Raw genomic sequence first — 121,896 nt, 5'->3', positions numbered from 1 at the left:
CCCAGTCATTAATGTGGAGAAACCAGACCGGGTTGAACTCAATGCCTGGCAAATTAAAGACCTACAGGTGAACAAGAAAACTTAAAGTTTTAGAAGAAAATATGGGAGGTATCTTTATGACCTAAGGGCATGAAAAAATTTTCTAAACAACATAAGGCACAGACTATATAAAAGATAAACAAATCTGATCTGACAACATTAAAATGTAACAGATGGTCAAATGTAATGGTCAAATGATAATTTAGGAAGAAAACAAATCACAGACTAGGAGAACATATTTTCAAAATAGAGCTGATTAAATTCATGATGCAAAGAACTGACTCCTTGGAGAAGACCCTGATGCTAGGAAAGATTGAAGGCAGGAGAAGGGGACAACAGAGGATGAGATGGTTGGATGGCATCACTGACTCGATGGACATGAGTTTGAGTAGACTCCGGGAGTTGGTGATGGACAGGGAAGCCTGGTGTGCTGCAGTCCATGGGGTCACAAAGAGTCAGACTTAACTGAGTGACTGAACTGAACTGAACTATTCAGGATGCATTAACATCTATACATCAATAAGGAAAAGAGGAACTTCTAGTAGAAAAATAGGCTGAAATTACGAACTGGTATTTGGCAGAAAAACCAATGGCCACTGGCTGCACTCAGTCTTATTTGCGGTAGTGTGCATGTGGGATCCTTACCCAACCAGGCATCGAACCCTGGCCTCCTGCACTGGGAGTGCCGAGTTTTAGCACTGCACCACCAGGGAAGTCCCCAGTGGTCCCTGTTAAATTTAAGATTTCTATTTCCAGTAATAATAGATTAGATAATTCAGATGAATCATCTCACCAAAGATAATTTTAAAAGCTTCAAAACATAAAACGTATCTTCTTGAAGGTACTGAAGAGTTAACAAGAAAGGCCAGTATCTGGGAGAGAATGGAAGCCCAGCTAACCTTCAGGACATAAAGAATCTTCAAATATGAGTGATTACTGTTGTAAGCCTGTGACTTCTGGGATGCTTTGTTACATAGCAGTAGGTGACTAACTTTAAAAATAAATAAAAAGAAATGACAAGGAGTGGTTATTTCTAGGAGGAAGGGGGAAGTGAGCTAGGAAGAGCACAAAGGAACTTCAACTATATCAGTAGGCATTATTAAGCTGGGTGTGAAAACACAGGTGTTTGTTGTTATCTTCTTTTTGACAAATACAAAGTTAAGGACATAGTATTGTGAATCTCTTTTTTAGAAGTATTTTCTTTTGTACTTAATTTTCCACACATTTTCTTAAAATACTTTTCAGTTTATACTAAAGAATTATGGTGATTTGTAATTAATATTAAATTACTTTCAAATTAAATACTTCCCTTTTGTTCTTTTTTTCCTTTTGTTTTCTTGACTGGATTAGAATTTTTTCTGACACTTTGCTATCCTATTCTTATATATGACTTTTTCCCCGAAGGAGTTAGCCTTTGCATGTTCAGTGGCCTGCATTTATGACATGTGGGAAGTGGTAGACAGTAATAGGGAGAGAGGACTATGCTGGGTAAGAATATTTTATTTGCCTTTAGAAAGGCTGATAAAATGTCAATGACAATATATTATGTGATGTTCTCCTATGAAATGTACTGGAATATCTGTTTTAAGTAAGAATGGGTCATGATATACCAATGGATCTTAGATACTAGTGAATTCCTATGGGACAAATTATGAATGAAATGACAAGTCAGCTTTTTAAGTGTCTGTCCTGTTGCGGTGACATAAAAACTCAAAAGAAGTGTAGATAAAGGGTGAAGAGGATTTGGCCCTGAAAGAAGAGGATTAATAAGCAGGGGGTTCTATATATAGTGAGTGAGAACAGTGAAGTGTGAAACAGCACAGCCACTAAGAACCTGTTCTAACAAAGCTGTGAGGGGGATTGAGTTACTTAGGCATTACAGCCCTTGGGAGAAGTGAAGTGTCCTACAAACCCGCCTGGTGGGGAGTTCTAGATTTGCCTTAAGGACCTGAGCTGAGAACCCCTGCAATATTAAAGCAGTTCTAGAGTGAATTAGCTGCAGTTCTACTCTCAAGCTGCTTCCTATCAGATTTCTTACGGCATGGGGGCGGGAGCAGGGAATTGTCCTCTGAAAGGGTCCGGAGCCACTTCCCCTGATGACTGTGTGAAAACCGCCTTTCCCTTTCCACTGGTGCTCTCCAAAGAGGGGTGCAAGAACCTCAGCAACTGCAAAGGACATCCCAAGTGGTGCAGGAGTATTAGAATGCCTTTACATATTTTATTTCATCCTTTTAATTTCTATTTTTGCATACATTTCTGAAGTTACATTCTGTTAGGGGTTTCAGCTAAAAAGTTTTGTGATTTTCAGTTCAAAGAGCTTGGAGATCAGATAAACATACATCACCTTTCCAAACCTAAAATAAGAACACAATCTGACACTATAAAGGCAATTATGTGACTAAAGTAATAAAATATTAAATAGAGTTTTCTACAGAAAATCTGGTATATTCATTCATTGGTCAAATACATGGTTAGTATTCCTGGAACTTCTACCTATGGCCCATTTCTTTTGATATGTCCCATTTGTCTGAAACATTGTGTTTTTCTGAAGTGTGTTAAGTGTGGCAAGAGAAACTAATTTCTTTAAGTTCACAATAATGCTTGGGTTGGGGTTCCCCAGTGGCTCAGTGGTAAAGAATCTGCCTGCAATGCAGGAGATGTGGGTTCAATCCCCAGGTTTAAACTTACCCTCCAGGGAAGATGCCCGAAGAAGGTCATGGCAACTCACTCCAGTACTCTTGCCAGGAAAATCCCCATGGACAGAGGAGCCTGGCCAGCTACAGTCCATGGGGCTGCAAAGAGTTGGACACAACTGAAGTGACTTAGCATGCAAGCAGAGCTTGGGTTAGTTACATTAACAATTTAATATGTGCCACTAGAACAGATACCTAAAAGCAGACACTCAGTTGCTTTTGATTTTAAAAGCCCAGCTTCCTTTTAGATTCTCTGTGAAGCCTCTGTATGTCATGTTCTATTGCTCATTCAATGTCAATTTAACGAACATCATCCACATGCCAAGCATTGTACCAGGGATACAGATCAGACACTGACTGACATATGAACAAATAGTTAAAATAGGGTAAGTCCTATTAGTATTACTCTGTAATGTATTGTACATTATAGAGGAAACTTCATCTCACAAACACAAATATAAATTTACTAAACACTTGAATTTCTGGTGCTGGCCAAGATGGAATAAGCCCACAGCAGCCCAGTTCTTTAACAATTACAAAATACAAAACTTTGGACAAAATGCAGACAGCAACTCCCAGAAGACTGTTGAAAATTAAACCATTTTGACTGAATGGTTGAAGAAGGAAGTCCAGACTTGAAAAATGAACAATACTGATGACGAGTTTCCTGATTTTTCTCTCCTCTTTTATCCGAGGCAGACTGGGTCATAGAACAATGCAACGGGCATGGACAGCAAAAACTCCCAACATGAACGTGAAGTCGCTCAGTTGTGTCCGACTCTTTGTGACCCCATGGACTGTAGCCTACCAGGCTCCTCCGTCCATGGAATTTCCCAGGCAATAGTACTGGAGTGGATTGCCATTTCCTTCTCCAAGGGATCTTTCCAGCCCAGGGATCGAACCCAGGTCTCCTGCATCATAGACAGACGCTTTACTGTCTGAGTAAACCAGGGAAGTCCAAAAACTCCCAACAGACAGTTCATTTTGGCTAGAGAAGCAGGAAAGGGGGGGCCAGCAGGCCACAGTGTGAAAGTCTCCATTTTTCTCTTGCTCCTCTTCTATCTCTTGGCTCTGCCCAAAGGCTTTACTCCAGTGCAGTCAGAGCAGCACCGCTGCATCGGTGGTTTTAGTTGAGCTGTTACCTAAAAGAGCAAGAGAAAAATGATTCCAGAGGAATCTGGAAATGGACTTCTTGGGGTCCCATTTTTCTGTCTCTTTTCTCTTGGTGCTTCAAGAGTAATTTACAGCCTGGGATATTAAGAGGGCACTATAACTAAGAAAAACTGGTATTTGTGGAAAGAAGCAGGAAAAGAGGTGCTGTTCACAATATTCCCTTATTAGACTTTTTTTTTTAAAAATTAGCCTTTTAATGTCTGTAAGAATTTTGAAAGTATATCCCAAGTTATCTTACATTCTGTTCTGTTCTGTGTTTTGGATTTTTTCATTGACTGAACTTTGAGTTCACTAATCTTGTTCTGTGCTATGTCAGATCTCTTAGTAAACCTATCTTATGCTAAGTCACTTCAGTCGTGTCCAATTCTTTGCAACCCCATGGATGCACCACCAAGCTCTTCTGTCCATGGGATTCTCCAGGCAAGAATACTGGAGTGGGTTGCCATGCCCTCCTCCAGGGGATTTCATGACCCAGGGATTGAACTCAAGTCTTTTTAGGTCTCCTGTATTTGGCAGGTGGGTTCTTTACCAAAGTACCACCTTATTAGCTATTAATTTCAGTTACTTTGGAGATGTCCCTGGTGGTCCAATGGTTGAGTCTTCACCTTCCAGAGCAGGGGGGTGTGGGTTCAGCCCCAAGTTGGGGACCTAAAATCTCATACGGCTTGTGACCAAAAAACCAGAACATAATCTTGGCCAAAAAATCAGAAGATAAAAACACAAGCAATATTGTAACAAAATCAATAAAGACTTTAAGAATAACCCATAGCAAATAAATAAATAAATAAACATTACTTTTAGTCTAGAATGTATATTTTGATTCTTTTCTTAATAGACAAATGTTTCTATTGAAACCCCATTTTTCATTCATTTTGTCCGTTTCCCTCTATTTTCTTTAACATACTAATCTGTTAAAGTTCTTCCCTCCCATCTCCAGTGTTTTGATCATCCATGACTACGTTCCTGACTATGAGTTTTTGTTTTTGGTTTCAGCCACTATTTCACGACTTACTACTACTAAATTAATTTTCCAGCAGTGAGGATTTCCACTTTTGTTAGGCAGATGAAAGACTGTAATCAGAGATCCAGCTGGGGTGGGGCCGAGTTTCTTTTTAAATAAAATTCAGGCCACATTTGAATGCAATCTCTCCCTCTTAGGTCCTGAAAGATGGTAGGGGGTGCAGTTCTTCTCTTTGGAAGATCTGAGTATCATGAACCCTCAAAATCTGACAAATATACTTCCCTCTAAGCAGATCTTAGTTTCATATGTATCTGAATGTGCAGAACACTTCACTTTGTGTGTGTGTGTGTGTGTGTGTGTGTGTGTGTGTGTGTGGTTTTTTAAAAAAATTTGTGTGTGTGTGTGTGTTTTTAAACTTAATTATAATTTTATTTGCGCTAGGTCTTCCTTGCTGCTATTGGGCTTCCTTGCTTCAGAGACTGGGGGCTATTCTCTAGTTGTGGTGTGTGGGCTTCTCATTGTGGCTTCTCTTTTTGAAGAGCACAGGCTCTAGGGCATGGGCTTCAGTAATTGTAGTTTGGGGGTTCAGTAGTTGTGGCTCTCAGGCTCTAGAGCACAGGCTCAGTAGTTGCGAAGCGTGTACTTAGACGCTCCGTGGCATGTAGAATCTTCTTGAACCAGGGATCAAACTCATGTCCCCTGCATTGGCAGGATTCTTAAGCATTGCACCACCAGGGAAGTGTGCTTTCCTGGTGGCTCAGAGGTTAAAGCCTCTGCCTGCAATGCAGGAAATCCGGGTTCGATCCCTGGGTTGGGAAGATCTCCTGGAGAAGGAAATGGCAACCCACTCCAGTGTTCTTGCCTGGGAAATCCCATGGACGCAGGAGCCTGGTGGCCTACAGTCCACGGGGTCACAAAGAGTCGGACACGACTGAGCGACTTCACTTTCACCAGGGAAGTTCCAAGACTTCACCGTTTTTCACACTTAGCTCATTAATCCATTTGGAATTTATTTTTATTTAGGATTTGACATAAGGGTGCAACTGTATTATTTTCCATATGTGATAGGTTTTTGGTCCTGCTCCTCCCATTATCCACACCCTTTTCTCTGTAAGTCTTCAGGTTCTGCAACTAAAAAGGCTGAATATAAGTCCTCTCCCATCCTTGACTTTTGGCTTTGGCCGTAGTACCCGTGGATTTAGATATATAATGGAAGCAAGGCTTAGATATTGTATCGCTACCGTTTCCATGAAAAGAACATATCCTTGACCAGCTTGCTAGTACAATAAAAGACATATGGCACAAACGCTTCAGAGTAATCTGTAGATCTATAACTGGAATTAGAACTGTTGCAGGAATGGGGATCCTTTCCAGGGCCTGAAACTGGGCTAACACTCAGAAATGAATTGTCCGAGGAGACACACGTGCTGACAAAGCAAGAGATTTTATTGGGAAAGGGCACCCAGGTGGACAGCAGTAGGGTAAGGGAACCCAGGAGAACAGCTCTGCCACATGCCTTGCAGTCTCAGGTTTTATGGTGGTGGGATTAATTTCTGGGTTGTCCTTAGCCAACCATTCTGATTCAGAGTCTTTCCTGGTGGTGCACACCTTGTTTAGCCAAGATGGATGCCAGAGAGGAGGATTCTGGGAGGTGGTTGGACATGTGACGTCTTCTTTTGACCTTTCTCGAACTTTTCCTATTGGTGGTGGCTTATTAGTTCCCTGTTCCTTAGCAGGATCTCCTGTCCTAAAACAACTCATGCAAATAGTTACTATGGTGCGCCTGGCCAGGGTGGGCAGTTTCAATCAGTGTGCTTCCCCTAACAGAATCAACCAGCTGAGCCCAGCCTAGATCAAGGGATCCTCAGGTCCAGTCCAGCTGAGACAGCAAGTTGCCCCAGGCAAACTGCATAAGTATGAGCACCTTATAAAGATTAAATGAAAAATGTATTTAACACACTTAGCACAGTTACTGGCACAAATAGACTCCATGATAAATAATCAAATTTTGAAACAAGGTATTAAAACCTTTTACAAACTTATGTATAAAGAGTAAGCACAGTAATTCTCAAACATGATTGTCCAGCAATATCAGTTGAGCTTGCAAAAATAGGTTCCTCCTGGAAATGGCAATCCACTCCAGCATTCTTGCCTGGAAAATCCCATGGACGGAGGAGCCTGATAGGCTACAGTCCATGGGGTCGCAGAGTCGGACACGACTGAGCGACTTCACTTTTACTTTCACGTGAAAATTCACAGAACCCCCCCAACACACACATGTATTGCTTAGGCAGACTGATACCATGGCAACCGTATTTTCCCAAGTACCTTAGAAAACTTTAAAACGTAAACACTTAAACTTAGCACAAAACTTGGAAAGGCCGTGATAAATGATATACATAATTCCTTTAAATAGTTTTGTAACAAAAGAATTCCTTGTCCCCCTTCATAATTCCCAGTGGAAATACTACTGATGAGATACTTTCTTAGGAACTCGGAGACTTAAGTTACATCACTGCTTGTTAACCGTACACATATTACTTTAAGTCAGGCATGAAATTAATATTACATGCCTGAGATTGTTGCTATCCTAGAGTTTAGATTATGCAGTATAATTTTATAAAATTTATAACTGTGCTTTAAACACAATTCATTGTTTTCCTCAAACTACGCCCTTATTTTATAACTCTTTAGACTTGTCTGATGAGATTATACAAGTCTTCAGATTCGTCGTTTCTCCTCACATCTCCTCACCTCCTCACTCTGGGAGGGCCTCTCGTTGCTAAGATGCAGGGACCCATTCATCTCCTTTTCCCTATCCATTTTCGGCCGACTTCTTGCCTTCCTCCATCTCTTTCCAACAAGCAACAGTTAAAACGGAGGAAGACCGCAGGGATCCCGCCTGCCCGCGACCGGCCACGCCTTTCACAGACCGACAAGCTCTTCCGCGCGCCGCAGCGGGATTTAACCCAGGCGCGCGGCCGGAAGTGTGGGCCCCGCGCCGGCCGCTTTCCTCCCGCGAGACTGCGAGCAGGGCCGGGGCGAGGGCCGGGGCCTGCGGTGCATTGTGGGAAAGCGTCCGGTGTGGCCTTTGTTTCCGCACCTGGAGCGGCGCTGAGTCTCCTCGGGCGCTTCCGCTGCGCCGTGGTCCTGGGTGCCCTGAAGCACTCCCACTCCCTCCCTCGGTTGTAGCCCGGTGCGGGCGCCGAGCCGACGCCGCCAGCATGTCTGGGGTGCGCGCTGTGCGGATCAGCATCGAGTCGGCCTGCGAGAAGCAGGTCCAGGAGGTGGGCCTGGATGGCACCGAGACGTACCTGCAGCCTCTGTCCATGTCTCAGAACCTGGCGCGCCTGGCCCAGCGGATCGACTTCAGCCAGGGCTCCGGCTCCGAGGAGGAGGAGGCAGCGGGCGCCGAGGGCGATGCGCAGGATTGGGCGGGCGCGGGGTCCAGCGCTGACCAGGACGACGAGGAAGGTGAGGCCGCGGGCGCACCCGGTGAGGCGCCGTGGACATGGCCGCGTGGGGCGGCGGCGTCCGGACACTTTTGGGCGCTGCTCGCCTCTCAGTCCTCGTTTCTGCGCAGGTTTCCTTGAGAGACAGCGTGTGAGACCTTGTCGCTAGGGGAGTGTTTGGGTTTTCAGTTCAGTTCAGTTGCTCAATAGTGTGACTCTTTGCGACCCCATGAATCGCAGCACGCCAGGCCTCCCTGTCCATCACAACTCCCGGAGTCCACCTATACCCATGTCCATCGAGTCCGTGATGTCATCCAGCCATCTCATCCTCTCTTGTCCCCTTCTCCTCCTGCCCTCAAATCTTTCCTTCAGATGAGTCAGCTCTTTGCATCAGGTGGCCAAAGTATTGGAGTTTCAGCTTCAACATCAGTCCTTCCAATGAACACCCAGGACTGATCTCCTTTCTTTAGGGTGGACTGGCTGGATCTCCTTGCAGTCCAAGGGACTCTCAAGAGTCTTCTCCAACACCACAGTTCAAAAGCATCAGTTCTTTGGCACTCAGCTTTCTTAATAGATCCAACTCTCACAATCCATACATGACCACTGGAAAAACCATAGCCTTGACTAGACGGACGTTTGTTGGCAAAGTAATGTCTGTGCTTTTTAATATGCTGTCTAAGTTGGTCATAACTTTCCTTCCAAGGAGTAAGTGTCTTTTAATTTCATGGCTGCAATCACCATCTGCTGTGATTTCGGAGCCCAGAAAAATTAAGTCAGCCATTGTTTCCACTGTTTCCCCATCTATTTGCCATGAAGTGATGGGACTGGATGCCATAGTCTTAGTTTTCTGAATGTTGAGCTGTAAGCCAGCTTTTTCACTCCTCTTTCACTTTTATCAAGAGGCGCTTTAGTTCTTCTTCACTTTCTGCCATAAGGGTGGTGTCATATGCATATCTGAGGTTATTGATATTTCTCCCGGCAATCTTGATTCCAGCTTCTGCTTCCTCCAGCCCAGCGTTTCTCATGATGTACTCTGCATATAAGTTAAATAAGCAGGGTGACAATATACAGCCTTGACATATTCCTTTTCCTATTTGGAACCAGTCTGCTGTTCTATGCCCAGTTCTAACTTGCTTCCTGAGCTGCATACAGGTAGCATCCCTAATGTGGTAACCTGGTTAGGAGCCCTCGAGTTCGCGCCTCGGTTCTGCCGTGACTTTGAACTAATCACTTCGTTTCCATGTGCAAGATACATGATGTTACTAACTCCTACTGAGAGGAGATTATATTGACAGGAGGATGTGATAAGTCCTAGGAGGTAGGTAGAGGCCAAATCAGGTAGATCCAGTCAGCCAGGGTAAGCGTTTGGCTTTTATTAGGACAGCTGAAAGCTTTTGAAAGATTTCAAGTAGACAGATGATTTTGTTTACAGAAGATCACGCTGGATGCTGTGTATATATATATCTATATATATAGTAAATGGATTATAGGGAAAATAAAACTAGTTAGTTATAGAAAAAGTATGAGTGGTTTTGGATTCTTATTGTCAAAAATAAAAGAAATCTAGCAGTTCTTGACTTAGTCATGCGAACAGACACTGTGTAACTCGGAATTTAAAGATAGCATTTCAAGCCAGCTGTGTTAGGGCCATTGGGGACCCGTTTGGTAAATGCTGCGTCAGAACTCGCACAGAAGTATTTCCACAAGGATTGAAATGAAGATGAAGAGAATAAGGTGAATTATTGGAAGAAGTTATAATCATGTCACTTTGGCACTAGGAAAGACCTTTTTCTCGCCCCTGCCCCCGCTAATGTTTATTTACTTTTTTAGCTGGGCTGGATCTTAGTTGTATGTGGGATTTAGTTCCCTGACTAGGGATCAAACCCAAGCCCCCTGCATTGGAAATACAGAGTCTTAGCTATTGGCCCACCAGGGAAATCCCAGGAGAGACCTTCTTAAGCAAGATAGGAAACAGACCTTATGAAAGAAAAGATAGGTGTATTAATTGCATAAAATTTAAAAATAGTAATGGAAAAAGATGCAACAGACAAAGTAAAAAGATAAATGACAGGCTGGGGAAAGTATATACTACACATATGACACACAAATGGTTAATATCCCTGATATTCAGAGTCCCTTCAAACTGAAAAGAAGACAGTTCATTGAAAAAATAGGCCCAGACTGGCATTGTTGGAACCAGTCTATGTGCCCATCACACAGAAATAGTTAAACTTATGGCACATTGTTCAATTATTATTTTTGGCCACATCGCCCAGCTTGCAGGGATCTTAGTTTCCCTGCTGCTGCTGCTAAGCCGCTTCAGTTGTGTCCGACTGCGCGACCCCATAGCAGCCCACCAGGTTCCACCGTCACTGGGACTCTCCAGGCAAGAACACTGGAGTGGGTTGCCATTTCCTTCTCCAAGGCGTGAAAGTGAAGTTGCTCAGTCTTGTCCGACTCTTGGCGACCCCATGGGCTACAGCCTACCGGGCTCCTCCGTCCATGGGATTTTCCAGACAAGAGTACTGGAGTGGGGTGCCATTGCCTTCTAGTTCCCCTACCAGGGATCAAAGCTGGGCCCCCTGCAGAGGAACAGTAGAGTCCTAACCGCTGGACTGCCAGAGAATTCTTGAATTTACTGTATGTCTCTGCTTCAGACCTGCCTGAGCGATTGAGAACACAGTGCATGCTCCAGAATATCTTATAGTGTTAAAAGAATGAAGTAGATCTATATTCTGATGTGAAGGTGTCTTTAGGACATATTGAGGGGCAGGGGAAGCAAGTAATGGGAAATTGGGGGTATATGTATATAAATACATTAAAAAAAATTTGGATGAGGATACCCCAACAGTTATTAGTGATTGCCTCTCAGGGGGAGAGAGAATTAGGGGTGGGGAATAGAGGAAAACTTTCACTTTTTACTCTGTATTTCTGTTGTTTGAACTCTATGGTGAGGATCTATATGTGAAATTTAATTCCTAAAAGTGATTAAGAGATTGGAAGAGAATAGTGTTTACTATCAGAATGCTGCCATTATAGGTCATTTGTAGTTTTGTATTTTTCTATGTATTGAAAATTCTCAACAATTAATTCTTAAGGTTTTAAAAGCTGGAAGAAAAAAAGGTTATTAAGAAGGCTTGCTTAGATTTTAAAAGATTTGAATGCCTACTATCATGCTGTAATGTTAGATTTAACTTAGGAAATTAGAAACCATATTTGTTTTGCCATTGTAGGAATGCCAACTTAAATGTTAACAAAGATTCTAGAAAGGGTGGAGTGAATGGGATAAAAGGGAACAATTTGAAATAGAATTCGTTATTTCTTCTTTTAGTACTTTTTTTCTTGGTTTTTTTTTTTTTTTAGTACTTTTGGATCTCTGAGTTTTTTATAACTAATATCTGGGTATTTATTTTTTTCTTTCACTTTTTAGGATTGGTGAAATTTCAACCCTCCCTTTGGCCTTGGGATTCAGTGAGGAACAATTTGAGAAGTGCCCTGACAGAGATGTGTGTTCTCTATGATGTTCTCAGTATTGTTAGGGATAAAAAATTTATGACTCTTGATCCTGTCTCTCAGGATGCACTTCCTCCAAAACAGGTATTTGTGGGCTTTGATTGAATAATGATGCCATTTTATTAAGTCTCAATACCATCTTTTAGGCTGTGTGTCTGTTGTTTCCTTTTCCTTAGATGCAAAATGAAGTCCACATGAAGTTTTAAAGACTGTCGTAAGCTCTCCAAAAACACAAAATTAGGTTCTGTAATGTGATCAGAAATTGTGACATTTTTATGAACCTTTATTATTTTGATTGTTATGCAGCCAGAAAACTTCTACTAAACTTGGCTTTTTGGAATTGATAGTGCGTGGATTGATAGTGACTATGGATATTTATGTATGTACATATAATACATAGGTTTTGATTTCTCATCAGTTTTCCAATTATAGACTTTTCTTTGAAGTATTAATGAGTGCTTTGAAAGGGTGTTCTTGTGGGTGATACGGAGAGTGCCATACATAAAGAGAGGAATGGCAGTGCAGAGAGGGGAACCTAACCTAGGCTGGGCCAGGTTTATGCAGAGTTAAGTTCTGATGGTGTAGTGTTTTAGTTTAGCATAAGTCTATTACAAGTGACCAAATAAATGGGTTAAGGTTATTATTCTTTTCAACATTATGTGCTTTTCTCCCTTCTCCTTGCTTTTCTTTTTTAATTTTCCCTTGAGTAGGTATTTTATTATTGAGGAAATGTATCATTTAAAAAAATCATTTAAAAATAATACAGCCCTACACTTCTGGATTGTTTCTGATAGAATCCTCAGACGTTGCAGTTAATATCTAAAAAGAAGTCACTTGCTGGAGCAGCACAGATCCTACTGAAGGGGGCAGAGAGACTGACAAAATCAGTCGCTGAAAACCAAGAAAATAAGCTACAAAGAGACTTCAACTCTGAGCTTTTGAGATTGAGGCAACACTGGAAGCTTAGAAAAGTTGGAGATAAAATTCTTGGAGATCTGAGCTACAGAAGTGCAGGTATAGATAACTGTTAAAAAAAACTCTGCTTTTTAACAATAGTTTGTTAAAAACTATAAATGTTGATTTTTATAATAATATTCTCAATTACATGTTACATTTTGAAGTTTTAATTTCTGTACACATAAGCCTGAAAAAACTCAAATTATTCTCATCATAGCCTTATATGTGTGTATAGGTTCAGTGTCTGACTCTTTGCAACCCCAAGGACTATATAGCCCACCAGGCTCCTCTGTCCATGAAATTTTCCAGGCACGAATATTGGAATGGGTTGCCATTTCTTACTCCAGGGGATCTTCCTGACCCAGGGATCGAATCTGCATTTCCTGCGTCTCCTGCATTGGCAGGCAGGTTCTTTACCACTGGTGCCACCTGGGAAGTCAGCTGTATATAATCTGAAAAAATTTTAGGTTCATTTAACAGAAAGTTCAGAGATAGAGTTTATGTGTGAACACACCCTGAACCATAATTGACGTTTTAGTCAGAAATAGGAGGCGGGACTGGACTCCTCAGTTGGGGACTTTGATCAATCCCTTAAACACTGAGCATAAAAGAAAAAAAGAAACATTTCTATTCTTTCTTATTCTGTTTTTCTTGCTTAAGTCTGGTAAGCTGTTTTTAACTCCTGGGTAAAGAGATATAATGGTGAAAACACTTCACCTTTTTTTCCATTCAGCCAGGGCTGCAACCCTAACTTAAGGAATATATTTTGTTGGAGTATATAACAAAGTTGGATGTTTCGACTTCACATCTTCTGGTATAAATTCTTTGTTGCTGAGCTATCATATGTAATAGCAGGTTTCTCAAAGCAGTTGTGGCAATGTCTTTAAGCTGCCGAACTATATTCAGAGGAGCTATACAGTAGAAGTTTATAAGATTCACAGCTCAATGGGGTAAAAGCTCTTGAGTGTCAAGTGATAAAAAAAAGGAAGGAGCCCTGGCTGTTATCACTGAGATAACAGTAGTGGAGTGATATTTGAAAAGGATTCATTTTCCAGAGCAAGCCATGAGTATCTTCAAATTAAAGGAATATAATTTGAAGTGGTTAACTCAAGGACCTGCATGCCTTAGTATGATGTGAATTGGAAAATTTTGAGTTCTAATGGTAAAGTTCCATCAAAAGATGAATTAAGATGACAAAGACATTTTTACATTTTAATAGATAGTTTATAGAAGCAGTACTTTTCGGGCTCTGGACATTGTAAGCTCTTCTCAACAAATAATTATGCATAAGAACTTTAGCTAAAACGGTTACTTCTGTTATAAGAGGATTTGATTAAATTCTGTTTTTAATTGCAAGAAAATCTTGAGCAGCAGTTACATTCATCTACGCCCGCCTCAGGTAATTCAGCAGCCCAGGGCAGCTATCTTAAACTTACGCACTACATACAAAGACATCACATAAAGTCTAGGAGTTGGTTGACAAAAAGTGGTGTATATGCTATCTTTTTGTCTCTTGTTGAATTCAGAATCCTTCAATCTTAACCTTATTACAGAGGCTGAGCTCCAGAAGTGTTTAGCCTCCAAGGTTTAAATATGTATAAGTAGATTATATTACTTATATTACTGTGAATATAGATATACATATATCTAGTCTAGAATTATATTCATTTTATCAAAACTCCATTGGAATAAAACAGTTTGGATAGCCTGTGGAGTCCTTATAATGACACCATTAGACTAAGACATGTTTTTTTTTTTAAGGTAAATAGCTGTTTTCTCCTGCTTCCTTTCTTCTTTTTGTTTACCATGCCTTTTCCTCCCCACTCCCCTGAAACACATATTTTTGGTGGGAACTTAATGTATATGTCACGATATGTAGGTGAGATATTATTATATACTCAGTAATTTCTGTTGAATAAACATGTTAACTGTTTTGATTTTCCTCTTTTTAATATCCCATTAGGGTCTCTGTTTCCCCATCATGGTACATTTGAAGTAATAAAGAATACAGATATTGATCTAGACAAGAAGATACCTGAAGATTACTGTCCCCTTGATGTCCAGATTCCTAGTGATTTAGAAGGGTCTGCATATATCAGGGTATTTGTCTAAGTATTTTTCAAGTAATTTCTTATTAATAGCCCTGAAGCTACTTAGCTAACATATTTTTGTGTTATTATTTTCACATAGGTTTCAATTCAAAAACAGGCTCCAGACATAGGTGACCTCGGCACAGTTAACCTCTTCAAGCGACCTTTGCCTAAATCCAAACCAGGTATAGTTCTGTTCTCTAACTTCTGGTCTTGTCTGCCCTGACTAAAAGTAAATATAGTTAGGAAAAATAGGTACTTTAAATAAGAGCAATTGGAAATATGACTTTATAATTTGTTAATTATTTTTTATAATAATTTTTATTACAATTTGTTAATCAATTACGACCAATGCTATCTAAGCATATTCAAAAGCAGAGACATTACTTGGCCGACTAAGGTCCGTCTAGTCAAGGCTATGGTTTTTCCAGTAGTCATGTATGGATGTGAGAGTTGGACTGTGAAGAAGGCTGAGCGCTGAAGAATTGATGCTTTTGAACTGTGGTGTTGGAGAAGACTCTTGAGAGTCCCATGGACTGCAACGAGATCCAACCAGTCCATTCTGAAGGAGATCAACCCTGAGATTTCTTTGGAAGGAAGGGTGCTAAAGCTGAAACTCCAGTACTTTGGCCACCTCATGCGAAGAGTTGACTCATTGGAAAAGACTTTGATGCTGGGAGGGATTGGGGGCAGGAGGAGAAGGGGACGACAGAGGATGAGATGGCTGGATGGCATCACTGACTCAATGGACATGAATCTGAGTGAACTCCGGGAGTTGGTGATGGACAGGGAGGCCTGGCGTGCTGCGATTCATGGGGTCGCAAAGAGTCGGACACGACTGAGCGACTGGACTGAACTGAGTCAGTTATTAGTGAATAGCTGTGCAGTCCTTTTGTTTTTTGGCCACACCATGCACCTTGTGGAATTTTAGGTCTTTGACCAGGAATTGAACACAGGCCCTCAGCAGTGAGGGTGCAGAATCCTCATGACAGGATCACGAAGGAATTCCTGTGTAGTCATTTTTGAAAGGTTGAACTTATTTACCAGTTTTCTCTGTGTAGAAGAAGTAAAAAATTCTATATTTTGGAAGGGGTATGCTGTAATACATAGTTTTCTGAATTTTTGTTGTATGTTGATCGTCATTTAAGCTAGTTAATGCCTAAGGTAGGTAATTAAGGGACTTCCCTGGTGGTTCAGTGTTTGGGAACACAGATTTGATCCCTGGTCAGGGAACTGGGATCCCACATGCCGTAGGGTAGCTAGGCCCAAGAGCTGCAATGAAGACCTAGTGCAACACAAATCTTAAAAAAGTAATAACAATTAGGTAATTACTATATACGCATGTTCCCTGTCTTTCAGGTTCCCCACATTGGCAGACAAAATTAGAAGCAGCACAAAATGTTCTCTTATGTAAAGAAATTTTTGCACAGCTCTCCCGGGAAGCCGTTCAAATTAAATCACAGATCCCTCACATTGTGGTGAAAAATCAGATTATCTCTCAGCCCTTCCCAAGTAAGTGCAGCCTACCCTTTTGAGTGATAATTAAAACTTTGTGATTTGGGGGCCAGGACAAAGAGGGCAGCAGTTTGGGTGTGTTGAAGTAATGGTAACAGCAGAGAAGTAGTGTACAGCCTCTAACGACAGCCGTAACAGCCAGCGGAGTGTGCAGCCCAGTCTGCACTGCTGACTGTTCTGTGTCCTCAGTGGTGTCACTCCGGGCTTTAAACAATACCTGTTAAAGTTTGCCCTAGCAAACCTGTTATTAGGTAACGGTTGCTTTGAGGTGTCTATGCCAACACTATTTGTAGAAGATTTCCTAAGGTCCTCTTATTATCTAGATGAGATGTCAATTAGAAAATGCTTAATTTAAAAAATTTTTTAATTTTTTATTGAGGTATAGTTGATGTATAAGTTTCAGGTATACAACAGTGATTTACAATCTTTAAAAGTTGTGTTCCATTTATAGTTATAAAATAAAGATCCTTGTAACTTATTTTATACATAGTTTTTACTTCTAAAAGTTTTTAAAATAACATTTATTTCTTAAAAGTTAAGATGTACATAATAGGAAACCAGAAAAAATACAAGAAGCAAAAAACTCATTCATAATCACAAGTAGTTTTACCATTTGATGTGTCCTTCAAGGTCTTCTGTGTATTCTTAATCCTCTGCCCCTATGTACCCTTCCCTGCTTCCCTCTCCCCACTAGTAACCAGTAGTATGTTCTCTGTGTCTGTTTCTTTTTTGTTATATTCACTAATTTGTTTTATTTTTTAGAATCCATTTGTAAGTGATACCGTGCAACATTTGTCTTTCTCTAATTTCATTTAGCATAATACTGTCTTAAGTCTATTCATATTGTTGCATATGACAAAATGTCATTGTTCATGACTGAGTAAGTACTTTATTGTATTTATACATACTGCATCTTTTTTGTCCACTCATGTGTTGCTTCCATACCTTGGTAATTGTGTCTAATACTTCTGTGAACATTGGGGTCATGTATCTTTTTCAGTTACTGTTTCTGTTTAGAAAATGCTTAATTAAATATCCATAATGTCCTAAATTTGTGGAAATTGGATTTAAAATATTTTTCAGAAGCAGTTAGATTTAACAAGAGATCAATTTTTAATTAGCTCCACTTGTTTTTTTACATAAATTCTCAGTATCTTAGATTTTGTTAAGAGAATGGGTTTCTGGAGTGAAAAATTTCATCCTGATTCTCATGGGAACAGGGAAGGTCTTCTAGTCAGTAATACCAGTTATTAACTCTGTTTTATTTTTTAATGTAAAATCTAGAAGTAACAAATTACAGTTTCTGCTCACCTGTCTTTAGCCATAGCTGAAGGTCAGCAGCCGCATTGTAAGTCAATAGAAATTGAATACATGGGAGTTTATCATATTCATGGGTAGTCATTTTGGTGTAAAAATGTTAATCACAAAATCCTCCTCTTTGAGTTCAGAATGTATTTTTTGAAAATGGGCTGTGGTAATACTTAATGAAAACAGTTTGTGCTTTTCCATATTATAAGTTATTTATGTCTGTCCTGCTTATTTTTATAAATAGGCTTGCAGTTATCTATTTCTTTGTGCCATTCTTCAAATGATAAGAAATCCCCCAAATCTGCTACCGAGAAGCAAAGTCCAGAGGACCATCTCTATGTTCTAGAGCATAATTTGCATCTACTGATTAGAGAGGTAATGGAGTAAATGTTTTCTTTGCATTGTGGTAAGTGTACGTACAGCAGTGGAAGTACACAGCCTTCTCACTGCTGAGTCCTCGTTATTCATAAAGCAATGACATTCACTAGTAGTGCTGTGAAAGATCTTGTTATGGCCTCAGGGAACACAGAGAATATGAATATAGTCTCTGTGGCCAAGCATAGCTTCTATTCTGCAAGTTTTATAGAGAGGTGTAAGAAACGCATGCTAAAGGTTGATTCTGATTGGGTAATCGGAAAATGTCTTGCCAGTGCCTGTGAACAGGATTACTTGAATTATTTCAGGATGCATTCTACTTACAGGTCATTTAGAACTGTCCTGAGACTCTTTTAATAGGAATATATATTCCAGCTGCCCATGTCTCACCCCCAGATCTGGTCTGTGATGGTGCAAGGATCAGTGTTTTTTTATATTCCTAAGGGGTTCTATTGTACCCAGGCTTTAGAACCTCTAATCCAGGATATAGTAGAATAACTGATTGCATGTGTTCTGTCAATGGGACTTACTGAAGAATATTTATTTTTGTTTTTTATAAAAGTTTTAACATAAAAACGACAGCTGGAGAGAGACCCTTTTCTTTACCAACACATTTAGCCTAGTAGATGTTAGGAGAAGGCAATGGCACCCCACTCCAGTACTCTTGCCTGGAAAATCCAATGGATGGAGGAGCCTGGTAGGCTGCAGTCCATGGGGTCACTAAGAGTCAGAAACGACTGAGCAACTTCACTTTCACTTTTTACTTTCATGCATTGGAGAAGGAAATGGCAACCCACTCCAGCGTTCTTGCCTGGAGAATCCCAGGGACAGGGGAGCCTGGTGGGCTGCCGTTTATGGGGTCGCACAGAGTCGGACACGACTGATGCGACTTAGCAGCAGCAGCAGCAGATGTTAGGAGAAGGCAATGGCACCCCACTCCAGTACTCTTGCCTGGAAAATCCCATGGGCGGAGGAGCCTTGGGGGGTGCAGTCCATGGAGTCGCTAAGAGTCGGACACGACTGAGCGACTTCACTTTCACGCATTGGAGAAGGAAATGGCAACCCACTCCAGTGTTCTTGCCTGGAGAATCCCAGGGACGGGGGAGCCTGGTGGGCTGCCGTCTGGGGGATCGCACAGAGTCGGACATGACTGAAGTGACTTGGCAGCAGTAGATGTTAACATGTTATCTGTGTGCCTAGACTACCTTTATGTGTGCCTGCAATCCATTACTTTCATGTTTCCAAACTGTGAGCCATGATTAGATCGAACATTGTGTAGTTAATATGTGGGTACTGGTTGTTGAAAATGGCTGTTCTTGTTACAGTTTCATAAACAGACATTGAGTTCCATTATGATGCCACATCCAGCAAGTGCACCTTTCGGCCACAAGAGAATGAGACTTTCTGGTCCTCAAGCTTTTGATAAAAATGAAATTAATTCAATACAGTCAAGTGAAGGGCTTCTGGAAAAAATAATTAAACAAGCAAAGCATATATTTCTGAGGAGTAGGTAAGGACAAAGTTACTATCTTTCTTTGAAACTGCAGTCCTTTTTTCTTTCTATTACCTTATGTACATTATTTTTGGCATACTTTAATCTTTTTCCCAGGGAGAGGGAGGTGACTGCAGTATAAGAGTTTATGGTTGTAGATGGCCCTGTCAAGTTTGGGGAAGCCTTAGATCTATTGCCCATGTAACTTTTTTGTTTCCAACACTTGGCATTAAAGTTTTGAAAGATAGCTGAGTAGGAAAGTGCCTTGGAACACCAAACTTTCTATGATAACCCATCCATGAGCTACTTTTCCTGAACTGGTTGAAACCTTTTTTGAGGCTTTCCATGTATTTTTCGGTTGTCCCGCATTTTAGGATTTTGGAAGGCACTCTCCTATATGTTGACTTATTTAATACTTAGCTGTGGGTCAGGTCGTGTTAGCAGATTTTTTACTGATGGTAAAACTGGGATTCAGAGAAGTTGTTCCACTTGCTCAAGGTTATACAACTAAAAGATTAGCAAAGTCAGTCTTCAGGCCTAACTTCAAAGCTCATTTTTGTTCTTTTTAAAAAAATTTATTTATTTTAGTTGGAGGCTAATTACTTTACAACATTGTAGTGGTTTTGCCATACATTGACATGAATCCGCCATGGGTGTACATGTGTCCCCCATCCTGAACCCCCCTCCCACCTCCCTCCCCATCCTAACCCTCAGGGTTGTCCCAGTGCACTGGCCTTGAGTGCCCTGTTTCATGCATCTCAATTGGACTGGTGATCTATCTCACATACGGTAATATACATGTTTCAGTGCTATTGTCTCAAATCATCCCACCCTCGCCTTCTGCCACAGAGTCCAAAAGACTATTCTATACATCTACGTCTCTTTTGCTGTCTTGCATATAGCGTCATTATCAACTTTCTAAATTACATATATATGTGTTAATGTACTGTTTTGGTCTTTTTCTTTCTGACTTACTTCACTCCGTATAGTAAGCTCCAGTTTCATACACATCATTAGAACTGATTCAAATACATTCTTTTTAAGAGCTGACTAATATTCCATTCTGTATGCGTACCACAACTTTCTTAACCATTCGTCTGCTGATGGACATCTAGGTTGCTTCCATGTCCTGGCTGCAATTGTAAACAGTGCTGTGATGAACATTGAGGTACACGTGTCTCTTTCAGTTCTGGTTTCCTTGGTGTGTATGCCCAGCAGTGGGATTGCTGGGTCATATGGCAGTTCTATTTCCGGTTTGTTAAGGAATCTCCACACTGTTCTCCATAGTGGCTGTACTAGTTGCATTCCCACCAACAGTGTAAGAGGGTTCCCTTTTCTCCACACCTTCTCCAGCATTTATTGCTTGTAGACTTTTGGATAGCAGCCATTCTGACTGGCGTGAAATGGTACCTCATTGTGGTTTTGATTTGCATTTCTTTGATAATGAGTGATGTTGAATATCTTTTCATGTGTTTGTTAGCCATCTGTAGGTTGTCTTTTGAGAAATGTCTGTTTAGTTCTTTGGCCCAATTTTTGATGGGGTTATTCATTTTTCTAGTGTTGAGCTACATGAGCTGCTGGCATATTTTTGAGATTAATTCTCTGTCAGTTGCTTCGTTTGCTATTATTTTCTCCCTTTCAGAAGGCTGTCTTTTCACCTTGCTTAGTTACCTTCGTTGTGCAAAAGCTTTTAAGTCTAATTAGGTCCCATTTATTTATTTTTGCTTTTATTCCCATTACTCTGGGAGGTGGGTCATAGAGGATCCTGCTATGATTTTATGTCAGAGAGTGTTTTGCCTATGTTCTCCTCTAGGAGTTTTATAGTTTCTGATCTTACATTTAGATCTTTAATCCATTTTGAGTTTATTTTTGTGTATGGTGTTAGAAAGTGTTCTAGTTTCATTCTTTTACAAGCGGCTGACCAGTTTTCCCAGCACCACTTGTTAAAGAGATTGTCTTTTCTCCATTGTATATTCTTGCCTTCTTTGTCAAAGATAAGGTGTCCATAGGTGTGTGGATTTATCTATGGGCTTTCTATTTTGTTCCATTGATCTATATTTCTGTCTTTGTGCCAGTACCATGCTATCTTGATGACTGTGGCTTTGTAGTAGAGTCTGAAGTCAGGCAGGTTGATTCCTCCAGTTCCATTCTTCTTTCTCAAGATTGCTTTGCTTATTCGAGGTTTTTTGTATTTCCATACAAATGTTGAAATTATTTGTTCTAGTTCTGTGAAAAATACTGTTGGTAGCTTGATAGGGATTGCATTGAATCTGTAGAGTGCTTTGGGTAGTATACTCATTTTCGTTGATTCTTCTGATCCATGAACTTGGTATATTTCTCCATCAGTTTGTGTCATCTTTGATTTTCTTTCATCAGTGTTTTATAGTTTTCTGTATATAGGTCTTTTGTTTCTTTAGGTAGATTTAGTCCTAAGTATTTTATTCTTTTTGTTGCAATGGTGAATGGAATTGTTCCCTTAATTTCTCTTTCTGTTTTCTCATTGTTAGTGTATAGTAATGCAGGGGATTTCTGTGTATTAATTTTATATCCTGCTACTTGACTATATTCATTGATTAACTCTAGTAATTTTCTGGTAGAGTATTTAGGGTTTTCTATGTAGAGAATCATGTCACCTGCAAACAGTGAGAGTTTTACTTCTTATTTTCCAGTCTGGATTCCTTTTATTTCTTTTTTTCTCTGATTGCCGTGGCTAAAACTTCCAAAACCATGTTGAATAGTAGTGGTGAGTGGGCACCCTTGTCTTGTTCCTGACTTTAGGGGAAATGCTTTCAGTTTTTCACCATTGAGGATAATGTTTGCTGTGGGTTTGTCATATATGGCTTTTATTATGTTGAAGTATGTCCTTTTATGCCTGCTTTTGGAGGGTTTTTATCATAAATGGATGTTGAATTTTGTCAAAGGCTTTCTCTGCACCTATTGAGATAATCATATAGTTTTCATCTTTCAATTTGTTAATCTGGTGTATCATGTTGATTGATTTGCAGATATTGAAGAATCTTTGCTTCCCTGGGATAAAGCCCACTTGATCATGATGTATGATCTGTGTAATATGTTGTTGGATTCTGTTTGCTAGATTTTTTTAAAGGATTTTTGCATCTATGTTCATCAGTGATATTGGCCTGTAGTTTTCTGTTTTTGTGGCAACTTTGCCTGGCTTTGGTATTAGGGTGATGGTGGCCTCATAGAATGAGTTTGGCAGTTTACCTTCCTCTGCAATTTTCTGGAAGAGTTTGAGTAGGATAGGTGTTAGCTCTTCTCTAAATATTTGGTAGAATTCAGCTGTGAAGCCAGCTGGTCCTGGGCTTTTGTTTGTTGGAATATTTTTGATTACAGTTTCTATTTCCATGCTTGTGATAGATCTGTTAAGATTTTCTATTTCTTCCTGGTTCAGTTTTGGAAGGTTATACTTTTCTAAGAATTAGTCCATTTCTTCCGGGTTGTCCATTTTATTGTCATATAGTTGCTGATAGTAGTCTCTTATGATCCTTTGCATTTCTGTGTTGTCTGTTGTGATTTCTCCATTTTCATTTCAAATTTGGTTGATTTTGATTCTTGTTGTTTTTTTGCTTGATGAGTCTGGCTAACAGTTTGTCTATCTTCTCAAAAAACTAGCTTTTAGTTTTGATTTTTGCTATAGTCTCCTTTATTTCTTTTTGTTTTATTTCTGCCCTAATTTTTATGATTTCTTTCCTTCTACTAACCCTGGGGTTCTTCATTTCTTCTTTTTCAAGTTGCTTTAGGTATAAAGTTAGGTTATTTATTTGAGTTTTCTCTTGTTTCTTGAGGTAAGCTTGTGTTGCTATGAACCTCCGCAGAGCACTGCTTTTACTGAATCCCATAAGTTTTGGTTTGTCGTGTTTTCATTTGTTTGTATCCATATTTTGATTTCTTCTGTGATTGTTGTTTATTCAGCAGCGTGTTGTTCAGCCTCCATATGTTGGGATTTTCAATAGTTTATCTCCTGTAATTGACATCTAATCTTACTGCATTGTCTAATCTTACCGCATTATGGTCAGAAAATATGCTTGGAATGATTTCAGTTTTTTTGAATTTACCAAGGCTAGATTTATGGCCAGGATGTGATCTAACCTGGAGAATGTTCCGTTTGCCCTTGAGAAAAAGGTGAAATTCATTGTTTTGAGGTGAAAACAATGAGGTGTCCTGTAGATATCAATTATGTCTAACTATATCCATTGTATCATTTAAAGGTTGTATTTCCTTGCTAATTTTCTGTTTGGTTGATCTATCCATAGATGTGAGTGGGGTATTAAAGTCTCCCACTATTATTGTTAATTTCTCCTTTCATACTTGTTAGCATTTGCCTTACCTATTCTGGTGCTCCCATGTTGGGTGCATATATATTTATAATTGTTTTATCTTCTTCTGGGATTGATCCTTTGATCACTATGTACTATCCTTCTTTGTCTCTTTTCATGGCCTTTATTTCAAAGTCTATTTTATCTGATATGAGTATTGCTACTCCTGCTTTCTTTTGGTCTCCATTTGCGTGAAATATCTTTTTCCAGTCCTTCATTTTCAGTTTGTATGTGTCCCTTGGTTTGAGGTGGGTCTCTTGTAGCCAGCATATATGAGGGTCTTGTTTTTATATCCATTCAGCCAGTCTTTGTCTTTTGGTTGGGACTTTCAACCCATTTACATTTAAGGTAATTATTGAAAAGTATGATCCTGTTATCATTTACTTTGTTGTTTTGGGTTTGAGTTTTCTACACTTTTTCTGTGTGTATGAAAGGTTTCCTGTCTAGAGAAGATCCTTTAGCATTTGTTGAAGAGCTGGTTTGGTGGTGCTGAATTCTCTCAGCTTTTGCTTGTCTGTAAAGCTTTTGATTTCTCCTTCATATTTGAATGAGATCCTTGCTGGGTATAGTAATCTGAGTTGTAGGTTTTCTGTTTCATCACGTTGAGTATGTCCTGCTATTCCCTTCTGGCCTGAAGAGTTTCTGTTGAAAGAAGAGTTGTTATCCTTATGGGGATCTCCTTGTGTATTGTTGCTTTTATCTTACTGCTTTTAATATTTGTTCTTTGTGTTTGATCTTCGTTAGTATGGTTAATGTTTGTCTTGCGGTGTTTCACCTTTGGTTTATCCTGTTTGGGACTCTCTGGGTTTCTTGGACTTGGGTGGCTATTTCCTGCCCCATTTTAGGTAATTTTTCAACTATTATCTCCTCAAGTATTTTATCATGGCCTTTCTTTTTGTCTTCTTCTTTTGGGACTCCTATGATTCGAATGTTGGAGTATTTAACATTGTCCCAGAGGTCTCTGAGGTTGTGTTCATTTCTTTTCTCTTTTCCTCTCTGCTTCATTTATTTCCACCATTCTATCTTCCATCTTACTTATACTATCTTATGCCTCAGTTGTTCTACTGTTTGTTACCTCCAGATTGCTTTTGATCTCAGTTATTGTGTTATTCATTATTGGTTGACTGTTTTTTATTTCTTCTAGGTCCTTGTTAAACATTTCCTGCATCTTCTCAATCCTTGTCTCTAGTCTGTCTGTAACTCCATTTTGTTTTCAAGATTTTGGATCATTTTCACTATCATTATTCTGACTTCTTTTTCAGGTAGACTCCCTATCTCCTCCTCTTTTGTTTGGTTTGGTGTGCATTTATCATGTTTCTTTACCTGCTGAATATTTCTCTGCCTTTTCATTTTGTTTAGATTGCTGTGTTTGGGGTACCCTTTCTGTAGGCTGGAAGTTTGTGGTTTCTCTTTATTGTGGAAGTTCCTCCCTGTGGGTGGGGCTGGACGAGTGGCTTGCCGAGGTTTCCTGGTTAGGGAAGCTTGTGTCTGTGTTCTGTTGGGTGGAGCTGGATCTCTTCTCTCTGTAGTGCAATGAAGTGTCCAGTAGTGTGTTTTGGGGCATCAGTGGGTTTGGCATGGTTTTGGGCTGCCTGTCTTTTAATGCTCAGGATTGTGTTCGTGCTTTGCTGGAGAATTAGTGTGGTGTGTCTTGCTCTGGTATTTGTTGGTTCTTGGGTGGAGCTTGGTTTCTGTGTCAGTATGGATGCTTTTGGATGAGCTCTTGTCTATTAGTGTTCCCTGGGATCAGGAGTTCTCAGGATTTGGATTTAAGCCTCCTGCCTCTGGCTTTCAGTCTTATTCTTACAGTAGCCTCAAGACTTATCCACCCATACAGTGCAGATGATAAAACATCTCAGTTAATGGTGAAAAAATTCACACTGAGGGACACCCAGAGAGGTTCACAGAGTTACATGGAGAAGAGAAGAGGGAAGAGGGAGATAGAGGTGACCAGGAAGAGAAGAGGGGGAATCAAAAGGGGCGAGAGCAGTCTAGCCAGTAATCAATTCCCTATGTGCTCTCCACAGTGTGGAACACTCAAGAGAGGTTCATGGAGTTACATGGAGAAGAGATGAGGGAGGGAGGAGATAGAGGTGACCAGGAGGAGAAAAGGGAGAGTCAAAAGGGGAGAGAGTAATCAAGCCAGTAATCACATCCATAACTGAAAATGGATACTGGAGATTAGATTCTTAAAGGTAAAAATTGATAACAAATACCAGAAAGCCAAGATTAAAAATCTAGAGTAGAGAATAGAGTCTCAAAAATACAATATTAAAAATACAAAAGAAAATCAATCACAAAAATTATAAAAAATATTTGTATGAAATTTGCTTTAAAAATAGGGTCTTTTTTTTTGCAAGGTAATAGTAGGTTATAAAAATGAAAATTAAAGGAGCAATAAAGAACTTGAAAAAAATTGTAAAGGGATAATAGTAAAAATATATCTAGGAATTTCTCTGGAGCTGTTGCAGGCAGTGTAGGGTCCGTTCAGTTTCAGATAGTTCCTTGTTTCATACCATACTTCTCAAAGTCTATAGGCCCCCTCCAATTCTTAGTTAACTATAGGGTTTTAATCTGTTGCACCTGTCACTTCCAGAGCAGTTCCCTCTTCTTTATTTCATTTGGCTTCCTCTGTTTGCAAGTCTCTTCAGTGTCTAATTTCTGCCCTGAAACAAGGAGGTGAAGGTGGTCCATTACTTAGGCTGACTTGTTCAGTTGTGCTGTGGGGAGGGAGGAACACTGCAAGCAAATACCACTGGTGTATGTGGGGAGTACTCACAGTGTGTGGACCACACTGAGTTTGCCCGAACTCATGGCATTTGCTGTACAGGTCTACACTGCTCAGGCTCCAGGGTGCTCTGCAGGGCACTGTCCAAAATGGGCCCTGCGTTTTGTGCACTTTCCAGGTCTAAGCTGCTCAGGTTCTCAGGTACTTCACAAGGGCACAGACTTGGTTGGGCCTGCGTTTTGTGCCCTTCCCAGGTCCGAGCAGCTCTGGCAACCAGGTGCTTGGTGAGCACACTCCCCCAGGTGGACCATGTGTCTTAATCACCTCCCTGGTCCTGGACACTTGGTTTCCTGGGTGTGCTGTGTATATCCTCTGGTGAGTTAATCTCAGGCTGCAACCCTCCTGGCAGGTGTCAGCCATCCAGGACACCAGGAGGACATGGTTAGCAACTAGGAGCCCACTCACAATTTGGTCAAGGATGCCAGGCCCTGGGGCTGAGATTGCCCCTTGGCTTCTGGCTCTGACTGTCGCCTACCTGCCTCTTTAACTCTGGTGGAGGGAGGAGCCGGTCTGCAGCCGGCCAGCTCTCCTTTGGTGATCGCTCAGTTCTTTGTTCTGTGAGCGGGCTAGGCTGCACCTTAGGTTAGAGCCCGCGCCTCCCTGTCCAGCCCCTGCTCCTGATGGCGGAGGCGAGTGTCTGGGAGGCTTCTCCGCTGGGAGTTGCGGTTAGGTGTGTATTCTGTGGGTTTTTTTTTTTTTCCTTGCAGTTATGTTGCCCTCTGACATTCCAAAACTCCCCACAGACCCGCTGGTGAGAAGGTTTCCTGCTGTGGAAACTTCTCCTTCACGACTCCCTCCACAAGTCAGGTCTCTGTCCTTAACTCTTTTGTCTCTTTGTCTTTTATATTTTGTCCTGCCTCCTTTTGAAGTGAATGGGCTGCCTTTCTGGGTGCCTGGTGTCTTCTGCCAGCATTCAGAAATTGTTTTGTGGAAGTTGCTTAGCATTCAGATGATCTTTTGATGAATTTATGAGGGGAGAAAGTGGTTTCCCCATCCTATTCCTCGACCATCTTGGGACCACCCTCTCATTTTCTTTCTTCTGTACATCATTTACTAAAGGACTTGGCGTGATAGGACCTAAACAAAATCTTTTCCAAATGCCACAGGGTACTCTTCTGTTTCATTATTGGCACTTAGTAAAGAGGTCTGTTTACTTCTTTCAGTGATTTTGCCTTGATTGTACTCAACAGGTGAGGGCACACTGTTTTTGTGGATGACATTTTACTTTGAATTTTATTTTTCCTGTTAATACAGTCATAGCTTTATTTGTCATGGTTTTATATTAGTCTTTGGTCTCAGGATGGAAACTTTCAGTGAAATGAATTAGGAAGACATGTTGAGACAACAGCATGATACATTGAAAGGAGTACGGAATTCAGGATGAAAGATACACTTCAGCCAGAGTTCAGCCACTTGCTGAGTAATTTGGGGCAAGTTAAGGCAATGGCACCCCACTCCAGTACTCTTGCTTGGGAAATCCCATGGATGGAGGAGTCTGGTAGGCTACAGTCCATGGGGTCATGAAGAGTCAGAGATGACTGAGCAACTTCACTTTTACTTTTCACTTTCATGCATTGGAGAAGGAAATGGCAACCCACTCCAGTGTTCTTGCCTGGAGAATCCCAGGGACGGGAGCCTGGTGGGCTGCTGTCTATGGGGTTGCACAGAGTTGGACACGACTGACGTGACTTAATTAGCAGCAGCACTTAATATCTAATCCTCTCTCAATTGGGGTTAAAGGACTCTGGTCAAATTGAATAGTGGATACACAGGTTCCTTATAAACAGTAGGGTTAGGGTTAGATGACTGTTACTTTCCATCTGTACATTTCAAGTATAAAAGCTATTAATTAATTTGACTATGTTGTTAATGTTGCAAATTTCTGATTAACCATAAAGTTAAATATTCCCTGAAATAAATGAGGGGCATGGGAAAAGTTATCTTTAAAACCATTTTGTTTCAGAATTGGTCTTCCCTGGTGGCTCAGGCAGTAAAGAATCTGTCTGCCTGCAATGCAGGAGACCTGGGTTAGATTCCTGGTCGGGAAAATCCCCTGGAGAAGGGAATGGCTACCTACTCCAGTATTCTTGCCTGGAGAATTCCACGGACAGAGGAGCCTGGCAGGCTACAGTCCATGCAACCATGGGGTCTCAGAGAGTCAGACATGAGTGAGCAGCTAATGAGTTTTAGAATAGTAGTTGTAATCTTGGAAGCAGCAAAACTTTAAAAAATGTTCCCTTTTCTCCCCTTAGGTATAGAAATTATGTTTTAAATGTATCGACCCATCTGTGTAATTCCATACAGTTAACATTCATATATTTTTATATACATCTGACCACTGAACAACACAGGATTTAGGGGTACTGACCCTCTGTGTTGAAAATCCAGGTGTAAGTTATGCTTGGCCACAAAACAGGCAGTTCCTCCATTTCCCAGATTTTCCATTCCTGGATTCAAGCAACCATGAATTATGCAGTGTTACAGTAATTATTTTGTGAAAAAGATTCTCTTGTAAGTGTACAGGTGCAGTTCAGACCCATTGTTCATGGGTCAACAGTGTATGTGTCAGGGCATTTTTTTTTTAAGTAAATATGGTATCATAAAATTTTATACCCTCCCTTCAAAGATATTTTAATAGCCATGTGATAGCCCATTGTGTGAATATTCCATGATTTCTTTTACTAATTCTCAATTACTATGTGTCTTTTTCTAATTTGTTGATATATGTTAATACTGAGATGAAAACTCTCACAAATTTTTCTGCTGTAAAAATTTTTAGAGCACTGCCAGGGAAACAAATCACAGAAGAAAGGAAAGTTAAAAATGGACTGAAAGAAAGTAGTACTAGAGCAGAAGCAGGATACAAGAACATATAAAAACTGATATAAAAATCCCTTGTCCTCAGTAGCTATTCTCATCTCTTCCGTTTCCTCATGCCTTTTCCTTCTCTAGCCGATACAGTGCTAATATCAGATTTTAGACACTGAGGGTCTCAGTAGTTTGGTTAATTTACGTAATTTATGCTTTGTTTATAGGCGGTGGCTGTTCATTAGTGTGTATAAAATGTAAAGGAAAGATTATTGACTCTGGAGTTAGACTTCCAGGTTTTGTGCCCCAAACAGCTTCAAACTTTGGGCAAGTCATTAAACATTGCTAAACTGCTTTTGTTCTTTCTGAAGAATGGAGGTAATAATAGTAGTGTCTACTTTTGTTGTTTGTAAGGTTAAAATCATGAAAGCACTTATTACAGTATTTGGTACATAATAATCACCTGATAAATCTTATTTCTCACTATACTTATCTTTCTTGGGATATAGGTTTTAATTGTGCAGTAAATCTCTCTAGCTTTTCTTGAAAATACTAATTCCATGACAGTAATAGTTCTCAAGTGTAGGTATGTCCCAAGTTATTTGTTACCAGGGATCAAATACTGATATTTATGAATAATTTATATTCTTTTTAGAGATTAGATTAGTACCCTAGAAGTATGCCTTTCACTTGTGTTCTGGTAAGATTTTCTGAGTGGCAGAAAACAAATGGAATTAAAAGGAAATCAGTGTGGCCTGAGAATGTGTTGTGATGTGAAGTTGACAACCAGTACATCAGAGCTACATCTGACTTTTCTTTTAAATCTTTGCTTTTCAAATAGTGGTATTTTCAGAAAGTCGCCATCTGTTTTCAGATAGCCATAAAACTGATAAGCAGTTTATCACCTTATTATTTTATATGGTGACTATAAAAACTTGAACTTCTTTTCTTTAAAAGGACTGCTGCAACCATTGACAGCTTAGCAAGTCGCATTGAAGATCCTCAGATACAGGCTCATTGGTCAAATATTAATGATGTTTATGAATCTAGTGTGAAAGTCTTAATCACATCACAAGGCTATGAACAGATATGCAAGTAAGTATTGAAAAGAAGTTGTTTAATACATTAAGTTGCTTTTTATGTATTGATGTTTGAAGAATGATTACATCAAGATTTGGGGTTTTATTTGATAGGGAAGCATAACATTCCAGTAAATTATTTGAGCTGTAGAGTGTTTTTAAAAGTAAGAGATAAGGACTTCCATGATCGTCCAGTGGTTAAGACTCCATGCTTCCTCTGCATGGGTCATGGGTTCTGTCCTTGGTTAGAGAACTAAGATCCCACATGCCACATGGTGAGGCCAAAATATACAGGGAAATAAAAAATGACAGGTAAGAATGTCGAAAATAGTTTCTATTTAATAGTCTCTAGTCACAGAGACTATTTACATAGTCTCTATGTAAGTGCTGCATATTTGAGCTATGGTCAGGAGTGAACCCCAGCACTGAGCGGAAAGCTTCCATGCTTCCTCAGACTCCGATCCACTTCAGTTCTTGCCTGGAGGCCATGGCCAGTCTCGGGTATTTGAAGTGAAGGGGGTCGTTTATGTTAGAGCCCATACTTTCCGTAATGTTTAGCCTAAAACAACCCTTGTGTCTATTCCAGTTCAAGATTGTGCCCTTAATGACTTCTGTCCCCAGCATTCCTGGAGGAGCTGTCTACTTGATTTACGTTCATAAATCACAAGTTAATACACAGATAGTAGATTGGTTGTTTTCAGTAGTGGGATGTTGGTGAAGGTGGTCAAAAGGTACAAACTTACAGCACTAAGGAGAGGAAAAGCAAAAATTGATCAACTTGGAATTGTTTGCATCTACAACTAAGATGAAACAACTGTGGGATTATGGGCATTGACTCCAGCATACACCTTTTAAACTTCTGTGAAGAGAAGTCAGTGTCAGGACAGGAGAGAAAGTGGAAGGAAGTACAGAATGTCCTTACCTACCGTCTGTAGCTGGTAGGGTCATCTTACACTTTTTAAAATGGAAAGTAGTTCTCTTTCTTAGAACCAACCCCCAACTTCCTGTCATTGAACATTTTAATTGGATGCCAGAACAGTGATTTGTACTTGTGCAACCGTGTCTATAGGATAAAGTCCTCCAAGCGTAATTGCTATGTCAAAAGATGAGGACATTAAAGATTTTCATTATTGTTACCGATTTGGTTTTCTTTCTTCTTCCTTTTTACAATTCTTTCTTTCTTTGGCTGTGTTGGGTCTTAGTTGTGCACTTGGGGCCTCTGTGCAGCATGTAGGACCCTTCTGTGGTGGTGCTGCTGGTGTGCAAGGTTCTCTCCAGTTGTGGTGCGTGGGGTCAGTTGCCCCACAGCATGTGGGATTTTAGTTCCCTGACCAAGAATTGAACCCCAGTTCCCTACATTGGAGGAAGGATTCTTAACCACTGGACCACCAGGGAAGTCCCCTGATTTGGTTTTCAGAGTAATTGCCACGTGTATGCGCCCACCAATAGTGATACAACTTTCTTTTTCCTTATACCTTTGTTTAAAAAAGAAGATTCAGAAATGTGGTTAGATTATAAGTCTTTTTCTTCTTTAAGCCTTGTGAATTTTGCTTTTTTTCCCTTCAAAAGAAATGTATAAACTTTAATTCATCAAAATTACAGTTTTATATAGTTACCAAAATGTTTTTTATTCTTAAATATTTGCTGTGAAAGCAAAGTTAGGAAAAAAGAGGTACTGTCAGATGTGGAAAGCTATAATGCTGTTTTTTTCGGCATTTGTTCACCTGGATTATTTGAGGAGTTTTGTGTTTCTTGTACGTATCATACGCTAAAAATTTCTGAACTGACTTGGAAGAGATTTGTGACCTGTATATGTATATTCATTGGCTATTTTATGAACTTGTTTGACCTAAGCTGAGTTAGTAGAGCATACATATTTTGACTTGTTAGCTGATTATTTCAGAAGAGAGTGAAAAGTTAACCGTTTTTCCTTTCTGTATGAGAATTTGACCTTTGGCTAACTCTCACTCTAATTACCTAGTAACTTGATAAGGAAAGATGCCATGTGTGTTACTAGGCAACACTGCTTATGGCAAAAATGATCCCCAGTTGGTAAAATGGTTCTGGACTGGGAGGAATTACAAGCCCTTGCTGGGGGCGGCTTTGGATGTCCCAGGGTGGGGTGAGTGTTATCAGTGGGCCGAGTCTCCTGCAGGGGCCCTGGAACCCGGGTCTGTGAAGCTGTTGCAAGAGCGCATGGCTCCTGTGAGGACCCGGGTATTTGGGTCAGGGCAGGCCTCACACGCTCTCAGTGCACATAGCTCTCAGTGCACATCTCTTCTTATTTAACACAGGTGTGTGGCTGCCGTGTTGACAGCCTCAGGGTCCTCCGGAGAAGAGGAACAGGGGCTCTTGGCAGGGTGACAAGCTGTGCTTCCTGCCCCACATCCTTCTGAGTAGACTGGTGGTCCGTGACCTATGGTGTCAGTAGTTTAGTGGGAGTCTGATAGTTTTCACTGAACCTGAGGAAACTCTTCCCCCCATTGGTCTTGGTATAGATTATCAAAACTGTTGTATTGTTTTTCTTTGCTCTAAAGGTTCTTGACATTTGTATAAGGTAATTTTGGACATTTCTGATTTAGTGTATGTTGTCTATAAAGGTCCATTCAGCTGCAGTTGAATATTGGAGTTGAGCAGATCCGGGTCGTGCACAGAGACGGGAGGGTGATCACACTGTCTCATGAGGGCCAGGAGCTTCAGGACTTCCTTCTGTCCCAGGTAACACAGCTCCTGAGCCCTTTCCACTCTACCCGTTGAAAGAACAATGTCGATAAGAAGTAACATTATTTTTTAAAAGCCGTTTCTTCCTGCCAACTAATTTCTAGTGCAGAGCTTCCTGGGTAGCTCAGTTGTAAAGAACTCGTCTGCCAGTGCAGGAGACACAAAAAGATGCAGGTTTGATCCTGGATCAGGAAGATCTGCTGGAGCAGGGCATGGCAACTCTTCTTGCCTGGAGGGTCCCCATGGACAGAAGAGCTTAGAGCGCAACAGTCCAGGGGGTCACAGAGAGTCTGAAACAACTGAGCGACTAAACGATTTCTAGTGCACATTTTACCACCTTTTGGCTAATTGAAAATGTTGATAAACTGTCCTAGGTTTGTTTCAGCTGTTCGTTTGTATTTAAGATGCATGACCAGTTTTGAGACTACCAAACTTAAAATTTCTCCTGTTAGCTGAGATTTACAACACCTCCAGGACCACGTGAAAGTGAAGTATTAATCCAAGAAAACCAGAGAAAGGATGATCAAATACAAAACTATAGTATCCATTCTCCATTATGATGAATGGAACACTTTATGCATAAGCCCTAGGACAGCGTTCCTCATAGTAAGGGACAGTATGGAAAGCGTTGAGTTCTAGTACCAGCTATACCGCAGACTTGCTTTGTGACACTAGGCAAGTTTTTTGACCTTTTTTCCTTTCATCTATAAAGTAAGAAACATATTTTTCCTACCTTCTTCATGGAGTTGTGATGATCCATTGAAATACTGACTTATGGGATAACGGTTGGTTTTTGAAATGCTAATATATCTTTCACATGAAACACATATTTATATTTTGCAGAAATTTTTACAAAAATACTGACCCTCTTCATCCTAGAAGCAGTAATCTGTTATATTGATTGGCCTCTGTGGTGCCTTTATTTAAAGGGCATTTGTGATGTATGGCAGCTCTTGGTTGATTGTACCTAAAATAGCTTTGGTTAGCTTAAGAACATGTGCAGAAGTCTAATAAAAGCCTTTTAAAGAACTTCCAGAATTGCTAAGAAGTCTAGAGAATAAGGCTTGCGAATGGCTCAGGATCAAAGGAAGCTGGATGTGAGAGCCACGGGCAGGCGGGGCCCCTGCTGCTGCATCCCAGCACCACCACCCTCCTTGTCGGTGGCAGGCGCACTCTTTATTGTCCTGTGCATCCGTCAGGTCTCTCAGGGTGGTTTCAGGGTTGTCTCTTTACTAAGGATCAATATAAAAGCTGTTAGTGTGACAGCCTCCCAGAACAAACTAGGTTGGAGAGTGGACTTGACAGGGCCAGTGGAAGATACTCAGCTACTCTGCTGTTCGAATGTTCCTCCAGACTCAGTGATCCAGGTGGGAGGCTCCAGCTGGCCAAGTTCAGCTTGTGGGCTGTGTTCCCACTGCCAGTGTACAGGAAAGCAAGTATCAGGCTATTTTAGCTTCTGCAGTGGAAGGTGGGATCTTGTTCCCTTGCCCCCGACAGAGGAGAATTCCTGAAACATAAGATAGCGTTCCTTTGCTAGGCAGTGAAAACTCCAATGAAAGTTCACTTTACAGTCATGATGTCAAGTTACTGCCAAGTAAATACCTGTTCTGATTGTCAATGAAATTTCCTTTTTCATTTACAGATGTCACAGCATCAGGTGCACGCAGTTCAGCAGCTAGCCAAGGTTATGGGCTGGCAGGTTCTGAGCTTCAGTAATCACGTGGGACTGGGGCCTGTAGAGAGCATTGGCAATGCCTCTGCCATAACCGTGGCTTCCCCAAATGGTGACTATGCTATCTCAGGTACTTTCTACTTCTCTGAATGTAAAGAGACCTTTGGGAGTTTGGCCTTTTCATTTAGCTTTAGTAGTTACCATACATAAGAGTAACTTAACCTCTATAGTAGGTGAGTTCCTTTATTAATTATGTTGAGTATTTATCTCATCATAGCTATTACTCAGAGCAACAGGTTATTTTTAAGTAGTTATAAAATATGTTTTGCTTGGCAACACATTTTCCTAGGAGATTATCTGAAAAATGCCATCAGCATTATTACTCCTGCCTTAATTAGGACTCACTTTCACTGCTGTGGACACAGGTTCAGTCCCTGGTCATCTAAGATCCCACATGCTGCATGATGGGGCCAAAAATTTTTTTTTAAGTTTATAAATACACTGCTGCAAATGTGCAAGAAGAATAGTATCTGATCCTAAAGATGGTCAAGAAATAGAACAGAGAGGTGTTTTGTGAAGCACCTGCCATGAATGGGGCACTTGGATAGGCATGTATACATTTTGTCTTGTTGAAAATTATATATCGTTTCAGTGTGATCTTCTTTAATACTTGCTCTAAATATTTGAAAGAGTAGGTAGTTAGACATTCTTCCCCACAGGATCACAGCTTGTAAATCTGTAGGCTTGATCATTGCAAGACCATTATAGATAAGAATTTCTAAATACCCTTTCTTCTTGCCTGAGTTATAAAACCTCATTAAAACCTACAGTTCATATTCAGAATAATCTTTCATCCATCCTTTCCAGTTCTGATTTTGAACATTTGACTTTCATCACATTGTGGGTGTATATTAACTAAGTTGTTAAATGATTAGGTTATCAAGTATTTTAGGAAAAAAAATGATGTTCTGAAAATATATAGAACATGTGATTTTCCTAAACCAGCACTCATCTTTGCCACATTTTTATATTACAAACATTAATTCATAAATATTTTTACCAGCCTAGTATCTATAAGGGGCTTTCCAGGTGGCACAGTGGTAAAGACTCCGCCTGCCAGTGCAGGAGATGCAGGAGACGTGAGTTTGATCCCTGGGTTGGGAAGATCCCCTGGAGCAGGAAATGGCAACCCACTCCAGTATTCTTGTCTGGAAAACTATACATGGATAGAGGAGCCTGGCTGGCTACAGTCCATGGGGTTGCAAAGAGTCAGACACTACTGAGCACATGCACAAATACACACAGTATCTATAAATTAGTAAATTTTATTTTAGCATATTGAACCTGAAAAGTATTTTTAAATAAGCACTTTCAAGTTGGTAGACAAGGCTTTTTATGCTCATGGAAAGTGAAGTTGTGTGATCTTTGTTGTTTCTAGCTTGAAAAATGAATATATTGATATTTTGGTTTCGCTCCACAGTTCGTAATGGCCCTGAGAGTGGCAGCAAGATTATGGTTCAGTTTCCCCGTAACCAATGTAAAGACCTTCCAAAAAGTGATGTTTTGCAAGATAGCAAGTGGAATCATCTTCGTGGGCCATTCAAAGAAGTTCAGTGGAATAAAATGGAAGGCCGAAACTTTGTTTATAAAATGGAGCTGCTTATGTCTGCACTTAGTCCTTGTCTACTGTGATTTTTTTTTTCTGGACCAGTTTCCAGATTTTTTTTTCCCCAGAGAAGCTTCCAGAAACGTTAAGGAATGTTTGCAGATCAACAATAAGCACAAAGAAGAGGAATCTTCTAAAGAAATATTGTTTTTAAAAAATAATAAGTAGCAAATGTTTGCTTGGCATTTTGAAACCTTTCACTTTATAAGTGATAAGTGCTTTAAAATGTAAAAGTTTATGTACAGTTATAGGGTATACAAACATGAGAGATGTACTTTTTTTATGTAGTTGACTTGAAATATTACTAACATGGATTGACATTAGCTTTTTAAAATAATCCCTTTGATGTTGACATCAAATAAAGATTATGGTTAAAAATTCCAGACACTCTGAACTCTTAACCTAAATGAATTATGTCATATCATTCCACTGTTTGTTATTGCTTAAGAATATTTAAACACTCTTAAGACCCAGCTTTCATACAGGAATTCCCTCACAATGAGAGGAGCAGATCCTTTCTCTTAAGTGCAACAAAGTGCTTTCCAACCAGTGGAGCCTGTCCTGCCCTCCCCACTGCTGCTATTGCTGCTGCTAAGTCACTTCAGTCGTGTTCAACTCTGTGTGACCCCATAGAAGGCAGCCCACCAGGCTCCCCCATCCCTGGGATTCTCCAGGCAAGAACACTGGAGTGGGTTGCCACTTCCTTCTCCAATGCATGAAAGTGAAAAGTGAAAGTGAAGTCGCTCAGTCGTGTCCGGCAGTCCATGGGGTCGCTAAGAGCCCTCCCCACTAGACCTATTAAAACCAGCTCTTGTGTTAGTGGATAAAGTACTTTTCCCTCTGATTGTCTTCGTTACGCATGCCTGGGTCTCAGTCCGCTGAGAAATTCCTTAGAGCTCCACCTGAAGGCTTAGAAGGCAGATAGTATTGTATCTTTAGGGTTTCTTCCATTTCTCCTTCGTCTTTTTTCCCACTTGAATGACCTCATTTGCCTTGCTCTGCTCCTGCCTTACCCTGACCTTGGCAGTCCCCAGCCTCAGCCAGCAACCCTGGATTGCTTCTCATTAAAGATTTGTTCCGTCTTATTTCACTAGGTCTCTGCATTTTCCCAGGAAAAGTACTAATGGATTAATGGAATACCTTTTGCAAAGAACAGATAACATGATTTAGAAATAGTGCCCCAGTCCTAAAATGTGTCTGAAGAACTTCCCTTAATAAGAAATTTGGGCTTATGGGCCTTTTGGTGCCACTAAAAATAATCTGTAAGTAATCTGTAGTTTCCTTATGAGGAAGGCTTTCAATTTTTAAAAGATGGGTATCTTAATAATTTATGACTGAAGTAATTAGAAATCCTTTGTATTTCTCTTTTAAAAGATAAGTGGAGCTTGTAAGCCATGAAATACCATAATACTTTTGTGTTTTTGTGTGCTTTTTGCCTCTGATTAAGCTGCATTTTTCTATCCATGGAAATTAAAAGGTTAATATAAATCTGCAAGTATTTTAAAATTTTCCAGTGCTTTCTAAGTTATGGTGTCCCAAAAGTTGCTTTGCAAAGTATAGGAAGCTAATCTGTACACATCTCACATATGGAGTCTTATGAAGGCTCAAACTACAGTACAATGAATCTCAAACTTTCAGCAAAGGACTAGTTTTTATTATTTTTTTCATTTCCATCCTTTGCTGATTGATACTTTTGGTAAAATACAGTTAAGTGATTTATTGGGGGGACTTCCCTGGTGGTCCAGTGGTTAAGAATCATTCAGGGGATGTGGGTTCAATCCCTGGTCAGGGAACTAAGGGGCAGCTAAGCTAAGCTAAGCTCATGTGTCTCCACTGCGGAGGAGCCTGTGTGCCACAGCTGAGCCCATGTACTCTAGAGCCCATTGGTCACTACAAGAGAAACCCACATGCCACAACTGGGAGAGAAGCCCGTGAGCCCCAACTAGAACCTAGTGCAGCCAAATTATATATATATATATATATATATATATATATATATATATATATATATATAATAAAAATCGAATTACTAGACAAATCTAAAAAGATATAAAATGAAAGCCCCCTCTTTATTATAGTGGACATAAATTGAATGTCAAATACAAAAATGTTTGAATGTTTTATTTTGTTTCTATGATGATCTTGTCACAAGGACCAGTCTTGGAGTAGAACGGATGAGAATATGTGCATAATTACCACCCACTCACGTATACTTCGTCGGAATGGACAGGGGTGATCAAAGGCCTTCCTCACCCTGTTGTTCTAAGGCACGTTCAGAGATCAGTCACTTCCTGTCTGAGAGGAGTGGAAGCTAAGGTAAGCATGGGAAAGTGGCTGGCAGATCAGTTGTGGTGGCAGTGGTTCAACCTGAGTTACCCATAGTTGGAAGGATGTGCTGTGGCCTTTGGGAGAGAGGTTGGAGAAAACCAATTAGCCCCTCACCAAGTGTTTAATAGTTGGCGAAAGAGCTGTGTTGGAATGTTGGCTCTACTTCTGCTTAGCTGTGTGCTTGGCAGTGTTATCCTCTCTGAAGCTGTTTCCATAAAATAGGAAGAAGGAATGCCTCTGCTAACCACAAGGCTGGTTCAAAGGCTTAGTTATGGTTGGTGAGAGATACTAAATTCTAAGATGTGCATATGTAAAACATGAAGCAACTGTAAAAACCCAGCTAATTATGAGGCAGGAGGCAGATGGACCCCCCTCCCCTGCCAGGGTAAAGCAATTGGAGATTCATTCCCTATTGACTGAAACTCCCAAGATGAGAGCAGCTTGATGATTAAGGGAGGATGCTGGCCTTGCCCAGACCATATACTTCTCGTTCACAAAGTCAGAAGACTTCCCTGCACCACACGTGCACAGAAAGGCTCCTTGCAAGCCAAGGGGGTTACCATGTCAAGGGATGCTCTGCCCGAATGCCTTTGTGGTAGGATCCATCTTGGCTAAGAGGTGTGTACACACAAAAGGATCCTGAGATATACCAGATAGGGACTGTGAATGAGGCAAATCAAAATGATTGGCCAAGGGAAAATTGTAAGAAATACCTCATATAAGTGATCTACACTGCCACGAGGGTGCAGCTCAGGCACTCTCCATCTGAGTCTGCCTGTGTGTCCATGCACAGGTACTGTACTCTTTTTCCTCCTAATAACTACTTCATTTGCTTCACTACTTTCTTTGTGGAAATTCCTTTCTGCAAAGCCTCAGGGCCAGAGCCCTTGTCACTGACCACTGATCTAGTGGCTAGGTTAGGTGCTTGCACTGCTGCGACCCAGCCTTGACCTCTGGCTGGGAACCCAAGCCCTGCTTCAAGCCATTGCAGGTCGAGGCCACCCGAAAGCAATTAGAAGTTGGAAAAAAAAATTTTATTCATCAGTAGGAGAAGGTGTTTTAGATGTTTTAGCATGTCCTGTATGAAAAATTTCTAGATGGTGAAGATAGAACATTTATGGGTGGAAGATTTAGTTTTTCCATGTCCATTGTTAAAGCCGATCTCTCTGGTTGACCTCTCCTCACACCCTCTGCCTTGGTCTTTCATTGAGTTTCACTTTCCTACTCCTGCTCTTTGTTGATGCCTTAAATACTTGGAGCTAAAGTCAGCTTTCTTTATATCTCACTTCAGGATGGGAATGAAAAACAGTTCACCACAGAGAAAGCTCTCATGTTTTCAAAGCAGCAAGCACAGTAACACAGTTCAGTTCACTTCAGTTGAGTCCAACTCTTTGCAACCCCATGAATCGCAGCACGCCAGGCCTCCCTGTCCATCACCAACTCCCAGAGTCCACCCAAACACATGTCCATCGAGTCCGTGATGCCATCCAGCCATCTCATCCTCTGTCTTTCCCTTCTCCTTCTGCCCTCAGTCTTTCCCAGCATCAGGGTCTTTTCAAATGAGTCAGCTCTTTTCATCAGGTGGCCAAAGTATTGGAGTTTCAGCTTCAGCATCAGTCCTTCCAGTGAACACCCAGGGCTGATCTCCTTTAGGATGGACTGGTTGGATCTCTCTGCAGTCCAAGGGACTCTCAAGAGTCTTCTCCAACACCACAGTTCAAAAGCATCAGTTCTTCAGCACTCAGCTTTCTTTATAGTCCAACTCTCACATCCATACATGACCACTGGAAAAAACAGTAACGCAAGTGGTACTCAAAAGTCAGTGACCGCTACTGGGTTTTTGCCCTGAAGTTTGCTGTTAACTATCTACAAGGTCACTTCCAGAAATTTGTTTATAGTCATACTTCACAAAGATCATTGTTTAAGGATTATTCAGGAAGTCTGTAAATCTGAAAAACAGACCAATGTAAACACTGGAAAGAATGACTAAAATTATGGTACAGGGTTCCCAAATGCAGGTACTCATTTGTACTTCTCTAAAAGTTGAGCCTGAATGACTGAAGAGTTTTCCTACTCCTCATGTTCTGACTTGCCTTGCTTATGCACCAGAGAAACTTCCATGTTATGCTATTTTCCTTTCCTTATTTAGTGATTGTGAACTATTGTTTCAGGCTATACTTGGCTTGAAATCTGGTAGATGAAGGGGAGAAGTTTGAGGTAGAAAAGTAACATACAATCTGGAAAACTTCCTGATGACTTAGCTATACACCAAGATGAGGCCAGGGGCAGAATCTCTTCTTCCACTCAGTTCGATTCATGGCCTCTCTTTTAACCTCTACACATAGTCCCATCCCGATCCCCTGGGTCCATAGACCCAAAGAGAGAGCTGTGGTCTGTGGTAACCAGCCACAGAAATCATACATTTATCCTCTAACTTCACCATCAGATTTCTTTGTCAGAACACCATGAAATCAAAGTAAAGAGTCCTGATAATTTCATGCTGACCAGGAATTCTAATTGGCATTTGTATATCATTGTTGAATAAAAACAGAAAACTAAATTATTATTAAATAAGTTCACTTTAGTGAGAAAAAGTCCTTCAAACTGTGAGGTACCTTAGCATATTTATAGATAGAATTTCCTGAACAACCACTGGTCTGTTGTATCAAATGGACCTAATGGCTGCACTTGATAAGGTCAAATCTGAAGCTAAATCCTTTGATTTTACATTAGTAGTGGTCTTTCTCTCTCTTCCAACACTCAGTCTTTGCTAAATTTTACAGAAACCCCACCAATATTAGAAAACATTAAAAAAAGACAGACAACCCGATCAAAATATAGGCAGAAGACCTAAATAAATTTAAAATAAAATGTACCAATGGCCAACAGGCACATGAAAAGATGCTCACCATCACTAATTGTTAGAGAAATGCGAATCAAAACTAGAATGAGGTATCACCGCACACCAGTCAGAGTGGCTATCATCAAAAAGTTTACAAGTAACGCTGGAGAGTGTGGAGAAAAGAAAAGCCTCCTGTGCTGTTGATGGGAATGTAAATTGGGGCAGCCAATGGAAATTATGAAGGACAGTATGGAGGCTTCTTAAAAAACTAAAAATAGTTACCATATGATTCAGCAGTTGTACTCCTGGACATATATCTGGAGAAAATCATAATCTGAAGACACTTGCACCTCAGTGTTCATTGCAGCACTATTTGCAATAGCAAAGACATGCAAGCAACTTAAGTGTCCATCAACAGGTGACTAGATGAAGACGCTGCAGTATAGCCACACACACACACAACACACTGGAATATTCGTCATAAAAAAAGAATGAAATAATGCCATTTGCAGCAACATGGAAGGACCTAAAGATAATACTAAGTGAAAAAAGACAAAAGACAAATATCATAAACGTGGACTCTGCGATACAAATGCACTTATTAAAAAGAAAGCAAGAAGAAAAAACAACAACAAACATATACATACCAGTACATATAAAATAGGTGAGTAACAAGGACTTACTGGATAGCACAGGAAACGATAATATCTTGCAATACCCTATTGATTGTAGAAAACAATCTGAAAAAGGATGTGTGTGTGTGTGTAAACTAACACAGCATTGTAAATCACCTATACTTCAAAAAAAGTTTTAATCTTACAAAAAATTGAATTTCCTAAGAGGAAGTGATTCATAGATGATAGTTGAACACCTTAGTTAACAAGAGGAGGCCATCTTGGCAGAAGGAACAAGTCTGATAAAATTGATTGCCCAAGATATTTATTTTTGTATATACCACTTGAAATAAAAATTCTTAAGTGAATGAACAATTATAATGTGTCCATGCTATGAATTACATTGTGGAGGCAGTAAGAATATTTAGGAATAGGTAGAGACATGAACTAATGCCCAAGAAACATGAAAGGAGAATAAGCAAGTTGTAAGGTAATGTGTGTAATAGAATCCCACTTGGCCTCAAAAGAGAACAGTGTCAATATGCGTATTGTAGTATGTGTATATATAGACAGATTCATATATAGCAGGTCCAGAAGGATACACTCAAGTTTATTGGGTAGGACTGAATTTTTCTTTATATGTGGACTTCAATATCATTTTAATTTTAAAGGATTTATCTCCTTTGTGAACACCTACCTAATGTGTAAAAGTTAGTGGAGACAGCACAAGTGAAATCTAATTTTAAAAATTACACAAATGCACTTATTTATTAAACAGAAACAGACTCACAGATCTCACACTGATGGTTACCAAAGGGGAAATGTAGAGGGAAGGGATAAATTAGGAGATGGAGATTAACATACACACTACTATATATAAATTATGAATAAGAACCTACTGTACAGCGCAGCTGCTGCTGCTGAGTCACTTCAGTCGTGTCCAGCTCTGTGTGACCCATAGATGGCAGCTCACCAGGCTTCCCCGTCCCTGGGATTCTCCAGGCCAGAACAGTGGGTCGCCATTTCCTTCTCCAAAGCATGAAAGTGAAAAGTGAAAATGAAGTTGCTCAGTCTTGTCCGGCTGTTCGTGACCCCATGGACTTCAGCCTACCAGGCTCCTCCGTCCATGGGATTTTCCAGGTAAAGAGTACTGGAGTGGGGTGCCATTGCCTTCTCGGGTACAGCACAGGGAACTGATCAATATTCTGTACTGTATATGGGAAAAGAATCTGAGAAAGAACGGATGTATATATATATCAGCTTCCCTGGTGGCCCAGATGGTAAAGAATCTGCCTGCAGTGCAGGAGACCTGGGTTGGGAAGATCCCCTGGAGGAGGGCATGGCAACCCACTCCAGTCTTGTTGCCTGGAGAATTCCATGGACAGAAGAGCCTGGTGGTCTACAGTCCATGGGGTCAGAAAGAGTTGGACGCGACTGAAGTGACTAAGCACGCACGTGTGCGCATGCACACATACACACTCACTGGTGAGACTCTGCCTGCCAGTGCGGGAGACTAGAGTTCAATCCCTGGGTCAGAGAGATGCCCTGGAGAAGGAAATGGCAATCTGCTCCAGTGTTCTTGCCTGGGAAGTCCCATGGACAGAGGAGCCTGGCGAGCTACAGGCCATGGGGTCACACACAGTCAGACAACTGTGTGTGTGTGTAACTGATACATAACAGATTCACTTTGTTGTACACCTGAAACCAACTGAACATTGTAAATCAACTACTGAGTCAATTCCTAGACAGATTGACAAATCTGGGGTCCCTGAGGAGAGAGGGGTCTGGGGTTCTCGAGGAGGAGACAGGGATCTGGGATTCTCAAGGAGGAGGAAAGGACGAACTTTTTTTCCTCTACATTCCTTAGTCTTAGTCACATAAAACGTTTTTATCTATCAGCCCAGAATTGATGATTACACAACAAGCAACTCAGTTTAAACTCTGTACTAAGGGTTATATAACAACAATGTATCCTGCTTGAGGACAGTTTCTCCTTCCTGAAAACCTGGCTAATCCTGTTCTCAAAATATAAATTATGGGAGTGGGAGTGGGTCTAGTAACATCTTTACAACCTTGAGACACTGTTTTGATTTATTGTAATAACTAATTAAAAAGTATATAACTCCCTGCTTAGACTAGCAAGGGGGCACTCTCCATCCCCCTTCTGGTGTCTATGTCAGAAGCTTTCTCTGTGCCTTTTTATACTTTAATAAAACTCTGCTATACAAAAGCTCTTGAGTGGTCAAGCCTGGTTCCTGGTCCCGAAGCTAAATCTTCAAAGATCACAAATCTGATATCGTTCACTGTAAGTTATCACTACACTACACTACAATAAAAAGTTTATTTTAACTGAAAAGCAGTATAAATAGTGGACCCAGTAACTGTGTTCCGAAGGGTTGGAAAAGCTTACAGTGGGGGCGGGTGATGGATGTGCAGACAGGCGCAGGTGCTGGAGATTCACGTTGTTCCTTATCAGAAGCTGAGCTGTGGATAGACACACTGCCCGTAATCACAAGGACATACTCTGCTTTCAGCAAACTAGAAGCATCTGAATCTTCCCTGGAACCTGGGCAGAAGAAACAAACTGGACATAGAAAGGCTAATGATGGAGACAGGGTTTTCCTTCACCCAATGGCCCTGCAGTTTCACTCCATCACATTTGACTCCTCATGGTTCCATCTCCTAGCATTCGAGTCTGCCACCTCTTCTCTGCCCTTAGTACAGACATCTAGCCTTTCTAAACCCAATCCTCTCTCAGGCCTTGTCTCTGCATCCCTGAACTGAGCCAGACATGCTGATAACCTTCCTATCTCTCACTGCCTGGGCTCCTCAGCTGTGTGTGGTTCGATTTCAAATCAGGGAGCATGCAGTCCCGCGGGGTGTTTGGCATCTCCCTTGACTCCAGAGGACCGAGGTTCTCTTGCAGCAATCCTTGCCCACCTGGAACACCATGAAGTGAGAGAGAAGCGTACACACGTCTGGGTTTTTGAGATCACAGTCTCAGACGGGACATTCTGTCCACAGGGCACATATGTTCTGTCCTGCGTCCTGTGCACTGTTGACTGGGTGATACACCCGCCACATCCTCGATTTGGCCCCTTCCAAAAGCAGGAAGGGCTCTACTGAATTGTAAGTAACATTCTGGAAGCAAGAGCTTCAAATTAGTCTGGTTATAACGCAGGGGAGAATAATGGTGTTTTTCTGACTTGCTGAAGAATATTTATGGTTAGAATTAGTGTGATTAATTGCACTGTCATTTAAAACTTTGCCAGGCCCCTGGCTCTGGCTGAGGGTTTTGCTTGTCTGCAGCCGACGGAAACCTCTTCTAGGCCTCTGAGTTCTCTGCAGGGATAGGCTCACAAATAAAGGATCGGGGCTTTATTTTTAGGTTTTATTTCAGCCTTTAAAAGTTTATTTTTTTTTCACAGCTTGAAACATAACTTACAGTTTAACATGTTCAGTGGCTAAACCTCTATGATTTAATATTTTCTATTTTGGAAAGTAGAACTCCCAGGCTCAAGAATCAAGAACTTTCCACAGGAATATTCAAACTGGGGGAGCTTTCAAAGTGCAAAATAGAGACATGGAAAGCTGAAGGAACAACCTTTGATGAAGATTTGGGGTGGGGGAGCAAATTTAATTTATATCTGGATTGGTACATCTCGCTGGGTATTCTTTTCAGCTTCTCCTTTAATATGAAGATTTCCACCCTTGACTTCTGAGAAGCTGAGAGGCAGAGTTCTGGAAAGCAGGTAAGGTGTCAAGAGGACAGAGGTTCTGGGAGCTAACTAGATTTAATCCGATTTCCTGCTGATGGGCTTGCTGTGTGAAAAAGGGACCGTCAGGTTGATCCTTTCTGGCCTGTCTCATCCTGCTTCCTCATGATGCCGGAGACCAGCACAAGAAACCCATCCTCTGTGGGGAGGTCTGGTTCCACTGGCTGCTGCACGGGGAAAGGGCACTGGTGTGTCTGTGTACGCCTCCGTGACCGAGAGGCGGCCTGAGGTGACCCATGTCTGTCATGCACTTGGGCTACAAATCAGTCATGCAGATTAGCTGCTCTTTGGCATTCTGAATCAAGTAATGCCTCTGGATCAATGATAGCTCCCGTAACCCCAAAAGATTCCTTGCTGTAACCCTGGAGACAGTATGTAGGCAAAAGCCTCATACTGATGTCTCCAGACAACTTTCTGTAAGTGATATGGACACTTGGGACTTGGAGGGAGGGAGGAGAGAATGTTCTAGGTCTCCTTCATGTGTGAATGGGTGAATCTGCAGTTGAGGGCTGGGGACACAGCTAATAAGGTCAAATTCCACCAATAAACGGAATGGTACCTTTGACTTGTAGCTAAGAATGTTGGAGAGAAAGAGGAGAACAGAAGATAAATTCAGGCCTGCTTTAGAGCTTGCTGAAAGGAGGCTGGCACGGAGAGATGCAGGTACCCATGGTGGCCAGTGACTTCGGAGGCTAAGGGCCGGGGCCAGCTGTGGCCCATCCCCAGTGGCACGTGAAGCCCCAGCACTCCAGGGTGCTTGACTTTCTCCAGGACCCGGCACAGCGCTCATTGCGTCCTAGGCTCTGGAAGATTCTTCACAGCTTCCTTTAATTGCTCGGAGTGCTCTGTGCTACTGTGGGCTTTGCTTGATACTTTGAGGGTGAGGTAGGCGAGGGCCAGGTGTTCCCCAACCCGCTGGGAGCCAGTGAGGCCCTGGCGTGCTAGGAAGCGTGAGTGACTGAGGGAGTAGGTTTGAAGCCCGCAGTGACTTTCCTGCCCATCCTGCAGCCGCAGCCTTCACACAGGTGGTGTCCCCAGCTTGTCATGGGGCCACCTGCGTGGAGATGAGCTGCTCTCCTCACAGTGGCCTCCCCTGGGGCCTCAGGAGGGAAAGTCTAATTCACGCTGGAGTGAGAGAGGAAAAGAAAGGCAATTCTCTCCCTGTCCCTTGTTCCCAATGGTGGTCCCCCCCAGAATAAATTTAGCTCTTCTCCCTAAAGCTCCAAGCCGCAGGGAGGAGGGGGTGCTCTCCCTGCTCTGAGAGGTGCTCACAGCAGTCCCCACAGGAGAAGCTGGAGGCGGCCACAGGCAGAGAAGACCAGAGCACAGAGAGCATGTTACAGCGCTGCATGCTTGGTCTGGAAACACTCCCGCCTCTGCTACAGGGCTTCTTGATGGCTCAGGAGGTAAAGAACCCAACTGCAAGGCACGGGGCCACAGGAGATACGGGTTCGATCCCTGGGTTGGGAAGACCCCTTGGAGGAGGAAATGGCAACCTTCTGCAGTGTTCTTGCCTGGAGAATCCCATGGGCAGAGGAGCCCGGTGGGCTACAGTCCATGGGGTCACAGAGTCAGAAATGACTGAGCACAAGCACACGGGCATGGGGACCCCTCCAGTGCCCCCCGCCCCGCCAAGCAGAGTGCAGTGAGGAAGCAGACAGGGCACTGGGCCGCCGCGGCCCCACGGCTGAGCACAGCACCAGCTCACAGCCCTGCCCTCCTCCTCGTTGACCTCCACGCCACTGGGACTGACGTGGTCCAATCCAGAGTCCAGCTCCAGGCAGTCAGCTTCGTCAACATGCAGCTACCCCAGCAGCAACGTGCGGCTATGGCAGAACAAAAGGCTCGGGCAGGACTGGCCATGTGTGTTCCTTTCGTTGGAAAATCACATCTTCCTCTTGAGGTAGGAATGTCACTGGGTCTGGCCTTGGCTAACACTCTACTTCCTGCAGCTCAATCTCCTCTGTTGTGCTTTCTGCAAAGCAAAAGACACACTGACTGTGAGTTGCCACTCAGCTGGGGGTGCTTTCTTGGTAAGAAGAAGGTAACATGGGCATCAATTACAAGGCCCAGAGAATTACCTTTGAGTTTGTGTCTTCTCTTCCTTTGGAATTTATAGGCACACTTATTACAAACCCACATTAGGCTGATCAGCAGTGCAGCCACAGCAACAAGAAAAGCAAGGAAGACAGCGACAAAGTGGAGGTCTTCATAGAGGATCTCTACAGGTGGGGGGCAGATAACATCTCTTAATATCAGGTTGGCCTCCCACACACTCCGATTTTCTAGAGGCACCAGGGCCCCCGGGAGCATCTCACCTGAGACGTGCAACACGATGGTGCCAAACTGGCTGCTCCCCAGGTGCTCGGTCACCGTGATGATGTAGGAGCCGGAGTCCCGCACGCCCACGCTGAAGAGCTGGATGGAGCCGTTGTCGAAGGTGCACACCCTGTCCTTGTGGCTCTGGGAGATGTTGGCTTGAGTCCCCGGCTTCCACTCCACGATCTTCTGCACTCCCCAGCTGGACGTGTACTTCCATTCGATGGTGGGGATCCCATGGCAGGAGTAGTCAACCGAGAGCAGGATGTCCTCTTCCACCGTGGCGTTGATGGCGGGCTGGGGAATGTACAGTGATACGCCCTGGCCTGTGGGATGGAGTGCTAGATGTGGGGCCACTTACACGGGCTCGCAGGGAAGTCAACTTCTATCCTGCATTCGTTTACTTAGCAAGTATTTATTGAGTGCCTATTACATGTCAGGGGCTTCCCAGGTAGCGCTAGTGGTAAAGAACCCACCTGCCAATGCAGGAGACATGGGTTCGATCCCTGGATTGGGAAGATCGCCTGGAGGAGAGCATACCAACCCACTCCAATATTCCTGCCCGGAGAGTCCCATGGACAGAGGAGCCTGGTGGGCTACATACAGTCCATAGGGTCAAAAAGAGCTGGACACAACTGAAGCAAATTAGCACTCATTACGTGTCAGGCTCTCTTCTGGGTTCTGATGCTGACACTACAGAGGTGAATGTTTATAGTCCCCTTCCCCCCAATTTCTATGTTGAAGCCCTTCCCCGCCCCATCCAGGTGGCTATATTTGGAAGTGGTGTCTCTAAGGAGGAATAAGGGTTAAATGAGGTCATAAGTGTGGGGCTCTGCTCCAGTAGGATTAGTGGTTTGGCTTTTTTGGGTTTTTCTTGCCACGCCACATGATATGTGGAATCTCAGTTCCTCAACTAGGGGTCAAACACACTCCCTATACTGAAAATTGTGGAATCTTAACCACTGGGCCACCAGGAAAGTCCTTAGGGATTAGTGTCTTTATAAGAACAGTCTCTCTCTCATATGGAGGAAAGACCATTTGAGGTCACAGTGAGAAGGCAGATGTCTGCAGGCCAGGAAGAGAACTCTCCTTGGAAACCAAACCATGCCAGAACCTTGATCTGGGACTTCACAGCCTCCAAACTGTGTGAAAATAAATGTGTTGCTTAAACTCCCCAGTCTGCCATATTTTGTTATGGCATCCCAAGCTAGAACACTGAACAAAGCACAAGGTTATCACTATTTCCTAGAGCTTCCATTGTATGAGGGAGACATACAAGAGTTAAATAAACACACAAGATCACTTTATAAGTGCTTTAAAGATAATGAAACAGGTAGGTGGTGATGGAGGTGGTACACAGCATTAGACAGGATGGTCAGAGAGAACCTCTCTGTGGAAATGAACTGGAGCCAAGGGACAGAGAGGAAAAGGAGGCAACCATGTGAAGACATGCATTTCAGGCCGAGAAGGCAACTGAAAGACTGAAGTGAGAGTGAACTGGCGCGTCTGAGGGACAGAAGGCAGGCCAGAATGTAGAGTGCAGGGAGCCGGGGGGAGTCCAGAAGGTGAGGCTGGGGGCTGGGCGGGGTGATGTGAGAGTCAGGGTGATGGGAAGCCGTAAGAAGCCTGAGAAAGGTGGCATTCTCCACCGAGCTTGAGAAAGCCCACCACGGAGAACGTCTGGGGGTGAGGGAGCCAGTGTGGAGGCAGGAAGAACAGTCAGGAGGCTGCCGCAGCGGCTACAAATGGAGACAGCCTTGAAAAGAGTGAGGGGGTCTGACTTAGGATGTGTGTGGGAGCAGAGGACAGAACCTGCTGATTACAGCTGTGGGGGGAGCAAGGCAAAGAGGCATCAAGCAGAGACTTCTACGTGAGTGTGCAGATGAAAAGCTGAGCCACTGGCTAGGATGGTACATGTCATGATACATTTATTAAGTAGGTGCCAGGCACAGGCCCTGTGCTAACTGCTTCACACACCACTGTGTCTTTAAAGCATCACACATCCCCCTGCAATTCTATCCAGGCTGTAACAAACTCCAGCACCAACAGGATTCACTAGCTGGTTTAAGTTCACCCTGCAAGGCTGAGATTCTCACAAAGGTCGCCAACTCCAAAGCTCAAATATTTAACCTCTGTGCTCAAGTCAAAGGTCGGTGGTTGCCAATGGAGGGCAGAAAATGTGACAAACTTGTGCCAGCCCCTCTCCCTGCCAACCACACACACACAGAACGGCCAGGGCTGGTTGGAGACGGGGTAGGGCAGGATTTGGGCTTGGAGCCCATGCCTGGGTTTCCACCTCCACTTCCTGTTTAAGCCCTTTACTTGTTGGGTGCCCGGTCGCCTCAGGGCTCCTGCTGTGTGGCTGCAGGTGACCACATCTGTCACTTTTCTCATTGTCCTCTCCTATCCCCACAATATGGGCTTCCCCAGTGGCTCAGGGGTAAAGAATCTGCCTGCAATGCAGGAGACACAGGAGATTCAGGTTCTGTCCCTGGATCAGGATGATCGCCTGGAATAGGAAACGGCAACCTATTCCAGTATTCTTGCCTAGAGAATCCCATGGTCGGAGGAGCCTGGTGGGCTCATGGGGTTCATGGAGTCGCAAAGAGTTGGACACGATTGAAGCAACTTAGTACATGCACATGTATCCGCAGAATATCCTATTACCATTCCTCTCCTAAATTTTTGCTAAGTGGCTGGGGATAATCCAATAGGTTCTACGCTGAAAAACTGGGAGGTAATAATGGCTTTTAAGAATTACAGCTGCCAAGTAACAAAAAAATATTTTCGCCCCAACTTCATTTTTAAAAATGTTAAGCTCACAGAAAGGTTGAAAGACAAGTATAATTAATATCCATGTACCCTCTACTAAATTCACCAATTACTAACATTTTGCCACATTTGCTTTCTCTCTCTCTGGAAGGAAACAGAGGTTAAGTTCCAGGTCAGCCCTTGGAGGGTAGGAAGTAAAAGTGCTTTCTTCATCTCAGTATTCCCTGTACCCAGCATAACGCCTGACACCCAGCAATTGACCAATAAATGTTTGTTGAATGAGTAAGTGAACAACTAATAATTATGTGAACAAGGAGGTGAGCCTTGTTGAAATGGTCTCATAGAAATGTTGCTGCTTGGGTGGTTCAGCTTTCCTGGTGGTCAGTGGCAAAAAATCTGTCTGCAATGCAAGAGACACGTATTTAATCCCTGGGTCAGGAAGATCCCCTGGAGAAGGAAATGGTAACCCACTCCAGTATTCTTGCCTGGAGAATCCCATGGACAGAGAAGCCTGGTGGGCTATAGTCCATGGGGTCACAAAAGACACGACTTAGCAACTAAACAGCAACAACAAACAAAAGTTTCTACACACACAGAAAAAAAGTAAAGTGTGTTAGTCGCTCGGTCATGTCCAACTCTTGTTGGCCCCATAGACTATAGCCTGCCAGGCTCCTCTCTCCACGAGATTCTCCAGGCAAGAATACTGGAGAGGGTTGCCATTTCCTTCTCCAGGGCATATTCCGGGCCCAGGGATCAAACTCAGGTCTCCCGCATTGCAGGCAGATTCTTTACCATCTGAGCCACCAGGGAAGCACTTTAATAGGGACCTCGGGAACCTCCATTTCGAGCCTTTCAGTAACTTTGGCTCAAGAAACAGCAAAACTGAAAAACAAAAATAGTAAGCCCAAGAATTTCAGATGCTGACACAGCTGCAAACTGGCCAACTGGTCCTTGTTAGTTTCTGTATTTTCTTTTGATCAGAGAAACCTCCTCCTAATCTGACAAATGAATCAGGCATTTAATTAGGTTTTAGGAACAAAGAGTTCCTCCTCTTCCTGATACATAGAATCAGGAATGAACTGTCTATGGCAAAGATTAATAGGAAAATTAATAGTTCTAAGCGTTTAAAGGCAAACTGTTTGTCAATTGTTTAAAAAGTTGAATTAATGAGTAACCACCCCTGCACCATATGCCAAAATCATTCCAGAACAAGTCCAGAGGAACTGAGTGGCCTGGCCAACATTCAGACCTGGCTCAAACGTTCTACTCAAGGAAGCTGATGCAGTAAATCAGATTTCACTTGTAAAATGGATGCCAGGCAGCCATGAACAAGAATAAATTTTGTGTGGGCCAAGGAAGATATCTATGACATGGTATTCAGTTAAAAAATAAATTTATAGGCCTTCCCTGATGGTTCAGTCGTTAGGAACCGGCCAGCCAAAGCAGGGAACACGGTTTCATCCCTGATCCGGAAGAGTCTGCATGCCTCAAGGCACCTACGCCTGAGTACCACAACTACGGAAGCCCGCGTGCTCTCGAGCCTGGCCCCACACCCAGAGAAGGCGCAGCGAGGAGAAGCCAGCATACCACACCTCTAGAAAGCCTGTACGCATCAGTGAAGGCCCAGCACAGCCAAAAAAATGTTCCTTTATATTTGCAAAACAGTATGCTATGATCTTATTTACATATGAGTAAATATGTGCTAATATGTATATATTCTGTATAGAAAAATATTGGAGTAATATGTACTCTATTAATAGGGATTGTGCATTAGAGATTGGATGGCAACAGAAAATTTAAGTTATACATTTATATCATTTTGAATTTTCACACTAATTAAACTGATAATTAAAAAAATGTTTAAGAAATCTTTTAAAGTTCTCCTGATTAGACCAATATGGTGAGCAAAGTTTAAAAGTTTACCTTGCTCTTTATATTTACTCGAATTCTTTGTGGAGAGAAGAAAAGAACGAAATTCTACCAATTTCCAAGATAGATGCAGATGCTTCCTTTAACTGAAGACATCAGCAGGACAGAAGTCACTGGAACCTGAACCAAAGGGCTTCCTGAAAACCAGACTTCCTAGAGCTGCTGACACGCACTGGAGACCAGTCAAAGAGAAAGTACCAGGCAAGTGCCACCAGCTACCGAGCAGCAGGCTGGAAAATAACACTCAGGATGGGTCCTTACTCCTTTTCCTACAAGTAAATTACAGAGGTAGTGCTTCACTGCCTTTAAAAATTGATTATTTAAGGATATATTCCCTTAAATATATCCTCCTTGTGAGAAAGCCAAGCCAAATCACAATAAAGGGTAATACTGTTTAGTATTTGGGCCACAGTTTCGGGAGACAAGAATTAATGGGGAGATACATATTACCCGTTATGGAGGATGCGCCTTAATCAGCACAACTTATTTTCACCTCGCTTATCTAGAAAGCCACCTATCCAGTCTGTGTGATCATCAGGAGAGACCCAGGAAACAAGCGTCATCGTCATGAGCCTCCTTATCAAGACTGTATGCAGCTAAGGGGCCTCCCCAGTGGCTCAGTGGTAAAGAATCCACCTGCCGATGCAGGACCCATGGGTTTGATCCCTGATCCAGGAAGATCCCACATGCCTTGGAGCAACCAAGTCTGTGGGTCACAACTATTGAGCCTCTGCTCTGGTGTCTGGAGCCACCGAGCCCATGTACCTGGAGCCTATACTCCACAACAGCAGCCACTGCAGTGAGAAGCCTGTGCAGCAGTGAAGAGCCAGCGCAACTGAAATTAACTAACTGAATAAAAATAGATAAAATTACATTAAAAAAAGACTGTATGCAGTTACACTATGAGTCAGAAAGCCAAGTCTCGGAGTCCTAACTTGGAAGGACTGGAGCAGAGTGCTGGAGTGATGAGTCCCGTCACAGAGGGGTCATTCCAGGTGTGGTGAGGTGTGGTGGAGACACCTGGCGTGGGTGGGTCTACAGGGGCTCACCCCGGAGACCTCATAGCTGTGAGACCTGCAGACAGAGCCTTCACTGCTGAGAGCCTCGCTTCCTCCGCGGTGGAATGAGAACTGGAACACCCCCAGGGGAGGGTTGCAAGGATGAGGCAACCCAGCACGTGTAAGGCCCAGCCGGACTCAGCATGCAGAGCCTGCCCAGGGCCTGCAGCCCCCCATCCCCTCCCCATCAGTGGGTCACTGGCCTTGAGTGACCAAGACTCCTGGTTTGCCCAGGGCTGCAGGTTTTCCCAGGTTCAAGAGCTTCAGGGCTAAAATTAGGATGGTCATGGGCAAAACAGAACAGCCGGTCACCCTCTCTGAGATTCACAGAAACACTGAAGAATAAACCAGACAAACAGCAGCTGGTTCCTGAGGTGCTCACGGGGCTTGACAGTGGGCACAGAGGCAGCTCTAGGTAGGCAGGACAGAGCCGTTCTGCCCTGTGCTCTCTCGGCTGTGCTGAGCTGCGGAGTGTGGGCTCCAGGTGCGATGGTTCAGTACCTGTGGTGCTGGGCTTCTCTAGCTGAAGGCATGGGCTTAGCCGCCCTGCAGCATGTGGGCTCTCAGTTCATGACCAGGGGTCAAATCCTCATCCCTGGCATTGGGAGGCAGGTTCGCAACCACTGGACCACCAGCTAAGTCCCAAGTCATTCTTCCTCAACCCTCTGTCTTCCAAAGGCATCTCCACAGCTCAGCAATCTCATTGCATCTCCTTTTCAGTGATCAAGCCCAGCCCTGCACTCCCCACTCCCCCTCCACAGCAGGGCACTGGCTCATGGGTGTTGGCTGGAGGAAAGTATAGCATCATCCCCATTTTAAAGAGGCGGAAAGTCACTGAGGCTAAGTAATTTGTGCAATAGCACAGTCAGAGCAGAGATGGAAATCCAGGGTACTCCTCAACTGTTCCGGTAATAAGCCAGGATATTTGCAGGAGCTGGGAAGAGGCAAGACATCATTAAAGCTGAGGCTTGAAGACTAAGACTTTGAAAGGGAATAAGGGCAATCCCAGCTGAGAAAACAGCCCACCTAGAGGGGCATGATGGGTGCTTATGTTTGAGGCTTGGTGAATGGGAAGCACAGACGAGCTGTACCACGAGGAATCTATCACAGGCTTGGATCAACTGCATGTGTTACTGCAGGCATTGAGGCCCCAGGATGGTGTTCAAGAGGAAGCGTGTGCTCAGTTGCTCATTCACGTCTGACTCTTTGCAGCTCCCTGGCCTGTAGCCCACGAGGCTCCTCTGTCAATGGGATTCTCCAGGCAAGAATACTGGAGCAGGTTGCCACCTCCTCCTCCAGGGGATCTTTCTAACCCAGGAATTGAGTCTGCATCTCTTATGTCTCTTGCACTGGCAGGAAATTCTTTACCAACTAGTGCCATCTGCATGACATATCTAAACTGGGCTTCAGAAGGGGCAATCTGGCTGCAGAATCCACGATCTTATCATCTGTGCACCTCACCTGCACTGCCCTGGGCCCACCACATGTCCCTGACCTATGCACCTTCAGGAGAACTCATGGCTGGAGCCCAGTTGGGAGCACCCTGCAATGCTGAGTGTGGACAGACCTGGGCCCGCCACTGACCAGCACTGGGGAGACAGCAGTGTGGGGGGGTGGGGTAGGAAGTGCATACACGTGGGGCAGAGCTGCCTTGGACAGGGCTCTGCTGGGATAACTCATTTCCAGTTCATTTCAGAAATACTAGTGCCCAGCACAGGGCCCAGCACTTCGTAGTTGCTCACAATATACTCGTAGGAAAGAACAAATAAAGGATAAATAAACACACATGCCCTGCTGCTTGAACTGCTGCCCATTGGGAAAGAACAGGAAAGTGTGGGGTTGGACCTGTGCTGAGGAGGCAACAGTTCTGATTGAGGGAGGTCCTGACAAGACTCCTTTCCCTACTAGAGTCAAATAGCTAAGACAAGAAATAGCACAATTTTAAGTTGAAACTAAGATATGCATGTACCCTTCATTCTTGAAACAAGCAAGTCTGGAGTTTAAGAAACATAGCTTCATGAGGAGCCAACAGAGCAACCCCAAATACTGGCTTTCTGGTTTAGATGCCATGAATAGTGTTAATGATTGACATCCACACATAATTTATAGGGTACCTATCCCTCCTGTTAGCTCGGGTAGTAATTCCTCAGCTTGGTGCCTGATTACTCAGAGACCAAAGCTCAGCTCCTCCCTGAGGGAGCTCCTCCCATCCCCTTGACATTGCTATATAATGGCCTTGGGAAGTCACCCAGATGTCAGCCAAGCCCAAACAAAAGAGATGCAAGCTGAGATCAAGGCTGGCAGGCTGCTTTTCTTTAGGTTTCTGTATTTGTACCCCAACCAGAAATATCACTTCAAAACAGCAAGGTCCACCATTTCTAGTTGCAACACTTGTTAAGTATTACCTGTCATATACATTTATCACAGTCCATTGAAACCTAGGCTGGGAAAGCTGATTGACTTGGCTGCTATCAGACTAGGAACAGTGAGAAAGTTTGATAACATGTTGTCAGGGGTGTGTAGAAGTTATACTGAATCATTACTGTGGTGATTATAAGTGGGCGTGACCTGCTTGAAGGGCAATATGGTGAAACCTATAGAAATATTAGATAGCACATACCTTTTGACCCAGAATCTCTATTTCTAGGAAATTATCCTACAAGTAGTAAGGGCACAGAGATGCAAAGATACAAGTGCAGATATTGTCACTGAGGCATAGTACAGTCAAATGCAGTAGCAAAAGATTGGTGACAATGTATGCGTTAGCTGGTGAGGAACCAGTAGAGGAAAACTGTTTCTTACTCCATCAAGAATGCTTCTGACACTTACTACCAGAAGTTAGTGCAGATCCCACAGGTTAAGGGCTCAGTCTTACAAGACTGCTCCCCACTTCAGACACCAATCACAAGTCCAAGTGTCTGTACTTCCGACCAACTGGGTATAAATTGGAGGTTTCCATGGTTCATCAGGTTTGATAATTTGCTAGAACATCTCACAGAACTCAGGAAAGCACTTTACTTACTATGAGCACTTTATTATAAAGGATACAACTCAGGAACAGCCACACAGAAAAGATGCCACAGGGCAAGGTATGTAGGAGGGACGTGGAGCTCTCATACATCCTCTCTGGCCACACCACTCTCCCAGCATCTACATCTGTTCACCAGCACAGAAGCTCTCCTCTTCCAACTTATTCAGTTAGTGTTTTAGGGGGAGGTCCCATAACATGCTTCTCTGGTGGCTCAGATGGTAAAGCATCTGCCTACAATGCAGGAGAACTGGGTTTGATCCCTGGGTTGGAAAGATCCTCTGGAGAAGGAAATGGCAACCCATTCCAGTATTCTTGCCTGGAAAATCCCATGAATGAAGAGCATGATAAGTTACAGTCCCTGGGGTCACAAAGAGTCAGACATGACTGAGCGACTTTCACTTTGACATGAGCATGATTAAATCATGGCCACTAGTGATTAACTTAATCCCCAGGGTTTCTTCCTTCAGGGGTAGGGGCTAAAAGTTCAGGTTTTCCTTTCTTCTTTTTTTAAAGTTATTATTTATGGCTGAGCTGGTTTTTTGTTGCTGTGTGGGCTTTTCTCTAGCTGTGGCGAGCAGGGGGCTACTCTCTAGTTGTGGTAAGCACATTCTCATTGTGGTGGCTTCTCTTGCTGTGGAGCACAGGCTTTAGTAGCTACAGCACATGGGCTTAGTAGCTGCAGCTTTCAGGCTCTAGAGCACAGGTTCAGTAGTGGTGGCACATGGGTTTACTTGCTCTGTAGCATGTGGGATCTTTCTGAATCATGGGTTGAACCCATGTCTCCTGCATTGGCAGATGGCTTCTTTACCATTGAGCCACCAGGGAAGCCTTGAAAGTTTGAACTTTCTAATCCTTGCCAGTGAGCCCTCATCTTCCAAGAGTCACATCATTAACAAACAAACAAACAAAAAAAGCATTCATGACTTTGGAGAATCCAAGGGTCTTAGAAGCTTATATGTCAGGAACCAGAGAATGGTCCTGGGACTTTCCTGTTGGTCCAGTGGTTAAGATCCTGCACACCCACTGCAGGGGCCATGGGTCTGATCCCTGGTCATGGAAGTAAGATCTTGCATGCCACAAGGTACAGCCAAAAAAAAAAAAAAAAAAGTTTCTACCACTGATATCACCCAGGAAATTACTAGGTCTTCGGGAATCAGGAGCAGAAAACAAATACTTATTTCCTATTATGTCACAACTGATTAAGTGCATCATTAATATTTATACTTTGAATATTACACCAGCACTTTAAAAATGAGATAGATCTGTAAGCATTGATATTAGATTACCTCAAAAATAATGAAAAAGCACAGAGCAGAACAGTGTGTACAAACTGTTCTATTTGAGTAAACTAATGATATGTATATGTACACGTGTACACGCACAGATATGCACATTTATCCATAACACGCACAAAATATCTCCCAAGGGCATTCTAAAAATCAGGTGTCTTTGGTTGTCTTCAGGGAAAGGACTGGGTGTCTGGGATGGGAGAAAACTTTACATTTCACTTTATATCCTTTCGAACAGTTAGAATATTTTAGTGAGTAAGAGTATTATTTAAATAAAACAATAAATAAAAAAAATGCATGCCAAGATTGGGTCAGAGTCCCAGATTTTTCACATTTGAAAATGTTGGCAATTCACATTTATATTAATACAATTGACAAAGTACTTCACAAGCACTCTCTCAACCTGTGAGGCAGGCAGGGGATTAGGGTAAAGGACCCATGCTTTTTGCTTCACAGGTACTTGCTTATTTGATCACTAAATATATGCACTCAACACAGGAGCACCTAAATATAAAGCAAATATGAACAGACATAAATGGATATATATATATATACAGTAATAAGTATAGTAGGGTGCTTTAAAAGCCTACTACAGCAATAGATCATCCAGACAGAAAATCAATAAGGAAACACTGGCTTTAAATGACACATTAGACCAGAGGGACTTAATAGATATATAAATAATATTCCACCTCAAGGCAGCAGAATACACATCTTTTCAAGTGCACACAGAACATTCTCCAGGATAGATCATATGCTAGGCCACAAAACAAGTCTCAGGTAATTTAAGAAAAGTGAAATCCTATCAAGTATCTTTTCTGGTACAACACTATGACACTAGAAATCAACAACATGTGAAAAACACAGCAACTATCACAAGCACATGAAGGCTAAAGAATACACTACTAAACAACCAATGGTTCACTGAAGAAATCAAAAAAATACCTGGAAACCAAAAAAAAAAAAAAAAAGAAGAAAACATAATGATCCATATTCTATGAGTTGCAGCAAAGGCAATTCTAAGAGGAAAGTTTATAGGGATACAAACTTACCTCAGGAAACAGAAAAAAAAAATCTCAAATCAATAATGAAACAAGAAAAAAATCTCAAATCAACAACCTAAACTTGTACCAAAAGGAACTGGAAAAAGAATAACAACTCTCTCCCAAATTAGAAGGAAAAAAATCATAAAGAACAGAGCAGGAATAGAGACTAAAAAAATAGAAAAAAAATGAAACTAAGAGCTGGTTCTTTAAAAAGACAAACAAAATTGATAAACCATTAGATAGAGTCATCAAGAAAAGAAAGAGAGGGCCCAAATCAATGAAGTCAAAAATGGAAAAGAAATTACAACTGACACTATAGAAATATAAAGGCTCCTATGAGATTACTACTAACAATTATATACCAACAAAATGGATAATCTACAAGAAATGGACAAATTCTTAGAAACATACAATCAAGATTGAGACAAGAAGAAGTAGAAAATATAAACAGAGCAATTAGCAGTAATGATGCTGAATTCCTAATTTAAAAAACTCTCAATAAACAGAAGTCCAGAACCAGGTGAATTCTACCAAACATTTAAAGAAGAATTAACATCTAGCCTTCTGAAAATATTCCAAAAAACTGCAAATGAACAAAGTCTTCTGAATTTATTCTACTAGGCAAGCACCATCATCATATCAAAACCAGACAAAGATACCACAAAAAAAAAAGAAAACAGGCCAATATCACTGATGAAGAACACAGATGCAAAATTCCTCCAAAAATAAAAAAAATACTAGCAAACCAAATCCAACAATACATTAAAACAATCATACACCATGATCAAGTGTGATTTATCCCAGGGATATAAAAACAGTTCAGCATTAGAAAATCACTATGATATGCCACATTAATAAATTGAAGAATAAAATATGATCATCTCGATAAGATGCAGAAAAAAGCTTTTGACAAAATTCAACATCCATTTATTATAAAAATCTCTAGAAAGTGGGCATAGAGGGAACACACCTGACCATAAAAGGGTCATACATACATAAAAAAAGGTCATATATGACAAATCCACAAATAAAATCATATTCAATGAAAAATTGAAAGCATTTCCTCTAAGATAAGGAATAGGACAAGGATGTCCACTCTTGCCACTTTTATTAAATATACTATTGTAAGTCCTAGCGACAGCAATCAGAGAAGAAAAAGAAATAAAAGGAATCCAAATTGGAAAGGATGAAGTAGAACTGGGACTGTTTGCAAAAGATGTGATACTATACATAGAAAATCCTAAAGATGCCACCAAGAAAATTATAGAGCTCATTAATGAATCTGATGATTGCACATACAAAATTGATACACAGAAATCTGTTGCAATTCTATTCCCTAACAACAACCTATCAGAGAAAAATTAAGGAAATAATCCTATTAAGTATCTTTTAATATATATCATGATAAGATGGACTGAAAGAGCTAATATTGTTAAAATGTCCATACTATATAAAGCAATCTACATATTCAATGCAATGCCTATCAAAACAATGGCAATTTTCCCAGAACTATAACAAATAATTTAAAAATTGGTTCAGTTCAGTTCAGTTCAGTTGCTCAGTCGTGTCTGATTCTTTGCAACCTCATGGACTGCAGCACACCAGGCTTCCCTGTCCATCACCAACTCCCGGAATTTACTCAAACTCATATCCATCGAGTCGGTGATGCCATCCAACCATCTCATTCTCTGTCATCCCCTGCTCCTCCTGCCTTCAATCTTTCCCAGCATCAGGGTCTCTTCAAATGAACCAGTTCTTCACATCAGGTGGCCAAAGTATTGGAGTTTCAGATTCAACATCAGTCCTTCCAATGAATATTCAGGAGTGATTTTCTTTAGGATAGACTGATTAGATCTCCCTGCAGTCCAAGGGACTCTCAAGAGTCTTCTCCAACACCACAGCTCAAAATCATCAATTTGTATGAAAACTCAAAAGACCTTGAAAGAGCCAAAACAATCTTGAGAAAGAGGATCAAAACTGGAAGTATCATGCACCCTGATTTTAAACTATACTACAAAGCTACAGTAATCAAAAACAAGTGTAGTACTGGCACAAAAATAGACACAAAGATTAAGAGAACAGCATCAAGAGCTCAGAAATAAAACCATGCACCTATGGTCAATGAAGAAAAGGCAGTCTCTTAAGTAAATGGTGCTGGAAAAACTGGACAGATACATGTGAAATTAGAACATTTTCTCACACCATACACAAAAATAAGCTCAAAATGTATTAAAGACCTAAAGGTAAGACCTGAAACTATAAAACTCCTAAAAGAAAACATAGGCAGAACACTCTGACATAAATTGTAGCAACATTTTTTTAAATCTAAGGTAAAGTAAACAAAAATAAACAAATAGGATCTAATCAAACTTAAAAACTTTTGCACAGCAAAGAAAACCATTGACAAAGTAAAAGGACAACCTACTGAATGGGAGAAAATATTTGCAAATGATATAACCAATAAGGGGTTAATATTCAAAATGTATAAACAGTTCATACAACTCACTCTAAAAAGAAAACCCAAAGAATCCAATTAAAAAGTATACAGAAGACTTGAATAGACATTTTTCCAAAGAAGACAGGCAGATGGCTAACAAGCCCATGAAAATCAGATGCTCAACACGGCTAATCAGGGAAATGCAAATCAGAACCAAAATGAGCTACCACCTCACACCTGTTAAATGGCCCTCATCAAAAATTACAAATAAATATTGGTGAGATGTGGAGCAAAGGGGACCCTTGTACAGTGTTGGTGGGAATGTCAACTGGTGGAGCCTTTATCTAAAACAGCATGGTGGTTCCTCAAAAAACTAAAAATAGAATCACTATATGAACCAGCAATCCTACTCCTGGGTATGCATCCAAAAAAACAATAACACTAATTTGAAAAGATATGTGTACACCAATGTTCACTGAAGCATTATTTGCAATAGCCAAGATATGGAAGCAACCTAAGCGTCCATCAACAGATGAATGGATAAAGAGGATGTAGTATAAATGCACAGTTTATACTGAAAAATACTTAGCCCTGAAAAAGAATGAAAATTTGCCATTTGGGACAACATGGATGAACTTGGAAAGCATTATGCTTAGTGAAATAAGTAAGACAAAGAAAGACAAGTACTGTATGTTATCACTTATATACGGACTCTAAAACATTACACCAACTAGCAAGTATAACAAAACAGAAATAGACTCACAGATACAGAGAATAAACTAGAGGTTATTGTGGGAAGAAGAAAGTGGGGAGAGGCAAGATGGGGTAGGGGAGTATGAGATACAACTACTATTATGAAATAAATAAGCTACAAGAATATATTATATGGCACAGGGAATACATCCAATATTTTAAACTATAATTGGAATATAATCTCTAAAAGTTTTGAATCATAATACCTAAAACTAATCAGGTATACCTCAATTTAAAAGATAGTCTGTGATCAGAATGTTTTAGAGCAGAATCTTATTAAACCAGCAGTACATTTATTCATTAAAAAAAGAAAGAAAGAAAAAGATGAGGCATGATATGTGTCCAAGTTTCTGCCGAGTAGAAGATCAGAGCTGGAACTGGAGCCCAGCCCTCCCTTCACCACTCCACAGCTCTCTCATTTCCCAGCATAGCACATCACTCAGTGCTGGTACAGACTTGGGAGGCAGATGTGACAAGAAGCAGGAGTCTAGGCCTGGGCTTTCTGAGACAGGAGCTGCACATCACAGTATCTACTGAGCATTTGAAATTAGCCAGTCTGAAATGAGATGTGCTCTAAATGTTAAATGCACACCAGATTTGGGAGACTTTGAAGATTCTGTTTAATGTATTAAGATATGTTAAACAAAATGTTAAATAGATCATTAATAATTTTTGTATTGATTATACATTGAAATAATATTTTAGACATATTAGGTAAAACAAAATATATTGTTAAAATTAATCGTGACTGTTTCTTTTTTTCTTTTTTCTTTCTTTTTTAAGGTAACCACTGGAAAATTTAGAATGACATATGTGGCTTGTGTGTGTGTGGCTCACATTATACTTTTTTTGGATACCACTGGTTTAGACCATCACTCCTCCACCCTCTCCAGAAAATTCCTATACCTTTGAGTTTGGTCCACCCTCGTCGATGTGAGCGCTTTGTTCCCCTCAGACTTTCCTTTTCATTCTTCCAACAGGCAGAAATCTGCCGTGAGGTCCGGCATCAGCCCCCATGCCTCCAGCACCCTCATCTACAAGAACCTCCTCCCTCTCCTTGGCCAAGATTCTTCAAACTCTAGCGGCCTCTCTCTTTCCATCATCTGTGCCTGAATACCTTCACCCTGGTTCAACTGTTCTTCACTTCCTCTCTGCCCAGACCTGAGGCCTGAGCAGTTAACATGGCGGCACAAAGTCCACAGCAGACAGTCTCCAGACCAACGGAGCACAGCGTACCCTTGAGATGGTCCTCCAGACTGTCTTACTCTACTTCTCATGTAAATTCCCTCCTTCTTTCTCTATGATTATTATGAGCAATTTTCCCCAATCTCTCCAGACCTCCAAATTCCTCCTCATTCCCAGCAGATAACCTTGTCCATCTGGAACACTGCAGAGCACCCTTTCCTGCTTGAAACACTCAGTGGCTTCTGGGCCACTGTATTCACCTGGGTCTCTTCTCAGTTCCATCTCTGACTGCAGAGTGGAAAGGCTGCCCTTCTCTCCAGATGCCCAGAAGGCACACCTGTCTGTGGGGGCAGAGGGTGGCAGAGGAGTGCAAGATACTGGTTGGGGAAGCCCCAGAATCTGAAGACCCCAGCCTTGTTTTGGCTGCGCCATGCCCTATCTGGGCGACTGTGCAAATCTCCTCCCTCTCTGAGTCATCCTTTCCTCATTTGTAACTAAGGATCATCACGGCTTGGCTTCAGTGCTTCAGTCTTTTAAAAAGCCCATACACATGTGAATGAGAGCGCTTGAGCACCAGGAACAATCCCAAGGGCGCAGAGGAGCTCCCTTTGGTGATTTTTCATCCAGACTTAATCCAGTCTCCTCTCATTCAACAAGCATTTGGGAAGGAAGTGAAAGGGTCTAACCCTGATGGAGCACCAACCCAGAGTCACACATGCCACATGAAAGTCCACCATTCGCTACTTGGCTAACCAACTACTCTGCATCCAAACAGCACCACCCAACCTCTTCTCAGAGCCCCGCAGAGAAGGCCCTGCAAACCCACTTCCCCAGTCACAGGAGGCTGGACCAAGGTGAACCACCTGATCTAATCTAGTTATTATCAATCTGTGAATATCAGACCATTTGGGGAAGTTTTTAAAAAGCCTACCTTGGACTTGTGAGTTCAGAATTTTTAGGGGTGAGACCAAAGCCTCTGTGCTTTTTAAAAGTCCCTATGTGATCCCAGTGTGCAGCCAAAACTGAAAACCACTGAGTGAATCCACACTAAAGGTTTAGCAGCTGAAGTGCAGACCCAATTGGGCATTAACAATGCCTAAACCAAAAGAATGAAGGGCCATTGTGTGAAAAGGAATGCTTGAGACCCCGTGACAGCCTTTCAGCAAGATTTCTGGGGGAAATGGACTCTTTCTGGCATCAGTCAAATTTGATTGTATCCAGTCCTATTTCTAGACATGCTTGGGGTTAGGCAGGAGGAACAGGTGAGCTAAGCAACTTCCTTTGCCTCCTTCACCCCCTGCAACTCTGTAAAGCAAAGGTTCTCTATGTTTGTATGCGGGCTAAGTCTCTTCCAACTCTTTGACTCTTTGAGACTCTATGTTCTGTAGCCTGCTAGACTCCTCTGCCCATGGGATTCTCCAGGCAAGAGTACTGGAATGGGCTGCCATTTCCTCCTTCAGGGGATCTTCCCGACTCAAGGATCAAACCTGCATCCCCTGTGGCTCCTGCATTGGCAGGAGCATTCTTTATCACTGAGCCACCTGGGAAGTCTGAATGAAGTTTAAGGGAGGCAATACATATAAGGAGCTTATCATAGTTTCTAACATTTGGTGACCATTCAATAATATTAAAGTGAATATTATTTTCTTTACAGATAATTTCTCTTTTATTAAAGAGAATTCTTTGAAGATGCTTATTGAGGTGGTGAGCTCCCCATCGTCAGGGGTATGTAAGCAGAAGCTGGCGTTGTACCAGGGACTGAGGCAGTAAAGCTGAGGCTGGGAGCTGGAGTGTTGAGTGAAGGAGGCTCATTCTTTCAGCTCAAATTGCATAACAGGTGTAGAACTTGAATCAGCATTTGTAATTCTGTGATTCACTTGCAGACGTGTGGCAAGAATTGGGTGACCTGAATTTCCTCCCTGTGGAATTCCTTCTGGAATCTTTTTAACTTAAGCAAGAGCCATCCTTGCTGGAAAGCTGAACACTTTTCGGGACAGCCACAGGCTACAGTCACATCACTGCTGTGTTTCTACTTGGAGGTTAAGAAAGCAAGGTATGGTGGAGGTGGCTAAGGGCAGGAGGCCTGCCCCTGCCCAGTCTTAGAGAGTGAGGTGCCCCTGGGTTTACCCTCTGCAGAGCTGGGCTGCAGGACTTACAGTGGGCCTGGGAAACTGGGAGGGAGGCGCCTCCTCAGACACTTCTGTGGAAACACGTGTGCAACAGGAGCGTGAAGGTGGAGATGAGGCTCTGACCTCCAACATTTCTTCTGGGAGGACTTCCCAGGATGCCTGAAGGCACTTGGGAGACGGGTGCAGAGTGAGCAAAAGACAGTTCACACGCATGAGTGACTAGGTACCGCAGTGAGAGTACACAGCTTCTCCTTCAGTGAGACTGAGGGCCAGCCCCTCTCCAGCCCACAGGTCCTTAAACATCACTTCTTCCAGGGAGCCTTGTGCAGTCTCAGCACCAGGGGCTCCAGCTCCAGGTTCCCAGAGCTGTGTGTTCCTCTCTTAACCCAGTCCGTTGTAATTTCTCTTTTTTTGGCCGCGTCACACGGCCATCCTTCCCCGTTTACGGATCGATCCCCCCCCTGCAGTGGAAGTGCAGTCTCGATCCCTGGGCCACCAGGGAAATCCCCCGCTGTAATTCCTCTTGATTAATGGTCCATCCTCCTAGATCAACTGTCAGCTATGAACCCAGGGGGCTAGTCTACCTTCTTTTCTATGGGATCCCCAAGGCCTGTACAGTACCTGGCACTGTAGGCTTCCCATAAACACATGATGAAAGAATGAAGGTCTTTAGGCAAGTCCCTCAATCTCTCTGAGCCTTAGTTTCCCCATCTATAAAATGGGGACTAATAGTCCCCATTGGCAGGATTACTATGAAGAGGGCTTCCCAGGTAGCATTAGTGGTAAAGAACCTGCCTGCCAATGCAGAAGACATAAGAGACACAGGTTCAATCCCTGGGTTGGGAAGATCCCCTGGAGGAGGGCACGGCAACCCACTCCAGTATTCTTGCCTGGAGAATCCCCATGGGCAGAGGAGACTCTTGGGCTATACAGTCAATGGGGTCGCAAAGAGTAGGACATGACTGAATGACTTGGCATGCATGCAAGCATGCATGGAAGGCAGCAGTTAATGTGCTTGGCACAAAGCATGTGATTGACAAACAGTCACAGGTATTGTCTCATTGTCAAAAAACAATTGTAAACCCTTGGGAGGTACTGGCTTTTCTTCTGTTCGTTGGCTGGAGGCTATTGTTAGTAATCTCTCTAAACCCACCTGGCTGTGTCTCCTCTGAAAGACCCAAGAAACCTGGCCTCACCCTCCTTTTCCTGCCCCATCGCCCAAGACTAGTCACCTCTCCCTACTTGCTGTTGCACAGACTGTGGCCCACTCCCCGCTGCGGCCTCTCCTCTGTAACTCGGCTCACATCACCCTCCCCGTTGTCAGGTTTCTGTTCACTGGAAGGGTCCATCTTGAATGTCCCCTCCTCTGCCAGGCCCAAACAGCCTGCACGGTGCAGCTCCCAGCGGGCTTTCCATTCAGGCTCAGAGAGGGAGTGCCCATTCCCCCACTGGAAGGAGCAGGCGAGCACACAGTCCGGTCCGGATTGCCGGCACCCCGGCAGGGTACGACGTGATGGACGGTTCACGCAGACTGAGGTGCTCGAGCTGAGCTGACAGTCTACCTGCATAAAGGAACCAGTTCTTGTTGAAGGACCCCTGGCCGCCCATCCCAGAGAACGTGGAGGGCTTGCTTGATGGTGAGAGGAGAGAGAGGGTCTGGTGCCCCGTTTCTGGGCACTGGCTTTCAAAAGGAATGTGCCCCAGCCCCACAGTGAGTCTGGGCTAGGAACCCTGCCACAGGGCCGACAGCACGCCGCGGGGAGCCCCACGGGGTCCCCGGCAGGGTCCCCTGTGGAGGACTCACATCTCCCTCCCGACCCCCGGTGCTGCTGTAAGCCTATCAGAGGAACTACTCTTGGCACCTAAGATCCAAGACTTTCCCAATTCCATTTCTCTAGACAATTTATCAGATTGAATATGAAGAAACTGACCAAGGCTGAAAAACCTCATTTGACTAAGGCACTGCCACTGGCTATTGGCCTCAAGGGCGAGAAGACGGTGTTGCCATGTCTGTGCTCATTATTCCTGTTGCTCAGAACCTGTTCCTCCCTGCTCACCTGGCTTCCTCCTACTATGACTTCGAGGCTGCTGCTTCAAGAAGCCTCCTTCCAGCTCTCAGCTGAATGCATCTCTCATACTCCCCGAGCGTCTGACCACTGAACATCCAGGTTTCATGTGATCCCAGCTGCAGGGACCGTGCCGGGTGTCCCTGGCCCCTGGCACAGTGCCCCTTCCTCACTAGGTGCTCAGGAACCATTTACTAAACCAAACCAAACTTCAAAGAGAAACATTCTTGTCTCCTGACCTAAGCCTGGTGGCAGAATGTCCGCGGGGCTGTCAGGATTAAACTACCAGTAAGGGAGAAGCGAGACTCTCCTGCACACAGTGGTAGATGTTCTGAGAATGGAAGACGGGAGAGAGGCACACACTTCCTGCCAGGCTGTTTCCTTGAGACAAGAAGGAGCAGGGTAGGCATCTGTAGGTCTTACCAGCCTTCCAAGAGGTTCTTAGATGCAGCCCCGATTGAGAACCACGAACCCAGCCCACCCTCCTGGCCCCGTGCGCTCAGAGAAGGAAGGTGACCTAATACACAGGGCTTGCCGCCAGCACTGGGACCAGACCTCAGGCCCTGCCCTTCCCAGCAGGGGACTTACGGGATGCCCCAGAGCCATGGGGTTCCTCTGGGGGTACAGATGGTATCAGCCTGAGCTGCCCCCAGGGATGTGCCTCCGCAGGGGCAGGCCATTGAGCTTCCTGGACCACGGTGAGCAGCTGGAATATTCTGTGCTCACTTGACAGTCTGGCATGTCCCTTTAGGGCTGACTGGTGCCTTCCCAGCCTGGCAAACCAGTTATAGAAGAAAATCATTGCCCAACATTGTACTTGCCAACTGTGCCTCTCTCCTATTCCCATTTCTGCCGGATAGATACTTTCTTAACCCAAGCCTGTGTCCTAGGAAAAACCCAGGTGCAGGCAGACAAGGGTCCTGAGAGCACAGGCTAAGGGGGTGCAGGGTCAGCGGGTCTCAGATGGGGGACCAGTTAAATCCCCAGTAAGTGCTTGCTGAGGCAACACCCTTACTGCTTCTGTCACTTAGCATGCCCAGACTGTGTCAGGTGCCATGAGGATCTGTCCTCCTAGCTTCTGAGCACCTGCTGTATGCCTGGAGCTCTCTTCTCCACCCCGTCCTGCTGTATGCACTTGCTCATCCTACAAGACCCAACCTCAGCTTCTCCATCCCACCCTCCACGGAGGAGGATGCTTCCTGCCGACTGTGACCGACAGAAGCAACATGCGTTCTCTCGGGAAGAACTCAACTTCAGTCCAGGCCACAGAGATTATAGCAAAGCTAGTGATTTATAATATGCACTGTGAGTTTAGATACATCAGAGTACTAAAAGGAAAGAAAGCCTGAGAGCAGATAGAAGAAATAAGTGGCCTGAAGCCCCGGGGACGATGGAGAGAGGGTCTCCTGACTGTAGCCCTTTCCCAGCCCAGCACAGCGTAGCCTCAGGACCCTCTTGGAAACCAGGGATGAAGCCATTCGGGTGGCTTTCTGGTGATGCTGCCCCTCCCTCAATAACTTCAGTGTAAGCCCCAGGCATTTCTGAGCACCACCCCCAGGGGAAGCGTGAGGAGAGGGCACCCATCAGCCTGGCTCGCCTTCCACACGGTGTCACATCAGCAGCGCCACATTCACCCCGTATCAGGGCTCTGCTCTCCCCATGGGAAGGGCTGCCAGGCACAAGATGCCATGTCCCTCAGGACGGGCTAGCTAAGAAGAATGGATAGGACATACGAATAGTATTAATAGTTGAGAGGCATGAGCAAGATCTCGGCTATCAATGTGGACAGAGCTAAAAAAAAGATTGCTATAAAAACTAAGCTGCTGAGCAACAAGCACAGTATGATTCCGTTTTTTACTGCATTTTTTAAAAGCATACCCAAGCACCATTCTTGTGGGTGGGTATGTTTATTGATCCATGTTGATGTATGGCAAAACCAATACAATATTGTAAAGGAAAAAAATAATAAAAATAAATAAAAAGGGGACGTAAACAAACAAACAAACAAAGACCACTGTCTGTAAATCAGAGAGAGCCCACACCTCATTCGTCGGTTTCGCCTGGGTCAGTGGACTGCACCTTACGTGCTCAGTAACGATACTCGCGTGCCAACACGGACGGCCAAGCAGATGCCAGCGGGGCCATGTCCTGCGGTGACGGATCCTGGGGTCTCCCCAGGGATTCTCCCTAGGCTGGCTCTCCCTTCCCGCCCGCCCCACGCCACCTCCAGCTAAGCCAGAACCTTGGCTCCACGCAGCTGTGGTCGCCCCGGCCTCCCCACTGGTCCCCAGGCTGAGCCCCGGCCCCGGCTGCTCCTCCGTTCTCCTGGGCTCTGGCCAGGAGCGACTCGGCAGGGCCAGCTCCTCCACCCCGGCTCCACCCTGGGAAAGCGGGCATGTGAAATAGTTGTGTGTATGTGCATGTGTGCATGTGTGCATGTGTGTGAGTGGGTGTGGGTGTGTGTTAGGGGAGCAGGCTGCTCTTTAGAAGCTGGGGTTGAAATGCAGGCAGCAAGCTGGCTTGGCTCAGGCCACCAACTAAATTGTTCTACTTAACAACAGGTCCTACTATATAGGTTTATATCCTAGGGTAAACCACAATGGAAAAGAATATTAAAAAAAGAATGTATATATGTGTATAACTGATTATCACTTTGCTGTATGGCAGAAATTAACACAACATTGTAAATCAACTGTACTTCAATTAAAAACAACCAACCAACAACGAAAAAACCCAAGGAGTTCCTACTCGAGTCTTGGATCATCTGCGTCCAGATGAGCAGGGCATTGATCCTCAGAGGCCTGATGGCTAACTTCTGGTGCTGAGAGCTGAGACCGGAGATGAACAAGGTCCTGGAAAAGCACTCCACCTGGCCAGGTGCAGGAGACCTGCCAGCTTTCAGGGCTTTTAAGGCCCTGTCTTAGTCAGCTTGAGCTGCTATAACAAAATATCGTGAACCAGGGCCCCAAACAACAGATACTTACTCCTCACAGTTGTGGAGGCTGGAAAGTCCAAGGTCAAGGTGCCAACAGACTCAGTTCTTGCTGAGGGCCCTCTTCCTGGCTTATAGACGGGCACCTTCCTGCTGAACCATCATATGCAGCGAGCGGGATCAGTGGTCTCTCTCCTTAGAGAGACACCACCCCCTCACAGAAGTCCTGCCCTCGTGACTTCAACTCTAAACTTAATTGCCCCCTCAAGGCCCCGCCTCCACATATCATTATATTGGGAGTTAGGGCTTCAACATAATGGCTTTCTGGCGGGGACAGAAACATTTAGTCCATAACATTCTGTCCCTGGTCCCCCCAAATTCATGCAATGAGTTCCTGCATGAATAATAATTAAAAGAAAAGACAGTAGAGCAGAATGCCCTCTCCAAAGTAGGTGGGCCTCACCCAATCTGCTGAATGCCTGAATAAACAGTTGAGTAAGAAAGAAAAAAAAAATAATTCCATCTCAACAGTTCCAAAAGTTAACTCATTTCTCCTTCAACTCTAAAGTCTCATCTATGATAAATCAGACTGGGTAAGACTTGAGGTATGATTCTTCTTGAAAGAAAATTATTCTCCAGCTGAAAACCTGTGAAACCAGCTAAGTTATGTGCTTCCAAAATGCAGTGGAACAAGCATAGGATATACACTCTCATTCCAAAGAAGGAGCGATCAGAAGGAAGAAAGAAGGGACAGGTCCCAGGTGAGTCCAAAACCTAGCAAGGTAAATCCATTAGCCCTTAAGGCTCACTCATAATCCTCTGCGGTGCCAGGCTCTGCCTTCAGGACCCACTGATGCAGGGGTCAGCTCACCCCTGCAGCTCTGCTGGACATCCCCAGACCCCCCGGGGGGCTCAGCAAAGCCTCCGCTTTGCCTGTTGAAACCAACACCCCGCCCCGCTCCCCTCACATTTGAAACCAAGGAGATAACTCTGATGCTGGCTGAATTGCCTTCATTCTTTTCTTATCCTGAAAAATAGCATACACAGCTAGACAGCGATACATCCATCAAGTCCGATGGCCTCCCCTCATTTCCCTCTGTCTTCACCCCTGCAGTTACACTGGAGTTGTTCCTTCTAGGGGGCTGATTAGGCCCATGGTTCACACCCAGGCTAATCTTATCACACAGTGGTTGGTCACAATCTCTGTGCTCTCTTCTGAACATGCTCTTTTTTTTATAATATAGACAGGTTGACAATTTTCCACATCTTTAAGTTCCTGTTCCTTTTTGCTTAAGAATTCCTTCTTCAAGTTATTTTTCTCTTCTTGCATTTTACTCTAAGCAGACAGGAGGAACCAAGCTGATCCTTCAACACTTCGCTTAAGAATCTCCTCAGTTAATTATCTAATTTCATCATTTCCAAGCTCCACCTTCAACGGGAGCTCTGGAACATGAACACAGCTCAGCCAAGTTCTTTGCCACTTTCTAACAAAGATCACCTTTTCCTTATTGTCCAACAATTTGTTCCTCATCTCCATCCGAAACCTCACCAGAACGGCCCTCAGAGTCTGTATTTCCAGCATGTACTTCAAAACATGTCCAGCTTCTACCCATTACTCAGTTCCAAAGCTGCTTCTACATTTTGGGGGTATTTACGACATCAGCACTTTTTACTTCCGTCTTAGTCAGCTTAGACTGCTGTAACAAAATACTATTGACTTAAGGAGCATAGCTCTGGAGGCTGAGACAGCCAAGATCAAGGTCCTGGCAGATTTGGAGGACTCTTCTCCTTCCCTGCAGACAGCTGCCATCTCGCTGTGTCCTCCTGAGGCAGCAAGACAGGAGGGGCTCTCCGGTGTCTCTTTCTCCCTGTCAGGGGATCGCAACATCATGACCTCCTCTAAACCTAATGCCTCCCAAAGGCTCCACATCCAGATACCATCGCTTTGTGGGTTAGGGTTTCAACATGGGAATTTTGGGGACACAAGCATTTGGTCCATAACAGTCTCATTCACAGAGAAAAGGCTTCACATGCAGGGTGTGTGTGTGTGTGTGTGTGTGTGTGTGTGTGTATGTGTGTGTGAGCTTGTGGCACGTGCTTTCACGCAGGCTTCAGTGTCAGTGATGCGTATCTGGCTTTCTGGGTGGAGGCTTTGGGCAGAGGCTGCAGAAGAAGAGAGTGGAGGGAGCTGGTGAGAGGGTGGAGCCCCCCTCCCCACATCATGGGGGCTAGCCTGGAAACATAGCCCCCCTCAGGCAGGGACACAGGGCAGACGCTGGCTGGCACTGGGCAAGTGCTAGGGACCTGCCTTCCTGCAGTTTACAGTTCTGCAGAAGTCGCTCCTCAATGGAGAACTGCAAAACGGTGACCTTTCCTCCCGGTTTTGCATGTATTTCCTCTTCATCTAGGATGTCCTGTGTCCCATTGTCCCATTCCTGGGCGGCACTGTCTACCTGTCACTGGGTAGGCACAGCTGCCTTTGGGAATCTTGGTCTAATTCCCCACCTCTGGGTTCTGAGCCTCTAGAGCTTCCAGAACTTTGGCACTCCCTCCTCTCAGGACTGGCCACTCCCAGCCAGCACTCTTGTTTGCTTGTCTGACGGCAACACTGAACCACAGAATCCCCAGTACCACTGCTGCCTGCTTCCTGGAAGCAGAGGGGGCCGTGAATGAGTGAGTGAATAAACGAAATCCGCACTGTGGTGAACGGCTGACCCCTGAACGTCAGGGACAGCTGTACAGATGTTACGTGAGAATGTCTGGTTGGAAACACGTTGGAGGGGTGCAAAATGATAGGAAAGGTCACTGCGACGCAAGACGCACCCACTCATCTCATGGACTAACCTACTTCCTGCTCCACAGACAGCCTGAGACGCACGGTCTCTACCAGTCTTTGTGGGTTCCTGAGATTCGCAGCCTTCGAAGCTGGGCTGTAGCTGGAGAGGTGTAAAGGTCAACCGTGCCACATTAACCCGGGTTTAAATACTAACTCTATGACTGCCTGGTGGCGACAGCTGTGCCTCAGTTTCCTCACTTGTGAAATAGGCATGAGAGCGGCACTTTTTGATTCCCTTTGCTGTACAGCAGAAACTAACACAACACTGTAAAGCAACTACACTCCAAAGAAAATTAAGGGAAAATCAGAAGAGTGGCACTTTGTACATAGAGTTCCTCTGAGGATTCAATGACAGACGTGCCGTCAAGCCCTGGGGACAGTGAGCGCAAAGGCGCTTAGTAAGCAGCGGCTCTTCTAGAGGTCCTCCCCCGCCCGCGGCCCTGCGCTGGTCATTCTGGAAACCTCGGATGACTAATCTGTAAAATGGGAGTGATCAAAAAGGGGAATGACTAAATGAAAAGGTGCAGCTGCGCTCTGATCTGTGGTCTGGGTCACTGGGATCCAGCCATCTGAGCCCTGCGCCCGGGGCAGACCGGTGAGGGCCATCTCCAGCCCAAGGAGTTCAGACCCCGACCCCGGCCCCGACCCCCTTTCCTCTTTGAGAGGGTCTGCTGGGAGTTCCTCTAAGAGGCGGGGGGGCCTAAAGCACCAGGGTCAGCGCTGGAGACACGAGAAGGCGCGGAGGGAGAGGGGGGTCCCCACAGCAGGGGCGGGGCGCGGTGCGCCGGGATCAAGGATGCCTGGGCCGCAGCCGGGTTATTCCAAGAAAAAGGAATACAGAAAGCAGAGGCGGAGGGGCCACTGGCAGCCGGCTCTCCCCCGGCGGCTTCCGGCTCCGATCGCACTCGGGGCCGCGCCCCGCCCCAGGCCGCGCCCCGCCCCGCTGGCCGGTGGCCGCGACCCCTACCCAGGATGGGCCGCCCCGCGCCCGGCCCCGCCCGGCCCGCGCTTACTCTGCAGACAGCGGGCGGCGGCCACGCAGAGGGCGAGGACTCCCAGCGAGAGGCCGCGGCTCCGCGTCCTTCCGCCCGGCGGCGGCCTCATGAGCGCGCCCGCCGCGCCGGCCGCCCGGCACCGGCGTCCCGGGCGCGAAGGCGCGGCCCGCGCGCGCCCCGCCTCCTCGGCTGCGTCCTGCCGGCCCCGGGGGCAGATGCCGAGCACTGCCGGTGCTCCGGTTGAACCAGTTCCCAGGGAGCGGGCAAGGAAGAGGAGCGAGGAGGGAGGGAGGGGAGGAATGCACACACTCGGGGGTAAATCATAGCAAATCATGTAGTCTCCTTCCGTTCACACCCACTTTACTGGTGTTGATTCAGGATTCAGCTGGGCGGCAAGGGAGGGAGACTATTAGCTGTTGCCTGAGGACCGAGAGGGACCATCTGATGGCTCCATTGAAACGAGAAGGCTTTCAGAAAAGTGAAATGACAGTCTGGAATGAAAGGGATGAGAAGAGGATGAGGGAGCCTCAGGCTACTCTGGGTTGAGCCGTTGGGCAGTGGTGATAGTTGTCCACCAGGTACCATCCATGCATCTCAACACCATCCATCCACCCATCCTCAGTCCATCCACCCATCTATCCATCTCCCATCCACTATTTATCCAGCCACCATCCATACCTCCATTCATCCATGCATCCGCGATGTGTTCAGAGAGCCCATTTATTTGCACAGGGCTTAACACATGGTAAATACTCATAAAACACTGATGGAATGAAGCTGGGCACTGTGCTAAAGGCTGGGAGTACAACCATGAACAAGACAGAAGTCCTTAGAAATCCTAGCAAGAGGTAGGGGCTAGAAAAACAAACCATTGCTGTACAGAGCATGTGTATCTTTGATGAGGGAGGCCCAGGAGGCTACACAGACTCAGATTCTAATGTGCAGCCAGAGTGGAAAACCACTGCTTTAGGTTAGTTAGAAGCTTCTTGTGCCATATTTAAAGACACTCTGATCTGAATCTATCAGATCCTTTATTAGAGTAGGATTTCATAGAGGGGAGGAGCATGATAGCATGAGTTCATTTAAGCCATGATTGTATCTGCTGATAGACTCTACACATGGACATCACCAAATGGTCAACACCGAAATCAGATTGATTATATTCTTTGCAGGCAAAGATGGAGAAGCTCTATACAGTCAACAAAAACAAGACCAGGAGCTGACTGTGGCTCGATTATGAACTCCTTATTACCAAATTCAGACTGAAATTGAAGAAAGTAGGGAAAACCACTAGACCATTCAGGTATGACCTAAATCAAATCCCTTATGATTATACAGTGGAAGTGAGAAATAGATTTAAGGGCCTAGATCTGATAGACAGAGTGCCTGATGAACTATGGAATGAGGTTCGTGACACTGTACAGGAGACAGGGATCAAGACCATCCCCATGGAAAAGAAATGCAAAAAAGCAAAATGGCTGTCTGGGGAGGCCTTACAAATAGCTGTGAAAAGAAGAGAGGTGAAAAGCAAAGAAGAAAAGGAAAGATATAAGCATCTGAATGCAGAGTTCCAAAGAACAGCAAGAAGAGATAAGAAAGCCTTCTTCAGCGATCAATGCAAAGAAATAGAGGAAAAGAACAGAATGGGAAAGACTAGAGATCTCTTCAAGAAAATTAGAGATACCAAGGGAACATTTCATGCAAAGATGGGCTCGATCAAGGACAGAAATGGTATGGACCTAACAGAAGCAGAAGATATTAAGAAGAGGTGGCAAGAACACACAGAAGAACTGTACAAAAAAGATCTTCATGACCTGGATAATCACGATGGTGTGATCACACATCTAGAGCCAGACATCCTGGAATGTGAAGTCAAGTGGGCCTTAGGAAGCATCACTATGAACAAAGCTAGTGGAGGTGATGGCATTCCAGTAGAGCTATTTCAAATCCTGAAAGATGATGCTGTGAAAGTGCTGTACTCAATATGCCAGCAAATTTGGAAAACTCAGCAGTGGCCACAGGACTGGAAAAGGTCAGTTTTCATTCCAATCCCAAAGAAAGGCAATGCCAAAGAATGCTCAAACTACTGCACAATTGCACTCATCTCAAATGCTAGTAAAGTAATGCTCACAATTCTCCAAGCCAGGCTTCAGCAATACGTGAACCATGAAATTCCTGATGTTCAAGCTGGTTTTAGAAAAGGCAGAGGAACCAGAGATCAAATTGCCAACATCTGCTGGATCATGGAAAAAGCAAGATAATTCCAGAAAAACATCTATTTCTGCTTTATTGACTATGCCAAAGCCTTAGACTGTGTGAATCACAATAAACTGTGGAAAATTCAGAGAGAGATGAGAATACCAGACTACCTGACCTGCCTCTTGAGAAATCTGTATGCAGGTCAGGAAGCAACAATTAGAACTGGACATGGAACAACAGACTGGTTCCAAATAGGAAAAGGAGTATGTCAAGGCTGTATATTGTCACCCTGCTTATTTAATTTATATGCAGAGTATTGGAGAAGGAAATGGCAACCCACTCCAGTATTCTTGCCTGGAGAATCCCATGGACGGAGGAGCCTGGTGGGCTACAGTCCACGGGGTCGCAAAGAGTCGGACATGACTGAGCGACTTCACTTATGCAGAGTACATCATGAGAAACGCTGGACTGGAAGAAACACAAGCTGGAATCAAGATTGCCAGGAGAAATATCAATAACCTCAGATATGCAGATGACACCACCCTTATGGCAGGAAGTGAAGAGGAACTAAAAAGCCTCTTGATGAAAGTGAAAGAGGAGAGTGAAAAAGTTGGCTTAAAGCTCAACATTCAGAAAACGAAGATCATGGCATCCAGTGCCATCACTTCATGGGAAATAGATGGGGAAACAGTGGAAACAGTGTCAGACTTTATTTTTCTGGGCTCCAAAATCACTTCAGATGGTGACTGCAGCCATGAAATTAAAAGACGCTTACTCCTTGGAAGAAAAGTTATGAGCAACCTAGATAGCATATTCAAAAGCAGAGACATTACTTTGCCGACTAAGGTTCGTCTAGTCAAGGCTATGGTTTTTCCATTGGTCATGTATGAATGTGAGAGTTGGACTGTGAAGAAAGCTGAGCGCCAAAGAATTGATGCTTTTGAACTGTGGTGTTGGAGAAGACTCTTGAGAGTCCCATGGACTGCAAGGAGATCCAACCAGTCCATTCTGAAGGAGATCAGCCCTGGGATTTCTTTGGAAGGAATGATGCTAAAGCTGAAACTCCAGTACTTTGGCCACCTCATGTGAAGAGTTGACTCTTTGGAATAGATTTTGATGCTGGGAGGGATTTGGGGCAGGAGGAGAAGGGGACAACAGAGGATGAGATGGTTGGATGGCATCACTGACTTGATGGGTGTGAGTCTGAGTGAACTCCGGGAGTTGGTGATGGACACGGAGGCCTGGTGTGCTGCGATTTATGGGGTTACAAAGAGTTGGACACGACTGAGTGACTGAAATGAACTGATCTGCTATTTCATTTTTTCATTCTCTCTCTCCATCCCTCCTTCCTTCCCTTCCTTTCTTTTTACAATTATTAGTTTGGTGCCTAAAAGGTCCCAGGTATGGCAATAAATCTGGTTGAGGCAGAGAGGAAGAATAGGGAAGAAAACTAGAAAAGCATGTTGGGACTAAGATTTGAGATATCTATGTACTGATACTGGAGGATTTTTTGGTGGCTCAGTGGTAAAGAGTCTGCCTGCAATGCAAGAGATGCAGGAGATGTGGGTTTGACCCCTGGGTCAGGAAGATCCCCTGGAAGAGGGCAAGGCAACGCACTCCAATATTCTTGCCTGGAGAATCCTATGAACAGAGAAGCCTAGTGGGCTACAGTTGGTAGCCAAACAGTCAGACATGGCTGAAGAGACTCGGCACACACACATACTACTACTGAGGATGCTTGCTTTTTTCTATAAGGATTATAATTCAAGATACATAATGAGTATGAAATGTAGTCTTCTCCTTTGCAATCTCTGACATATACTTTCTCCCTCAGGTATTTGGTAATTCTTCTCACCAATCAACCACTTGGTTTAAAAAGAAAACTCACCAGAGTTTATTTCCTCAAAACCTTAATAGCCATTCTTCACTTCCAATGGAAGCAAATGACGTGTGTTTATAGTGACCTAGCTTTATGACAGCCATATATCCTCAAACAATTCTCATGTTCAGAGACAGTTCTGATTTTCATTTTATTTTTTAAATTAATTACTTTATTTATTTTACTTCAGAATATTGTATTGGTTTTGCCATACATTAACTTGAATCCATCATGGGTGTATATGTGCTCGCCATCCTGAACCCTCCTCCCACTTCCCTCCCCATCCCATCCCTCTGGGTCATCCCAGTGCACCAGCCCCGAGCACGCTGTATCATGCATCAAACCTGGACTGGCGATTCATTTCACATATGATATTTTACATGATTCAATGCCATTCTCCCATATCATCCCACCCTCGCGCTCTCCCACAGAGTCCAAAAGACTCCAATACATCTGTGTCTCTTTTGCTGTCTTGCATACAGCGTTATTGTTACCTCCTTTCTAAATTCCATATATATGTGTTGGTATACTGTATTGGTGTTTTTCTTTCTGGCTTACTTCACTCTGTATAATAGACTCCAGTTTCATTCACCTCATTAGAACTGATTCAAATGTATTGTTTTTAATGGCTGAGTAATATCCCATTGTGTATATGTACCACAGCTTTCTTATCCATTCATCTGCTGATGGACATCTAGGTTGCTTCCACATCCTGGCTATTATAAACAGTGCTGTGATGAACATTGGGGTACATATGTCTCTTTTGATTCTGGTTTCCTCGGTGTGTATGCCCAGCAGTGGGATTGCTGGGTCATATGGCTGTTCTATTTCCAGTATTTTAAGGAATCTCCACACTGTTCTCCAGAGCGGCTGTACTAGTTTGCATTCCCACAAACAATGTAAGAGGGTTCTCTTTTCTCCATACCCTCTCCAGGATTTATTGCTTGTAGACTTTTGGATGGCAGACATTCTGACTGGTGTGAAATGGTACCTCATTGTGGTTTTGATTTGCATTTCTCTGATAATGAGTGATGTTGAGCATCTTTTCATGTGTTTGTCAGCCATCTGTATGTCTTCTTTGGGGAAATATCTGTTTAGTTCTTTGGCCCACTTTTTGATTGGGTCATTTATTTTTCTGGAATTGAGCTGCAGGAGTTGCTTGTATATTTTTGAGATTAATTCTTTGTCCATTGCTTCATTTGCTATTATTTTCTCCCATTCTGAAGGCTGTCTTTTCACCTTGCTTATAGTTTCCTTTGTTGTGCAGGAGCTTTTAATTTTAATTAGGTCCCATTTGTTTATTTTTGCTTTTATATGCAATATTCTGAGAGGTGGGTCATAGAGGATCCTGCTGTGGTTTATGTTGGAGAGTGTTTTGCCTATGTTCTCCTCTAGGAGTTTAATAGTTTTTGGTCTTACATTTAGATCTTTAATCCATTTTGAGTTTATTTTTGTGTATGGTGTTAGAAGGTGTTCTAGTTTCATTCTTTTACAAGTGGTTAACCAGTTTTCCCAGCACCACTTGTTAAGAGATTGTCTTTTCTCCATTGTATATTCTTGCCTCCTTTGTCAAAGATAAGGTGTCCATAAGTGCATGGATTTATCTATGGGCTTTCTGTTTTGGTCTATTGATCTATTTTCTGTCTTTGTGCCAGTACCATATTGTCTTGATGACTGTGGCTTTGTAGTAGAGCCTGAAGTCAGGCAGGTTGATTCCTCCAGTTCCATTCTTCTTTCTCAAAATTGCTTTGGCTTTTCGAGGTTTTTTGTATTTCCATACAAATTGTGAAATTATTCTATTTCTCTGAAAAATACCATTGGTAGCTTGATAGGAATTGCATTGAATCTACAGATTGCTTTGGGTAGTGCACTCATTTTTACTATATTGATTCTTTCGATCCATAAACACGGTATACTTCTCCATCTATTAGTGTCCTCTTTGATTTCTTTCACCAGTGTTTTATAGTTTTCTATATAGGTCTTTTGTTTCTTTAGGTAGATATATTCTTAAGTATTTTATTCTTTTTGTTACAATGGTGAATGGAATTGTTTCCTTAATTTCTCTTTCTGTTTTCTGATTGTTAGTGTATAGGAATGCAAGGGATTTCTGTGTGTTGATTTTATATCCTGCAACTTTACTATATTCATTGATTAGCTCTAGTAATTTTCTGGTGGAGTCTTTAGGGTTTTCTATGTAGAGGATCATGTCACCTGCAAACAGCGAGAGTTTTACTTCTTCTTTTCCAATCTGGATTCCTTTTATTTCTCTTTCTGTTCTGATTACTATGGCCGAAGCTTCCAAAACTATGTTGAATAGTAGTGGTGAGAGTGGGCACGCTTGTCTTGTTCCCGACTTTAGGGGAAATGCTTTCAATTTGTCACGATTGAGGATAATGTTTGCTGAGGGTTTGTCACATATAGCTTTTATTATGTTGAGGTATATTCCTTCTATTCCTGCTTTCCTGAGAGTTTTTTTTTTTTTTAGTCATAAATGGATGTTGAATTTTGTCAAAGGCTTTCTCTGCATCTATTGAGGTAATCATATGGCTTTTATTTTTCAATTTGTTAATGTGGTGAATTACATTGATTGATTTGCAGATATTGAAGAATCCTTGCATCCCTGGGATAAAGCCCACTTGGTCATGATGTATGATGTTTTTAATATGTTGTTGGATTCTGTTTGCTCGCATTTTGTTAAGGATTTTTGCATTTATGTTCATCAGTGATATTGGCCAGTAGTTTTTTTTTTTGTGTGTGTGTGTGTGTGGCATCTGTGTCAGGTTTTGGTACTAGGGTGACGGTGGCCTCATAGAATGAGTTTGGAAGTTTACCTTCCTCTTCAACTTTCTGGAAGAGTTTGAGTTGAATAGGTGTTAGTTCTTCTTTAAATTTTTGGTAGAATTCAGCTGTGAAGCCATCTGGTCCTGGGCTTTTGTTTGTTGGATGAGTTCTGATTACAGTTTCAATTTCCATGCTTGTGATAGATTTGTTAAGACTTTCTATTTCTTCCTGGTTCAGTTTTGGAAAGTTGTACTTTTCTAAGAATTTGTCCATTTCTTCCAAGTTGTCCATTTTATTTGCATGTAGTTGCTGATAATAGTCTCTTACAATCCTTTGTATTTGTGTGTTGTCTGTTGTGGTCTCTCCATTTTCATTTCTAATTTTGTTGATTTGATTTTTCTCCCTTTGTTTTTGATGAATCTGGCTAATGGTTTGTCAATTTTATTTATCTTCTCTAAGAACCAGCTTTTCGTTGTGTTGATTTTTGCTATGGTCTCTTTTGTTTCTTTTGCATGTATTTCTGCCCGAATTTTGAAGATTTATTTCCTTCTACTAACCCTGGGTTTCATAATTTCTTCCTTTTCAAGTTGCTTTAGGTATAGATTTAGGTTATTTATTTGACTTTTTTCTTGTTTCTAGAGGTAAGCCTGTATTATTATGAACCTTCCTGTTAGCACTGGTTTTATAGTGTCCTATAGGTTTTGGGTAGTTGTCTTTTCATTTTCATTCATTTCTATGCATATTTTGATTTCTTCTGTGATTTGTTGTTTATTCAGCAGCGTTTTGTTCAGCCTCCATATGTTGGGATTTTCAATAGTTTTTCTCCTGTAATTGACATCTAATCTTACTGCATTGTGGTCAGAAAAGATGCTTGAAATGATTTCAGTTTTTTTGAATTTACCAAGGCTAGATTTATGGCCCAGGATGTGATCTATCCTGGAGAAGGTTCCATGAGCACTTGAGAAAAAGGTGAAATTCATTGTTTTGAGGTGAAATGTCCTCTAGATATCAATTAGGTCTAACTGGTCTATTGTATCATTTAAAGTTTGTGTTTCCCTGTTAATTTTCTGTTTACTTGATCTGTCCATAGGTGTGAGTAGGGTATTAAAGTCTCCCACTATTATTGTGTTATTGTTAATTTCACCTTTCATATTTGTTAGCATTTGTCTTACATATTGCGGTGCTCCTATATTGGGTCCATATATATTTATGATTGTTATATCTTCTTCTTGGATTGATCCTTTGATCATTATGTAGTGTCCATCTTTGGCTCTTTTCACAGCCTTTGTTTTAAAGTCTATTTTGTCTGATATGAGTATTGCTACTCCTGGTTTCTTTTGGTCTCTATTTGCATGGAATATCTTTTTCCAGTCCTCAGTTTCAGTCTGCATATGTCTGTTGGAGATTATGAGTGAAATGACATAAAACAAGACACACACACACTCAAGAGACAGACGATACACACACTCCAGCCGGAGGAACAGAACTGCGCAAACTATTTGAGCTTTATTATTATTAAGCCCCCCTAGGCAGAATTCCAGACTGTATGAATAAGCCTTTTCAGTACAGCGCAGGTGCATACATGTTATTGTACAGCAAGAGGGAGTGAAATTCCGGCCTACTGCAGAGTCTGTCCAGAGCCCTTATCACAGGAAGAAAATGTTCCCTCGTTTGCAAGGGACCATTAGTCTCAAGGCTGTGTCCATCTCCTTGGCAGAACATTTTGTTTGTAAGCAGCACATCTCCACTTTCCCTATTGTGGCCGCATTAACCCTTCAATGTCTCTTGTTTCGAGGCGGATCTCTTGTAGACAACATATATAGGGGTCTTGTTTTTGTATCCATTCAGCCAGTCTTTGTCTTTTGGTTGGGGCGTTCAACCAATTTACATTTAAGGTAATTATTGATAAGTATGATCCCATTGTCATTTACTTTATTGTTTTGAGTTTGAGCTTATACACCCTTTCTGTGTTTCCTGTCTAGAGAGTATCCTTTAGCATTTGTTGGAGAGCTGTTTTGGTGGCGCTGAGTTCTCTGAGCTTTTGCTTGTCTGTAAAGCTTTTGATTTCTCCTTCATATTTGAATGAGTTCCTTGCTGGGTACAGTAATCTTGGCTGTAGGTTTTTCTCTTTCATCACTTTAAGTATGTCCTGCCATTCCTCCTGGCCTGAAGAGTTTCTATTGAAAGATCAGCTGTTACCCTTATGGGAATCCCCTTGTGTGTTATTTGTTGTTTTTCCCTTGCTGCTTTTAATGTTTGTTCTTTGTGTTTGATCTTTGTTAAATTGATTAATATGTTTCTTGGGGGTGTTGCGCCTTGGGTTTATCCTTTTGGGGACTCTCTGGGTTTCTTAGACTTGGGTGATTATTTCCTTACCCATTTTAGGGAAGTTTTCAACTATTATCTTCTCAAGAATTTTCTCATAGTCTTTCTTTTTGTCTTCTTCTTCTGGGACTCCTATGATTCAAATGTTGGGGTGTTTCACATTGTCCCAGAGGTCTCTGAGGTTGTCCTCATTTCTTTTAATTCTTTTTTCTTTTTTCCTCTCTGTTTCATTTATTTCTACCATTCTGTCTTCTACCTCACTTATCCTATCTTCTGCCTCCGTTATTCTAGTTGGTTCCCTCCAAAGTGTTTTTGATCTCATTTATTGCATTATTTATTATACATTGACTCTTTTGTATTTCTTCTAGGTCCTTGATAAACCTTTCTTGCATCTTCTCGATCCTTGTCTCCAGGCTATTTATCTGTAACTCCAATTTGTTTTCAAGATTTTGGATCATTTTCACTATCATTGTTCGGAATTCTTTATCAGATAGATTCCCTATCTCTTCCTCTTTTGTTTGGTTTGGTGGGCATTTATCCTGTTCCTTTACCTGCTGGGTATTTATCTGCCTTTTCATCTTGTTTATATTGGTGTGTTTTGGGTGGCCTTTCTGTATTCTTGCAGTTGGTGGTTCCTTTTTTTTGCGGAGGTTCCTCGCTGTGGGTGGGATTGGATGGGTGGCTTGTCAAGGTTTTCTGGTTAGGGAAGCTTGTTTCGGTGTTCTGGTGGGTGGGGCTAGATTTCTTCTTTCTGAAGTGCAATGAAGTGTCCAGTAATAAGTTTTGAGATATCAATGGATTTGGTGTGACTTTGATCAGCCTGTATATTGAGGCTCAGGGTTGTGTTCCTGTTTTGCTGGAGAATTTGCATGGTATGTCTTGCTCTGGAGCTTGTTGGCCCTTGGGTGGTGCTTGGTTTCAGTGTAGGTATGGAGGCATTTGATGAGCTCCTATAGATTAATGTTCCCTGGATTCAGGAGTTCTCCGGTGTTCTCAGGATTTGGACTTAAGCCTCCTGACTGGTTATTCTTACAGTAGGCTCAAGACTTCTCCATCTGTACAAAACCCATGATAAAACATCTAGGTTAATGATGAAAAGTTTCTCCACCATGAGAGGTACACAGAGTTACATGGAGAAGAGAAGAGGGAGGAGGGAGATAGAGGTGACCAGGAGGAGAAGAGGGGGAATCAAAAGGTGCGAGAGAAAGCTAGCCAGTAATCACTTCCCTATGTGTTCTCCACAGTCTGGATCCCTCAGAGATGTTCATGGAGTTACACAGAGAGGAGAAGAAAAGAGGGAGGAAGGAGACAGAAGTGGCCAGGAGAATAAAAGGGGGGATCAAAAGGAGAGAGACAGATCCAGCCAGTAATCAGTTCCCTAAGTGTTCTCCACAGCCCGGAACAAACAAAGAGATTCATCTAGTTGGGTAGAGAAGAATAGGGGGAGGGAGGAGATAGAGGCGACCTGGTGGAGAAAAAGGAGAGTCAAAAGGGGGAGAGAGCAATCAGGTCAGTGATCTCACTCCCAAGTAAAAATGGGTACTGAAGATTGGATTCTTAAAGGTACAAAGTTGATCGCAAATACCAAAAAGCAAAGATTAAAAATCTTGAGTAGAGGTTAGATTCTCAAAGATACAATATTAAAAAAAAAACAAAAACCAAATAAAACGCCCCACAAACTCACAGAAATTATCATATATATATATATGTATATATATTAGGGTCAGTCTTTTTTTTTTTGCAAGGTAATAGTGGGTTATAAAAATGAAAATTAAAGGAATAATGAGGACTTAAAAATAACAAATTTTTTTAAAATTTTAAAAATGATATAGTAAAGTTGCAGGATATAAAATTGACACACAGAAATCCCTTGCATTCCTATACACTAACAATGAGAAAACAGAAAGAGGAAATTAAGGAAAAAATTCCATTCACCACTGCAACAAAAAGAATTAAATACTTAAGGATATATCTACCTAACAAAACAAAAGACCTATATACAGAAAACTATAAAATACTGGTGAAAGAAATCAAAGAGGACACTAATAGATGGAGAAATATACCATGTTCATGGATTGGAAGAATCAATATTGTGAAAATGAGTATACTACCCAAAGCAATCTATAGATTCAATCCAATCCCTATTAAGCTACCAACGGTATTTTTCACAGAACTAGAACAAATAATTTCACAATTTGTATGGAAATACAAAAAATCTTGAAGAGTCAAAACAATCTTGAGAAAGAAGTATGGAACTGGAGTAATCAACCTGCCTGACTTCAGGCTCTACTACAAAGCTACAGTCATCAAGACAGTATGGTACTGGCACAAAGAGAGAAATATAGATCAATGGAACAAAATAAAGACCCCAGAGATAAATCCACACACCTACAAACACCGCATCTTTGACAAAGGAGGCAAGAATATACAATGGAGAAAAGACAATCTCTTTAACAAGTGGTGCTGGGAAAACTGGTCAACCACTTGTAAAAGAATGAAACTAGAACACATTCTAACACCATACACAAAAATAAACTCAAAATGGATTAAAGATCTAAATGTAAGACTGGAAACTAAAAACTCTTCGAGGAAAACATAGGCAAAACACCTTCTGGCATACATCACAGCAGGATCCTCTATGACCCACCTCCCAGAGTATTGGAAATGAAAGCAAAAATAAACAAATGGGACCTAATTAAACTTAAAAACTTCTGCACAACAAAGGAAACTATAAGCAAGGTGAAGAGACAGCCTTCAGAATGGGAGAAAATAATAGCAAATGAAGCAACGGACAAAGAATTAATCTCAAAAATATACAAGCAACTCCTGCAGCTCAATTCCAGAAAAATAAATGACCCAATCAAAAATGGGCCAAAGAACTACACAGACATTTCTCCAAAGAAGACACACAGATGGCTAACAAACACACGAAAAGATGCTCAACATCACTCATTACCAGAGAAATGCAAATCAAAACCACAATGAGGTATCATTTCACACCAGTCAGAATGGCTGCGATCCAAAAGTCTACAAGCAATAAATGCTGGAGAGGGTGTGGAGAAAAGGGAACCCTCTTACACTGTTGGTGGGAATGCAAACTAGTACAGCCACTATGGAGAACAGTGTGGAGATTCCTTAACAAACTGGAAATAGAACTGCCATATGACCCAGCAATCCCACTGCTGGGCATACATACCAAAGAAACCAGAATTGAAAGAGACACGTGTACCCCTGTGTTCATCACAGCACTGTTTATAATAGCCAGGACATGGAAGCAACCTAGATGTCCATCAGCAGATGAATGAATAAGAAATCTGTGGTACATATACATAATGGAGTATTACTCAGTCATTAAAAAGAATACATTTGAATCAATTCTAATGAAGTGGATGAAACTGGAGCCTATTGTACAGAGTGAAGTAAGCCAGAAAGAAAAACACCAATACAGGATACTAACTCATATATATGGAATTTAGAAAGATGATAACGATAACCCTATATGCAAGACAGCAAAAGAGACACAGATGTATAGAACAGTCTTTTGGACTCTGTGGGAGAGGGTGAGGCTGGGATGATTTGGGAGAATGGCATTGAAACATGTTTATTATCATATGTGAAGTGGATTGCCAGTACAGGTTGATCTATGATACAAGGTGCTTGGGGCTGATGTACTGGGATGACTCAGAGGGATGGGATGGGGAGGGAGGGGGGAGGGGGGTTCAGGATGGGGAACACATGTATACCCATGGTGAATTCATGTCAGTGTAAGTCAAAACCACTACAATATTGTAAAGTAATTAGCCTCCAATTAAAATAAATAAATTTATATTAAAAAATAAATAAAAATGATAATAGTAAAAATATATCTAATACTTTCTCTGGAGCTCTTGTGGACAGTGTGGGGTCAGTTAATTTTCAGATAGTTCCCTGGTCCGGTTTGTACTTCTCACGGTCTATAGGCCCTTTCCTATTTTCAGTTCAGTTCAGTTCAGTCGCTCAGTCATGTCTGACTCTTTGCGACCCCATGCATTGCAGCACGTCAGGTCTCCCTGTCCATCACCAACTCCCGAAGTTCACTCAAACTTAGGTCCATCGAGTCGGTGATGTCATCCATCCATCTCATCCTCCATTGTCCCCTTTTCCTCCTGCCCACAATCCCTCCCAGCATCAGAGTCTTTTCCAATGAGTCAACTCTTCGCATGAGGTGGCCAAAGTACTGGAGTTTTAGCTTTAGCATCATTCCTTCCAAAGAACACCCAGGATTGATCTCCTTTAGAATGGACTGGTTGGTTCTCCTTGCAGTCCATGGGACTCTCAAGAGTCTTCTCCAACACCACAGTTCAAAAGCATCAATTCTTTGGTGCTCAGCTTTCTTCACAGTCCAACTCTCACATCCATACCTGACTACTGGAAAAACCATAGCCTTGACTAGACAGACCTTTGTTGGCCAAGTAATGTCCTGCTTTTGAATATGCTATCTATGTTGGTCATAGCTTTCCTTCCAAGGAGTAAGCGTCTTTTAATTTCATGGCTGCAATCACCACTGCAGTGATTTTGGAGCCCCCCAAAATAAAGTCTGACATTGTTTCCACTGTTTCCCCATCTATTTGCCTTCCTATGTAGTCGGTGCTAACTACAGGGTTTTAATCTATTGCACCTGTCACTCCAAAGCGGTTCCCTCTGTTTATGTTTGCTTCTTCTGTTTGCTGGTCTCTTCAGTATCTGATTTCTGCCCTGACACAAGGCAGGCTCGCTTGTTCAGTCGTGCTTTAGGGAGGGAGGAACACTGCAAACAAATACCACTGGCGTGTGTTCACAGTGATTCAGCCACACTGGGTTTGCTCCCACTCGCTGTGCTTTCCCAGTCTACACTGCTCAGATGCTAGGTTGCTCTGCCTGGAACTGTCTGATGTGGGCCTTGGTTTGCATGCACTTCCCAGGTCTAAGCTGCTCAGGTTCAGGTTCTCAGGAATTCCACAAAGGCACAGACTTGGTTGGGCCTGCGTTTTGTGCCCATCCCAGGTCCGAACAGCTCAGGTGACCAGGTTCTTTGTGCACGTAGTTGCCCCTAGTTGAAGACTGCAACTTATCCCCTCCCCCGTCCGAGCCGCTCAGTTTTCTGGGTGTACAACAGGTGCACCTTCTCTCTTCTGGGAAGCTGATCTCTGGCTGCAACCCTCTCGTCGGATGTCGACCTTCCAGAATCCCAAGAAGTCTTGGTTAGCAACAAAGTCTGCTTGCAGTTTGCTATAGGATGCTTCTCTGGTGCTGTGATTGCCCCCTTCCAGCTCTGGCTGCCTTGGCCTGCCTGTCTCCAGCGGGGGATGGGCTGGTCCACAGCCGGCTAACTCTGCTCAGTCCTTTGTTCTGTGAGCGTGCCTGGGAGTGGTGAGGGCTTTTCGCGGGATCATGGGATAGCTATCCCACAGTCTTCGTTGCTATCTCAAGCTAGTTCCCTCAGATTGCCCTCAGGGCATTCAGGCCCGGTCCTTATCCTAAGCAATGTCACCTGCTCCTCCCTGTCCCTCCCCTGCTTGCTAGTGGGGGGTGCAAGCATCTGGGCTATTGCACCGCTGAGAGTTGCTGTTGGGCACATAATCTGTGGGTTTTAATTATTTATTTATTTTTCCTCCCAGTTATTTTGCCCTCTGAGATTCCAACGCTTGCCACAGACCTGCGGGAGAGAGTGTTTCCTGATGTTTGGAAACTTATCTCGTTTTTAAGACTCCCTTCTCAGGACGGATCTCCATCCCTACCTCTTTCGTCTCTCTTTTTATCTTTTATATTTTTTCCTACCTCCTGTCAAAGACAATGGGCTGCTTTTCTGGGTGCCTGATGTCCTCTGCCAGCATTCAGAAGTTGTTCTGTGGAATTTGCTTGGTGCTCAAATGTTCTTTCGATGAATTTGTGGGAGAGAAAGTGGTCTCCCCGTCCTATTCCTCCACCATCTTAGGACTGCCTCCAGTTCTGATTTTTAATATGCTATCCTGTTGTTCCTGTAAGGACATATAAATTTGTGAGACTCTGAAAAATTGGTCATCACATTCAGATAACCTGTAAGTTCTGCGGTTTGTTTGTTTTTTGGTCTCCTTTGAAAATATGCATGTTGTTTATTGCGTACATGGTGTTAGGGTGCCAGGCAGGTGGTTGAACTGGGAGGGAATTGTGTTGAATGCTGCAGTATGAAAGACCTGTACAAATCTGTATTGAAACTGGTTGCTCTGAGCTGAGCTTTTATGGTGTCTTAAGGCCCTAAGCTGAGTTGATACGTATTCCCCATGTCACCCTGCAGCCCCATGTAGGCCAAGACTTCTAAGATGGTAGATCCAAAATAAAATTCCTTTCCGCCCTTGAACTTGGCTGGTCCAAACTGCCTGTACCACACAGCCTGTGTTAGTCTCTATGACAAGGAGTTGTGGAGTTGTGGTGCAGACAAGCCTTGTTCCCTATTAGTTTATGGTCCCCCTTAGGGATGAATACCAAAACTTAATCTCTTAATATCCCTTCTACATGATAATAGTGCTTCTGGGGAGCACACTGGGTAAGAGCTCTGGCTCTGGAGTCAGACAGATGCAGGAAAAGCCCAGCTTTTCCACTTCTAGCTGTGTGACCTCGGGCTGTTTAGCATTTCTTTCCAGCAGTTTCCTTCTCTGTAAAATGGGATTCTGATATTCCTACTCAGTAGTGCTGCTGGGAGAGTCAAATAAAACACAGTTGCGAAGTGGGATGGTTGCAGGGGAACCCCTGATTCACGTCAGTTATTATCACAGCGTCTAGCATCCAGTGCTGTGATAATAGGTGCTTGGCAACTGAACACATTTCTCTGGTGGGTTCATGCTTTTTAGTCTTGATCTCTAAGACTATACTTCTTGTCAGGGGAGGGTGTAATTTTCTTGGTTCTGTCTTGCCACAGCAAAAGTTTGAAGTGACAGATGGACCAGTGTTACAGCTCGGTGTTACAGCTCAGTTTTATTTGTCAAGCAAAGGAAAATACATCCTCAAGGCATGAGCATGGGCTGACCTAAAAGTCGCGAAGAGAAGGGAGGCAAGAGGCTCAATTTGGCTCTTCCTTTATGTTTTTTTTCCTCCTCCCCCTGAGCCTGCCCTATGTAAACTGGGCTAGCCAGGAGAGGTGTTTGCTTCACCTGAGATTCTCACTCTGGTCCTTGGACTTTTCTTTCTTCTATTTTCGTGGGCTTTTCCCTTCTTTGTCTTTTAGCCACCACCATTCTGGACTCCTTTTTCCTACTCTAACTACCTAACAATTCTCAAAGGCAGAGATTGTTTCTTCCACATCTCTGGCCTGTCTCTTCCTGCACAGTGCCCAGTATAAAGAAGGTGTTCAACAGATATGTGGTGGACGGCAAAAGTCTATTCCTAATTTAGCTGTTCTATTACAGAAATGATTTCATATCTCTGGGTCTCAGTTTCTTCATTGGTAAAAATCAAGTCCAAGGTCTGGAGCAGACGCCATATGCTTGATTCCAGAATATGATCTGTAGAACGTTTTCAGTCAAATATAACAAAACAAACAAATAGATTAGAAAAACAAATAACAGCTTTCCTGAATTAGCTAGCATTTTTGAGCTAGTTGACCAGCAGGATCTGACATCATCGTTAGGGACCAGGATGAGCTGGATATCTCATATACAGGATGGGAATTGAGCTAGTCAAGTTTGATTTCAATAAAAGTCAATGAAAAAGCCACAAAGTCAGGGCACAATGAAGGAAATTAAAGCAGACATGATGAGGTACTTTCGTTAAGACTTTGCTCCTAATGCAGGGCTCTCAACTTTGAGCTCTGATTAGAGGAATAGATCCCACATACTGCAATTAAGGGTTCACATGCTGCAACTAAAAATCCTGTGAATCACAACTGAAGGTTCTGAATGCCAAAACTAAGATCTAGTATTGCCAAACAAAGTAAATAAATTAATTAATTAATAAAAAATAAAACAAAAAATATAATAGGTATAATGAAAACTTAGTAGTCACATTTTAAAAATCATGGTTTGCCATCATACTTAAAAAAATTAAGGTGACCTGTATGCCATGTTGTATGGATCTATTGCCATTTGTGTATTCGTTAGCCATTTAGGTTATTTTCAGTCTTTGCCTATTGATGTCCGTCAGTTTCATTATCTTCACTGCATTGTCACTGCCTGAAATGATTTTCTTCATCTGTTGGGTGGTGTTTGCCTCCTCTCTTCTCCCCTAGCTGAAACCTCTTCCAGTTCTCCATTTTTTCTGTAGGGTTGCCATCCCCTGGGGAGAAGGCACTGGCGGCCCACTGCAGTATCTTGCCTGGAAAATCACATGGTCGGAGGAGCCTTGTAGGCTGTAGTCCATGGGGTCATGAAAGGTTGTTGTTGAATCACAATGCCAGGATTCTTGGCCCCTGGAGGAGAAGAATTCAATCCGGGGCCAGAGACAAGGCTTGATCACTCAGAGCTTTTGTGTAATAAAGTTTTATTAAAGTATAAAGTAAATAGAGAAAGCTTCTGACATAGGCATCAGAAGGGGGCAGAAAGAGTACCCCCCTGCTAGTCTTCAGCTGGATGTATATAGTCACTAGCAGTCTGTTACTGAAAGAAAGGAATGTCTTAAAACTCAGAATGGCAGTAGGCCCCTCACCCATAAGATGCATTTTGCGATAATCTTGGCACCAAATGGTTCATCTTGGTTCATAAAATGATTAACTAGAATCTTGAAGAAGGGCAGATCACCATACAAATAGTTTCATTTACATAGATTAGAGGAATAATATCTGAGTATAACATACTGGTTTATCAAGCAGGTTCTGAGCCAAAAGGCAGAACGGACTTGAAGACAGAGTTTGGGGGTAATGTATAGTACTTTAGCATCAGTTCAGTTCAGTTCAGTTCATTTCAGTCACTCAGTCGTGTCCGACTCTTTGTGACCCCATGAATCGCAGCATGCCAGGCCTCCCTGTCCATCACCAACACCCAGAGTTCACTCAGACTCACATCCATCGAGTAAGTGATGCCATCCAGCCATCTCATCCTCTGTCGTCCCCTTCTCCTCCTGCCCCCAATCCCTCCCAGCATCAGAGTCTTTTCCAGTGAGTCAACACTTCGCATGAGGTGGCCAAAGTACTGGAGTTTCAGCTTTAGCATCATTCCTTCCAAAGAAATCCCAGGGCTGATCTCCTTCAGAATAGACTGGTTGGATCTCCTTGCAGTCCAAGGGACTCTCAAGAGTCATCTCCAATACCACAGTTCAAAGGCATCAATTCTTCAGTGCTCAGCCTTCTTCACAATCCAACTCTCACATCCATACATGACTACTGGAAAAACCATAGCCTTGACTAGCTTAAGATAAACATTTCCATAAGAAAAAGGCATTGGTTATCTCTAGGTTTGAGAATAGTTAATTTCAGGTGAAACCAGGTGTCATGGCAACACAGAATTTTAAGAGAAACCTCCTTTTAAATTTGTATAGAGAAGGAAAAAATATCGCTAGTTTGTTTCCTCCTGCCGCTTAAGAGAGATAAAAATGTCTGACACTTGCAAGCTATTTCCTCCGTTTGGAGACCCCTGGCCTTCCTGCCTGTTACCCTCTCAGTCGCTAAGAGTCAGACACATCTGAGCAACTTCACTTTCATTTTTCACTTTCCTGCATTGGAGAAGCAAATGGCAACCCACTCCAGTGTTCTTGCCTGGAGAATCCCAGGGACGGGGGAGCCTGGTGGGCTGCCGTCTATGGGGTCACACAGAGTTGGACTCGACTGACTTGACTTAGCAGCAGCAGCAGCAGTCATCCCCTGGAGTAGGAAACGGCAACCCACTCCAGTATCCTTGCCTGGAGAATTCCATAGACAGAGGAACCTGGCAGGCTACAGTCCACGGGGTCACAAAGACTTGGACACGACCTCACGTCCAAGGAGTGGCGGCTGCGCGGGTGCAGGAGGGCTGAGAGGAGCTACTCCACGTTCAAGGTCAGGAGGGGTGATCATGAGGAGATACCCTTCGTCCAAGGTAAGGAACAGCGGCTGCACTTTGCTGGAACAGCCGTGAAGAGATACCCCACGTCCAAGGTAAGAAAAACCCAAGTAAGACGGTAGGGGTTGTGAGAGGGCATCAGAAGGCAGACACACTGAAACCATAATCACAGAAAACTAGCCAATCTGATCACACTAGGACCACAGCCTTGTCTAACTCAATGAAACTAAGCCATGCCGTGTGGGGCCACCCAAGACGGACGAGTCATGGTGGAGAGGTCTGACAGAATGTGGTCCACTGGAGAAGGCAAACCACTTCAGTGTTCTTGCCTTGAGAACCTCATGAACAGTATGAAAAGGCAAAATGATAGGATACTGACAGGGGAACTCCCCGGGTCGGTAGGGGACCAATATGCTATTGGAGATGAGTGGAGAAATAATTCCAGAAAGAATGAAGGGATGGAGTCAAAGCAAAAACAATACCCAGTTGTGGATGTGACTGGTGATAGAAGCAAGGTCTGATGCTGTAAAGAGCAAATTGCATAGGAACCTGGAATGTCAGGTCCATGAATCAAGGCAAATTTGAAGTGGTCAAACGGGGATGGCAAGAGTGAATGTTGACATTCTAGGAATCAGCGAACTAACATGGACTGGAATGGGTGAATTTAACTCAGATGACCATTATGTTTACTACTGTGGGCAGGAATCCTTTAGAAGAAATGGGGTAGCCATCATGGTCAACAAAAGAGTCTGAAATGCAGTACTTGGATGCAATGTCAAAAACGACAGAATGATCTCTGTTCGTTTCCAAGGCAAACAATTCAATATCATGGTAATCCAAGCCTATACCCCAACCAGTTATGCTGAAGAAGCTGAAGTTGAATGGTTCTATGAAGACCTAAAAGACCTTTTAAAACCAACACCCCAAAAAGATGTCCTTTACATTATAGGGGACTGGAATGCAAAAGTAGGAAGTCAAGAAACACCTGGAGTAACAGGCAAATTTGGCTTTGGTGTATGGAATGAAGCGGGGCAAAGGCTAACAGAGTTTTGCTAAGAGAACGCACTGGTCATAGCAAACACCCTCTTCCACAACACAAGAGAAGACTACACATGGACATCACCAGATGGTCAACACCAAAATCAGATTGATTATATTCTCTGCAACCAAAGATGAAGAAGCTCTATACAGCCAGCAAAAACAAGACTGGGAGCTGACTGTGGCTCAGATCATGAACTCCTTATTGCCAAATTCAGACTTAAATTGAAGAAAGTGGGGAAAACCACTAGACCACTCAGGTATGACCTAAATCAAATCCCTTATGATTATACAATGGAAGTGAGGAATAGATTTAAGGGACTAGATCTGGTAGACAGAGTGCCTGATGAACTATGGAATGAAGTTCATGACATTGTACAGGAGACAGGAATCAAGACTATCCCCATGGGGAAAAAAAATGCAAAAAAGAAAAATGGCTGTCTGAGGAGGCCTTAAAAATAGCTGTGAATAGAAGAGAAGTGAAAAGGAAAGATATAAGCATCTGAATGCAGAGTTCCAAAGAATAGCAAGGAGAGATAAGAAAGCCTTCCTCACAGAGAAGGTGATGGCACCCCACTCCAGTACTCTTGCCTGGAAAATCCCATGGACACAGGAGCCTGGTAGCTTCAGTCCATGGGGGTCGCGAAGAGTCAGACACGACTGAGTGACTTCCCTTTCACTTTTCACTTTGATGCATTGGAGAAGGAAATGGCAACCCACTCCAGTGTTCTTGTCTGGAGAATCCCAGGGATAGAGGAGCCTGGTGGGCTGCCGTCTACGGGGTCACACAGAGTCGGACACTACTGAAGTGACTTAGCAGCAGCAACAGTAGCAGACTCATTCATATAGTTTTTTCCCTTGAGTTAAAAAATATGTATATATTCTTTGCCAGAGTAGGAATTCGTTCTGTATTTACCATTTACATTCACATACTGAGTGCTGAGACTGCTTTAGAGAATTTTTCTTTTTAAAACAAGCATATGTATTGATTCATCATGTCTTTCTATTCACATTGTGCTCAGATACTCAGTCATGCCCTGCTCTTTGCAGCGCCATGGACTGTGCCCACCAGGCTCCTCTGTCCATGGGATTCGCCTCTCAAGAATACTGAAGTTGGTTGCCATTTTCCTCCTCCAGGGGGTCTTCCGGACCCAAGGATAGAACCCGCATCTCTTGCATCTCATATAGGCAAATTGTTTACCCCTAGCACCACCTGGGAAGTCACTATTCATGTTATCAGATGTCAAAGATTTATGAGACAATATCAGAACTGTTGGTTACATCTACAATTGGTATCAGCATGTCTGTCGCTTTTAATGTTCTTTGATGAAAAAAAATCCACACTTGCCACCAGCAAAAATATTTGCATTTGTTTAGTAAGCAGATAATACTGTCAAATAATTTATTTTGGTTTTATTATAATGAAAATAGTTTACCTGGTCTAAATGTGTCACCATAGGTGTTAAAATTCTTTTGCTTTCTACAGTTCTGTTTTAATTACTTATAATTTACCTGGATGTCTGTTCCTACATTTTTATCCCCCTTTTCTAAAAAGAAAAAAAGTCTTTTGATCAGAAAATCATGATTTGAATCTTCACGTTACTGTTTTTTGGTGAAAATCAACATTGGGCTCATGATATTTTATTGTATACACTTGCTTATTAATAATCAGCTTATAACTGTGTTAATAGTATATGTATCTATCTGTGTAGAACATTTTCTCTTAACATTTTAATTTCAGTATTTCTTAGGAGGTCTCACTAGACTAACAAAATTTTAGTCAAGTATAAGTGAATTAGAATGCAGTCTTTCTGGTAGACCTTAACATATATCCTTAACATAATTTTTTCATGGATCTTAATTTCTTTCTTCATAAATTGTTTTTCATGTTTAGGTTTCTGGGAGGGCAGAAGTTGGTAATTGATTTCGAACAGAGTTTGTCCAGATGATACAAATGGTTGTGACAGTCAGTTTAATGGTAGCAACGAAAAGGGCTCACTCATGATTCCAGTACTGCCAAGGCTGCAGAGTAGTGGACAGGACATCTTCTGAGAATGGGGAGACCTGGGAAGGTTGCTGTGGTCTGAGTGTTCTTATTTGTGAATCAGCAAGGTAGATTGGACCATTTAAAACATTTTCCTAAGAAGTAGAATTCTTTAATAGTCTTTCTAGAAATTTAATGTACTTACAATATTGAAAACATGGGAAGGGTGTTACTGTTGAGACTTGCCAGCTTTGTCCCTTTTGGTAACCATTAGGTTAGAATATGGACAGTCTGAAGTTCATGAATATTTTAAGATCCATTTATTTGAAGTTTGAAATTTGGCTGATTGTTTCAAAATAAAGTTTACTTTAATTTCTTCTTTGCAATGTTATTTTTCCATATTAAGAAATGTATTATGTGAACACAATACTGCTGATCCTGACCTTCAAAGGGTGAATTAGCTCTGAAACACTCCCTTCAACCAGTAATGTGTTTGTTCTGCATTCCATTCTAATGGAGAAAGATGAAGAACATATTTAGCAGGATGCAATTCTGAGGGGTTGGATAATGTCTGGGTTAAATAATTTAAGACTCCCTGGGATTTTGGTTGTCATTTTTGATTTATAACTGACTTTTGGTTGCTTTCTATTGCCTCATTGGTCATATCCTAGACAAATTTGTGTTTGTTTTCTCTGATCTGAATCCCTATTTGTAAAAACACTTCTGATATTTACATCTCGCCTTCCTTCGTTCATTCTCTTGATTTGTCCTCCCCCTTTGTTCCCCACTATTAAGCATTTTTATATTTGGTTTCCTTAACTATTTATTTTGACAGCAGCTAATTGATGTTAAGTTCTTACATTTTCTGTATAGATACACTTGTAATTATTTTCATTTTTCAGCCAGAGATTCAAGCTTCCTTCTTAATTACCGTAAACCATTACAGTGGTTTGTGCTTGCATATCTGTTTCTTCTATAGAAGGGGCCTATTCTGCACTGTTGAAGAACGAGGCTCAGCAAGACATGTGAGGAAATCTTTCAGCTGACAAAAGCTTAATCTTTTTGAGTACTATATTTCAAATGTATATTAAGTACTTTATTACTTAAATAAAATGTTTTGAATACAGTGTAAAAAAAAAAAAAGAAAGCCTTCCTCAGCAATCAATGCAAAGAAATAGAGGAAAAGAACAGAATGGGAAAGACTAGAGATCTCTTCAAGAAAATTAGAGATACCAAGGGAGCGTTTCATGCAAAGATGGGCTCGATAAAGGACAGAAATGGTATGGACCCAACAGAAGCAGAGGATATTAAGAAGAGGTGGCAAGAATACACAGAAGAACTGTACAAAAAAAATCTTCATGACCAAGATAATCACGATGGTGTGATCACACATCTAGAGCCAGACATCCTGGAATGTGAAGTCAAGTGGGCCTTAGAAAGCATCACTATGAACAAAGCTAGTGGAGGTGATGGAATTCCAGTTGAGCTATTTCAAATCCTGAAAGATGATGCTGTGAAAGTGCTGTACTCAATATGCCAGCAAATTTGGAAAACTCAGCAGTGGCCACAGGACTGGAAAAGGTCAGTTTTCATTCCAATCCCAAAGAAATGCAATGCCAAAGAATGCTCAAACTACCACATAATTGTACTCATCTATGGCAACCCACTCCAGTGTTCTTGCCTGAAGAATCCGAGGGATGGGGGAGCCTGGTGGGCTGCCGTCAATGAAATCACACAGAGTCGGACACGACTGAAGAGACTTAGCAGCAGCAGCAGCACACGCTAGTAAAGTAATGCTCAAAATTCTCCAAGCCAGGCTTCAGCAATATGCAAACTGCGAACTTCCAGATGTTCAAGCTGGTTTTAGAGAAGGCGGAGGAACCAGAGATCAAATTGCCAACATCCACTGGATCATCCAAAAAGCAAGAGAGTTCCAGAAAAACATCTATTTCTGCTTTATTGACTATGCCAAAGCCGTTGACTGTGTGGATCACAATAAACTGTGGAAAATTCTGAAAGAGATGGGAATACCAGACCACCTATCCTGCCTCTTGAGAAACCTATACACAGGTCAGGAAGAAACAGTTAGACCTGGACATGGAACAACTGACTGTTTCCAAAGAGTAAAAGGAGTATGTCAAGGCTGTATATTGTCACCCTGCTCATTTAACTTATATGCAGAGTACATCATGAGAAACGCTGGGCTGGAAGAAGCACAAGCTGGAATCAAGATTGCTGGGAGAAATATCAATAACCTCAGATATGCAGATGACACCACCCTTATGGCAGAAAGTGAAGAGGAACTAAAATGCCTCTTGATGAAAGTGAAAGAGGAGAGTGAAAAAGTTGGCTTAAAGCTCAACATTCAGAAAACGAAGATCATGGCATCTGGTCCTATCACTTCATGGGAAATAGATGGGGAAACAGTGGAAACAGTGTCAGACTTAATTTTTCTGGGCTCCAAAATCACTGCAGATGGTGATTGCAGCCATAAAATTAAAAGATGCTTACTCCTTAGAAGGAAAGTTATGACCAACCTAGATAGCATATTCAAAAGCAGAGATATTGCTTTGCCAACAAAGGTCCATCTAGTCAAGGCTATGGTTTTTCCTGTGGTCATGTATGGATGTGAGAGTTGGACTGTGAAGAAGGCTGGGCACTGAAGAATTGATACTTTTGAACTGTGGTGTTGGAGAAGACTCTTGAGAGTCCCTTGGACTGCAAGGAGATCCAACCAGTCCATTCTACAGGAGATCAGTCCTGGGTGTTTTTTGGAAGGAATGATGTTGAAGCTGAAACTCCAGTACTTTGGCCACCTCATGCGAAGAGTTGACTCATTGAAAAAAACCCTTAGAGTAGGAGGAATTGGGGGCAAGAGGAGAAGGGGCTGACAGAGGATGAGATGGCTGGATGGCATCACTGACTTGATGCACATGAGTTTGAGTGAACTCCGGGAGTTGGTGATGGACAGGGAGGCCTGGTGTAGTGCAATTCATGGGGTCGCAAAGAGTCGGACATGACTGAGCGACTGAACTGAACTGAACTGAATTGAAGAAACTTAGCATAGCACACACAGCATAGTTCTCCACTTTATCTGCAGTGCTTGACGAGACCTCAGGAAATGAATAATGCCAGGAATTTCAGCGTTGAGCTGTACTTGGAGCATTCTTGAGTTCAAATATCAGCTCTGGCAATATTAGCTTTGTGACGTTGTGCAAATTGTTTTCATGTCTCTGATTTTCTGTTACTTCATCTATGAACTGAGCATTATCACACTACCTCACAAGGTTGTGCAATATAAAGGTAGATTATTAACCATGGAAAGTCAGTGCTGTCCTAAGTGCCTTATAAGAAATAATTCACTTATTTCTTTAATCAGTTCATCAACCCCATGAGGAAAATACTATTGTTATCATTCACGCCATTTCAGAGATATGTGCTAAGTCTCTTCCGTTGTGTCAGACTCTTTGCTACTCTATGGATTGTAGCCTCCCAAGTTCCTCTGTCCATGGGATTCTCCAGGCAAGAATACTGGAGTGGGTTGCCATGCCCTCTTCCAGGAGATCTTCTTGATTCAGGAATTGAATCTTCATCTCTTAAGTCTTCTGCATTGGCAGGCAGGTTCTTTACCAGTAGTGCCACTTGAGAAGCCCTGGTTCACAGATAAGAAACATTTGAAAACATATATTTATGTATTTGGCTGTGCCTGGTCCTAGTTGTGGCATGTGGGATCTAGTTCCCTGACCAGGGAGTCAAACCTGGCCTCCCTACATTGGGAGTGCAGAGTGTTAGCCACTGGGTCACCAGGGAAGTCCCCAGATGAGGAAATTGTGGCATAAGTTAGTAAGAACAGAACTTCACTTGTACCCAGCTGTTGAGTTTATGAGACTGTTTTCCACATCACTGTTATTCTGCTTCTCTAGGCTATTAAGCCAGATATATGTGAAATGTCCAGCACAGTATCTGACACATACTAGCTTCACAGTAAATAGTAATTTCCTTCTTTCTTAAGTATAAAGTCACAGAGCAAGATGCCAAATATCTCACCATTTACTTATAATTTCAGGACCATACATGCAAAGTTGCAGCAGGTAAAACTCAATGGAATTTTGTAGACTGTGATTTGTTGATGTTGTTTAGTCATGTTTGATTCTTTGCAACCCCATGGACTGCAGCCTGCCAGGCTCTTCTGTCCATAGAATTTCCCAGGCAAGAATACTGGAGTGGGTTGCCATTTCTTTCTCTGGAGGATCTTCCCAGCTCAGGGATCAAAACTGAGTCTTCTGCATTGGCAGGTGGATTTTTTTTTTTTTAAACCATCTGAGCCACCAGGGAAGATCATAGACTGCTACACTGCTTTATTTTCATTCTCTAGACATTTCCATTTCTTGCATCTCATGAGACCTGATTTAAGCACTTGCAGGATAATAAGTTTGCCAAGTAGATGAGTTTGATTACATACTCTTCCAGTACATTATGAATTTTTGTTCATACTTTGGCTCAAAAGGAGAGTTCCTAGTCCCTTGTAAGGGAAATCTAGGTGTTGGCCTGAGAGTGGTATCTGATCATGAGGGTGTCCAAGTTAGCAATGTAAGCAATTCTCAGGCAACCAGAGGAAACCAAAAGATGTCAAATGATCAGCCAGGAGCCTCAGGGAGGGAACAGCTATTTTCTTTTCTTTTCTTTTTCCTTTCTTCTAGTTTTATTGAGATATAATTGACATACAGCACAGTATACGTTTAAGGTGTACAGCATAATGATTTGACTTCATACATCATGAAATGATCACCACAGTAAGTGTAGTGAACATCCACCATTTCATACAGATATAAAATTAAAGAGACAATATTTTTTCCTTGCGATGAGAACTCAGGATTTCCTCTCAGTAATTTTATATATAACATACAGCAGTGTGAATTATATCAGTGATGCTGTATTGGTGCTGGTAGTAAAGAACACTCCTGCCAATGCAGGAGACATAAGAGATGTAGGTTTGATCCCTGGGTCAGGAAGATCTCCAGGAGGAGGAAATGGCAATCCACTCCAGTATTCTCGCCTGGAGAATCCAAATGGAGAGAGGAGCCTGGTGGGCTACAGTCCATAGCATCGCAAAGAGTCAGACATGATTGAAGCGACTTAGCAAAACACAGCACATTGATAATAATACATTACATCCTAACACATTTTATAACTGGAAGTTTGTACTTTTGACTGCCTCATCCAATTCTCCAGCCCCCTACTCCTGGGAACAGCCTTTTCTGATATAAACCACAAGCAGTCTGCTGAAAATAACTATTGAGGAACATCCTAGGAGCTCTGTTCATAGCCTGTTATTGGGGCGACCAAACTGGAAGAGGCCCACAGATCCAGGGAGGGCGTGGAGGGAGGGAAAGCAGGCTGCTGTAGCTCAAGGCAGCACAGATCTGCCTTGGCACAGGGGAGGCAGGTGCAGGACAGGGACCCAGGCCAGGCCAGCACCCTGGCGGGACTGAGCAAGCCACTCCCAGTCTGCTCTGAGACCTGGTGGGTGGGTGGGGAATAGCAAAGCAGTGTCTGCCCTCCATCAACTTCCAGTCTCACTGAGGAGCAGCCACAGGAGCCAGTAAGACCAGTGCCTTGTGGGAGGAGAAGGTGGGTGGGAGCCCGGAGCACAGAGCAAGGCAGAGGGGCTGGGATAGGGGGTGTCAGGGTCACCAAAGAGTCTCTTGGAGGAGGTAAGTCTTGCTTTTGAAAAATCTGTCCCAGGGTGTATGCTCAGAGGGCCTCCCACCTTGAATTAATGCTCTGCTCTCACCATCTTGGAATTCTTTTTTTTTTTTTTTAAATTAATTAATTAATTATTTATTTGGCTGTACTGGAGAAGGAAATGGCAACCCACTCCAGTATTCTTGCCTGGAGAATACCAAGGACGGAGGAGCCTGGTAGGCTGCCGTCTATGGGGTGGCACAGAGTCGGACACGACTGAAGCCACTTAGCAGCAGCAGTATTTATTTTTAAAAAGACCTTTCCCACTTGTTTTCGCTATCTATTGCTTAGTGGTTTCAAAGAACATGCATTTATTATCTCACAGTGTCTGTATTCATGAATCCAGACACAGCTCAGCTGGAGCCTCTGCTTCAGGGTCTCTCACAAAATTGCAATCTAGATGCTGGCCCAAAGTCTCTCAGAAGGCTTCAGTCAAGGTCAACTGAGCAAGGTCCACTTTCAAGACGAAAGTCACACTCCTTTCTAACCCATTCATGGAAATGACACTCCATTATTTTTGCATATTCTATTCACTAGAAACAAGTTACCTACTCCAGCCCACAGTAGAAGGGAGAGGATTACAGAGGGGCATGACCACTAGGAAGTGGGGATCATTGAGTGCTATCTTTGAAATCTACCTACCCTTCCTCCCAGGTCATTCCATCAGGTACCAGGGTTGAGAACTATTGCTCTAGAACAAGGATGTAAAGAAGTCCATCCCTTATCTCAACTTAAAAAAAGATAATTTTCCTTATTTATTTTTGGCTGTGCTGGATCTTCATCACTGCTCAGGCTTTTCCCTAGTTGCGGTGGGAAGGGGCTCCTCTTCATTGTGGTGCGCAGGTTTCTCATTGCCGTGGCTTCTCTTGTTGTGGAGCACAGGCTCCAGAGTCCTGGGGCTTCAGGAATTGCGGTTCCCAGGGTCTGGAGCTCAGGCTCAATAGTTGAGGCACACGGGCTTAGTTCAGTTCAAAGCATGTGGGACCTTCCTGGATCAGGTATTGAACTCATGACTCTTGGATTGGCAGATGGATTCTTTACCACTGAGCCACCACGGAAACCCCATTATTGCAACTTGATTGAAGATTAATGAATCTAGAGTGATGAGAGGGATTGTGAGGCTATATCTGGGCTCTAAGGGAGCAGGGTGGTTAAGCAGTAACATCAGCCAAGGTCAAGGTATGTGGCAAATGTGGGCAATGCCATCCCTAGTCTATACTCTACCAACCCAAATATACACTTCGGGGTTAGTCTGAAAACTCCAGCCTCCCCTCGTCCAACAGCAATAATTTTTAAAACTTGTTTGCAATATCAATTACTCTAAGCCCAGTTGTATTTGTTTCCTCATTATACTATGCACATGCTAACTTACTTCAGTCCTGTCTGACTCTTTGTGACCCTATGGACTGTAGCCCACCAGGCTCCTTTATCCGTGGAATTATTCAAGTAAGAATACTGGAGTGAGTTGCCATTTCCTCCTCCATGGGATCCTCCTGACCCAAAAACTGAAGCTTGGTCTCCTGCATTGCAGGCATGTTCTTTACCGCTGAGCCACCAGAGAAATCCTGGGAGTTAAAATATTGGATTTTATTTGGCTTCCCCCCAGCCCCAGAGATAGAAAGAGTAGGAAGTCCTCATTAGGGGTGCAGCTGGGCTTCCAGGCAAAATTAGGGACAAACCAACCAATCAAGTTTAAGTGGGAAAGAGTGGGAAGGGGTTTGAGGGGAAAGAACATTACCCATAATTCTCTAAGCTGGTTTACTACCTCTTGCTTACAACCCACTTGGGGAATTTCAGTGTCTGTGGGCGTGGCCTAGGCTCAAAGCTCAACTTTCTCCCCTTCACTCCATCTGCTTCAGACCCCACTCGAGGGCCCATCCCCGACTCTGCTGTCACCAAGATCAACCCTACCTCTGACATTTTAAATAACTTTCTTACCTTCAGAGCCTGTAGTCTGGGCCCTGATCTCTCGGTTACACTTTGTTTTTCAGTGTTTATTAATAGGGCTTGTCCACTGTGCTCCTCCTGCTGCTAAGTCACTTCAGTTGCGTCCAACTCTGTGCGACCCCAGAGATGGCAGCCCACCAGGCTCCCCGTCCCTGGGATTCTCCAGGCAAGAACACTGGAGTGGGTTGCCATTTCCTTCTCCAGTGCATGAAAGTGAAAAGTGAAAGTGAGGTCTCTCAGTCGTGTCCGACTCTTAGCGACCCCATGGACTTCAGCCTTCCAGGCTCCTCCGTCCATGGGATTTTCCAGGCAAGAGTACTGGAGTGGGGTGTCATTGCCTTCTCCAGCTTGTCCAGTGTTGGAACCCATTTTATGCTTGCTTAGAGAGGAAGTTTTGACGGTTTTTTTAAACTGGAAATGGCAGAGGTACAATAGGGTCAGAGGAACTTGTCAGACTCAGGGTTCCTGCCTACAGTTGTTCATGTTGTGCACTGCACAAGGGCACCACATCTTAAGGAAGCACCATCCTCAAGGCATTGTATGTGAAATACATGTCATTCACATACTCACCTACATGAGATCTGCAGGTAGGGGAGATAGTTTGAGCCGAGTCCTGGAGCAGTGAGCAAGAATCCCCTCTTTAATAAAGCCACAGTGGCATAGGAAGCCCTGAACAAGCTCAGGAGAATATGTGCACCCAAGTGCAACCTGCGCCCTGACCCAACCACTCCCTGCCTCCTCAATGGCTGCTTCTCTCACCTATGACTCTCAGAGACACGTTCCTGTCCCCCTACTCTCCGACTCCAGCCTTTCTAAGACAGCAGGATGACCACTTGGGCTGGCACACTCCTTCAGAGTGGCCACGACCAGGGTTACTGAGCACGGCAGAGGGCATTCACCTTTGTTCCTATTTTCAGGGCCTATGACTTAGGATTGCTCAGGTCGTACTCTGATATCTGCATCTATGTATCTACATCTATAGATATTTATTTGCTTATTTTTCCTGAATTCTGCGACCCTTGAAGGATCTTAGTTCCCCAGCCGAGAAATGAACTCAGGCCCGTGGCAGTGAAAGTGCTGACCCCTAACTGCTAGACCACCAGGGAATTCCCTAAATCACACGAAGGTACTGTATAGTCTCGGATGTCCTTGGACAGTGTTTCACTCAGCTCTCAGCTCTGCTTGCTATCCCCACTGCTGTCCAGAGGGTTTCTCTGTGTGGTGGGGAAGATAGCTGTTGGGAGCCTGAGTCTCTCATTCCCCTGACAACTCTACACGTCTAAGGCCGACCTCCAGCCACCCGGCTGCGGCTCGGGAAGAATATGGATGGGCCTGCTGTGGTCACGTGACTGCCTCAGGCCTATCCCTGTGTGAGGGAGCTGGGGAGTGCTGACGGGCGAGCCTCAGATTACGTGGCCACGTTTGTGGCCAGAAGAGTGGGCGTGTCTTACTGGAAGGAGAGGCACCCTCGCTGGGAGTTAAGCCCGTGTATCCCTCCGCTCACCATTCCGCAGAAACGCACTGAGCCCCACTGTGTGCTAGGCACTGTGCTAAGCTCCCTCTTCCCCAACCTGCAGCTTATGGTGGGTCCTCAAAGTTACTGGCTCACCGGGGCTTCCCTGGTGGCTCAGTGGCGAAGAATCCGCCTGTCAATGCAGGAGGCACAGGTTCAGTCCCTGGTCTGGGAAGATCCCACATGGCAGAGAAACTAAGCCTGCGTACTGTGACCACTGAGTCTGTGCTCTGGAGCCTAGACGCCACAACTGTGGACCCCAGGGGCCAGAACTACTGAAGCCTGAGCACTCTAGAGCCCCGCAGCAACAGGAGAAGCCAGTGCAAAGCGAAGCCTGCACGTGGCAGCTAGAGCCTCTGCTCTCTGTGACTAGAGAAAAGTCCGTGAAGCTATGAAGACCCAGCACCATCAACAATAAATAAACGAAATCAATAAAACTTTTTTTTTTAAAAGTTACTGTGTCATCAGTACCCTTCACTCTCAGGTCTGACATGGCAATATTCAAACTCTGTATCCATCTCACAGACGAGACTTTTGCTTCTTACTAGAGAGAATGATACGGCAGTGGAGGTTGACGTCATTGCAAATTCGTGATTTCTCATCTCAGCTGGATCCTCAGTGCAGCCTGACAACTTTTCTCTTTGTTTTAGAATAACTCTTCTGATTCGTTCACTCATGCATACTATGTCATTGGATTTGTACATTAGAAAGACCGCTCTGGAATCTAATAGTTTGAAGGTGAGCATATAGAAATTGATGATATCTGTTGCAATTTGGGACTCTATAAATGGGCATGGCAACCCACTCCAGTATTCTTGCCTGGAGAATCCCATGGACGGAGGATCTTGATGAGCTAGAGTCCACGGGTTGCAAAGGGTCAGACACGACTGAGTGACTTCACTTCACAAATGGGCCATACTCCTAGTTAACGTCTGTTGGGCTTCTTTATAGCTTATAGAATAAAGTCTAACCTGTTTACTAGTTTGATCACAGAGCCTGGCCCCTCCCTCTCACTACTGGCCTTAGCTCCTTGGCCTTCTAGCTTCCTATTTTCTGACCTATGAACTCTCAGCTTATTCCCTTAACTCACCCCTGCTGTTAATGCTTCTGGATCTTCACTTACACCGTTGTTTCTGCCTGAGTGTTTGTCTCACTTTCTTCCATGAGTAAGTTCTTTTTAAAAATTTTATTTATTTATTTTTGGACTATACAGTCCATGAGATTCTCCAGCCCAGAACACTAGAGTGGGTAGCTGTTCCCTTCTCCAGCAGATCTTCCCAACCCAGGGATTGAACCCAGGTCTCCCACATTGCAAGCAGATTCTTTACCAGCTGAGCCAACAGGGAAGTGCAATCTGTACGTTTAACCTATGTGGGGAGTTAAGTGTCTTAGCAGCACTCACTGAAAAACTCTTTTGCCTGCCTCTATCATGTATCAAGTGCTCATATAATATAAAGTCCTTTTTCTGGACTTTGTTGTATAGCTCTGTCTGTTGACCCTGTACCAAGCCAAACTGTTTTAAGCATTATAGCTTCACAACAAGCCTTGATACCTGGTAGTCCGAGTCCTCCGTTTTCCCCTCTTCTGGTTCTTCTTGCTCTTGCTGTCCTCCTCCTTCCTCTCCTTCTTGCATCTTGCCTGTCCCTTTCCCTTTGCATCTCCACAAAAATTTGGGGATTAACTTGTCAAATGTTATTAAAACGTTGTCAAATGTTATTAAACCTGCTGTAATTTTGACTGGAGCTGCATCAACTCGATAGTTTGAAAGAATTGATATTTTTACAATATTGCATCTTCCAATCCATGAACATGATCTATCTTAATTTATTATCTTTAATGTGTCTCAATAAGTTTGGTAATTTTCTTTGTTAAAACCTTGCACAACTTTTATTTATTCCCAGGTGCTTCATATTTTTTTAAACATAGTATGATTATATTTTAATATACAACCAAAATACAAAACACAGTAAATTGGCAGCAATAAGATATGGTATTTCATTTGCACTACACTAAGACATTGATATACCAAGGAAAATGAAAGGGAAAAAAACCAGAGCAAAATGAAATAATGCAAGAGACTGGTAAGGACTAAGCGTATATGAAAATGACAGGCTCAACAGTAACAGAAGAAAAGGCAATTTCTTTGTAACATCATATTGCCAAGAATAAAAATGTAACATTTATACAGTTTTAGAAAATATATCCATATAAACACTTATAGATAAGATTGATGAAATCCTGTCTATATAATAGAGGAAAATCTATTTTACTTTGGACTCGAAACTATAAATTTTGGGTATCCTTAGTCTTCATAGTTTCATTGGAATTATTTCAACAAATTAGTTGGATAAATTTACAATTCATATATAAACAATGCTTACTGTATAGAAAAATCTGTGGCTAGTATATACAGATCCCCCAAAATGCCATGAGTGTTAACTGATCAATAAACCCATAAGATATGCACAAAATTTCATCAATAAGTAGATAACATAGACAGAGGTGGCAGAATCAGAGGAGGAAAAACAGCATTTAAGAAGTAAAATGTTACACTTAAAATTTTCCATATCCTTTGAAATCTTGAAAATTGTGATTTTTTTATGAATCAATTTTAAATTTCCCTGTGATAAATGAAAATTTTAAATATATGCAATAATACTTTTGGGAGCAATGAAATGAAGCTTTGACATTGCAAGGTCCTAAGCATAACAATGTCTCCATCATTCAAGCTCCTGAGATTCAGTCCAATAGCATCAATGAAAACAGTCCACATGCCTGGTTACAGTTCTCTCCAATATCACCCTTTAAAATTGAGCCTTCTCAGCCTGTTTTTCTGATCTACAGGGAGTGTCTGTTGCAATCAAGAAACGCTGTATTAGGACAAAATTTTGGCTAGGCTCAGGAAAATAACGCTGGTGCAGACTTTGTTCTTGTGCTGCTTCATATTTTTGATGTGATTATAAAAGGTAGAATCTCTTTGCCATACATACAATTTTTCTATGTAGTTTTTTTTTTTTAATGCAAACATTCTTAGGACTTCCCTGGTGGTCTAGTGGTTAAAAATTTGCCTTTTAATGCAAGGGCCATCGGTTCACTCCTTGATCCAGGAAGATCCCACATGCCACGAGGCAACTAAGTCTGTGTGCTGCAATTACTAAGCCTGTGTGCCCTAGAACCCGGGCTCCACCACAAGAAAAGCCACAGCAATGAGAAGCCCATGCACTCCAATGAAGAGCAGCTCCTGCTTGCTGCAACTAGAGAAAGCCCGTGAGCAGAAACAGACCCAGTGTAGTCAAATTAATTAATTAATTAAACTAAATAAATTGCAAAAGATCTTTGGTAAGATGTTCACAGCATTGACCTCACCTTTCCCTCATTTATCTGGGTCAGTGATAACTCATCAGTGAGAAAGGGATGCATTTTTCCTTTATGGAAGGTACCCTTCTATGGACTCATATCAGTAATAACCACATTTTAAGCACTTTAAAGTTTTTCCTGTGGTCATGTATGGATGTGAGAGTTGGACTATGAAGAAAGCTGAGCGCTGAAGAATTGATGTTTTTGAACTGTGGTGTTGGAGAAGACTCTTGAGAGTCCCTTGGACTGCAAGGAGATCCAACCAGTCCATTCTGAAGGAGATCAGCCCTGGGATTTCTTTGGAAGGAATGATGCTAAAGCTGAAACTCCAGTACTTTGGCCACCTCATGCCAAGAGTTGACTCATTGGAAAAGACTCTGATGCTGGGAGGGACTGGGGGCAGGAAGAGAAGGGGACGACTGAGGATGAGATAGCTGGATGGCATCACAGACTCGATGGACATGAATCTGAGTGAACTCCGGGAGATGGTGATGGACAAGGAGGCCTGGCGTGCTGCGATTCATGGGGACGCAAAGAGTCAGACACGACTGAGCGACTGAACTGAACTGAACTGAAAGTGTGTTTCCTGCTTTATTACCTTAGTTAATCCTTGTAACCATCCCGAAAGGTAAATGTTTTAAATTACATTTCACTAATAAGGATCCAAGCTCAGGAACATAAAAATACTTTCTCAGGACTTTTCTGGTAATCTAGCAGTTAAAAATCTGCCTTCCAATGCAGGAGATGGGTTCAACCCCTGGGCAGGGAAATAAGATCCCAAATTCCAGGGGACAACTAAGCCTGAATGCCACAACTGCTGAGCCCACGTGCACAATAAGACTCAGTGCAGCCAAAAAGAGACTTGCTCAAGCTCACTTTTCTTTGTTTAGCTCAAGTTCAGGACTTTTGACTTCAGTTGATTCTCCCTCTTCCGCCTAGAGTTGCCTTGCCTGTTAGCACCTTTGAAGATGTGGGGTTTTGTCGTACCTGGCTGGAGTAAAATTTGGGAAGCCAGAGGAGATGAGAGTAGGCTCAGAAACCAAAACAACTTACGTGGATGGACTAGACTTTTTATTTTCTGTTTAATAGTGGACATTATGTTCTCTTCTATAAGGAATCGTAATTCAGCTATCAGGTCTTCAGGTCTTAGTTCTTATTAAATTTGAATTCATATAAGCTTTCAATTTATAAATTAATATGTCTTAATAAACTATTACATTTTTTTCTTATTAAGTTGGAAGAAACTTGAAAGTACCTGTTTGTATTTTTGTGACTGTTACAGAGGTTTAGGGAAGACATATTGCTGAATGAATGCACATTTGTTCTCCTAGTCTTATAATCTATGAATAGGATCTTTTCCTCTGGAAGCTAAATATGTAATACCTTGAAGTCCCACCCGGAGAAGGAAATGGCAACCCACTCCAGTATTCTTGCCTGGAGAGCTCCATGGACAGAGTAGTCTGGTGGGCTACAGTCTGTGGGGTCACAAAGAGTTGGATACGACTGAGCGACTAACACCGTACACTGAAATCCCACCAGGTGGCGATCTGGGACTACTGAGTGTCGGTCATATTTGCTGAAGAGAATTCTGGATGTGAAGACAAGGATGTGAATTTTGGTTTAAAAGGAGAATGCAAGGGGAGAAGAGGAAACACCTTTGGTCTTTGCATCCTTTGCATTCACATTCACAACTGAGTCGCAGTCTGAGACTTCCTGTGGTTTTACTTAGGCATTTATGACTCCCCCATACTTGATGCATTTCCTAGCTCTTCCAAGTCTCAGTTCAGTTCAGTTCATTTCAGTCACTCAGTCTATCCGACTCCTTGTGACCACATGAATCTCAGCACACCAGGCCTCCCTGTCCATCACCAACTCCTGGAGTCCACCCAAACTCATGTGCATTGAGTTGGTGATGCCATCCAGCCATCTCATCCTCTGTTGTCCCCTTTTCCTCCTGCCCCCAGTCCCTCCCAGCATCAGGGTCTTTTCCAATGAGTCAACTTTTTGCATGAGGTGGCCAAAGTATTGGAGTTTCAGCCTCAGCATCAGTCCTTCCAATGAACACCCATGACTGATCTCCTTTAGGATGGACTGGTTGGATCTCCTTGCAGTCAAGCTCTCCAGTTTTTCTTTGTACTCAGTGAGCAGGTTTAGCACATAGTACGCTCCTCACAAATTCTTGATCTGAGTTGACTAGCTCTATCTGCAAGTCTTACCCCTCATAACTCTTCCCAGAATTAGGCTTTGTCCCCTCTGTTCCCGTTCAGGGCTGATGGCATCTGCTGCCCTGGCACCACGGTTGGCCAGGTCCTTCTGCTGCCCAGGAAACCCTCCACAAGGCTCTAGTGGACTCTTAGTCCGCTCCCCACAGTAACTGCTTCAAACCTTCACTTCTGTCCTCAATCCTTTCTCCTGTTTCTTGCCGCCCCTCCCTCACCCCCAACTCAAGATAAAGAAGGAGACACCTTGTGGAGACTAACTCTGCTTCCTAACTCTGTCCCTGTGAATTTGCCCAGATTCCCACCTATCGCCCTCTGCTCTCCTCTCATGATGTTGTTGATAGAAGAGATGTCTTTTCTTTCACCCCCACTTTCATTCTTTCATTTTTGTTCGCTTATCCATTCTTCAAAAAATTCTTTACTTATTATTATGTGCTAGTCTCTGGGAATGCAATAGTGAGGAAAACTGACAAGGTCCAGTAGGAGAAACAGTGGTAAGTGAATAACCCACCTTCTCTTTGAGGTGGGGTCAATGTTTTCATACTACACTGAGATGTGCTAAGAAGACATGGTTTTTTTGTTCCTAAAACTGATATATCTTTCTCACCAGCTAGTTGTAATAGCTCAAGTTTAGATTGAGGAATCAGGCCAGACTCATTTGGGCAGGCAATACTGTCTGACAGAGTCAGCTTTACCTGGGGACAGACCCTGTGCTGTGCTCTTTGAGGTGGGGTCAACGTTTGGACACATTTCAGTCATGTCCAATTAATGTGACCTTATAGACCGTAGCCTACCAGGCTCCTCTGTCCATTGGATTCTCCATGCAAAGTTACTGGAGTGGGTTGCCGTGCCCTCTGCCAGGGAATTTTCTGAATCCAGGGATTGAGCCTGAGTCTCTTATGTCTCCCGCATTAGCATAAGTGTTCTTTACCACTACTGCCACCTGGAAAGCCTAGGGATAGGTCCTGCTGCTGCCGCCACTACTAAGTCACTTCAGTCGTGTCCGACTTTGTGCGACTCCATAGACAGCAGCCCACCAGGCTCCCCCGTCCTTGGGATTCTCCAGGCAAGAACACTGGAGTGGGTTGCCATTTCCTTCTCCAATACATGAAAGTGAAAAGTGAAAGTGAAGTTGCTCAGTCGTGTCTGACTCTTAGTGACCTCATGGACTGCAGCCTACAAGTCTCCTCCATCCATGGGATTTTCCAGGCAAGAGTACAGGAGTGGGGTGCCATTGCCTTCTCCGAGGGATAGGCCCTACTTGACCCCAAAAGAAGGGCTTTGCTGGGTATGGAGGCAGGAAGACCCACCACATGGCTGGTGACTTGGGTTTCTCATGTGTTTGTGGTTCAGCAGTTCTCATAGGTTGTGGATAGGGAGCAGGGGGGAGACTGGGTGGGTCAGAGTAGATGTGTGGTACTCAGCGATTCTGGAAACAACAGAGGCAGGGCCCAATGGGTTTTCAAGCAGCTCCATGATCCAGTTATTAAATCCCAGGTGTTACAACATAAGGATAAGTGTTAAAGAGACTTTCCTGGCAGGCCAGTGGCTAAGACTCCACTTTCTTAACTCAGGGGGCTGGGTTCGATTTCCACATGCCACAACTGAGAATTTGTATGCCACGACTAAAGATCTTGTACACTGCAATTAAAAAACAAATCCCACATGCAATGGCAAGTAGAGATGCCACATGCCACACTGAAGATTGAAGAGCCTGTGTGCCACAGTGAGCCCTGTGCAGTCAAATACAAAAATATATATATACACACATATATTTTAAACAAGGAATGAAACTTAAGAGGGAAGCCAAGTGAGTCAGTGACTGAGGGATTCAAGGGTGAGAAGGTTGTGAGCAGAGAGTGGGAATACTAGTCCTGGATGCGGGGCATGAGCTGAGGAGTCACGATCTGCTTCATAGCCACCTGCTTAACCTGTAATCCACATTGGCAACTCCACCAGTGGCTACTTCTTCTGCCTCAATACTCCCTCCTATGGGAATTGGAGTTTGGGGGGAAAACTGTTCTCAGCTCTTATTTTCTTACCATCAGATTCAACTAACATTTGCTGAGCACTTTTGAGATGCTAGAGACCATGTTTGCTTTTCCATTCTGCTATAGACTGAGTATATGTGTCCCCTCCCAATTCATATGCTTAATCATGAGCCCCAGTGTGATGGTGTTAGGAGGTGGATGATAAGGTAATGGGGGTGGAGGCCTCCTGAATGGGAGTAGTGACCTTATAAAAGAGACCCCAGAGATTTCCCTTGCCCCTTCTGCCATGTGAGGGTACACAGAGAAGGCAACCATGGATCAGTAGTAAAGGATTCGACTGCAATGCAGGAGATGCAGGAAATGCAGTTTCAATCCCTGGGTTGAGAAGATCCCCTGGAGAAGAAAATGGCAACCCACTCCAGTATTCTTTGCCTGGAAAATCCCATGGACAGAGGAGCCTGGTGTTCTACAGTCCACGGGGTCGCAGAGTTGGACATGACTCTGACTGAACACACACATGCATGATCCAAGAAGGAGGCTCTCACCAGACACAGAATCTGCTAATACCTTTATCTTGGGCTTAACCAGCTTCTAGAACTGTGAGAAAGAAATGGGTGTTGTTCAAGCCAATCTATGGTACTTTTGCGATAGCCCCCCCCAAATGGACTAAAACCTGTTAAAATAATTAATTCCTGCAACATGTCCCTGAAGGTGGCATCATTATGTTTATTTTGCAGATGAGGAAATTGAGGTCAGAGAGATTGCCCCCATCACATGACTGGAAAGTGGTTTCCTGTTTCTGGCTTTGAGTCCAGAGTTCCTTCTCCCGTATCACACTGCCTTTATAGCCAGAATGCGTCAAGCTGTCATATGTAGAAAGGAAGTCCCAGAATGTGGGACAAAGATGGGGCAAAAACAGCCCCGTGAGAGACCAGGTAATAAAACCCGCCACACAGTGATGAGTGGCTCCCCCCATCCTGCCCCCCGCCACCCAGCCTCTTTCCCGGAACACCCCTCAACACGCCACAGCATTCATAGGAGACAGGCAGTTCTCAGTCTGGACAGTGTGGTGTGTAGGCGTTTAGAGCTGGTGTGACCCCAGAGAGGGTACATGGGAGTGGAGAAGAAGAATGGGCGGCTGTGGGAAGGTTTCAAACTGCAGCTTGCTGATGCCACTGTTTCACCCACTGCTGGCCGCATTTATGCCCCGCCATGGCTCCAAAAGTCCTTTCCACTGAGAACTCTTATTGTACCCACAGCTTCCAGGCTCAAGAATTTCATGGAAATGTGAAAATTTTAACAATTAGGTAACAGGAGGTCAACAATGCTTTATTTTGCTGAGAAACAAAAATCAGTAAAACAATAAACTCCAAAATCTACACTTTCCAGCATGGCATTAAAATAATTTAACATTAAGGTGGGAAGAATTAACAACAAAGTAGCCTTATACATTGAATGTATTTCACTGAATGGACATTAATACAACAGTCCTATTTTTCTCCTTTTGTTGTGAATTGGTGGAAACACTTGTGGATGGGTGTTTGAGAGTCTCTGCATTAGACAACTCCCCATAGAAAGACAACCGAGTCCCACTCTTTACTTCTCATCCAATCCATTCATTTGATTGATAAGTAATGTGATTAAACATGGATATGCAGATACTTAGCCTAAAAATGATTTTTCCAAAGTGTGGACCATTAGAGGCAAGTCCTTTTTGGGGTAACACCTGAAATCTTCATGGAAAATGGTGGAGACAGGTGTCTCATTTCTCAGATGATGAACACTATCCATTCTGCTCCCAAACCCAGGTCTAGAGTATGAAAACTCTTAGACAAGTTTAAGGAAATGTACATGGTAAAGAGTCTGCCTGCAATGCAGGAGACTCGGGTTCGATCCCTGGGTCAGGAAGATCCCCTGGAGAAGGGAATGGCTACCCCTTCCAGTATTCTTACCTGGAAAATTTCATGGACAAAGGAAGCTTGTGGACTGCAGTCCATGGGGTCACAAAGAGTTGGACATGACTGAGTGACTAACACTTTCACTTCACTCTCATGCTCAACCAAAAGTGATAAAGTGATTGAAGTTTATTTAAAATGGGGAGCAAAACCCAAGGCCTGGACTTCTGATTGAAGGAGGCAGGTTGAACATACCCAGTCAGATCTGTTCCCTCTTGAAACCTCTCTAAATTAACAATGATAAGAGGATTTTTTAAAAAGCATACACTCTTAAGGATAATAGAGGAGAAAAGATATTTTGGAAGATGGAACAGAATAGGGCTAATTCTGGGTGAGCAGAAAAAAAATTCTGGGGAAAAGTCAAGGGCCTATTTACACCATGGGACCCTTTACAAACTCAGACAGGGGTGACACCAAGTCTTTCTGGAGAGATGGGGTAAATGTGAGGCTAAGCACTGGAGAATTGGCTACAAGTTTGTTTAAGCAGGAGTTAGATTCCAGGTGCATCCACGAAGTGAGGAAGATTGTAGATTCATTCTCTGATGAGTTCAAAGAAGAGAGTCTGCCCCAAAGAGTAGTGGCAGGGTTACCATGTAGAAATCAGAGGTGTGAAAATACTATTAAAACAACTAGGACACAATGTCTGTCAAGAGTATGTGTAATATGTTGACTATGGGAGAGAATATTTGAAACTGGGAAGAACTGAGAACATTCTAGTTTTACTGTTTTTTTCTATAAATGGGCCACCCTTCACATGAGTATAAAGAGTCCTTAATTCTTTTTCTGTTTTAAACTGTTGCCTTCTTCCAGTTTTCTATCACCCTCTGTGTTTCATTCCAGGGTCTCTTGACTTCATGGCTCAAAGGTGTTCTATTTGGAGTATTCAGAGTTTCAGACATCCACAGTCACAGGAGAATGTGCCTGCTGATGTCTCTCATCATCCTGTCCCTCTCCAGACATAGATTCTCAATGCAGCAGCAGTGACTCTGCTAATAGTAATTTACAGACTTTTCTGTAGTTAGGATTCTGCCTGTGACCTAGACATGCCTTCTGAGACCTGGATGAAAAAATGCAGGTAGTGGATGAGGGTCGAAGGCAGAGGTGAGGGACGCTGAGGCGGGTGAGGGATGCGGGAGAGGGTGAGGGACGCAGGCGGAAGGTGAGGGATGTGGGTAGAGGGTGAGGGACGCTGAGGTGGGTGAGGGACACAGGCGGTGGGTGAGGGCCGTGGGCCGTGGATGAGCGATGAAGGCGGAGGGTGAGGGACACGGGTGGTGAGTGAGGGACGTGGGCGGCTGGTGAGGGACACAAATGGTGGGTGAGGGACGCAGGTGTTGCATGAGGGATACTGTGTGGAGAGGCTGACCTTCCTGGACGCTGTGGTGAGCACCTATTCTCTGCTCCCTGCTCCACAGATGCAAAGGGGAGGCAGAAGCAGCAGTGGGGTTTCTACAAGAATAGTCTCACGGTGTGGTTGTGTGTATCTCTTGGATGGCTTGTCCTGAATTTGTAGCAGTCAGGCTTAATTCTGTGTCTCCCAGAAATAACTCCCAGAAATAACTCTGTAACAAACATTTCTTTTCTGCTTAAACTAGCTGGATGGAGGAAATCTGAGGACTCTCTTTTCCTCCACCTCCCCTCGTGTTCTTGAATCTCTTGCTCTGAGGAAAGCCAACTGCCATGCTGTGAGCTGCATTCTAGAGTGACCCACGTGCCACGGAACTGAAGCTTCCAGCCAGTAGCCAGTGAGGAGCTGAGGTCTATCAACAACCATGAGAATGAACCTGGGGGCAAAATCTTCAGCCTCAGCCAATCCTAGAGGTCACAGTAGCCCGGGCTTTCAGTGTAACTAGCATTTTGCGAGAGACCCTAAGTTGCTTTCAGATTCCTGACAGCCTGAAACTCTGAGATAATAAATGTTAATTTTTTAATGTGCTGAGATTTGGAGTAATTTGTTCTAAAGCAATAGATAATGACGGAGAAGGCGATGGCATCCCACTCCAGTACTCTTGCCTGGAAAATCTCATGGACGGAGGAGCCTGGTAGGTTGCAGTCCATGAGGTCGCGAAGAGTCGGACACGACTGTGCGACTTTACTTTCACTTTTCACTTTCATGCATTGGAGAAGGCAATGGCAACCCACTCCAGTGTTCTTGCCTGGAGAATCCCAGGGACGGGGGAGCCTGGTGCGCTGCTGTCTATGGGGTCGCACAGAGTGGGACACGACTGAAGCGACTTAGCAGCAGCAGCAGCAGTAGATAATGAATACAGATTTTAGTTCCTGGGAATGGGGTGTTGCCATAAAAAACCCTAAAATGGATGTGCCTGTGGAAGCAGGCTACGGGTTTTGAAGAGAATGTTAGTAAAACGTTAGGTTCACCCGACTTGTAGAATTTCAGACTTAAGGAAAATCTTTTTCTTTTTCTGAGAATTCTTCAAGCATAGAGATTTTAAAATTTTATTTGGAAATAATTTTTGACTTACAAAAAATTGCAAAATATTTCCCAAATAGTTTTCACTCAGCTTCCCTCAATGTTAACACCTTATAGAATCATAGTACAATGATCAAAACCAGGAAATAAATTAACATTGCTATAATACCAGTAATTACACTCTAAGCCCTTCCCACTGATGTTCTTCTAGTCCCAAGATCCAGTCCAGATCCCGCACTGCATTTATTTACCTTTTATTGCTCTTCAGTTCCTCAGTCTCTCCTTGTTTTTCATGACTTACACACTTTTGAACAATACTGGCTGTCATTTTGTAGAATATCCCTCTATCTGGGTTTGATTCATTAATATTAAAGAAGTGATGCTCCTCCAGTGCATTTATCAATGGGCACATGAAGGAAAATCTTGTGGAAACTTAAAGAGAAAAGGAGATTTTAATTATGTAGTAGGAGAAATCATTAGCAACACTGTTTTCAGCAGCAAGGTGGAAACTAGAAAATATACTTAATGAAGTAGGTGATCTATTAAAGAATTTCTAGATAAAGAGTGAAATGTGTCTCCTGATTTTTCCTGGCTGCTTATTGTGACATTTGAGGAGAGAGGGGAAAATCAGGGGAGGGACTCTTAGGCACAAAGAAGCTGGGATGTGATGGGTTGGAGGATTCTCAGCCTCTCCAGATGGCATATGGTGCTAAAGCTAAGAAATTGCTTCTAAGCAGAGATCAGATCCAGGACACTGCCAGGAAAATCTGCAGGTGAAGCCAAGGGTGTGACCATAAAATTTTGGTTATGGCAGTAGAAATAGCAAAGGTGGTGCCTCACAGTACCTTTTTGTCAAGCCAAAGTCCCTCTAGAAAGACTGAGTGTGCCTTACAGATCCTCTCAACCAAACAATAGAAAGTTTAAGAGTACGGTTGCTCAGTGGTTTCAATAGAAGCCAAAGATAAATAACTCATCTCAAAGAGATTTGTGAATGTAGCTTTTTACGCTAACGGAGTAAGCCCTACTCCTGATACCAAGTTCAGTGTGTGTGTGTGTGTGTGTGTGTGTGTGTGTGTGTGTGTGTAAAGGAATCTGTTATATGAACATGATCATATGCAGTTGTGGGAGCTAGTTAAGCTAACTCTGTAAGGATGTCTGTTAGGATGTTTTGCCTTGGATGCTCTTGCTTGAAGTCTTCAGGGCAGGCAGTGAGGACAGGCAGATGGATTTAACAGGGGAAAAGGGTGGCACTCACAGAAGCTGGACCCACAATGCTGCACTGCTCAGTGGAGTCCCCGTTGCCTTCAATCTCAGTGGAATGTGTGTCCTGCAGAAGCTGGGGCTCTTCTTCATGGACCCAAAACACACCTGGCCCAGGAGTCAGAGACTCTTAAGGGAGTCTAGGGTTGGCGGAGCAGCTGACACTGCTGCCTCACGCCGGTACGGTGGCCCGATGGACAAGCGACCAAGTGGGCAAGCTGACGATGGCTGCTGCTCCACTGCCATCCTCCATATCGTGCACTGGAGTCTCCCTGTGGCCCATCCGTAATGGGATCGTATGGGAAAAGAATTTCTGGGAAATGTAGTTCAGCTGAGCCAAGTTGGCACATGACAAACCAAACACATCAACATCTTATTTTGAAGAATTTCAAAGTGAAGATGATTTTTAAAATACATTACAATGAACACCAGTATGCCCTTCATCTAGACTTGTTAATTGTTTTGATCTACTCACGTCTCAGTATTTACATGTTACTGAAACACTGGAATGTAAGTTGTGGATATCATGACACTTGCCCCCCTAAATACATCAGCTTCTGTCTCCTAAGCACAAGGTCATTCTCCTATATAACTTACATAATTACATTCAAGAAATTTCATACTGGTACAGTAATATTATGTAACAGAATGCATATTCAAGATTTCCCACTTGCTCAATAATGATCTTTATATCTTTTTTGTGGATCAATTTTAATTAGCTAAAGCTGAATACTTTCCCTGCACAAGGCACTGTTAAAAGATTTAGTCAATAAATATTCACTGATCACCAGTATATACTAGGCCCTGTTCCACTGTAGAGAACACAGCTAACTGGTAAGAATTCTGCTTTCATTAAGCTTATATTTTAGAGCTCTCCACGGAGTACCAAATGATCTGTGGGACTAAAGCCATCAAGATCTATGAAGGGGGGATATTGAGGAGAGAATGGGGGTAAGAAGGTGAGGTGGATGACTCTAAGGTGGGTTGGCAGTGTAGGCAGGAGAGGAGGCTGCAGACTGAAGTAGGTGATTGGGAATCTCTTGATTCAAAGATGACTGTAAGCACAGGCTTGGTGAGGGAGCAGGCCATGAAACAGGAGCAGGGCTCGCTTGAGAAAAGAATAGCCTGAAGACTGAGTGAGGGGAGAGGGTGGGAGGGGAGGGCAGAGAGGAGGCGGGGCGAGGTCAAGTGGGGCCTTGGAGGCCAGCTTGGGCTCCAGCTCGCACTGCCAGTGAGGCAGGGCTGCTGGGGCTCCACAGAGGAGCGGGGATCTGACGTCCTTTTCAGTGGGAGTCATCTGGGTGCCCACTGAAGACAGACTATAGGGTGCAAGGACAGACGCCGGGAGACCAGTTACCAGGCTGTGACCAAAAGCCAGGAACGAGGTGGTGACTTGGCCCCAGGTGGTAACAGCCCTGTGACTGGGCCCAGGGAGGCAGCCCTCCCTCCTTCCCTTCCTTCTTCTGTTCCTCCTTCTTTCAAACAATTATATGCAAGTTATCATCCTAGTCCTTTTGAAAGGACACAGTATATTGTTCTCTAAGAAAGCCTACTTAAAAAATTAAAATATAATTGGTTACAATATTGTGTTCATTTCAGGTGTTGTTCAGTCACTCAGTCATGTCCAATTCTTCGCGACCCCATGGACTGCAGCACGCCAGGCTTCCCAGTCTTTCACCATCTCCTGGAGCTTGCTCAAGCTCATGTCCATTGAGTCGGTGATGCCATCCAGCCATCTCATCCTCTGTCGTCCCCTTCTCCTCCTGCCCTCAATCTTTCCCAGCATCAGGGTCTTTTCCAATGAGTCGGCTCTTCACATCAGGTGGCCAAAGTGTTGGCGCTTCAGCTTCAGCATCAGTCCTTCAATGATTCTGTGTTGTTTTCCTTTAGGACTGACTGGTTTGGTCTCCTTGCTGTCCAAGAGACTCTGAAGAGTCTTCTCCAGATCACTGTTCAAAAGCATCAGTTCTTTGGTGCTCAGCCTTCTTAATGGTCCAGTAATTCAGGTTTTTGTATACTATATTTTGTTATATGTTGTTACAAGCTATTTAATATAGTTCCTTGTGCTATACAGTAAATCTTTGTTGCTTATCTGTTTTATGCACGGTAGTGTGTATTCTATTAATCCCATACTCATTTGTCCCTCACTTTCTGCTTTGGTGACCATAAGTGTGTTTTCAGTGTCTGTGAATCTGTTTCTGTCAGGGACCTAGATCCCACACGGCCCCACGACAGCACCTGTGTGCTGCAACTAACACCTGGTGCAGCCAAAAAGTAAAAGCTCCTTGCATTCCTCACGCTCACGCGCTCGCATGTCTAGAGCGCCCCGCCGCC

General features: G+C 43.2%; 2 protein-coding genes and 1 long non-coding RNA gene across 3 annotated transcripts; 1 reads left to right on the top strand and 2 right to left on the bottom strand.

Moving 5' to 3' along the window:
• The first annotated feature begins 7,801 nt into the window (after positions 1-7,801).
• Positions 7,802-37,024, top strand: MED17 (mediator complex subunit 17). The gene is made up of 12 exons (XM_069565143.1): positions 7,802-8,340; positions 11,749-11,915; positions 12,626-12,845; positions 14,752-14,888; positions 14,979-15,063; positions 16,238-16,390; positions 17,946-18,076; positions 19,402-19,586; positions 30,459-30,596; positions 33,181-33,298; positions 34,944-35,103; positions 36,454-37,024. Exons 1-12 carry the CDS (start codon positions 8,091-8,093, stop codon positions 36,663-36,665), a joined length of 1,956 nt encoding a protein of 651 aa, XP_069421244.1. The 5' UTR covers positions 7,802-8,090; the 3' UTR covers positions 36,666-37,024.
• Positions 37,025-39,979: 2,955 nt separating this feature from the next.
• On the bottom strand, positions 39,980-43,452 carry LOC138426536 (uncharacterized). The gene is made up of 2 exons (XR_011251666.1): positions 43,323-43,452; positions 39,980-40,751 (listed from the first exon to the last, which is right to left on the bottom strand). It is a non-coding gene; the product is annotated as an uncharacterized lncRNA (long non-coding RNA).
• Positions 43,453-45,800: 2,348 nt separating this feature from the next.
• VSTM5 (V-set and transmembrane domain containing 5) lies at positions 45,801-75,197 on the bottom strand. The gene is made up of 4 exons (XM_069565144.1): positions 74,995-75,197; positions 48,518-48,844; positions 48,281-48,421; positions 45,801-48,174 (listed from the first exon to the last, which is right to left on the bottom strand). Exons 1-4 carry the CDS (start codon positions 75,083-75,085, stop codon positions 48,131-48,133), a joined length of 603 nt encoding a protein of 200 aa, XP_069421245.1. The 5' UTR covers positions 75,086-75,197; the 3' UTR covers positions 45,801-48,130.
• Between the last annotated feature and the right edge of the window lie 46,699 nt (positions 75,198-121,896).

The sequence above is a fragment of the Ovis canadensis genome, chromosome 21 (assembly GCF_042477335.2).
Source record: "Ovis canadensis isolate MfBH-ARS-UI-01 breed Bighorn chromosome 21, ARS-UI_OviCan_v2, whole genome shotgun sequence".
NCBI classification, from domain to species: domain Eukaryota; kingdom Metazoa; phylum Chordata; class Mammalia; order Artiodactyla; family Bovidae; genus Ovis; species Ovis canadensis.
Note: the sequence above shows the minus strand (reverse complement) of the source record. Positions and strands in the feature narration are given on the sequence as shown.

Coding starts and splice junctions, on each gene's coding strand:
- MED17 (XM_069565143.1), top strand. CDS start 8,091: ATGTCTGGGGTGCGCGCTGTGCGGATCAGCATCGAGTCGGCCTGCGAG. Junction 18,077..19,401: donor TGCATCTACTGATTAGAGAG/GTAATGGAGTAA, acceptor TTCTTGTTACAG/TTTCATAAACAGACATTGAG. Junction 35,104..36,453: donor TGGTGACTATGCTATCTCAG/GTACTTTCTACT, acceptor TTCGCTCCACAG/TTCGTAATGGCCCTGAGAGT.
- VSTM5 (XM_069565144.1), bottom strand. CDS start 75,085: ATGAGGCCGCCGCCGGGCGGAAGGACGCGGAGCCGCGGCCTCTCGCTG. Junction 48,845..74,994: donor CGCCGCCCGCTGTCTGCAGA/GTAAGCGCGGGC, acceptor TCCATCCCACAG/GCCAGGGCGTATCACTGTAC. Junction 48,422..48,517: donor CATCGTGTTGCACGTCTCAG/GTGAGATGCTCC, acceptor CCCCACCTGTAG/AGATCCTCTATGAAGACCTC.